General features: G+C 33.5%; 8 protein-coding genes, 1 long non-coding RNA gene, 2 other non-coding genes and 1 pseudogene across 13 annotated transcripts; 7 read left to right on the top strand and 5 right to left on the bottom strand.

The window, feature by feature from the left end:
• The first annotated feature begins 5,294 nt into the window (after window positions 1-5,294).
• On the top strand, window positions 5,295-14,880 carry LOC109146994 (lupeol synthase-like). The gene is made up of 19 exons (XM_019294644.1): window positions 5,295-5,352; window positions 5,482-5,684; window positions 6,331-6,516; window positions 6,688-6,777; window positions 6,868-7,065; window positions 7,919-8,003; window positions 8,132-8,298; window positions 8,411-8,599; window positions 8,701-8,814; window positions 9,511-9,630; window positions 9,889-10,011; window positions 10,601-10,699; window positions 11,427-11,483; window positions 12,443-12,489; window positions 12,647-12,790; window positions 12,928-13,105; window positions 13,784-13,864; window positions 14,046-14,129; window positions 14,695-14,880. The coding sequence occupies exons 2-19, from the start codon at window positions 5,487-5,489 to the stop codon at window positions 14,803-14,805; spliced, it is 2,271 nt and encodes a 756-aa protein (XP_019150189.1). The 5' UTR covers window positions 5,295-5,352; window positions 5,482-5,486; the 3' UTR covers window positions 14,806-14,880.
• Window positions 14,881-14,954: 74 nt separating this feature from the next.
• TRNAI-UAU lies at window positions 14,955-15,028 on the bottom strand. Its single transcript has one exon. It is a non-coding gene; the product is annotated as a tRNA-Ile (tRNA).
• Window positions 15,029-16,533: 1,505 nt separating this feature from the next.
• TRNAI-UAU lies at window positions 16,534-16,607 on the bottom strand. The gene has a single exon. It is a non-coding gene; the product is annotated as a tRNA-Ile (tRNA).
• Window positions 16,608-18,070: 1,463 nt separating this feature from the next.
• Window positions 18,071-21,162, bottom strand: LOC109146928 (ER membrane protein complex subunit 8/9 homolog). The gene is made up of 5 exons (XM_019294581.1): window positions 20,823-21,162; window positions 20,569-20,715; window positions 20,414-20,473; window positions 18,520-18,686; window positions 18,071-18,411 (listed from the first exon to the last, which is right to left on the bottom strand). The coding sequence occupies exons 1-5, from the start codon at window positions 21,027-21,029 to the stop codon at window positions 18,381-18,383; spliced, it is 612 nt and encodes a 203-aa protein (XP_019150126.1). The 5' UTR covers window positions 21,030-21,162; the 3' UTR covers window positions 18,071-18,380.
• Window positions 21,163-21,247: 85 nt separating this feature from the next.
• LOC109146935 (prefoldin subunit 1) lies at window positions 21,248-24,451 on the top strand. Its single transcript, XM_019294589.1, has 6 exons — window positions 21,248-21,356; window positions 21,463-21,516; window positions 21,845-21,950; window positions 22,097-22,103; window positions 22,262-22,346; window positions 24,152-24,451. The coding sequence occupies exons 1-6, from the start codon at window positions 21,333-21,335 to the stop codon at window positions 24,263-24,265; spliced, it is 390 nt and encodes a 129-aa protein (XP_019150134.1). The 5' UTR covers window positions 21,248-21,332; the 3' UTR covers window positions 24,266-24,451.
• An 845-nt stretch (window positions 24,452-25,296) lies between these two features.
• On the top strand, window positions 25,297-47,712 carry LOC109146818 (cycloartenol synthase 2-like). Of its 2 annotated transcripts, XM_019294483.1 has the most exons (19): window positions 25,297-25,350; window positions 31,710-31,974; window positions 32,151-32,336; window positions 32,418-32,507; window positions 32,673-32,867; window positions 33,555-33,639; window positions 34,125-34,291; window positions 35,947-36,135; window positions 37,415-37,528; window positions 38,183-38,305; window positions 39,054-39,179; window positions 39,775-39,873; window positions 39,990-40,046; window positions 40,160-40,206; window positions 40,485-40,628; window positions 41,222-41,399; window positions 42,684-42,764; window positions 47,317-47,400; window positions 47,506-47,712. In XM_019294483.1, the coding sequence occupies exons 2-19, from the start codon at window positions 31,774-31,776 to the stop codon at window positions 47,623-47,625; spliced, it is 2,286 nt and encodes a 761-aa protein (XP_019150028.1). In that variant the 5' UTR covers window positions 25,297-25,350; window positions 31,710-31,773; the 3' UTR covers window positions 47,626-47,712. The 2 variants fall into 2 exon arrangements, with proteins under 2 accessions (XP_019150028.1, XP_019150037.1); XM_019294492.1 differs by lacking the exons at window positions 25,297-25,350; window positions 31,710-31,974 and having other exon boundaries at window positions 32,176-32,310.
• Window positions 47,569-47,888, bottom strand: LOC109146922. Its single transcript, XR_002048529.1, has 2 exons — window positions 47,840-47,888; window positions 47,569-47,748 (listed from the first exon to the last, which is right to left on the bottom strand). It is a non-coding gene; the product is annotated as an uncharacterized LOC109146922 (long non-coding RNA).
• Window positions 47,889-55,772: 7,884 nt separating this feature from the next.
• Window positions 55,773-76,672, top strand: LOC109146832 (cycloartenol synthase 2-like). The gene is made up of 19 exons (XM_019294503.1): window positions 55,773-55,975; window positions 62,975-63,214; window positions 63,398-63,583; window positions 63,856-63,945; window positions 64,107-64,301; window positions 64,750-64,834; window positions 66,823-66,989; window positions 68,299-68,487; window positions 68,965-69,078; window positions 69,672-69,794; window positions 70,928-71,050; window positions 71,335-71,433; window positions 71,553-71,609; window positions 72,271-72,317; window positions 72,445-72,588; window positions 73,023-73,200; window positions 74,632-74,712; window positions 76,232-76,315; window positions 76,425-76,672. Exons 2-19 carry the CDS (start codon window positions 63,014-63,016, stop codon window positions 76,542-76,544), a joined length of 2,283 nt encoding a protein of 760 aa, XP_019150048.1. The 5' UTR covers window positions 55,773-55,975; window positions 62,975-63,013; the 3' UTR covers window positions 76,545-76,672.
• A 4,871-nt stretch (window positions 76,673-81,543) lies between these two features.
• On the top strand, window positions 81,544-89,457 carry LOC109146864 (tRNA pseudouridine synthase A). Of its 2 annotated transcripts, none has more exons than XM_019294542.1 (9): window positions 81,544-81,779; window positions 82,392-82,497; window positions 82,884-83,077; window positions 84,106-84,251; window positions 85,838-85,929; window positions 86,079-86,331; window positions 86,832-86,898; window positions 87,673-87,732; window positions 88,904-89,457. In XM_019294542.1, exons 1-9 carry the CDS (start codon window positions 81,655-81,657, stop codon window positions 88,971-88,973), a joined length of 1,113 nt encoding a protein of 370 aa, XP_019150087.1. In that variant the 5' UTR covers window positions 81,544-81,654; the 3' UTR covers window positions 88,974-89,457. The 2 variants fall into 2 exon arrangements, with proteins under 2 accessions (XP_019150087.1, XP_019150081.1); XM_019294536.1 differs by having other exon boundaries at window positions 81,546-81,779; window positions 86,079-86,386.
• LOC109146847 lies at window positions 87,923-118,141 on the top strand (annotated as a pseudogene).
• A 2,193-nt stretch (window positions 118,142-120,334) lies between these two features.
• LOC109146839 (probable LRR receptor-like serine/threonine-protein kinase At4g31250) lies at window positions 120,335-124,373 on the top strand. Its single transcript, XM_019294516.1, has 4 exons — window positions 120,335-121,147; window positions 121,683-121,977; window positions 122,057-122,346; window positions 123,538-124,373. The coding sequence occupies exons 1-4, from the start codon at window positions 120,493-120,495 to the stop codon at window positions 124,131-124,133; spliced, it is 1,836 nt and encodes a 611-aa protein (XP_019150061.1). The 5' UTR covers window positions 120,335-120,492; the 3' UTR covers window positions 124,134-124,373.
• An 18,620-nt stretch (window positions 124,374-142,993) lies between these two features.
• On the bottom strand, window positions 142,994-144,169 carry LOC109146907 (xyloglucan endotransglucosylase/hydrolase protein 24-like). Its single transcript, XM_019294562.1, has one exon. The coding sequence runs from the start codon at window positions 144,072-144,074 to the stop codon at window positions 143,196-143,198; it is 879 nt and encodes a 292-aa protein (XP_019150107.1). The 5' UTR covers window positions 144,075-144,169; the 3' UTR covers window positions 142,994-143,195.
• Between the last annotated feature and the right edge of the window lie 10 nt (window positions 144,170-144,179).

Here is a 144,179-nt window from a genome sequence, read left to right as displayed (position 1 = left end):
ACCATTTTTATCAAATGCGCTCACAGCTGAATCCCTTGCTTGCAAGGAGGCGCTGTCTTGGTTGACGGATCGTGCGGTTGAGTCGATAGCCTTTCACATGGATTGCTTGGCACTTCATCATTTCATTAATTGCTCGGGGAGCTCACCTAGATCGTATGTTGGAGTGGTTATTGAGGATTGTAAGGCTATACTGGCCTTGTTAATTACTTGCTCTTTATTTTTATTGCGTAGACAGTTAAATATTATTGCTCATTCTTAGCTACTAAAGTCGTTTCTCAGGAGGGTGCTCTGTACTGGGACTCTGTCTCTCCTGACTTTGTTTCTTCGCTCTTGCAGTAATTAATTTCACCTTATAACCCACGACTTTCAACTCATAAGACCGACACTCTAACCGACGAAGCTATAAAACCATACATTTATTATCATGTAACCAACACACTAACCAAATGACCCCAAAATAACCACTTACATGGTGTCACTTTCATGTTAATACTAATTTCCGATCTGTATGAAGAAATCAAGTCCAAAAAGCTGTTTGGCAAAGTGTTTAAGAATATGAAAAATTGATTTTTATAAGTAACACAAAGATTTATGGAAGTCTCTTTTACTCTACGATTAGAATTTTTCAGTGTGAATAAAATCAAGCCCATAAGACTTTTTAAAAGTATTTAAGCATATGAAAGATTAATAAAAATGTGATAAGCCCAAAAGGCTCTTTGGCCAAGTCTTTAAGAATAGCTAAATTACATTGTGGACCATGATCCACCATGTAAGGTGGACCGCTAACATAAGGTATATTTTTAATATACTAAAGATATATTATTTGTATATTGAAGGTTCATTACTTGATAATGAATCTTTAGTATACAAATAATGTATCTTCAGTATATTAAAAATGTACCTTATGTCAGTGGTCCACCTTACGAGGTGGATCATGGTCAATGGTATAATAATTGTTAAGAATATGAGAAATTAATAAAAATGTGACACAAAGATTTACGAAAGCTTCTCCTACTCTACAATTTTTAAACTAAGGGTGCGATTAGAAACTAAAAATCTGACATCCATAACTCATTTTTCAGAATTTCGATCTAGTGTTTGAATATTCAAAGAAAATAAAGTCAAAAGAAAATTTTCATTTTGCTCAACAGGAAAAAAAGTATAATTTGGCAAAAAAAAAATTCCTGAATTTTTAGTCGGACCACCAGTTTGCTGACATTCAAACAAAAACCAAAAAAGTAAAATATTTTCTGAAAAATATTTTCCAAGTTTCCAAATGAACTCTAAATATTACATTACATTTTGTAATACTTTTTTACTTAATTGGTCTTGATTAGGCTTGAAACTCGCGACTTTCCGCTCATAAGACAATACTCTAACGAACTAAGTTACAAGAACTAGCATCAAGTTATAAGTGTTATAACCACACAAATGTTGCAAGTCGTTGTATTGAATATTGTTGACATCAATACTGACAATATCAAAAACAACTAGGTACACTTCAGTGTTTGTATCAAGTATAACATGACACAAGTGTTGTCGTGTTGATCAACATTTTTTTAATTTTTTCTATATATATATATATATATATATATATATATATATATATATATATAATTAATATCGAATCAATTTGAAGAGTGCAATGACAAAGCTTTGTTACTTTTTCATTCACTTCTCTTTAAAAACAAAAACAAAAATTTAATACATCAAATATAAATAATGTACTGTTTGAATGAAAATTAATAAGAGTAATACAAGAGACTCCTAATATTTTTCTTCTCCAATTCATTCATTATGACTTGACAATATCTAATTGGTAACTAAATTTTTTTAATAAGTGGTGAGGCAACCAATTCATGATACTCAATGAGTGAAAGTCACAAGTACACTAGGAAAGAAAATATTGGAGGGGAAGAAAGCATTTTTCAATTAATAAATATGATAAATCTACTTCTTTACCAAATGTTAGATATACAATAGTCTAACTATATGAACCATAGTATACGAGAAACCTGACCTCGTATGATAGCGGAAGCGTAGCCATGTAGATCTCCAGCCATAGTTGATGTTCCTGTTGTGTTGCCTCTTAACGATAGACCGTCAGCCATGTTTTGCCTCAGACCTGACTCAGAACCCTAGATGGTGTATTGGTGTCTACTGAGCGGTCTGAGTACCGTAACTGAATGTGCTATCTAATCCATAATCCTGTATCCCATCAATCCAGGTTATATTAGGCACAGAGTTTGGTTGACTAACAACTACTAGTTATTAAGTCCAACCAGACCACTTAATAAGCCTAGTCAACTTGCACCACTTAATTAAGGCCCTAATAAACTTTACTAATAAAGTAGAATCATTTAAAGATAATTATGTTAATTAATAATTTATTGTTATTGGGTTTAATAAATTTAATTGTCTTTATTTTTAATATGTTGTTTTCATAAGGGAGTTGTTTTTATTGTTATTATTTATTTACTAGTATTTGTCCCGTGCGATGCACGGAAAATATGTTATAAAAATATACCCTATATGAGATTTATTCATATATAAAATTTTTGTTATTTAATAATTATTATGTGTGAATTCCTATGATAAAATTATGAACATAAATATATTTACAATTAAAATAATATTTAAGGTGGGTAATTACTACAAATCTTAAACTATATTAAAAATTTAGTACATAGTATTTAATATTACAATTTTTAAGTACTTAGTAAACTACAATAGTAATTGAATTACAATTTTAGAGTCACCGCGGATCAAAATTTTTAGACCTTTGAGATTTCTAACTCTAGATGTAGCAACATACAATTGACCTTTAAAGACCAAAATCACAATCTTAGTTCGAACATTGATTTTTTCTTCCAAATACTATCGAATTAAGTGTGTAATTAATAAAAGATGAGAACTAATAATTCGAGAATATAATCTTAATGTTACTAAGCCTACTTCACGTCAATTAAGTTGGAGAGTGTTGTTGGATAGTATCCGATGAATCCACGAATAACACATCTTTGTCTCCGTAGTCCTCAATATGCACATTGACAATCTTAAATATTAGGCCGCCTAGCTATGCCATATATTAATTTCAAACTTATGAACTTTGGGGTTGCATGCAATAAAAAGTATATTTTAAATCTACTAAGGGTACATTATATATGTATGTAAGGTACTTTAAATATAAAAATAATATATTTTTAATATATTAAAAATGTATTTGATATTCATGATCCATACAATTATGTGGACCATCGTTCACACAATAATTTGCCAGTAGAAATTGAAATATAAATAAATAATTATATATATATATATATATATATATATATATATATATATATATATATATATATATATATATATATATATATATATTAGAAACTGTCAGTAGAAATTATTATCATTATTATTGTTACAATTATTATTATTATTATTGTTATTATAATTAACAATATTATTATGGTCTTGTGAAAAATTAAATGTTGACACCATTTAATTTTCACAATAACAATATTATTATGGTCTTGTGAAAATTAAATGTTGATTATCACCATTTAATTTTCACAAGACCATATGGCTTTATTATATATAGAATTTATTTATTATTATTATTGTTGTTATTAATTTATTATTATTATTACTATCTAGATAATTAAATATTAATTTTACTATTATTTTTATTGACTATTTTTTGTAATTATCATTATCTAATTATTATTTATAATTATTAAACTCTAGTGAAATCTTCCTTTGAGTTAAAAGGAGAAATGTGGAGTAAGGATTTCACAAATGACCATAAAAACATTGTCTCATTATCTCTTTCCTTACTCTCTTTACTTTGCTTGCAACCGATCCAAATCACAGACACATATCTTCATCATACACTTTACCAAGCAAACCCAAACAAGCTACTATCAAACTTTAACATGTTTAAGACTTCCATTATAAAACAACTTTGATAATTTTTATTTACGTAAAAAAGTTTAAAAAGTCTATTCAAACTTCTCTTCTTTCTAGACTTTTACTTGCTCGGGACCAACATTGTTACATTATAACATATTAGTACAACTTCCATTACAACAAATTTTGGTTCACTCTTTTTCAAATATTAGTGCACTGTTATATACTCTTAAACTTGTCCAGTGCACATCCAAAATTAGAAATATTTACAAAAATGCCACCATGATATATAAGGGGAGGGGCAACTCCATTTCCCCCTTTCCTTCCAGCCGTGTAACTAGGTTGAGATTGGTACAAATTATCATATCTGTAAGAGTTAATTCCCATGGTTCTCCGACTATAGCATTTTCTCAAATTAATTTCTTGACTTTTAATTGCACCCAAAGTGGTCCTCTGACTATTGAATTTTAAGTCAAAATGGCCATCCATTAGCTTTGGTGTTAAGTGGGTGTTAAAATGAAGGGCAAAAGGTAGTGACAATTTATATTGTTTGTTATTTAGACCTTTGACCAGCTCATTTTTTTAAATAAAAATCATAATAATAAAAACCTTGACCAGTTGATTTCTTCCAGCGAAACAATTACTCCAAATACCCAAATTAAGCAATAAACATATTTTCTCTTTCTTCCCAGCGAAACGATTCTGCCAAATTGCGACCGACATGAAACATATTTTCCCCTTTTTAAAAATGCGCCCTGATTATTAATTTTTTTTCGTGTTGGTTTGGCAGAATCGTTTCGCTGGGAAGAATGGGAAAATAGGTTTATTGTTTAATTTGAAGATTTGGGGTAATTGTTTCGCTGGAAAGAAATCGGCTAGTCAAGTTTATTTTTTATTTTTGAGTACTGCATTGCAAGTAGTGGCTAGTCAAGTCTTTTTTTTTTTTTTTTTTTTAAATGAGCTGGTCAAAGGTCTAAACAACAAACAATATAAATTGTTCCTTTTCCTTTATTTTAACACCCACTTAACACCAAAGTTAACGGATTACTATTTTGGCTTAAAATTCAATAGTAAGAGGATCACTTTGGATGCAATTAAAAGTGAAGAAACCAATTTAAAAAAAAAAAAAAAAAAAAAAGATCATAATCGGAGGACCATTTTGAGAATTAACTCTCTCGGTAACAAAAACTTATAGCAAAAAGTTGCGATATATAGTACGTCATGCATGGAGATGGAGTATGCATGCAATTTTTGTGTTTAGTACAAAAATTCGAGTAAACGGCAGGAAAATAGGCATTCGTTTGGAGTCATCGATAATAAATTGCCAACTAAAAAATTGCCAAACCAAATGCCTAAGTCCAACCTTTCTCCAACAACTATATATATATCATTAGTCATCAATTCGATCAACACAATATAATCCAACAATCTCCAAAATTCTTTAAGGTACGAGAATTCTCATTGTTTCTTCGATCGAGAAGCACTAACTTAACTGGTGCAATTTTTTATTTAAGAAAAAAAAAACATTTTTTTTGTTGCCTAGCTAATGTACAAGGCTGTGATCTATATGTGCAGTAAAAATGTGGAAGCTAAGGATAGCTGAAGGGAAAGACCCACTACTCACCAGCACCAACAATTTCATCGGAAGACAACACTGGGAATTCGATCCCGACGCCGGAACGCCGGAGGAGAGAGCCCAAGTCGAAATGCTACGTGCCGACTTCAAGAGGAATAGATTCAAATTTCAGCAAAGTTCCGATCTACTAATGCGATTGCAGGTAACTGGTACTGTCACATTTTGGAATGACAAAGTGTTAGACTTGCATTTTAAGTCTCTGCCCAACAATCTCTTAACTAGAGGTGGCAAAATGAGCGGAAACCCGTGTACCATCCCTAAACCGCCCCACAAAGGGGCAAGTTAAACCCTAAAATTTTTAGCTCATGCGGGTTGGCAGGCTACGTAGCCCAGATTGTGGGCTAACCCGCAAACTTTCCAAAAGTTTACTTTTTGAAGAGCCCGTAGGCCGGCTCGCTAAAGCCCACAAAAGTTTCAACTCGTGGTGGAACTGGCCAGCATACATTGGCAATTTGGCACTACTACTATTAACGACCAATTACTGGACTTGGCCCTTTAGGATCTTCCGCCCCAACAATTATTGTGTGGACCATGGTCCACACAGTGACATGTGGACTATAATAAAAAGTACATTTTTAATATACTAAATGTACATTATTTGTGTATGTTTCTGAATGTACATTATATAATATAGTATATACTCAGTACACAAATAATGTACATTCCTTAAATGCAATGTACATTTTTAATATACTAAAAGTACATTACTTTTGTACTGAATGTACATTATTTTTCAGTATACAAAATATGGTGGTTATAATGCATTGATTGATATATTATTATTACAGTTTAAGAAGGAAAATGAATGTGGTCCGATTCCGGCAGCCATTAAGGTGAAAGAAGGAGAGAGTATCACAGAAGAAGCAATTACAAGTACACTTAGAAGGGCTATCATCTTCTACTCATCGATTCAGGCTAACGACGGCCACTGGCCCACAGAGTCATCCGGCTCTTGTTATTTTCTTCCATCCTTTGTAACTTCAATTCTTTCTTTCTTTCTTTTCTATCTGCTTTTTCTTCTTTTCTTTCAACAAACCTTACAGCATTGAGTTTTTCTATAGAATTTTTTACCTTTCATGTAAGATAGAATTTTTTTTTTTTTTTTTTTTTTTTTTGTTTAACTAAATATGAAGCCTTGGCTGCAGGTTATAGCCTTGTATGTAACAGGAGGACTGGACACTGTTCTAACCTCGGAACACCAGAAAGAGATGATTCGTTATCTGTACAATCACCAGGTTAGGTTCTAAATGGGTTCCATTTTTATTTTTTGGGGGGTTTTTTGAACATTTCTTAATTATTATATTTAAAATTTGTTGGTGATTAAGAATGAAGATGGAGGTTGGGGGTTACACATAGAGGGGCCTAGCACCATGTTTGGTTCAGGAATAAGTTACGTGACGTTGCGATTGCTTGGGGAAGGCCCTGAAGATGGAGAAGATATGGCCATGGCTAAGGGTCGGAAGTGGATTCTTGACCATGGTGGTGTTACCGGCATTCCTTCTTGGGGAAAATTCTGGCTTGCTGTATGTCAAATCCACTTTATATTGAATTTATTATGCAACTATTATAATAATATAATATAATTACAAAAGTTGTCAAAGTCCAATAACCTTGTGGTTTAGTACCAATATGGTTGGCGTGGTGGTTCAGCACCTCGTTCCTTAAGTATGAGGTTGGGAGTTTGATCCCCGCTCATGTGAATGGAACAAACCATTTGACCAATCCTTTACGACTTAATGTGCTGACAGTAGGAACGGGGATTAGTCTTCTGGTTATCGGCTGGAGGGATACCTTTGGACAGCCAAAAAAAAAAACTTTGTGGTCTAGTGATACCAAGTTGTTCTCGAAAAATTGTGGGTTTGAGCTTTATAACTTTTAGTTGAAATAGCCAAAAATCATGCCAAAGGTTTAGGCTTTAGCCAATGAGGATCTGCCTACTTTGAGCATAATTCCCATGCCAAGTTGTTATCTCATATGAGAGGTTGTGGGTTCGAGCTTTACAACTTTTAATTGAAATAGTCAAAAATTCATGTCAAAGGTTTAGTCTTTAGCCAAGGAAGATTTGCCCACTTTGAGCATAATTCCCACACTGCCTCTTTCAAGTATCGGTCTTTAATCTCTTTCTAAAATACTGCTTATTAAACCAGTGAGCTAAACTAGCTCCTATGCCAAATGCTATTTTATCTAACCGTACCATTTGTACATTTTGATTTTTGACTAGAGATTATTCATCCCTGTAATATGTGATTAACTAACTATCATTTTGTTCATTAAAAAACAAAAACCTTTCCTCGATCACATAATTTCATTTCTTGATATTGCATTGCAAGAAGAATTATATTATTTTTCTTATTTTAATCAAACATATTATTATAGGTAGTGGGGGTATACGAGTGGGATGGTTGTAATCCTTATCCCCCAGAATTAATGCTTCTTCCCAAGCGTTTCCCTATCCATCCAGGTAAAATAATTACAATATTATTCTATTTTCAACTTATAAATATTGCTTTCAAAAAAAAACTTATAAATATTCATAAATGCTAGCATTTTTTTGTCTTCTCACATTCTTTTTTGGATAATAAAATGCAGGTAATTTTATGTGCTATAATCGCCTCACTTTCGTTCCCATGACGTATTTATATGGGAGGAGGTTCGTTGGACCACTAACTGAAGTGGTTCTCTCTTTAAGACAAGAAATCTATACGCAACCTTACAACAATATTAACTGGAACAATTTTCGCTTCGAGTGTGCTAAGGTGATGTGTTATTTTTCTATAATATTTTATACTAAAAGTAAATTTGTTACTTCACTAAATTTGCATAAAATTTGATTTTTAAAAATGAGTTGACAATTTTGTGGATTTTTAGGAAGATATAAATTATCCACCCAATACAATGCCCTATTATATCTATGGGTTTTATCACCACATTGTTGAGCCTGCCCTAAGAATTTGGCCATTTTCAAAGATAAGAGAGAAAGCCCTCAAGGCGATAATGGACTATATTCATTACGAGGATGAAAGCACCAATTACCTTTGTATAGGCAATGTACCAAAGGTAACTTGAGGACCAAAAAGAGTTTTTTTTTTTTTTTTTTTTTTTTTTAATTATCAAAAAGTTTATAATAATGTCCTTTAATTTGTTGTTTACTTTTGAAGGCTCTTTGCATAATTCCTTGTTGGGATGAGGAACCCAATTGTGAGGCATTTAAAAGGCATCTTGCTCGTATCCCGGATTACTTCTGGGTAGCAGAAGATGGCATGAAAATTCAGGTTATTATTAGTTTATTACCATTATTATCTTCTCCAAAAGGTTGAATTCTCAACTCCAAAGGTCTTCATGGACCCCACACTCTGGCCGACATATATTTGGGATGATGTAAACGGATCATTGCCCAGTTTGAGAATAATCCTTACTCTGTCATATCATTGTCGAGTTTCAAACCTAGCTTAGTCTCTTCCCCAAATATTGTCGACTGGACAAGTGAGTTAAACTAATATGTGCTGTGCTGGATTATTATTACCATTATCATTATCATTACATGTTGTTGTGATGATCGAAAAGACAATAAAGATTACCAAGGACATTGTGGTTTATTGGTATCTGGTTGCTTCCTTATGTGGGAGGTCTAGGGCTTGAGACAAACTAAAATACTTAGCCTATAGGTCAATTTTGGCTTATTTAATTTGACCACATTTAGTTGTTTGACTTGGTTTAAAATGTTAAAATTCAGAAAGTTACTCAAAAGCAACTTTTTTAATTAGCTTTTTGAGAAAAGAAATTATACCAAACAGCTATGAACTAACTAACAGCTAATTTACCAAACACTTTTCTACAATCAGCTAATGTTATCAACTAGTTATATCCTCTAATTAATTCAATCAGCTAACAATCATTTACCAAACGACGCCTATATATTGTTACTGTCAATTGGATGATAACATTATTGAAAAAAAAATTAAGTGCAGAGCTTTGGAAGCCAAATGTGGGATTTATCGTTTTCCGTCCGAGCACTTTTGTCCAGTAATCTTGCAGAAGAATATTGGCCAACACTTAAGAAGGCACATCAATTTTTGAATGCTTCTCAAGTTAGTTCCTTTTTCATTTGATCAACTTTCTCTCTCTCTCTCTCTCTCTCTCTCTCTCTATATATATATATATATATATATATATATATGACTATTTGTATTATTTGTTGGGCCGCAGCCCAAATAGCCGAATTCAGCATCCTGCCATCAAATTGTACATATCGTTGTCTGCTACATAAGTATAAGGAAATAAAATTATGTATTCGTTATTAGTTATAATTTTTGAAGTAGTAATAAACGTTTGATCCTATAATCCAGATTAGGAACAATCCTCCTGGCAATTTTGGTGCCAAGTATCGACACAGCAACAAAGGGGCATGGACATTCTCAATGCGAGACCAGGATTTGCAAGTCTCAGATTGCACAGCCGAAGGCCTATTGGTATATATATATATATATATATATATATATATATATATATATATATAGTCTTTTCTATTCGCGATGCGCATAAACATATGCCCAATATTTATATATATTTTTTAAAAATAGTTAACAAATTCTTACTAATTTAAATTATATAAAATCAAATTTATTTATTATAATAATCTAATACATAATGTCTACAAATATTATTATTGATCATTAAAGAATATAAGAAAATATATGGTGGATGCATGTGCATGGTAATAATGATGGAAAAAATAACGGAAGTTATAATGATAGGAATATTTTTGTCCAAAAAATTATATAGTATAACTCTAAAAGTACAATGTATAAAATGATTAGCATTAAAAAATATGAACATAAATGAGGAATATAAATATGACACTGTACTAATACGAAATCAAAGATAAATGTGTTACATCTCAACTAATACTTCAAAGTTATGATTTTGTGCATGTACACACATAAATATGATGCTCAACAATCTATCACATTATTCACATCCAGTAAAAGAAAATATTGGCTTCGATTTTCTTCTTACTTTTTTCTCTTTTTTTTTTTCTCCATTACTATTATATTATAGGTTGCACTTAGGTTTTCGCAAATGCCTACCGAACTCGTTGGTGAAAAAATTGAGACACAACGTTTGTACGATGCTGTGAATGTTGTTTTGTCCCTACAGGTAATAATTTTTCTTCAAATTCTTATAAGACCAACTTTGGGGGGAGGGGGATGTGGCTTTGAGATTTTGGTCAATTTTCTACCGTCCATCTTGGATGATCTAATAGACAAGGTTGAAAATTTTTTTTTAAAAAAATGCAGTAATATTTTTATAGTTTTTATGAACTTTGGATGTTCATTGGATAAAGTTTGATAGTGCATCAACTGATAGTGTAATCAATCTGTACCAATAATGCATTTAAGTTTGTTGTGCCATAACATATGAGTGCACATTATAGTGTAAACAAATTAGAGTTTACTCCTTTCAAAAAAAAAAAAATTAGAGTTTACTCTTTACAGATCTTAATTAAGTCCACTCTTAATTATCCACATGCGTACTCTCAAATGTATCACAGTGCTAAACAAAAGTTTTGCATTATTTGCTAAAATGACACTACATATTTTCTTAGATTATATTTTAGCCTTATTCATTAAATTATCTTAGATGAACATATCATATCAGTCTAGTTTTTTTTTTTTTTTTTTTTTTTTTGCGGGGAGACTTTTTCTATATCATATTAGTCCACAATTGGAAGTAATAATAATTTTTTTTTTTTTAAATGGGATGCATGACACATATGTTTAGTAAACTATTTTTTGTTCAACTTTTTGTAATTTTTATCGAATTTAGTTTAATGAATAAAGTTTATATATTTAATAAAATAAATAAAAAATATTGTTTATGACAGAATGCTAATGGAGGATTTAACCCATGGGAGCCAGTACGAGCACCTCGTTGGGTTGAGGTAATTCAATCATCTTTTATTAGTAATTTTTGTGTATGTTATTGTGAATATATATATATATATATATAACTTATTCACTTTCAATCATTTGAGTGTAGTAATATTTTCACTTTTATTAGTTTTCAATGTTTTTTTTTTTTTTTTTTTTTGAATGCTACTAGCTCTATTACATTGTAGTATCTGTCCATATACTTCTCAACCTACTGAAACACAAAGAGCTAATAACACCTCCACTGAGGCTCGAACACACAACCTTCTAAATGAAAGTCCAACCCGGATACCATTAGACCACATAGTCCTGGTAGTTTTCAATGTTTATTTGTTTCATTCTTAACTTTTTTACTTTAAAAAGAATTCCATTTTATTCTAAAATGCCCTCAGTTTTTTTTAAAGAATTTCACCAAACTACATCTTGAGGGTGTTTGGTAAATAATGGTTAGTTGATAGTTGTTAGTTGATTGGGTTAGTGTGTTTGACTAGTTGATAGCATTAGCTGATTGTAGAAAGATGTTTGGTAATTTAGCTGTTAACTGATAACTGATTACATGTAAAATGACTTTCTCAAAACACTGATCGAAAAAACTGTTTTGAGTAACTTTTTTGAATTTTAGCGTTTTAGAGCAATAAGCTGTTATAAAAAAACTAATTAATCAAAATTGTTTAACCAAATCAAACATCTAATAGTGGCTAAACAAGTCAAAATTAACTGATAAGCTAACTATGTTATCAAACATAACCCTTAGCTTACTACATATAAGGGCCATTTTAGATGATATTTTGAACTACATCTTAAAAAAATAATAATAATAATAATAATAATAATAATAATAATAATAACTAAAGCTAAAAAGTCATAATCGAAGAACTAGAAGTGAATAAACGCAATATTTTATTTTAAACTATTATATATAAACAATATTCTCGATCATAATTGTTTTTTTTTATTTGCTCAATTTCAGAAGCTCAATGTTTTGGAGTTCTTAGAAGATGTTATCATTGAGAGAGCGTGAGATTCATTCTCCATTCTAGTCAATGTCCAGGACAATAATATCGCTAAAAAAAAAAAAAGATTCATACAATTACTCTTTCTGAGTTATTTACGGTAAATATTTTATGGGGCATATTTTTTTGACAAAAAAATAAAATAAAATTGTATTTTCCAGGTATGTGGAGTGCACTTCATCTGCAATTCAGGGTCTATTGATGTTCACAAAGTTACACCCTCAGCACAGAAAAAATGAAATAAAAAGTAGCATCCAAAGAGCCATAGAATTTGTCGAAAATGTTCAAAACCCCGATGGATCATGGTACGATAATTCTGTTCGTGACTAAAATCACCGTAGTCTTACAAAGTTAAAAGATATATTTTGTAACTTTTTAATAAAATGAATTAAACCTTTTATAATTATAATAATAATTGGAAATTGTGATTATTAACTACTAGGATTGGTAGCTGGGGAAATTGCTTCACATATGGAACATGGTTTGGAGTGGAGGCATTAGCCAGTTGTGGGAAGAATTACAAGAATAGTGTTGCAGTGCGCAAGGCTTTTCAGTTTTTGCTCTCAAAGCAGCTCCCTGATGGGGGGTGGGGAGAGAGTTATCTATCTAGTGCAAAAAAGGTTTGGAATATTATATATATATATATATATATATATATATATATATATATATATATATATATATATATATATATAGGTTGGATCAAAACTACGGCTCCGGTGCAACTTATAAAGCCTGTATGTACAGTTCGCATATATTTGCACGGGAGCCGTGGTTTTGGTCCTGTCAATATATATCAATGTTGTAAAAATCGCGTCTAGACATTCTAGGCGCCCAAGGCGGTCCCAGACGTCTAGAGGGCGCCTAGCGATTTTTTCAATATATATATATATATATATATATATATATATATATATATATATATATATATATAGGCCGGATAAAAATGAGAACCACTACTCCCGTGTGAACATGCAAACTACACAATTAGGCTTTAGGAGTTGTACAATCAGGCATTACAGATTGTTACACAATCGTAAAATTAGAAGTTACATAATCAGATATTACAAGTTGCACATCCCAAAATACAAAAGTAAGTAGTTACTGAAATACGAGTTTTCAAGTTGCAGAATCATTTATGCATGAATGAAAAATCAAGTATTACAAGTTGCACAATAGATAGTTCGTATATGTTCACACAGAAAAAGTGATTCTCATTTAATTCTTATTTTATATATACATATTGCTATTATTCTTACATGAATTTTGGTTTTTTAAAACTTATGTCTGCTTATTAGGTGTACACAAACCTTGAAGACAATCGATCACATTTGGTTCATACTTCTTGGGCTCTGTTAGCTCTTATTGCAGCTGGCCAGGTCAGTATAAACTTTTTTTGGACTCTTATCAAATTGAATAAAAATTAGTTTTAAAATATTACTTGAATGTTGAAATGACAAATCCTATAAGCTAATGGTGAAAAATGCGTGTTTTTTTTTTTCCATTTTTATTGGTATTTTTGTTTTAATCAAAATATATATTTGGTATGGCGAAAATCAGGCAGAAATAGATCCAACACCGATTCACCGAGGAATCAGAGTATTGATAAATTCACAGATGGATGATGGAGACTTCCCTCAACAGGTATATTACTCTCTTTTTCTTTAATTTGCATTTCAATATTTGAATAAACATTAGAAATTAAGATAAAATTAATAAATCATCTTTCAAACATTTAATTTCAATTCGTTGCAAACTTTTGTACTTTAACCCACAACACTAATTATTATTATTACGGAGCTCGGATATATACACTCTCATCATATTAAGGATTTATGTAATTTTCACTTCAATTTTTTTTGGGTTTAATTTTTACTTCAATTTTTTTTGGATTTAATTTCTACTTTAATTTTAGAAATACTCCATGATGTGACTATTTGGTATCGGTGTTAATGCTTTTTTTCCCTTCATCAAGTAATCATAATTAGAGAATATAAAATTGAATTAAAACGTGTTGCTCTCTAGTATTTTAATTTTTGGTATATAATATAGTTTGTCATTATTTTCGTTTATCCATTTGAGTAAAATGATTCCTAGCTTTGTGTGGTGTGGGAGGCCTATAAACTAATTAATAATCATTCGGTGTGTTAGCTGATATTAGATTAAATTTTGAGTAATAGTTAATAATAATAAAATTTGTAAATTTCAGGAAATTTCGGGAGTATTTATGAAGCATTGTGCGCTAAATTATTCATCATATCGGAATATTTTTCCCATATGGGCACTGGGACAATATCGTCGACTTGTTCTATTTGCATAATTGCCACTTAACAAATGTTTCAAATGCCCATATTCAACAAATAAACTATTGTTATATTTTAATAGTAGAAATAAATTATTTGTGTTGGCTAAAAGTAAAATGTTGTTATACTGATTAACTAAGCATTTAATAGTTATTATGTAACTTATTGGTCTTGGTGGGGCTTGAACCCACGACTTTTGGCTCATAAGACCAACACTCTAACCAACTGAGTTACAAGACCATACATTTATAATCACGTTGGTGCTAAATTCAAAATAACTACTTACATAGTGTCATTTTCATGTTAATACTAATTTTCTGTATGAAAGAAATCAAGTCCAAAAAAAAGCTTTTTGGACAAGTCTTTAAGAATATGAAAAAAATTGATTTTAAAAAGTAATACAAAGATTTATGTAAGTCTCTTTTACTCTACGATTAGAATTTTTCGGTGTGAATAAAACCAAGCCCATAAAACCTTTATGACAAGTATTTAAGCATATGAAAAATTAATAAAAATGTGATAAGCCCAAAAAGGCCATGATCCACCCTGTAAGGTGGACCACTGACATAAGGTATATTTTTAATATACTAAAGATAAAGATATATTATTTATATATTGAAGGTTCATTACTTGGAAATGAATCTTCAGTATATAAATAATGTATCTTTACTATATTAAAAATGTACCTTATGACAATGGTTCACCTTACGATGTGGATCATGGTCAATGGTATAATAATTGTTAAGAATATGAGAAATTAATAAAAATGTGACACAAAGACTTACGAAAGCTTCTCCTATCTACAAATAAAATTAAGAGTCCGTTTAGATATTCGAAAAATAATTTCCATAACTCATTTCTCAGAGTTTCAATCTAGTGTCTGAATATTCAAAGAAAAAACAAAGTTTTTTATTTTGCTCAACGAAATTTTCTGACATTCAAACAAACACAAGAAAAATAAACTATTGTCTCTGTGGACTAAAAGTAAAATGTTGTTCATGATGATAATTTCACGAATTTGCCAAAGGTTTGGTTATATGGTATACATACTTTCTCTAGCCTAATACTTTATTATGCTCAAAGTATTTAATTTTGTGAAATTTGACTAAAAAACATATCGTAAATGTAACCTTTTAAATCATATTAAAGCACAAAGAGTCAATAACAAGTCACACTTATCCTGCTTGACCACAAGGTCTTTGGCCGCGCATAGAGAGAGTTATTTAGTCACAAGTTGAAAATTTGAACACTTCCCTAGTCAAACACTTTTATGAATAGTAGATTAAATTTCGAGTGATTGTTAATAATTAAAAAATTTGTAAATTTCAAGAAACTTCAGGAGTATTTATGAAGCATTCTGCGCTAAATTATTCATCATATCAGAATATTTTTTCCATATGAACACTGGGACAATACCGTCGACTTGTTCTATTTGCATAACTGCCACTTAACAAATGTTTCAAATGCTCATATTATACAAATAAAATATTGTTATATTGTAATAGTGAAAATATTATATGTGTGGAGTGTGGACTAAAAGTAAAATGTTGTTATACTAATTCGGCTCATAAGACCAACACTTTCTAATACATTATGTATTTTTTTTTTAATTTCAAATTGGTTTTGATGGGGTTTGAACCCACCACTTTCGACTCATATGCATGTATTTAATAATTTCTTGAATTAGAACTATATTATATTTTAATACATTATGTAATTTTGTTTTTTTTTTTTTAATTTGAAATTGGTCTTGGTGGGACTTGAACTCACGACTTTCGGCTCATAAGACCAACACTCTAACCAACTGAGTTACAAGACCATACATTTATTATCAAATTGATAATAAATAATCAACGCACTAAGCAAATGACCCAAAATAACCACTTACATAGTGTCATTTTCATGTTAAGACTAATTTTCTGGATGAAGAAATCAAGTCCAAAAAGCTTTTTGGCCAAGTCTTTAAGAATATGAAAAATTGATTTAAAAAAGTAACACAAAGATTTATGGATGTCTCTTTTACTCTACGATTAGAATTTTTCAGTGTGAATAAAATTAAGTCCATAAGACCTTTTGATAAGTATTTAAGCATATGAAAAATTAATAAAAATGTGATAAGCCGAAAAGGCTTTTTGGCAAGTCTTTAAGAATAGCCAATTTATATTGGGGACTATGATCCACCCTGTAAGGTGGATCGCTGACATAAGGAATATTTTTAATATACACTACTTTCTCAACCTAATGAAGCACAAAAAGTCAAGAGTCAATATCGCATACATTGGAGCTTAAACTTAAAAAAGCGAGTAACTTGGTGACATTAGGCCGCAAGGTCCTTGGCATATTGAAGATACATTATTTGTATATTGAAAGTTCATTACTTGGAAATGAACCTTCAATATACAAATAATGTATCATCGTACCTTATGATACATTATTTGTATATTGAAAGTTCATTACTTGGAAATGAACCTTCAATATACAAATAATGTATCATCGTACATTATGATACATTATTTGTATATTGAAAGTTCATTATTTGGAAATGAACCTTCAGTATATTAAAAATGTACCTTATGTCAATGGTCCACTTTACGAGGTAGTTTTTTTTTTTTTTTTTTAACTAGTGACTCTATTACATTGTAGTATGAGTTCATACATACTTTTTCAACATGTTGAAGCACAAAGATCACGAAGAGTCAACACCGCCTCTACTGAGGCTCGATCTCATGACCTTCCATATAGGAGAGTCACTACATGCTATCTGTGCACAAGATGTTTCTCCTATCTACAAATTAAATTAAGAGTCTGTTTAGAAATCTGAAAAATAATAGTTTCAATCTAATGTCTAAATATTCAAATAAACAAAAAAGTCAAAAGAAATTTTTTATTGGAAAATACTTGGTGTACTCCCATTTCTCACATACTCCTCATGTAGACATTTTTCTGTGGACCCACATGATAAAAATAACCAATCCTGATAAGCCACCTCAGAGAGTATAAATGAGGGAGTAGAATTTTGGGAGTGTATGTAGTAGAACTCAAAAGTAAAATGTTGTTCATGATGATAATTGCACGAATTTGCCAAAGCTTTGGTAATATGGTATACATACTTTCTCTAGCCTAATACTTTATTATGCTCAAAGTATTTAATTTTGTGAAATTTGACTAAAAAACATATCGTAAGTGTAACCTTTTATTTTTACCAAGTATCACATGAACAAAATAAACATAATAATATGTTTCTCTTGATTTGGTAATAACTCCATACATTATAGAAATGTTAACTTTAATTTATCAATTCATTTCCAATTCAGTGCATGAGAAACAATAAATTGGTTTTTCCTCTTCAATTGCAAACATCAAACTGATTAACATTCTTTAAAAAAAAAATATTAATAACAGTATCAAACTGAAAAAAAAAAGATCATTGTTCTTAAACCAAGCCCCTCCCCAGTTTCCTTTTTCTTCTACAATATCCTTGATCTTTCATCATAATTGCCACTTTTTAAAGGGTACATTCCTTCTAAGAAAACAGAGGCAAGCAAAGCAACCCCAATTTAACAACAGAAAATTGCCTTCCTCAGTGGAAATTTCACTTGAAGAGTCCCTCGTTCAGCCAATCCCTGTCAAGAAATCGTTGTCACAAATAAACATCAGTTAGGTTTTAGCAGCGGTTTCATTTGGTGGAGAAACCGGTGGAAAGTATAGGTACAGTATTCTACTATTCTTACTTGCTAATGTCATCGAGGTGGTCATCAAAGTCTATGATGTCTTTCCATTTCTCTGACGAAATATAATCTAAAAGGACTACGTTTGCTGATGGCTCCTTAATTGTCAATTGATTGTTTCCATCTGATCCTACGAGTTTCCAGCTCCTAGAAGTGTCCTTTGTATACAGCTGACAAGAAGAAAAATAACACGTGCCCAAGTCACTATTTTTCCCCCTATTATTATAGGATGAAGATATCAAGACGCATAGTAACATACAAACATAAAAGTGAAAACTAAACAATAAAAAATAAATTAACACAAGAAATTGAACGAATGATGCAAACACAAACAAGATCATGTAACCATATATACAAGCATACACCAAAGACTAATAACATAACTGAAAACCTCGACCAGATTGTAGATCTGAATCACCACATGAACATATATGGTATTCAGCAGACTAATATAACCGAAGAAGCCTATATATTCCAAGTCTCAAATTAGTCAACTTCTGAGAACAAATTGCAATATATGTTGAAATTTGAAAAGCCACTGTACTCACAAACAAATGCCAATAAAAAGTGAAAACAAAAACAGATAAATGCTTGTCATCAATCTAACCGACTAATGCCTGCAATTATGCATGGAAACATACATCCACTAAAGGTAAACAATCAAGCGGAATAACACAGACAGTTCAATAATCAAAGGCAAAGCTAACCTCATCAATCAAACACTTATGACACGCCAACTTAAAGTAGTCATGCATGATCCTATTAATGGCAGACAGGAAAACTTCACAAAACCCCATAGTAATGCAACATAATTTCAAAATTAAACATCACCACTTAGTGCACAAGGCCCATAAGAAAGGAGATAAAGGCCCTGTTTGGTAAAATAGTTAGCCTATAAGCCAATTTTAGCTTATTTGACCACTATTAGTTTTTTGATTTGGTTAAAAAATCAATATACATGTTTGATTAATTAGCCTTTTGTAACTCCAAAATGCTAAAAATCAAAAAGCTGATCAAAGCAACTTTTTCAGTTAGCTTTTTGAGAAGGAAATTATACCAAACAGCTAACAGCTAATTTACCAAACACATTTCTACAATCAGCTAATGTTATCAACTAATTATACCTTCTAATTAACGCAATCAGCTAACCGCTAACGGCCATTTACCAAACAGGGCCAAAATCAAATGTAAAGATATTTGAGAGCTTTTACACTCCACAAATAAATCAACTACACTAAACATACAATAAGAGGCATCAGATCTGTGGGGTCATAAAAGATACAGCGGAAGGCAGTGATAGTGTCATAGGACCCCATTAAAAAAAAAAAAAAGACACTCTGTATAAGAAAGAGGAATTCAGTGAAGTAATTGATATGGCGTTACTAAAACTCAAACAACTTCAAGTGGTAAATTATCAATTTATATTTAGCATTTTAGCACCAAGTGGCTTGTGGTCCACTGGTATCGGATTGCTCCCCACTGGTATCGGATTGCTCCCCTATGTGGGAGGTCTAGGTTTCGAGCCTCAGTGTAGGTGTAGATTGTATGGGTATCCCCTTCCTTTGTAATAAAAAAAAATATTTAGCATTTTAGCAATACCATCATGGCTAAATGCAAAAGAATGAGCTCAAATCCAACTTTCCCACCCCCTAAAAATGCAATAAAAATGCTAACGGAAGATAATGATGCATCTACACTGATCAAAATCAAGTGTATAAAAATGCTAACAGAAGATAATGATGCATCTACACTGATCAAAATCAAGTGTATGGAAACTTCATTAATAGTCTGGGAAAAGATGCTAACTCTTTTTAATTTCTGAACTAATTACATAAATTCACATTCTATGTTTCTAACAAATGCTCTAAACTCCAATAAAAAGATTGCAGTGACTCACCTGCATCACAGGACTCCTATCTTTACTCTTGGGCAAAGCTTCGAGCTTCCTGTTATCTAACTGACAAAATTACCAAAAAAAAAAAAAAACGACAGATTCAATCATCTATGGAATTAAACGAACAAAAATCTAGAAAGGCCATAGTTATGGAGTACCAGAAGCAAAGCAGCTTGAGGAAAATATCGGTAGATGTGATCAGCAATATTCTTTGGAACAGTTCCGAGCTCGGAATCATCGAAACGCTCATTGCCGTGAAAGTACCCAACAATACTCAAACCCTTATCACCATAGTACTCCTCTATCTACAAAAGAAATACTAAATTTTGATCAAGAGCTGACCAGTGAACCCTAAACCTAAAATATCCTTTAAAAAATTGAAAATCAAGAGTGAAGGGTATATGCGACTGACCATGATGAGGGAGATCTCAAGAGGAGGGAGGAGTCCAAGCTGGGAGTGGAAGAGAGGGACTGAATCCGTGACTTCGACAGCGTCGCCGGCGGGTGAGGGACGGCCGAGGAGAACGCCGTTGACGGCAGAAGATTTGTGCTTGAGGGCATGGAGGACGAGCTTGATGTAGGCGTTTTGGTGGATCTCGTAGCGCGTATCGCACCCCATCACTCACTGAGTCGTCGAAGTGCGTTTAGTGATGGAGAGCCGGCAAACAGAGAAGCCGTTCGAACTGAGAGAGAGAGAGAGAGAGAGAGAGAGAGAGAGAGAGAGAGAGAGAGAGAATCTTTGACCTCGATCTCTGTAATTCTCAACCAGTTGTGGATTGAAAAGTGTTCGGGCCGAAGGCCCAACTTTGTTTTATTGGGCTTAATTAAATACTTCAATCCAATCGTTTTTTTTGGAAATCACTCATAACTCCTCTTCGTCCCCGTTCGTTCTTCCTGGAAAACTAGGGATTTGAGGTTGAAAATGGCTGATGAAGCAAACAGAGCAGTAAGTACATGGAATTTTCCTCTCTATTTTGATTTTGTTTCATTTTCAGCAGTAATTTACTACCGATTTTTCATTAACGCCTTTAATTTTTTTTTTTTCAAAACAGGCTTTTATTGAAATACAGGGTCGCATGATCGAACTCACCGGAAAATTTAAGCAGGTTAGTCTTATGCACAAAATGTATGGATACAGTGTATACATGTTTTCGCCTGTGTATAATGTTTGTGGTTGAACATGAATTTGGTTGTCCTTCTAGTGTACTATTTAATTTGTGTTTGAAAACAAAAAAAAATTCTAACTTTATTGAGATCGAAGTGATAAAAAAAAAAAACATAAATCTTGCTTAGTTCTTTTCTGTATGCTATTTTATTGCTGTGAAGAAGGGTATTTTGGTTGAAGAAATCATTAGGCAAATGGGTACCAAGCATTCATAAACTAATAATTAACTCGGAATTGTTTTTACTAATGAATTGTTGTTGGGGCTATAGGTCCAGACCCAAATGCGAAATAAGGAAGGGGAAAAGAAGCGGGCATATTTGACATTGGAGGAACTGCGGCACCTATCTGATGATACTGTTACCTACAAATCGATAGGTAGAGAAATTATATGTGGACTAGCTTTGTAGTTCATTTACTATGATCCCATTTTTCATTAAGCTGGTAGACTTTGGTTCTGAAAAGATTTTCAGTATTTAATCAAAGTCTAACTGTTATCTTTCCTTTTTGTTTCTCGTTTGCAGGAAGAACGTAAATTCTGAACTCTGAAGTCCAAACATGCCTACAATTATCTAAATCCTTAGAACTTTTAGGCATGAAGTTCTAAGGATATTTATATATGCCTTACTATCCTAGTGCTTTTGCTATATAAGGCCTATTACTTATTTCTCTTGTGGTGCTATCTTCAGGTTTGTCTTAGAGCCCGTGTCAGTGTTAATGGATGAGCAAGAGAAGAAGTTAAAAGATAGTGAAGCTGCAATTACAGCTTTGCAGGTCTAATTTCTTCTCTTATTTTTGTTTTTTTTTTTTTTTTAATTTTATTTTATTATTATTATTTTTTAGTTTTTTTGTTTCCCAAATAGATTGATGGACATGCCCCAACATACTAAACTACATACACATATGATAATAAAACTAAACTAATTGGATAACCGAATCATGTTATAAATGTTAAATTCCCAAACTGAATAGTAACATTTCTGCTTTGTCAAAAGAAAATGAAAATTAGGTAGTTATGATTTATGTTTTCTTTTGTCATACCAAATAAATCAGATTTGAGCTTTTGTATCTTTCATTGGCATATTGTTGAGAATTTTAACAAATCACAAGGGAATCATTGGATATGGTGTTATATAATTAGAAAGTTTCAATGAATAATTGCAGTAGTTGATTTTGGCCATAAACAGGTAGAAATCAAATTTGTTCAGTACTAGTATACGAGTTTTTGTTTCATCTATTATTTTGGAAAAGTATGTACATATTTGGGGGATTTCCCACTTGAAACTATTAACAATTGAAATTCCTTAAATGACATTTTAAGTAAATTGAAGACATTTTCACCTAAATGATAATATTGGAAATTGAAAAGAAACTTAGGGTGCGTTTGGTTCACATTGGAATTGGAATCAAATATTTAGTAATGATAATGGGTTTTAGTAACAGATGTCTCTTTGTTTGGTAGTAAATACGAATTGAAATCAATCAAAATAAATAAATAACTAATTAATTAATAAAAATAAAAATAAATAAATATATACAAATATGTAAACATATATATACACATACATATATGAGTCTGTATATTAAAGTTTCATATTAAATTGCATGAACAATGGCCTTTTTTTGGTTTTTTCTTCCTCATTTTTTATTCCATTGCTCAAAAGTAGGGGAGAAGAAGGGTAATGGGTTTTATGACTAAGGATAAAGGATTTGAATCTAACAGTAGGATAGCAAAAGTAGGCAAACAGACATTGTAATGGGTATCAAATCTGATGGTAGGGTACAAAAGTCCTCAACATATGCAACCCTAGTTGTATATCGGTTTTCACATTGGTGTGTTAAGCGCTAACCAAATGTTAACTAAATTCTGGAATGGACCATAACTAATTTATACCCCATAGATCTGAAATATAACAATTTCATAATATGAAATTACAAATGGACTTCCAAGAGCCAAAGGTAATAAAGGAATGACTGCAGGTTTTTCTGCTGTCCCTCATGAATATGCTGGCATTTGGCATATAAAATAATCCAGGCCCAACTAATTTAACTGTAGAGATTGTGGCTTCATTTCATGAGCCAATCTACTTTCTTATGTAAGCTTTTGGGCTGATGCTAGAAACATTCCTCTTAGCTAGTTTACAAGTCGAGATAATTGGTGGATAAGTCACCATTGAAAAACTAGAAAAATGAGGTAAGTGAAATGTAGGACTTGATAGAAGCTCAAGTGAAGATGGAAATTTATCCATCTTTTTGTACGTGTTTTGTATGTTATAGAGTAAAGAAATCCAGGACTTTTAGTCATGATCTGGGAATGACTGGACTCATGCTTTATACAATTATGGCAAATGATTTTTAAAATTGTTTATATGCCACTTTGGGTTATGTTCTAAATGAAACAATAGATTGTAACCATGGCTATTCTTGTCTCTTTCGAACTCCAGTTGAACTAAGCAGGAAGTAGTTTCAATCTTATAAAATATGCATTTTTACCTCTCCAAATAACACCCTGATTGAATATTGTAAATTTCAACCCGAGTAGTGTAACAGTTATGAAATTATTATTTGCATATGGACAGACCTCAAAGGAGTACTTGGAAAAGCAGATGGCCGAGGTGGAGAATAACCTGAGAGAGCTATTACAACAAGATCCTGGTCTTGCCCGTCAGATAATGTCCATGTCGGTAATGTAGTTTTCCTGTACTTAAATTCTAACGGTCACCGCAGGGGCATGATATGAAATTGCAAGTTTAATTTCTCTTTTGTGTGTATCATGGATTCTTCAATTATGCTCAGAAACTCATAATGTCTGTGTCAAACTGTTATTTCAACAATTTTTATACTGTATGAAATGTTTGTGGATTTTCATGGTACTTCCAGCACCATATTCTATACGGCTAAATCCATTGTATGGTAAACATAGATATCGCTCGTGTATCATGCAATCACGTTGTCCTTCTCCAGTTCTCTCCACCCCAAAATAAGATAAGATTTTTTATTTTTTATTTTTTATTTTTGTAAACTTGTGAGTTTCCATTCTCGTCTTTATCTTGAAAGTTTTGGAATAGCATCTTTAGGGTATCGTCCCCACAACAATCATTATTTGGATTGTGGTCCACGGTCCAAAACGACACCGTTAGCGCTGTTAATTGTGCGACATGGGTTTGTGAAATTTTGTTTTTTTTTTTTTTTTTCACACGATTTGTATTTTTCTCCCCATTGCTTCTTCCTCAATTAAATTGTTGTAATATACATTTTTATAACTTATAAAGTTCATTATTCTAAAGTATAAAGTACATTATTCTAATTCAAAATCCATTATCCTACTTTATGTGTTAAGAATAATGAAACTTCTGGGGTAAGATAATGTACATTATGCTTTAAAATAATGTACATTATGAGTTATAAAATGTATATTGCAGTGAGTCGCGTAAACAAAAATTTTATGTAAAATGATGTCATTTTTGGAGTGTGATCCACACAACACATCATAACTTGAGAAATATACACATATAAAGCAATGTTTCGAAGTACATTATTGTAGGGAGAAAAGAATCAACTTGCTTAATTAATTGTAATGAAGCCAAGTTAGAACTACAATTGCAACTTGTTTGCATTCTGCACGTGCCCCTTATTATTATTTTTTTTTTTATTATAAAAATAGATTCCTAAGAAGTATATATAAAGGCAAAACTTTGGCAAAAGCTTTCAAGAAAATTGATCTTCAACTTTGTTTCAATGAACATGCTCATACTGTCAGCTACATGCTATTGATATGGTACGTAGTTTTTATCCCTTCATCCATCCTCCTCTCCCTAATAATTATCAAGCTATGATTTATCTAGGCTCTGTTTGGTAACATATTAGCTTATCAGTTAATTTTGTCTTATTTGATCACTATTAATTGTTTGACTTGGTTAAACAATCAATATGAATGTTTGATTAATTTACTTTTTTGTAACAACTTATTGCTTCAAAAAGCTGCTCAAAGCAGCTTTTTCGATAAGCTTTTTGAGAAAGACTTTTGCATGTAATCAGCTATAAGCTAATTTACCAAACATTTTTCTACAATCAGTTAATGCTATCAACTAGTCAAATCCACTAACCCAATCAACTAACAGCTATTTACCAAACCACCGATAATATTTTTCTCATTTCCTATTGCTTCGAAATGCGACATCAACTTTTCTCTTAATTTAATAATTAAGATAGAAATTTCTTAACCCTAAGGCAGGTTAGGAGTCCGTATGTCCTATTTAGGACGTTGTCTAAGCATAGATTGTTAGTTTAGTTTATATATATTTTGTAGTGATGAATTTCAACTTTTTAATTGAAGGTATAATATTTGTGACTATTATTTATGGGTTTCAACTCTAAAACGAGATCTGTGGTACAAATTGATGGGTTTAATTGAGATGCATTTTAGTTGAGTAAATATAACATTGGATTCACCACATAGAATGAAAATAATACCACAACATTTTCATTGTCACATATATGTCTCTGTATATATATAAGAGAGGGTTCATGTGAGAACATCTCCCCGGTTAATAGTGTTAACGCATCCACTTCTTCCATCTTGATAAATCAAAGACTAAGATTTTATCATTACTAAAGTTTAAAGTTTAAGATTTTATCATTACTAAACTTTAATGTTTACAATAAGTATAAAATAAACCCCACTCTTAAAATTTTCAATAATTAAAAAATTGACCAAACATTTTTTTTTAGGGAAAATGGCACTTTTTCCCCCTATGTTATATGCTTATAGCACTTTTTCCCCCTGAGTTATTCATGCATCCACATTTGCCCCCTCAATTATTATAAAAGTGGCGGTTTTTCCCCCTGATAATATTAAATAGACATTTTTACCCTTAAATACATATTTTATTTATTTCTCTTGTTCAACAAATTATTGTTTATACGTAGGGATGGCCACGGTTCGGTTCGAACTGAACCGAACACTATAGCAATCAAATAAAAAAAAATTCGGTTATGATTCATAACATAACCCAATATTTGGGTTTCCGTTTATTAAAATTGTGAAGTGGAAAAAAATAGATTCTGAACCGTGAACCAGAGGTTCAAATCGAAACAACTACTAGCAATAGGTTAAAATTAGAATTATAATATTTGCAAATAGTGTATGTTTTTTTCGCATTTATATTGACTCTCACATATAAGTATATATAATCGCGATTTGGTTTTTATTTTGAATCGTTGTTTCACAATTTCGGATCCAATTTGAACTGTTGGTTCAAACATTATTTTAAAATTTTATTTTTTTATTTTTAAAGTATTCTAAATTCAACAATTAATGTATTTTATTTTTTCAAATTGTGGTTATAATTTGTTGGAGAAGTAAAATAAAGGAAATATTTATTTTAAGGGTAAATATGTCCATTTAATATATTAGGGGAGAAAATTGCCACTTAAATAATATAGGGGGAAAAAGTGTTATAAGTATATAACACAGGGGGAAAAAGTGTCATTTTCCCTTTTTTTTTATTACTAAAATTCTCATCAATTGATGAACCCTAATAGACTATTGAGATCACTCGTCACTCATCACGCACACGCGCACGCGCGCGCGCGCACACACACACACACACACATACATACATATATATATATATATATATATATATATATATATATATATATATATATATATATATATATATATATGGTTCAGGTGCGGGTATAGCTTCCTGTGCAGTTGTGCGGTTATATCTGAGCCGTTGATCAAATTCATATCAACGGCTCAAATCAATGAAAAAAAATGTGTGTCTAGAAGAAAGAAGCATCAGCTAAAAATGACGCACCTTAAGTGATAGAAACACGCACCTTAAGTGTTAGAACAACGCACCTTAAGTATTAACATCGTGCATCTTCCGTTTATAAACTGACGCACCTTAAGTATACAACCCACGCACCTTAAGTGCAAAACTCACGCACCTTAAGTGCAAAACTCACACACCTTAAGTTTCAACTACTCACATTAAGCACACAACTCATGCACCTTAAGCATAAACCCCATGCATCTTAAGCACAAACCTCACACACCATAAGCACAAACCTCACGCACCTTAAATTTCAACAACTACTCACATTAAGGACACAACCCACACACCTTAAGCACAAACCCACACATCTTAAATTTGACCTAAATGCAAAACTTACCAAATTGCCACCATGTTTTTTTATTTTTTTATTTTTTTATTTTTTTATTTTGATAATCTTGGACGTTGATTTAAGCAAGATCAATAGCTCAGATTTAACCCCCGACCGCACCTGGGGCTGCATGCCAACCGCACCGGAACCTCTATATATATATATATATATATATATATATATATATATATATATATATATATATATATATATATATATATATATATATATATATATATATATATATATATATATATATATAGGGACGCACTCAGGTGCGAATAAGTGCCCAGGAAGGAAATGCGAACGAATCAGCGCGTGACACGTGTCCAGATCTAATAACTTAAAAAAAAACGCGGTGGCATTTTCGTAAATAATTGAACATCGAAGTGCAAGTAAAATCTCTTATAAGTGCACCTATTTTCACCTATAAGTGCATGTAATTTTGCCTTGTTAGCATTCACTTTCCGCAACCATTCATGCACCTGGGTGTGCTTATAACTATATGTGCAACTATTTATAACTATAGGTGCAACTACTTATAACTATTTGTGCACCTACTTTCACTTGTAAGTGCATGTAATTTTGTCTTGTTAACATTCATTGATCTGAGTTCAGCGGGTAGTAATACTCCTGAAAACCACTCGCAAACATTCATACACCTAGATGCAACTACTTATACCTATGTGTGCAGCTACTTAGAACTATATGTGCAACTACTTAGAACTATAAGTGCAACTAAGTATTGATGCTCAGTGTAAATTTTTACTTGCACCTATAATACATTTTACATGCACTTGTAATACATTTTACTTGCACTTCGATGTTCAATTATTTACGAAAATGCCACCGCGTTTTTTAAAAAAATCAGTGTTTCTCATCCATTAGATCTGGACACATGGACGAACAGAATTCATTCCTATTTCGCGCCTGGGCGAGCCGTTCGCACCCGAGTGCAACTATATATATATATATATATATATATATATATATATATATATATATATATATATATATATATATATATATATATATATATATATATATATATATATATATATATATATATAGGGCACGCTCTCATGCAAACGGCCGCCTAGGAGAGGAATGAGAACCATTCAGCGCTGTCTACGTGTCCAGATGAATGAATCAGATGTAATTTTTTAAAAACAATGCGGTGGCCTTTTCGTAAATAACTCAAACTTTGGTGCATGTAAATATAATGTGTTTAAGTGCAAGTAGCCGATGCACCTTTGCAAGTAAAAAGTGCATGTAAAATCTCTTACAAGTGCACCTACTTTTACTTACAAGTGCATGTAATTTTACCTTGTTAACATTCATGTACTAGGTGCAACTACTTATAAGTTATAACTATTTGTGCTCCTAGCTAGTTATAAAGTTAGGTGCACTTAATTTTGATGGTTAGTGTAAATTTTACTTGCACTTGTAATACATTTTACCTGCACTTGTAATACATTTTACATGCCCTGAGGTGCACTATATGAAACTGCTACTTACACTTGTAGTACATTTTACTTGCACGTTGATGTTAAATTATTTACGAAAATGTCACCACGTTTTTTTTATAAAAAAAATCAGTGTTTCTCATCCCTTAGATCTAGACACGTGGACGGCGCTGAACCAGAACGCGATCCTATATATATACCTTGTTACATCAGGGCGCTGAATGGTTCTCACTTCTCTCCTGGGTGAGCAGTTCGCACCAAAACGCGATCATATATATATACTTTCTCAACCTACTGAAACCCAACGAGTCAATACCACTTCTACTAAAGTTCAAACCCATAACCTTCCATTTGGGAGAGTCATTTTATGTCGTTTGACCACCAGTCTTTGGCTTATATGTTAAATTCTTATTCAAACATTTGTTATTAGCTTCAATTCGCTCATATTTGATCCCTCCAACCCTCACATTTACAAAATAATATTCTCTCTATTCCAACATACATCTTTTGTACTCTTCATTAGTCAAACTCGTTCTGTTTTTCTTTTTTTTTTTTTCACTTTCTCTGAACAAATTTTTATAAATTTTAAAATTGACTTTTTATGTTTAAAATAATTTTAAACATTTTAAATGTATATAAATATACAATCTCACTATCAATTTAAATTTTAATTAAAGTGAAATTAATTTTTAAATTGATATTAAAGTCAAACCCAAAGAAAAGATTTATCGCCCAATAAAATGACTCTGCCCACGTGTTGCTCGGCCAATCAAAAGTATTTAACCATACACCACACTTGAAGGGGCTTGTGAGCATAATATATAAAATAATAAATGTGCAACGTTACTATAAAAATTAATGTTTTTGTTGGGATAGTACCATACGCATCCTTCAATTTTATTAACCATTCGCATAGGAGTTATGGGTCAATATAATATATTAGTTCATTTTCTTTGCGTTTTCCACTTTGATTTTATTTCTTTTTCAATTCAGTAATATCTGATATAAATTAAAATTTGGATTAGAACTTTGAAAATCATATAATCGTTTGTGCATGCAATATATTTTACTCTTAAAAAAAGTATCAAAAACTAAAAACTTTATCATGTAGCAATAATTGAAGTGAACTAATATGTAATATAAAAAAAAAAATGTAATATAATATATATGTTGCTTTCATGTATGTAATCATTATTAATTTTTACAACTTTTGTTTTATTGCATGAAATTTTATATAATTCGATGTAGAGCAAACAGCATCTAATCGGAAAGTTCACAACAATGTGATGACAAAAATCAGACTAGGAATTTGTTTTGTATTTTTGTCTATCAACACTTCTTAACAAGGATAAGGCTGCACCCTTGAATTATTGGTTTTTGCGAAATCATTTTTGTTTTTTTTTTTTTTAAATCATTTGAATTTGTAATTTTTTTAATCATGACAAGTGAGGATGGAGAAACAATAATAATGAATTGCAGACACATAAATTGTTAATTACATGCACAAAATATGTTAACTGCAGGCACATAACATAACATATTTTGTGCCTGTAGTTAACAATTTATGTGTTTATAGTTATCATGTTATGTATTTGTTTTACCATGTTATGTGCCTTCAATTTGTTTACGTGTACAGATATATAATTTATTAACTGCAAACACATAATTTTTGGACCAGGATTCACAATGCAATATGAACCCTGGTCCATGGTATAACAATTGAAGAAAATTTATCCCCACGCACCGCATGTGTATAGGGAGAAACTTTATGGTGCTAGAAAGTGTGTCTTGTTTATAAATGGTACAAATACATAGGTATAGCGATTTGTACCAACTACGTGCTATTAATATAAGTGTTAACAATAGAATTAATTTCAATTTTGGTCCCACGACTTTTGAGTTCTTATCACTTTTGGTGCATAACTTTAAATTTTTTCAATTTTGGTGCCTAATTTTGTTATTTTTATCAGTTTTGGTCCTTCCACCCAAATTGACGGTAAAATATTTTTGAATTTTATATTTTAGGGGCAAAATCGTCATTCCATGGAAAGATTTTCAATATTTAAACAAAAGAAAAATCATATTAAGAGGAAAAGAAGAGTTTGCCAATGGTCGAAATTATAAATCCCATAGATCTGTCTGGTTTCTGCCCGTCTTCACCATTATTCTCATCGATCAAACACCTATAGATATGATTTTACAGTGATTTTGTTTAGATATTGAAGATGTTTCCTTGGGATGACAATTTTACCCCTAAAAATTTAAAATCCAGCAACATTTCGCTGTCAATTTAGCCAAAAGGACCAAAACTGATAAAAATAACAAAGTTAGGCACCAAAATTAAAAAATTTTAAAGTTGTGCACCAAAAGTGATAGAACATCAAAAGTCGTGGGACCGAAAGTGAAATTAATTCTTAACAATATATGTAAAATATGTTACATAATTGTGTTTGTATAAATTATTTTGTACCATAACGTATTAAATATTGGTATACAGAACTTTTATAATACGTCAAGAAAACTACATACTAAAGGAGAAAGTTTTTAAAAGAAAAAAAAAAATGTGGAAGCTTAAGCTCTCCGAAGGGAAAGATGATCCGTGGCTTAGAAGTGTAAACAATCACATTGGTCGCCAGTATTGGGAGTTCGATCCAAACCTCGGAACACAAGAAGAACGACAACAAGTCCAAAAACTTCGTGCAGAATTTCACAAAAATCGTTTCCAGATCAAACATAGTTCCGATCTCCTAATGAGAATGCAGGTAATAATAACACTTTTTGTTTCTTTATATATATATATATATATATATATATATATATATATATATATATATATATATATATATATATATATATATATATATATATATATAATGTTATTGTTCTTTTTCTTTATTTTAAAATTTTTTGGGGACTTTAATTTTCCATATACATATAGTTTGAGAAGGAGAAGGGACAAGAAATGGGATTGCAACAAGTGAAAGTTGGAAGTGAGGAAGAAATAAGTGAAGAAGCAGTGGTGAGGACGTTAAGGAGAGGGTTGAGGTTTTACTCTACCATCCAAGCTCATGATGGCCATTGGCCTGCTGACTATGGTGGTCCTTTATTTCTTTTGCCTTTTTTGGTAACACCCCTTATTATTAGCTTCCACTATACTTAAGTGATAAATGCAAAAAAGATCATATTCTTAACATTTAACTTATAGGTTATAGGCTTATCAGTGATGGAGGCGATAAATGCAGTTTTGCAAGAGGAGCACCAAAAGGAGATGCTCCGCTACATATATAATCATCAGGTAAATACTAAAATTAATTAATATCTCAATATTTTTCTTTTATAACAAATTAAACAAAAAAAGTATACATTTTTGGGGATAAAATTACCAATAATTAATTAGGAAGTAAATAGTATATTGATTTTGGGGTATAATTAATTCAGTAAATTTCATAATTACATGCAGAATATAGATGGAGGGTGGGGGTTACATATAGAAGGACACAGCACCATGTTCTGTACTGCCCTCAATTATGTGACCTTAAGAATTCTTGGAGAAGAAAGAGATGGTGGAAATGGTGCCATGAAGAAAGCAAGAAAATGGATACTTGATCATGGTGGTGCTACTTTTATTCCCTCGTGGGGAAAACTATGGCTCTCAGTACATCTTCTTTAACTTTCATCTCTATCATTGATATACGTAAATATTTTTCTAATGTAATTTTTTAAATATATAAATTTTATGCACTAATCGTAAACCAAATATTAAAAAAAAAAATTATGAATAACTTTAATCAAAGCTTATATAAAAGGAACTAGCTTGGTTGGCGTGAGTGACCACACACTCTCGTCCATTAAGAGAGGTCAGGAATTTGAACCCCCTCTTGTATGAAAAAATATTCTGACAGCACTTTGCCCCTTAATTGGGACAGCCCGGTGCGAACGAGGATGTCTAAGTATGGTACAGGCAATTAGGTCCTGCTTAGGACACGTATAACAAAATAAAATCTTACATAAAAGGAGAGGGGATGTGTAATTAATATTATTTTCAAATTAGCATATACTTGAGTGAAAATTTATTGAAAGTTACCTAAAAATCAATTAACAAGATGTTTAGTTTGGTATAGTCATGAGTAACCATTCAATGGGTTTTTTATTTTGGGCACCAATAAAAGTATGACTTTGTCATCGACAATATCTATAAGTAATCTAATCTAATTAAATATAAGTTAATAATTGTATTATTTAATCATTTACTATTAAATAGTTATTTTTATACGTTATGGAGAATATGGAATATATATTCTTTATTTTATATATATATAATGAGCAATAATGCAATTGTTAGGTACTTGGCGTATATGAATGGAGCGGCAACAATCCTCTTCCACCAGAACTATGGCTTCTTCCATACATTGTTCCCATACATCCAGGTTCTATATACACTCTCTAACTTCTTTTTTTTTCATTTTTTTTTTTCCTTTTCCCCCCCTTTTATCTCAGGCTAGTTCAAAACCCTAAATTAATTTGGAATCAAAATTCACAAAATATTAATTAAATATATGTACTACATTTGACATTTATATAGAATTAGGTTTAAATGGAAACCTCTTTTAATATGTGAAACTGTGTACCACTGTGCATCGTTGATCTTGCTTGATTTTGTAGTTTATAATGATTTTAACATGGTAAATATACATCACTGCACCACTGCACAACTACACAGAATGCACCACATACTGCCCACTCATTAGATCTTGGCCATCCAATCTCACATTTGAACGATGCATAGGAGTTTACATTATTACTCAAAAATTAATTAGGAATTAGACAAATTACATACGTAATTTTGGATTTGAAAAACCAATAATTAATAATATGTAATCCATGCATATATACTAAAGAAGAGAAGATGCAGGTCGCATGTGGTGTCACTGTCGGATGGTATATTTGCCAATGTCATATTTATATGGGAAGAGATATGTGGGCCCAATTAATTCCACCATTTTATCACTGAGGAGGGAGCTTTACAATCATGATTACCACCAAATTGATTGGGACTTGGCAAGAAACCAATGTGCTAAGGTTTGTTTTATTCTTTAAATCCTTGTTTTGTAGCATAAACTTACTTCAATTTCATCTTTGATATGATGGTGTTGGATTTGATGCTTTTTCTTATATTTTTATTGTTTAATTATTATTTTTTAATACTAGGAATCATTTAGAAAAAAAAGGTCAAATACACTCTCGAACTTTACTGGAGAAGTTAATTAGGTCCCCAAATTTTTAAAAATTACAATTAGGTACATAAACATGTCGATTTAGTGCATCAAGACCCAAAATACCTGTGAGTGACTTATAACAGGTCACTAGGTTGTCCAACCATGTGCTGGTGACGAAAACTTACGACGGCGACTAGCACATTGCCGGAGAAGGATTGGTCGCCTTTTCTGGCGACTAGAGATGGCGACCAAACTGGTCACAATCTCCAAGGGACAGAGAAGGCGACCAGTTTGGTCACCTTCTCCGTCAGGAGATGGCAACCAAACATGGTCGCAATCTCCGTGACGGGGGAGTCGACCAAAACTGGTCGCCTTTTCCGTCCCTTGGAGATGGCGACTAGTTTGGCCGCCTTCTTTAACGACAGAGAAGGCGACCAATTTGGTCACCATCTCCAGTCGCCGAAGGAGGCGACCAACCCTTCTCTGGCAACGTGCTGGTCGTCGTCTTTGATTTTCGCCATCAGAACACCGCCGGACAACCTAGTGACCTGTTATTACAAGTCACTAACAGGTATTTGGGCATTGATGCACTAAATCAACATGTTTATGTAACTAATTGTAACTTTCAAAAATTCGATGATCTAATTGACTTCTTAGATAATGTTTAACGGTGTATTTGACCATTTTCCCAATCATTTATTAAATAACAATCATATTTTCACAAAAATGTACAAATTACATTTCACTTTATAATATTCCTAGATGTATAGCGCAACTATGGGGTGAAATTAAACTCACATACATCAAGCACATTGTTCTCATTAAACTTTAATTTTTTTAGTTGGAAATTTCTGCAATAATTGAAAAAATCTATTGCTCGAACAACAGTTCATCTAAATGGACTTACAAAGAATAACTAGAGTAGTTTATTGCTTCAATTGAAAAAATTATAATTAGAGAAGTAAGTGTCTAGTAAGAATAGGGTGATTGGAACGATTCACTACTCTAATCATAGAAATTTTTAATATGAGAGAAATGTCATTATTAAAGTAGTTTATTGCTCGAAGTGTAAAAATTTCGATTGTATGAGTAACGATCTAGTTAGAACGGTTCCATTAGTACAACACAACCGCTTCAATCTTATTGTTAGCACTCTAGCTCAATTTCACTCATCTACCAAATAAATGAATATAAAAATGCACAAGAATTGATGCCACCAACTACAAGTAATATGACATAGTCGAGTAATAAAAATTCCGATGGAGTGTATTGTGTAATTAATAAGCTAAGTGATATGATTTCATAATTTAATTGTCAACTAATCACAATACACTGTGCATGTTAGGTAGAATAACTATTATTCCAGAGAATATATGAATCATTTTTCACCAATCAGGTCATCATAGATTATTCTGTGACTACTAACAAGAGTGACCGTCTTGACGAAATCAATCCACCAAACCACACTACATAAAGCAATTGAGAGTTACAAATGGCATATACTGCGATGTTTTGCAGGAAGATTTATACTATCCTCACCCAGCAATACAAGACATTGTGTGGGATGGTCTGCACAACATAGTTGAGCCTCTTCTAAATAAATGGCCATTCAATAAGCTAAGGAAAAAGGCACTCACCCTTGCAATGGATCACATTCAGCATGAAGATGAAACCACTAACTATGTTTGCATTGGGCCTGTCAACAAGGTAATCCATTATATTGCTTTGCTTCTTATTAAACATAGCAAATTAAATTATAGATTCTGTCTTGTTTGATAACATAGTTAGCATATCAGTCAATTTTTGTTTATTTGATTATTATTAGCTGTTTGACTTGGTTAAACAATCAATATGAGTGTTTGATTAATTAGCTTTTGTAACAATTAAAATTCAAAAAGCTACTAAAAGCAGCTTTTTCGATTAACTTTTTGAAAAAATCATTTTGCATAGGAATAAGGTTCAAATTGGCCACTGAACGTAACCTGAAAATGCAATTAGGCCACTGAACGAAAAAAAAAAAAAAAAGTGCAATTAGGCCATTGAACACTTAAAAAATGTGCAATTAGGCCACTGAACTCTCCAAACGTATGCAATTTTACCGGATAGCAGGTTACCATCAATTTTAGCAGGTTACCTGCTTACGTGGCAGCTTAGTTGGCATTTTTAATAATTTTTAAATAATTTTTAATAATTAATTTTAATAATAAATTTTATAAAAAATTGGAAAAAAATTAAATAAAAAATAAAATAAAGTCGTTTTTATTTTTTTTAAAAAAAATTTAATAAAAATTTATTATTAAAATTTATTAAAAATTAACTAAAATTTATTAAAAATGCCAACTCAACTGCCACGTAAGCAGATAACCTACTAAAATTGAGGGTAACCTACTATCAGGTGAAATTGCACATTTTTGAAGTGTTCAGTGGCCTAATTGCACTTTTTTTTCGTTCAGTGGCCTAATTGCACTTTCAGGTTACGTTCAGTGGCCAATTTGAACATTATTCCTTTTGCATATAATCATATATCAGCTATCAACTAATTTACCAAACACTTTTCTACAATCAGCTAATGTTATCAACTAGTCAAACCCACTAACCCAATCAGTTAACAACTATTTATCAAACACCCCATGTATTTATTTTCCTTTCTTTAACTCAATAATAATTCATAACTAACTTAGAATTAGTAATTGAATTATCAGAATCATAATATACTTAGTCCCATTGCATAAATCTTATTATTATTATATGTTATTATAATAATTTTTTAAACATGTGTTCATCTCACATTAACTAAATATTTAAGTTGTTAAATTATACCCTTGATATTTTATATTTATTCTCAACACGTACAACAAAAAATATATATTTTTAATACTTTTTTTTTAATATTTAATAATGCAAATATTTAATTCAGGACCTTTTGCCTCTTTTAGTATTGAAAAAAAAATGACACTATGTAAAAAAAAAAAAAAAAAAAATGCAGGTCTTAAACATGATTTGTCGTTGGATAGAGGAGCCAGACTCAATTGCAGTCAAAGTTCACCTCTCAAGAATTAAGGATTATCTCTGGCTAGCTGAAGATGGCATGAAAATGACGGTAATTATTATATCTGTGTTTCTAAATTCTAAATAAATTCAATTTTTATTAAAATCGTGATTAATTAATTTTTATGATCATAATACTGTGAGTATCTTTTATTATTATTATTATTATTAAATATGTGTTTCACTGTAGAGATCAAATAACTATACTCATTAAAATATGCACATAGAATGCACAATTTTTTTAAAAATATATAAGTAAATAAAAAATAATTTCTCTTCATGACTTCGCCTATTGAAGTTTAGATCAATAATCTCTGGTCCTCCATCATCATATCTTTAAAATGACTCCATGACTCGAAATTTTATTCTTTACTTTAGCCAATTGTACATATTTAATTTTCACTATACCCCTAAACATTTCTCGGCAATTTTAAGAGATATTTGTTACTTAATTATATGAAAACTCTTATGGTACGTGCTATCAATCACACTGATGTAGCACATTTTACTGACTATTATTGACATCAGTGTTGACAGCACTCAATACAATCTACTAGGTTGCAACTAACACTATTGCTCTTTTTGTGTTACATTTAAGTATGTACAACATTTGTTATTAAATTGAATGAGTGTATTTATTGTTATTGAAAAAAAAAAAAAAAAAAAAAAAAAAAAAAAAAAAAAAAAAACAATGATATAAAAACAGGGATATAACGGATCGCAATTGTGGGATGTTGGTTTCGCCGTTCAAGCAATTATAGCAACCAATCTTTGTGATGAATATGGCTCAATGCTTAGAAAAGCACACCTCTTCATCAATGTCTCACAGGTTTCACTTCTATTCTTTCATTATAATACCTATTTTTTTTGAAGGATTATGTTGGTTGAAATACATTTTTGTCTTCTTTTCTTTTTAACTATTCAAACGCCATTTTAATGGAGAAGGGGAAAATTTGCCACATTCGAAATAATTGATGATAATGTAGAAATATAAATAATTTAGGGTAAAAAGTACTATATATAAATATATAATTCAAGAGAAAAAGTGTTATTTTTCTTTTAAAAAAAATCAAATAAGCCTTTTAAGTTAATCAAATAGTGCAATTGAGCCCCTAACTAATAAAATTTCATTGAAAGCCTTTGAAGTGACAAAAAATGCAATTAAGTTAGAATTTGACCTATTCAAAAGGTTACCAATTGGTTTAGCACTAACTAGGCTTTCACGTGTGTTATGTTTCAATGCGATAATGACTTGACATAAATAATAATTAATTTTTTACAATTTTTTTTAAAAAAAATTAAAAATTGTATAGTTGAAGTTAAAGTCAATGTCACATCAAATACCAAGTCATCTCCACATTGAAAAATTAGCATATGTGAAAGTTTAGTCAACATCAAATTAACAATAACTTGTTGAATGCGTCAAATTAAGACTCAATTGCACTTTTTTTTTTTAGACAAAAATTTACAATTTAAAAGTACAGTCTTGATCGAGTAAGAAATGTTTTCTTTCTTTTCTTTATAAATAATTTATAGGACTCACTACACATGATGGCTATTAAAATTTTGTTTTGTAGATTAAGGAAGATAGTGGTATCAACTACCTGAGGTCCTGGTATAGGCATAGTACTAAAGGTGGATGGCCCTTCTCCACACCAGACAATGGCTGGCCTGTTTCCGATTGCACTGCAGAAGCCCTAAAGGTCAGTTTCTAAATTCCTCAAGGGCACATGTAGTGCACACGCCAGACTATGCGCATTTAATGTGTGACACACGCATCAAAATTTAGTTTTGTTTAATTTCATTTTTTTGGTGAACCCCACAAAAAATCACACATTGTAGGGTGATCTGATTTTTCTTTCTCCTATGTTATCTCTCCTCCACCTCATGCTTGACCTCACAAAAAATTATCTGAAAACCACTAATGGTGATGCTCTTACATCACTGCTGAAAATTATGAAATTTCCGACCACCTGAAAATGATCTTAAATCAAGTCAAAAGTCTTGTTCCGACCACTTTTAGTGTCCCGAAAAATCTTTATAGCTATTTCCGACCATTTTTTACTTTAGATTTGATTTAAGATTACTTTCAGGTGGTCGGAAATTCCATAATTTCCAGTAGTGCATGTGTAATGCCCAATGAATATAAATCATATCATAGGGACAATATTAAGAAAATTTTATGAGGTTAAATAACATTTTCCTTTTTTACATTTAGTATTATATTACATACCTTTCATCTTAAATATAATGTATATGAATGATTTATTAAGAGTGATTAACTTGGATTGAGTTCAGGCAGCATTAATGTTGTCAAGAATGGCAGATGATGTTGTTGGAGAAGCAATAGAACCTAGTAGGTTATACGATGCTGTCGATTTGATTCTCTCCCTTCAGGTATACATAATACACATTAATTGAGTTTAATTCTTGATCTAAAATTAATGGATTGATTAATACCTCATTATATATATATTGTTTTTGTTTTTGTTTTGTTTTTTTTTATCGTGCAGAATAACAGTGGAGGTTTTGCAACATATGAGCTTACGAGATCTTATCCATGGCTAGAAGTACATAAGACAACAAACTCTTAAATGCATTTAATGTTATTATCGATTGAAGTTAACGTAGTACGTATTTAATTCTTAATTAGCTCATGCATGAATGTTCCTCCTAATTGCAGATTCTTAATCCATCCGAAACTTTTGGAGAAATCATCATCGATTACCAGTAAGATCAAATCATTCACCATATATATAGTATTAATTAATTAATATTTAAAAGTGATTACTCAATCATGTCAAACTCAATTTAATTAATTAGTTTAGAACTAATCTAGTTACAGACTTAACATTGGTCAAGTCTAGCCCTACCTATTATGGCACCACTAATTGTACTATATTACACAATGTGCATGTTGTGATTTCTTAGTTATATATACACATTGACATCATATATATATATATATATATATATATATATATATATATATATATATATATATGCAGGTATGTGGAGTGCACCTCTGCAGCAATCATTGGTCTAAAATATTTCAGAAAATTGCATCCTGGCTACCGAAGGAAAGAAATAGAAGCATGCATTAACAAGGCTCTCACTTTCATACAAACCATCCAACTCCCTGATGGCTCATGGTTTGTAATTGTATACAAATATATATCTAATAAAATTTGACTTTCTGGATAAATGATTAGTGATATACTTACAAAAGGATTAATAGGTTAGTTGGTAGGCTGTAGTTGTACAGCTACAACCTAATTCTTAGCAGAGCACAATTACATTGTTTGGTTGGAGCTGAGGGAATTACAATTCCCTTCATTTGTGGAATTGAAAGTCATAGGGCTCCCCTATGAATTCCAATTCGGGGGTGGATGAAAAGGAAAAAAAAAAAAAAGATGAAATTACAACAATATTACTCTTGATGATTATTATTATTATTACCAAGGGCATTTTAGTCTTTTCATTTTAATTTTCATAATTTTTATTCTTGTCTACCAAATAATATAATATACTTTGAATTCCAACTTTACTCTCAGTTCCTCACCCTATTCTTTTGCCACGGAATTACAATCTCCCCCCCCCCCCTCCTTCCAACCAAACGCCATGTAAAATGTATTACTTAGTTATTATTATTATTATTATTATTATTATTATTATTATTATTATAACTCACTTTTCCATAAAAATAAAAGTGAAATTTGTAATAACTAGCTTATTTTAATGGAAGGTATGGATCTTGGGGAGTGTGCTACACTTATGGGACATGGTTTGGCATAAGAGGTTTGGTTGGTGGGGGCAATACATATGAGAGTTGCCATGGCATTAGGAAAGCTTGTGATTTTCTACTTTCTAAGCAACTCCCTTCTGGTGGCTGGGGAGAAAGCTATCTTTCATGCCAGGACAAGGTAATGTCTTCTCTTTTTTTCCTTTACATATTTATTTATATTACTATCATTTTGAGGAGGTACAAGAATAGGATATTTTCTCACTATAGTTATTTTTTTAAACGATAGTAACCTCATTAGACGTTTTTGTGGAGTTTTTACACATTTGGAAGAGGAGGCTAAGTGGAGGGGAGAGAATAGAGGAAAGATTTTTTATTTTTTTTTTCATGAATACACATTTTTCTCTTGTAATTTATTTTGTGGGCCCCACAATTGAAAAAAATTAAAAACACAATCTTTCCTGAACGCGTTTTTACGCACCATGCTTGCCCAGTCCTCTGGGCGCGTTAATACTCTATTTTATACTTTTTTTTGCCTTTCCTCCCCCACCCTACCCCCTACCCCCCTTCTTTTTCTCTCCCACTCACGGAGCCAAAGGGGGGCAGGGGGTTTGCTGCCCCCCTCACCCCACCCCCATCCCATCCCCACCCCATATATAATATATGTATGTATATATGTATATATAGTACATGTTTAAGTATTAATTAGTATATAAAAACTGTTAATTGTCAATAAGGAATGAGTTAGATTAGTTGGTAGAGCATGTGTTTGGTTATATTAAAGGTTAGAGGTTTGAATCTTATAGGTGTCAATATCATTTTACAGTTTTTTTTAATATTTTTTTAATAGTTTTTTTTAATATTTAATACACACACATACATATATTCAAATTATTTTATCAAATTAATTATGTTTCATATTTTGTTATGAATATTTTTATAAAGTTTCGATGTGTTTTATTTTTTCTCATATCTAATAATATTTACACGTATATTTCTTAGGTAATTTATTTATTTATTTTTTAAATATCTCTTTTATTTTAATGTTTCGCCTTTATTGGAAAACATTTCTGAATCCGTCCCTATTTCACCACCCCTCAACAGAATTCCTGGCTCCGTCCCTGCTCCCACTCCTTCCTATGTGGCAAAAAAAAATGACAAAAACCTGGGCTATGAGTGATGTTCTAAGCATGTTCACCTCAAATAATCATTTATCTAATTAGTAGAGTTAAGGTATCCTTAACAGGAGTTTGGACACCTTTTGAAGCAATTTCATGCGAGTGTTTTGATGCCTCTACAAAAAATTGATTCTACAACCTACTAATTCTATATTCTGATTTTTTTTCCTTTTGTATTATTAATACATCTCTTTTTTTTTTCCTTTATTATTTTTATAAAGTTTTTTTTCAAGAGCCTTATTTGTTTCTTCTTAATTATTTTATATAAATATGCTATTGGAGAATAGGTATATACAAATATTGAAGGCAACAAATGGCACATTGTGAACACTGCATGGGCTATGCTGGCTCTTATTGAAGCTGGTCAGGTAATTTTGTAAATAAAAGTGGGAGATAAGATTTTTATAAATAATCACTAATGTTTTATTTACAAATATGTCGATGTCTTTTTCTATTTATAATAGTAGACATGATATCTTGTAATTATTAAAAAAAAAAATTGTAAAAATATATTGAACACAAAGTAAATTATTTTCATATTTTGTCCCACAACATGATCCCAAGATTTTCTTTCCACATTTGGTATATTGCTTGTTGCAAATGGCACTTTTCTCAGCTCCATCAATTATCCCTAAGTGGCTATTTTTACTTAAACTCATTAACTATTCATGGTAGACATTAAAAAAATCTTTAAAAATGAGGGGTTTTTTTTTTTTTTTTTTTTTGTTTTAGAATATCAGTTAAATCTCATAATGTCATTATTCTTTTAACTTCAGCATACAAAATAGACAAGATAATTTTTCTCAATTCAAATTTTTAGACATGTAATTAGGATTTGAAAGCGAGAATTAGGATAACTTATTTTATTTATTTTGTATGTTTGGGTTAAATACGAACAATGACATTGAATGATTTAGCTAATATTTCTATTTAATAAAAAAATCTATCATTTTTTAGAATTTTGGATGCCAACCGCAAATAGCTAATGAGTCTATACTATATATAAAAACAAAATCCTGAAATTTTAACTTCCCGCCCAATTCCTAAAAAATCTCTCTTCCAAATAAAATATATTGATTTCTATTTTCCCATTCGTACAATAATTCTGCGTTAAAATTCTATTCTAATATTATTATAACAGAGTGTAATACAATCTATACTATATATAAAAACAAAATCCTGAAATTTTAACTTCCCGCCCAATTCCTAAAAAATCTCTCTTCCTAATAAAATATATTGATTTCTACTTTCCCATTCGTACAATAATTCTGCGTTAAAATTCTATTCTAATATTATTATAACATAGTGTAATACAATCTTTTTTTTTTTTTTTGAAAAATAGTGTAATACAATCTATCTATACTATATATAAAAACAAAATCCTTAAATTTTAACTTCCCGCCCAATTCCTAAAAAATCTCTCTTCCTAATAAAATATATTGATTTCTACTTTCTCATTCGTACAATAATTCTGCGTTAAAATTCTATTCTAATATTATTATAAAATACTGTAATACAATCTATACTATATATAAAAACGTTATCCTGGATTTTTAACTTTCCGCCCAATTCTAAAAAATATCGCTTCCCAATAAAATATATTGATTTCTACTTTTCCATTCGTACAATAATTCTGGGTAAAAATTCTATTCTTAAATTTTAAAATAGTGTAATACAATTTTCTTTGTACATCTATACTATATATAATAACAAAATCCTAAAATTTTAACATCCCGCCCAATTTCTAAAAAATCTCTCTTCACAATAAAATATATTGATTTTCTACTTTTCCATTCGTACAATAATTCTGCGTAAAAATTCTATTTTAAAATTTTAAAATAGTGTAATACAATTCTCTTTGCACATCTATACTATATATAAAAACAAAATCCTGAAATTTTAACTTCTGGCACAATTCCTAAAAAATCTCTCTTCCTAATAAAATATATTGATTTCTACAATAATTCTGGGTTAAACTTTTATTTTAATATTATAAAATTGTGTAATACTATTCCTATTCTAATCTATATCTATTTTATATATCAGTGTTGCAAAAATCGTGTCGCTGGCTGCGGCGAGGAAGGCCGGAATCGGCCTCCTCGGCGGCCACCTCGCCGGCTGAACCGGCCTTTATTTTTTTATTTTTTATTTTTTTAAGTTGTAAAGTGTCAAAAGTTCGGCAAGGCATAACTTTTGACTCCGTTGTCTGTTTTGGACAAATACTTTTTTGAAATCGCGTATTTTTTCGAGATCTATCCACTGCAAACTGCCGTAGGCGGTTTGGCCCACCAATTTCTAAAAAAAATACTTTATTAAAGAGTTTTTAAGAAAAAAACTATGAGAACCTTATGTTTTATTAATGAATTTTTAAAATTTTTAATTTAACAATTGTCCTGTGCATTATTTAATAATTTTTCTTTATAATTGGTCAAATTATTTAATTATGGTAAATTTGGGAATAATTAATGATGGTAATAGAAATCCTAGAAGAATATAGAATTGAACAATATTTAATTATTGTTATATTATTATTGTGACTCACGGAATACAAGAGTTAATGCCATTTTTGGTCCTAGACTTATTGGGGCATTGACACTTTTCATCCTCCATAATAAAAATTGCCACTTAGTAGTCACTGTTATTGATCGTTGAACAGTTTTGATCCTCCGTCAATGACGCCGTTTGTTGACCGTGAATTAGAAGGGTTTTTCTGTCTTTTTATGTTCTAATCCTTGTATTTCTCCATCCATTGGTCACTGCTACATCCATTTCTTCAAACTGAGGTTATCCGCTTCAGTCCTTTCTAACATTAAGAAATCATCTTCACCCAGCTAACAATCACAAATTTTACATTTGACATCAATCTCAAAATAATGGAAACAAGTGCAGTTGGAATAGAAAGGGCGTTAGTCCATGCCTGTGGAAATTTTGTTGAGCATACAACATAACTAGCAAAGTCAGGAATATCACCCAACCCCTTCCCTAACCTTTCTGCATCAACTATAATAGGTATGCCCCTACTCTTTGCTTCCTGCACTATAATCAAAGCAGTCTCATGCAGCCTTCCATCTAAGTAGACAATATTTACTCCAAGCGCTGAAGACAATTTTGATTTGGGTATGTAGACCCTCAGATATCATGGGTGGATATCCTGGAGTGAAAATGCACGTGCACGTTTTTTTTTTTTTTTTTTTTTTTTTTTGTTGTCAACAATGACATATGTGAATGGTGAGTTTCCTCCTTTGGACACCACCATAAAAGATGTATCAACACCATCCCTTTCAAGCTCATCAAGTATTCTTTCGCCATGTGAGTCATCAGCAACCTTAGATATGATCCTTGGATTAAGACCAAGACGAATTTTATCATCCGGGTTTTATCAAAGCATTGCCAGTGTTACCACCTCCTTGAACCTCAAAGCTGGTGCTCCGAATTTTATCATCCGGGTTGGGGAATGAAGCTACAGCAGCCAGGAAGTCAACATCGGCCATTCCAACACCTCAGACAATGCGATTTTTGGAGAGCGGCGGATTCCACATTTTCAGCTTGAAACTTCAATGAATTTCAGGTAGAATAACAGAGTTTTTGAGGTTGTGCACCAAGTAGTTGTGGTCAGAGAGAGAGAGAGAGAGAGAGAGATGGGAAGGATATTTGTGGTCAATATGGAAGGGAGGACTTACAGGTGCAAATTCTACACCACGCCATCTACAACTAAAACTGCTATTTACAATAGGAGGGTTCGCCGACCTGCTGCCCTGTCTGCTTCGCCGGAACCAAAAACCATCGGTGAAGGCCCCAACCTCGCCGGGTCTGTTGCTGCACCGCCAGATCTGCCTTACTGGTCCGTCGCCGGAAGGAGTTACTGCCTCGTATGCTCGCCGCCGTCCCACAACTCGCCGGAGAAGAACCTCGCTGCTACTCACTACCGACGGTTACTACTTAGCCGCCAAGTCTCGCCATCTCGCCTCACAAGAGTCACAGCAGCGCTGGTCTAAACAAGATTAGAAGAATACGACATAAAAAGACAGAAAAGCCCTTCTAATTCACGGTCAACAAACGGCTTCATTGTAACTGTCCAACGACCAATAACAGTGTCTACTAAGTGGCAATTTTTATTATGGAAGATAAAAAGTGTCAATGCCTCAATAAGTCTAGGACCAAAAATGACATTAACTCCGGAATACAATACAATAATATTTAATTATGGTTATATTATTATTGTGCCTCACGACCATTATAATAAGTGTTAATAATAATAGTAAGAATATTAACATAAGAATTATAACATAGAATAAATCGTAATAATTAATAACTATATTCTAGGATTAAATTTGGAATTGTCAGAAAAGATAAGCGACCTCTGGTGAAATTAACTCTTTATCGATTTAAATATTCTTAATATATTATAACAATTCCATTCCGTGCATCGCACGGGTGAAAATACTAGTTTAGGTAAAAACATTCACTTTGAGGATAACTAAGGGGGGAAAATGGATGCGCCAGGGGAAAAATAAACTATAGTATTATAATTCAAGAAAAAAAAAAGTGTCCTTTTCCCAAAAAATAATTAGAATGCATCATATTTACCATTTGCAATCATAATGTTTCTCTCCAAAAGTATCAAGGTTTTCAAATTGGCTGAAATGGAAATATAATGCATTCTAACTATTTTCTACCCGAAGTTTGGTTAAAATTGAAGGATTAAATGTCGCAAAAACTTAAAAATTGTGCATTTAATGTGGTAAAAATAATACTTAGAGATCACAAGCTACAAAGATGTAATAATTGTGGGACAAAAATTCAAAATAATTGACACAAAATCTATGTATGAGATTAATTAATGCATAAAAAATAAATTATGGTTAGTATACACTGTGCACATTTTTTTTTATACCACTTTTAATTGTTTATTGATGTAAGGCCAAGAGAGATCCCACCCCACTCCACCAAGCAGCTAAAGTGTTAATCAATTCCCAAATGGAAAATGGAGATTTTCCACAACAGGTGATTTTTTTTTAATACATTTTTTTTGCATCTATTTTAATAATTCTTGATATTTCTTGGAATTGAGTATGATGTGTATATTATGATGGAGCTTGTATATGACAGGGTATTATGGGAGTATTTAACAAGAACTGCATGATAAGTTACTCTGCTTACAGAAACATTTTCCCCATATGGGCCCTTGGAGCATATCTAAATCAAGTATTGCTGCCACCAAAAACATAATTATGTATTTATTTTGTACCCATTAAATGTAAAAAATGTGTGTGCAAGGTGTAATAACTATAATGTTTGTGCTTTGTATGCCTTTATCCACATAATGTAAATAGATAAAATAATGTGAAATTCCTCCCAAATGCTCTGTCGGGCCGGGGTGTGGGGGCCTTTAGGGTTGGGGTTCAGCCTTTTGGAATAATAATAAAATAATGTGAAATTTGACAACTTTGTATTTTGCTGGGATTGTGTCCACGTTATTCTTAATTAATGTCAGTAGCATGGAATTATATGGTGTCAATTTAGAACAAGTCTAGAGTGATGAATAGACTTATAAAGAGATTTTGATATGTTTTTTTTACAACTTTAGGCAAATTATGCCCTGGACCCGTGTCCACATTGAATTGTGGACACGGGCCCAAAACGACGTCGTTTTTATAAAAAAACGCGTCATTTAGTTATAAAAAAAAAATCGCGCGCGTTTTGTCGTTAACAGCGTTAACGGCGTTTTTTTTTTTTTTTTTTTTTTTTTTTTTTGGATTATGAATGTACAGTTATGCCGTTATGAATGTACAGTTATGCCGTTATGAATATACAGTTATGCAATTATGAAATTATGAACACAGAGCTCTAACATTATGAACTTACAATTATGAACATCTATAGTGATAAAATTATGACCATGGAGCTTTAAAATTGTGAATATAGAGCTTCGAAGATTATGAATGTACAGTTATGGAGTTATGAATGTGCAGTTATAGAGTTATGAATCTACAGTTATGGAGTTATGAATCTACAGTTATGAGATTATGAATCTACAGTATGGAATTATGAATGTACAGTTATTGATCAAATTATGAACAAAGAGTTCTAACGTTATGAACTTACAATTATGAATATATAGTGATAAAATTATGAACATAGAGCTCTAAAATTGTGAACATAGAGCTTCGAAAATTATGAATGTACAATTATGGAGTTATGAATGTACAGTTATGGAGTTATGAATGTACAGTTATGGAGTTATGAATGTACAGTTATAGAGTTATGAACGTACAGTTATGGAGTTATGAATGTATAGTTATTAACATATAGTAATAAAATTATGAACATATACTCTTACAATGAAGCGGTCTGACATTTTGAAAAAAAAAAAAAAAAAAAAAAAAAAAAAAAAAGGAGATAACAGTGCCTAACGGCACTGTTACCCGTGTCCAGCAAGCATGCTGGACACGGGTCCAACGCATAACGATTGACAACTTTAAATGTGGGTTTGACTCGGCCCACAACTTTCAAAATAAAAATATCTTTTTTATTTTTAAAATTTTTAATTTTTTTAAGTTTAAGATTATTACATTTATCAATGCACAACTAAACTTATAGTTGAGTTGATCCAGACTACACAATCAATAAAAATCTTTCCCTGGTCTACAATCCAAAGAATTTAAAAGTAATATTTTTTCTTCAATTTCTTTAGTTCAAAGTTATTATATTTTATCAATGTTTGATTAAATATGAGTTACAGTTTAGAGTAATTTCTCTCCTTAATTTTGTTTTTGTTTTGTTTTTTTTTTTTGAAAACCAAAGCAATAGTATTAATATCATGAAATAAAACGTTCAATACAACCAAGAATAGATGAAAACCAACTAATATGATCAGACTGAGAACTCGCAGCCCTAGCTAAAGCATGAGCACACTTGTTCACCGATCGAGAAACATACTTGATAGACTCTGATTCAAAGTGTCGTTTGAGATTCTGACAGTGCCTTACAACATAACCTGCATATGAATAATCCGGACAGTCCTGGTTGAGAAGTTTATACACCATCTGACAATTTGAGCGAACAATCACATTACGCCAACCTTGCACAAGAATCTATGAAAGAGCCTCATTCATTGCCATTGCCTCCGCAAGATGGGGATTATTTAAGCATCAAATGGGACTAGATTTTGCAACCACAAAATTACCATTATTTGATAATACAACAACACCATAGAATCCAGAATTTGTGGTCTGTGGAATGGAGGCGTCAACTTCAACAAAAGTCGAAACTGGGATTTGAATATTATGTTCTACCACATTCTGCGCATGAGAGGAAATAGCAGCCAAATTATCATCAGAAATTTGCCAATCAGCCACACAGTTCTCAATCATCACCTTTATCCCTTGTAGAGTCCAAGCTTTTCTACCCCACACCCAATCATTTCTTCTCTTCCACAAGCACCAGCAAACAGCAAGGTAATTCTGTAGTTTGTCCTTATCCGTTTGCTTAAAAAGATCTGATAACCAAACTTCAAAATTGGTTGTAGTATGTGTTGGAAATTTATAAATGGAGATTAATGTTTCAAATGGACTATCATAAAAGCTTAAATAATATTTGGAGTTGTAGAGTTATAAATATTATTTTAATTTGGTAGAAAGTAAATTGGGAAATATGAATTTTACGTACGATTGGAACCGAATTCTACTCAGGTTGATATGCACGATTTGTTGGTTTTAATGATTTGTTGGTGTTAACGAATCGTTGGTTTTTAACGAATCAATGCTTTTAATGAATAACAATGATAAAAAATTGGAGGTAGATAGGAACTAAAGGTAGGTCAAGATAGTGAAACCAAATTGGGGGCCAAAAGATGATAGATGTCATATAACGATAGGGAAGCCTTTCTCAAGGTCATCCCACACCCCTAGAACATTCAAGGACATTCTCATGGCTCAAGAATGTTTAAGAGGCATTTCATCCAACACTTGGTGTTCATAACATCACACACTCCCCTTTTCTCAAAGGTGAAGCATGGTTGATCAACTCCTTGAACTTAGACTAGGTTGTCAATCTCTAATCGGGACTCAAATAATCATGTCAATCAACAACATCAAGGTCAAGTCTCAACTTTCCTTAACCAGTTTAAAATCATCCATCAAACACCTAGCACACATCCCTACCTTCCTCCAAGGAGAACTAATCACACATAAGCATAATGAAAATAACACAATATTCATAATCAACAAGGAAATCCATAACAAACACAACATATAAGATCAAAGCAAGAAAGTAAATAGCAAAGGAATGAAATAAAGAGAAGAAAAACTTATCTATTGAAAATGGATATGAAATCTTTGAAATCCAAGATTAAATGCTTCAATCGAAGCTTCCAAAATGTTTAAGAAACTAAATATAAGTCTGATCTAACCTAAAACTATCAAAGAAAATGAAAGAGAGAAGCTAGGGTTCTAAAATGGATTGGAACCATGTTGAAATGGTTGAAAACGGGGTTAAATACAAACAAAGAAGGCTAGCCACGGGTGTGGCCGATCCCGTGGCCAGAAAGGCGCCTATACTAGAATGTGGCTATAGGAATGGCCACGGGTGTGGCCAATCCCGTGGCTACCTTCAGGGAGAATCCTGCGCAGCGTCTTTGACTTCTAGGTTATTTTTCACCCTCAAAACCTTTAAATTAGCATTTGTGGTGTTCATAAAAGCTGTAGCCCTTCAAGTTATCTTTCCAATAACATAAAAATAATTATATTTGGACATTCCTACACAGAGATATGACCAAGATATGACCAAGTTATTCCTACGCAGAGATATGACTACTAAACACACCACAATTTAGCTCTCTAAGAGGTGTTGCCCCATCTTCATAGCTTCTAATTGGCTCCCATTGACTCAACATGCATCCGAAATGCCCCAAAAATCATTCAATCTATCTAAATCATCAAGAATTACACATAAACTGTTGGGTTGGGGCTTCCCTCCTATGTGGTAAATAGCTCATTTTGGACCAAGCCTATTCCACTAAAATATTTGTTAGCTTGATTGAAAAGTTTGCTGACAATTGTTTGGGTTGGAGAATGGGTTATTGGGTAGAAGTTGAAGGGTGGAAGTTAGAGTGAAGGAATTTGGGTGGAAGTTGGAGTGAAGGAATTTGGGTTGATGTTGAAAAGCAAAGATAATGGGAAGAAGTTGAAAGTTATCCTTCCTTCCCTCCTTTCCCCATGTCGGCAGTAAACATTATAAAAGGGGGATGAACTCATTTGTTTACTGCTATCACCACACACTTCTATAAGCTTCTACATTACACATTTATTCCATTTCCTTTCGGCACAAGCAGTGGGCATAGAGAGAGGAAAAATCCATTTCTTCTTCTTCCTTTTCACGGCCGTATGCAGCAGTTGAAGGAGAACCATCTATTTATTCTTCTTTTTGTGCTACTTTGTCGTGGGTTTGCCTAGCTTGTTTGGTGGCACGGCGGCGACGTGTGTCGGCAGGTTTTGTCGCACGTCTGATGAATTTGCCGGAGATCTTTGGGGTACTTTTGTTCATCAAATATTTGTAGAGGTCAGTGTTTGTTCCAGGCATCATCGTTTTGGGTAAGCTCGTAATATTTGTATTCTTTTCACCTTGTTCGTGTTGGTTGAATATTTTGAGTACGAGTTGGTATCCCTTTTAGGCCTGTGAACGTGATAGAATGTATTTGACCTGGAGTTGTTGTATTTGATGATTTTTAGGGTGTTTGGCTCGGGTGGTAGCTAGCAACTTTGTACCCAAGATTTGTTATAGTGGAATATTGAGTTGGTGGTGGTCCGTAGTTTTTCCCCGTGGTTTTGGGGTTTTCCACGTAAATCTTGTGTCCCTTGTGTCTGTTATTTATTTTGGCTGTTTTGCACCATCTCGTATTTGCGCTCTTGTCGGTCCTGTGATTTTATTTGTCACAGGTGGTGGAATTTTTCCCAACAAAGTAGTATCAGAGCCTTGGTTGTTGATTGGGCACATTTGACATGGAGGCAAATACGATTAATATTGTGCGCTTGAATGGTAGAAACTTTCACATTTGGAAGGCTAAAATGAAGGATCTCCTGTTTGTGAAGAAATTGCACCTACCTGTGTTTGCAAGTGCAAAGCCAACAAATATGTCAAACGAGGAGTGGGACTTTGATAACCAATAAGTTTTTGGTTATATTCGACAATGGGTCGAAGACAATGTTCTGAACCATGTTATTAATGAGTCGAATGCCAAGAGCCTGTGGGATAAGCTTGAGACCCTGTATGCTTCCAAGACATGCAATAACAAGATGTTCTTGTTGAAGCAGTTGATGAATTTAAGATACAAGGAAGGTACGTTGATCAATGATCATGTTAATGATTTCCAGGGTGTTCTTGATCAGTTGTCAAGCATGGGCATCACATTTGAGGATGAGGTACTTGGTCTCTGGTTACTTAACACTCTACCTGATTCTTGGGAAACATTTTGGGTTTCTTTGACCAATTCTGCTCCCAACGGCGTTGTGACCATGGAGTATGTCAAGAGTGGTATCTTGAATGAAGAAGCAAGAAGAAGATCTCAAAACACCTCCATTTCTCAGTCAGAGATTTTGGTTACAGAAAATAGGGGGAGAAACAGGCAAAATGGTCAGAAGGGTAGAGATGTTGAATGTTATTATTGTGGCAGGAGAGGACATATCAAGAAATTTTTGCTTCAAGTTGAAAAGTGACAAGGAGCAAGATGATGATGATGTCACCGGGAACCGAGTTGCAATGGTTGGAGGAGATTTACTTGTCGCCTGCGATGAGAATGCTATCAATGTTGCTTGCCATGAGACAACTTGGATTGTGGATTCAGGTGCAGCCTACCATGTTACACCAAGGAAGGAATTCTTTGCTTCATATACTCCAGGAGATTTTGGAAGAATGCCATCAATGTTGCTTGCCATGAGACAACTTGGATTGTGGATTCAAGTGCAGCCTACCATGTTACACAAAGGAAGGAATTCTTTGCTTCATATACTCCAGGAGATTTTGGAGAGCTAAGAATGGGTGATGATGGTCAGGTGAAGGTGATTGGTACCGGTACAGTTTGTCTTGAGACCAGCAATGGCACAAAGCTGGTACTTAAAAATGTAAAGCATGCACCGGGTATCAGACTGAATCTTATTTCTACTGGAAACCTTGATGATGATGGTTTCTGCTGTTTCTTTGGTGATGGACAGTGGAAAATTGCTAAAGGCTCACTGGTTGTTGCACGAGGTAACAAGTTTTCTAACTTGTACTCTTTGCAAGGCTCTATTTCTGGTGGTTCAGTGAATGTGGCAACAAAGGAATGTGCATCAGAGTTGATACATTTTGATGTGTGTGGACCAATGGAAGTTAGATCACTTGAGGTTTGTTGCTGTGTCGCCGGGACGGCGATATCTTCCACATAGTCGGGAGGGGGAGATTTGTTGGGTTGGGGCTTCCCTCCTATGTGGTAAATAGCTCATTTTGGACCAAGCCTATTCCACTAAAATATTTGTTAGCTTGATTGAAAAGTTTGCTGACAATTGTTTGGGTTGGAGAATGGGTTATTGGGTAGAAGTTGAAGGGTGGAAGTTAGAGTGAAGGAATTTGGGTGGAAGTTGGAGTGAAGGAATTTGGGTTGAAGTTGAAAAGCAAAGATAATGGGAAGAAGTTGAAAGCTATCCTTCCTTCCTTCCTTTCCCCATGTCGGCAGTAAACATTATAAAAGGGGGATGAACTCATTTGTTTACTGCTATCACCACACACTTCTATAAGCTTCTACATTACACATTTATTCCATTTCCTTTCGGCACAAGCAGTAGGCATAGAGAGAGGAAAAATCCATTTTTCTTCTTCTTCCTTTTCACGGCCGTATGCAGCAGTTGAAGGAGAACCATCTATTTATTCTTCTTTTTGTGCTACTTTGTCGTGGGTTTGCCTAGCTTGTTTGGTGGCACGGCGGCGGCATGTGTCGGCAGGTTTTGTCGCACGTCTGATGAATTTGCCATGAGTTTGCCGGAGATCTTTGGGGTACTTTAATTTCTTCATCAAATATTTGTAGAGGTCAGTGTTTGTTCCAGACATCATCGTTTTGGGTAAGCTCGTAATATTTGTATTCTTTTTCACCTTGTTCGTGGTGGTTGAATATTTTGAGTACGAGTTGGTATCCCTTTTAGGCCTGTGAACGTGATGGAATGTATTTGGCCTAGAGTTGTTGTATTTGATGATTTTTTGGGTGTATGGCTCGGGTGGTAGCCAGCAACTTTGTACCCAAGATTTGTTATAGTGGAATATTGTGTTGGTGGTGGTCCGTGGTTTTTCCCCGTGGTTTGGGGTTTTCCACGTAAATCTTGTGTCCCTTGTGTCTGTTATTTATTTTGGCTGTTTTGTACCATCTCGTATTTGCGCTCTTGTCGGTCCTGTGATTTTATTTGTCACAGGTGGTGGGATTTTACCCAACATAAACACACAAATTAAATGAATCAAATGAGTGATGATACTTTGGGTAAAATTACAAGGAAAATAAACTTAAATGCAAGGTGAAAACATGAACATTTTGACACTTATCAGTTCGGACTTCGGTTCGATTTGAAAATCCCAACAAGATTCTAATTCATATCCAAAAGACTTTAATTCATATCTCAAGTCAATAATTTTCTATTATATATGTTTTTATAACAATAGTCAATAGAGGCAGCTTACTTGTCCTACTCATTAATTGAATCATAATACCTAGACAATAATATAAAGAAGCACTATACCTATTGAGTCTGCAACTTACTTTGTAAGCATTGAATTTCCATATGGACCACTGTCCTTTGAAGTGATCAATGAATTTAAAACATTTCTTAATCTGCATGTTTAACATCCCATCATTATTGCGTGGAATGTGAAATGTTGAGTTTCGATAGGAAATGTTATCCTTTGAAGTCGTCAATGAATTTAAAACATCTCTTAAATCTTAATCTGCATGTTCAACATCCAATCATTATTGCCTGAAATGTGAAATGTTCTAAATTATGGAATGTTATCATGTCCAATCAAACAAAGCAGTAGTTGCTTATCTCATCACAATAAATGAAACATAAGCAATAATGTTTACTAATATAATTTAATATAAATAATTGTACACCAGCATCCAATCAATTAAATATACACAATTCTTTTGACTCATATTTACATAGTTACATAGTAGAGAGGTTTACCTTGATATTTTTTAAAAAAATTCTAACTTGATTTTTGGAGATCGGAAACTACTTTACCTTCTTAAAAAAAAAAAAAAACACCTTGTTTAGAGAGAAAATGAAGTTGAGACTTGAGATTATATCAACTTTGTTTTTCTATTTATTTTTTATTATTATTAATTTCATTGTTACATAGATGACTATGTATTCGATTTTTTTTTTTTTTAAATTTGCTGCTAAATCTACATGTACATTGAAAAAACAGTAGTGCGTAAAATTATGTTCCAATGAATTGATATGAATATCTATGATTCACCATCTATGAAGTTGTTTAAATAAATATTTGCAGGAAATTAAACGGAAGAATTTCTTGGCTGCACAATAGTTTACAGCAACACAAGGTAATTTTTCATTCCTTTTTGCAATAAGACGTTGGACATCTTTAGGCAATTAGATTCCAAGAAAATTGGCAAATTATGTCATGGACCAATGTCTACCTTGCATTGTGGATTATGATCCAATAATAACATTCAAATTATGTACTTACAGTTACATATTCTGTACCTACAGTTAACTTTTTGTACCTGTAAACAAATTGAAAGCATATAACATGGTAAAACAAATACATAATATGATAACTATAGACACATAAATTGTTAACTACAGGCACAAAATATGTTAATTGCAAGCACATAACATAACATATTTTGTGCCTGTAGTTAATAATTTATGTGTCTGTAGTTAGCATGTTATGTATTTGTTTTACCATGTTATGTATCTTTAATTTGTTTACATGTCAGGGTGTTAATTACACGTACATAATAATGTATTAACTACAAACACATAATTTTTGGATCAGAGTTCACAATGTAATATGAACCCTGGTCCATGGTATAACCAGTCGTTATATTATGGACCGCGGTGCACATGCACCGCGGTCAAAAACGACGTCGTTTCTTTAAGTAAAGAAACGGCCCACCGTTAGAGTTAACGGAGTCCGCTTGTTTGGTGTATTAAACACCAACTGACACTATAGTATATCCAAACCGACACTGCAGTTATATCAAAATGATACTATAGTTATAGTGAAATGAAACTGCAGTGTATATAAACTGAAACTGAATAACATTTCACATATTTGAGTGTATATTGTACAATGAAGCTGTAATTATATCAAAATGATCATGTAGTTGTGTTTTAATTAAACTATAGTGTATATAAAATAAAATTAAATAACATTTTCACATATTTGAGTCTATAAATATCGAATGAAACTATAGTTATGTCGAAATGAAACTGTAGTGTTGTTCAACTGAAACTGCAGTGTATACAAAATGACACTGAATAACAGAGTTACTTTTTTGCAAAAGGGTGCAAAACGGCGGAAACAAACACTGTTAATTTTCATTTAAAAAAAAAGACGCGCGGTGCATAATATAATTTGCCTTGTATAACAATAGAAGAAAATTTATCCCCATTTGTTTCTCTCGCGCGCACCACATATGTGTATAGGGAGAAACTTTATAGTGCTAGAAAGTATATCTTGTTTATAAATGGTACAAATACATAGGTGTTGCGAGTTGTACCAAGTACATACTATTAATACAAGTGTTAACAATATATGTAAAATATGATACACAAGTGTGTTTGTATCAATTATATTGTACATGAACTTGTTTGTCAATCAGCGGTTCACGTTAGCGGATTATATTAGTGGTTCAAGAATAGCGGATTGTGGACCTAAAAAAGTATTATTATGTAATAATAAAATAAAAATAATTTTTTTTTATTTTTTTTATTTTTTATTTTTTATTTTTTATTTTCTTATTACATAATAAAGTTAATAATAAAACAAAAATTTAGACGTTTTGACATGTTCAAAATGCTAAAAATGACAGATCAATCAAAAATTTAGAGAATCCGTCATTTTCCAAACAAGCCCAATATTGAATGCATTTCCTATTTTCTCAATATAGTTATATGGAGATTTAGTGGTTATTAAATATATAATTACTGCATGGATCGTGAATCATGGTCCAAAAACACATAAAGTACATTATTTTAACTGATAAAATACGTTATTCTAACACATAACATACATTATTCTAATTCTTAAAATACATTATCTTACCCCAGAAATTTCATTATTCTAACAGATAAAGTACATTATACATTATTCTAACTCATAAAATACATTATTCTAACAAATAAAGTACATTATTCTAACTCATAAAATATATTTTCTTACTCCAAAAATTTCATTATTCTAACACATATAAAGTACATTATATTATTCTAAGTCAGAAAATTAAATATATTATCTTACACCCAGAATATTCATTATTCTAACACACGCGCATGAAACAATAATTTTTTCATTTTAACATCAAAACGACATTGTTTTGTACCGGGTTCCACACAATAATTTGCCTTCAACATCAAAGTAGTTAGTAAATAGCGAGTAGAAGTCCAATCAAAATTAAAGCTGAATGCAGGATATGTTGAATAATGGCAATGAGCATTCTGAACTCTGAAGCTTCTCCTTGTGATAAAATCAGTAAATCTCAGATGCATAAAGGTAGCAACACACACTACTGGAAATTATGGAATTTCCGACCACCTGAAAGTGATCTTAAATCAAGTCGAAAGCCTTGTTCTGACCACTTTTGGTATCCGGAAAAACCTTTGTTGCTATTTTCGACCACTTTTGCTTTCGACTTGATTTAAGATCACTTTCAGGTGGTCGGAAATTCCATAATTTTCAGCAGTGACACTATTTATTTTCAAGAAAAAAAAAAACAAAAACAAAAAAAAAGTAGCAACACATACTTTCAGTATGAAACTAAAATGACAAATTAAAGCAGCACTTCTAATTTGTTTTTAAAAATGTATACTGCAAAATTTCCAACCAAACAAAGCAGTAGTAGTTCCCTTCAAAAAAAACAAAAAAACAAAAAAACAAAAAAAAACAAAAAAAAAAAACAAAAAAAACAAAGCAGTAGTTGCTTATCTCTTCACAATAAATGAAACATAAGCAATGATGTTTACTAACTAATATAATATAATATAAATAATAAATAATTGTACACCAGCATCCAATCAATTACATTTAATTAAATATACACATATAAAGCAATATAATATTAATTAATGTTTCATTAATTGTAATGAAAGCCAAGTTAGAACTACAATTGCAACTTGTTTGCATTTTGCATGCACTTGCCCCTTAATTTTTTTTTTTTATTATTATAAAAATAGATTCCTAAGAAGTATATATAAAGGCAAAACTTTGGCAAAAGCCTTCAAGGAAATTGCTCATGCTGTCAGCTAAGTACGTAGTTTCTATCCCTTCATCCATCTAATATTTTTCTCATTTCCTATTGTTTGGATATGCCACTTCCACTTTTCTCTTAATTTAATTATTAAGATAGAAATTTCTTAACCCTAAGGCCGGTTAGGAGTCCATATGTCCTATATATTTAGGACGATGTCTAAGCATATAGATTGTTAAATTAAGGTGCATTTGGAAACCCGGAAAATGACTTCCGGAAAAATATTTTTCAAGTTTTCAGTGTTTGGCAAGAGGGGGGAAAATGAGGTCAATGGAAAATGAAGCATTAGTTAAAGGAAAATAGGTATGTTTTAGGAGAAAATGACTTCCCTTTTTTTTTTTGGGAAGTCATTTTCCAAGGGATGCACATGCAAAAAATTTCGGGTCTATTTTTTGCGGGCTTTTACGAGTCGGCCCATCAAACCCGCAAGCTAGGATTCATGCAACCAAAGTCCGCCCCATGCGAGTTGACGACTTGACGGGCCCCGCGAGCCAATCCACGTTTTTTTTTTAATTCAAAGTTTTAAAAAAGTAAAGTGTACAAATAATATTAATTTTTTCATATTAAAAAATTAAAAAAATTACATTTATATATATATATATATATATATATATATATATATATATATATATATATATATATATATATATATATATATATATATACATATATACTACACACACATATTTAAAAAAAAAAAAACACCTTGTTTAGAGAGAAAATGAAGTTGAGATTATATCAACTTTGCTTTTCTATTTAATTTTTTTTTATTAATTTCATTGTTGCATAGATGACTATATATTCGATTTTTTTTTTTTAATTTGCTGCTAAATCTACATGTACATAGAAAAAACAGTGCGTAAAATATGTTCCAATGAATAGATATGAATATCTATGAAGTTGTTTAAATAAATATTTGCAGGAAATAAAACGGAAGAATTTCTTGGCTGCACAATAGTATACAGCAACACAAGGTAATTTTTCATTCCTTTTTGCAATAAGACGTTGGACATCTTTTGGCAATTAGATTCCAAGAAAATTGGCAAATTATGTCAAGGACCTAGTTCTACCTTGCATTGTGGATTATAGTCCAATAATAACATTTAGATTATGTACTTATAGTGTTATAGTTACATATTCTGTACCTACAGTTAACTTTTTGTACCTGTAAACAAATTGAAAGCATATAACATTGTAAAACAAATACATACATGATAACTACAGACACAAAATATGTTAACTGCAGGCACATAACAAAACATATTTTGCGCCTGTAGTTAATAATTTATGTGTCGTCATTATTATTATTATTATTATTATTATTATTATTATTTAATAATAAAATAAAAATAAATTATTTATTTATTTTTTACTTTCTTATTACATAATAAAGTTAATAATAAACGAAAATTTAGACGTTTTGACATGGTCAAAATGCTAAAAGTGACATATCAGTCAAAAATTTAGAGAATTCGTCATTTACCAAACAAGCCCAATATCGCAAAGTCAAGAATTTGTATTAATTATGAACAATCTTGAATGCATATCCTATCTTCTTCTTAATTATAATAAAGTCATATGGTCTTGTTAAAATTAAATGCTGATATTAATGGTTAAATGTTGATATTAACAACATTTAATTTTCACAAGATCATATGGCTTTAAGAAGCATGCATGCACACCACACGTGCAACCCCAAAGTCCATAAGTTTGAAATTAATATATAGCATAGCTAGGCGGCCTAATATTTAAGATTGTTGATGTGCATATCGAGGACTACGGAGACAAATTAAAGATGCGTTATTCGTGGATTCATCGGATACTATCCAACAACACTCTACAACTTAATTGACGTGAAGTAGCCTTAGTAACATTAAGATTATATTCTCGAATTATTAGTTCTCATCTTTTATTGATTACACACTTAATTCAATAGTATTTGGAAGAAAAAATCAATGTTCGAATTAAGATTGTGATTGTTTGGTCTTTAAAGGTCAATTGTATGTTGCTACATCTAGAGTTAGAAATCTCAAAGGTCTAAAAATTTTGATCCGTGGTGACTCTAAAATTGTAATTCAATTACTACTGTAGTTTACTAAGTTCTTAAAAATTTGTAATATTAAATACTATGTACTAAATTTTTAATATAGTTACCGGTGGCTTGTGGTCCACTGGTATCGAATTGCTCCCCTATGTGGGAGGTCTAGGTTTCGAGCCTCAGTGTAGGCATAGATTGTATGGGTATCCCCCTTCCTTTGTAATAAAAAAAATTTTAATATAGTTTAAGATTTATAGTAATCACACACATTAAATATTATTTTAATTATAAATATATTTATGTTCATAATTTATCATAGGAATTCATACATAATAATTATTAAATAACAAAAATTTTATATATGAATAAACCTCATATATGGTATATTTTTAAAACATATTTTATGTGCATCGCACGGGACAAATACTAGTTTTCTCAATATAGTTATATTACTTATATTAGAGATTTAGTGATTATTAAATATATAATTCCTAAATCTTCAATACAATTATAAATAACTATACTGAGAGAATAGGATATGCATTCCGTTCTTAATAGGAATTGTTGACTCTGCAATATTATGTTCACGAGTCTTAAATCTTACTAATTTGACAACACTTTCATGGATTTGTAATAGATTTTATTTATAAATTAAATAGTATTATTTCGAGTTAATACCATCTGAGGTCCTCCGAGTATAGTGGTTTTGCCACGTTTGGTCCTAAACTTTCAAATTGACCATCTGTGGTCCTTCGACTTTCAAATTTAACCATTCGTAGTCCAAGTTAACCACCTATGGTCCTTCAAGTTTCGAAATTTAACCAGCCGTGATCCTCTTGAAAGGACCATGGTTGGTTAAAATTTAATAGTTAAAGGACCATGGGTGGTTAACTTGGACCACGAATGGTTAAATTTGAAAGTCGAAGGACCACAGATGATCACTTTGAAAGTTTAGGACTAAACGTGGCAAAACCACTATACTCGGAGGACCTCAGATGGTATTAACTCTTATGGCAAAATGAGAGTCAAAGTTGTTTTTTTTATTTTTAAATCACGATGTGTTTTGAGCAGACCTTAATTATAAGAGGCACCTTTAAGCCCGTACCATACTCAGATTAGACTAATCTCAGTTTACACCGGGTTTTTTCATACGAGAGGAAGTTCAAACTCCCGACCTCTCATGAGAGATGAGAGTGCACAACCACTCACGTCAACCAAGCTAGTTACCAAAATATGTATTTGGTGCACCACATGTACCAACTATAGCTTGAAGCATGATTAATGTAAAATAATAGCGATAAATGGAGTTTGAAGATTTTTTTTTTTTTTTTTTTTTTTTGGGTTAATTCACCGGAGGTTTCCTGTCTTTGGTGACAATTCCAAATTTAGTCCTACACTATCGTTTTTGTCATTTAACATCACATACTATTGTTTTTTGGACACTTTTAGTCCTTTTCAATACTTTTCCTATTTTTAGTAAGGGCATTTTTGTCTGTTTATATTTTTCTTTTGTTATTTTTCCGATTTCGATCGGTTTAATTGGTGTAGGACTTTATTAAAAACCGATTAAAAAATATGGTTACTAAAAATCAGAGGTTACCTAAAGTTCTAAACCAACTAAACTGGTTGGAATCGAAAAACTAACAAAAGGAAAATATGAAGAGACAAAAATGCCCTTACTAAAAATAGGAAAAGTCATGAAAAAGACTAAAAGTGTCCAAAAATCAATAGTCTGGGATGTTAAATGGCAAAAATGATAGTTTGAGACTAAATTTGAAATTGTCACCAAAGATAGGGAACCTTTGGTAGAATTAAACTCTTATATATATATATATATATATATATATATATATATATATATATATATATATATATATATATATATATATATATATATATATATATATATATATATATATGCCTTTGCTTGCTAATTAACTGAATCCTCTTATTATATATTGTGTCTTTAATTTTATTTTTTTTTACTTTTCATTATTTTGTACCATAATGCATTAAATATTGGTGTACAGAACTTTTATAATACGTCAAGAAAATTACTAAAAGAGAAAATGTGGAAGCTTAAATTGTCGGAAGGGAAAGATGAACCATGGCTTAGAAGTGTAAACAATCACATTGGTCGTCAGTATTGGGAGTTCTATCCAAACCTCGGAACACAAGAAGAACGAGAACAAGTCCAAAAACTTCGTGCAAAATTTCACAAAAATCGTTTCGAGATCAAACAGAGTTCCGATCTCCTAATGAGAATGCAGGTAACATCTAAATAAATAAATAAATATATAAATATAAATATAAATATATATATATATATATATATATATATATATATATATATATATATATATATATATATATATATATATATATATATATATATAATGTTATTATTCTTTTTTTTTTTTAAATTTCTTGGGACTCTTTCCATATACATATAGTTTGAGAAGGAGAAGAGACATGAAATGGGATTGCAACAAGTGAAAGTTGGAAGTGAGGAAGAAATAAGTGAAGAAGCAGTGGTGAGAACGTTGAGGAGAGGGTTGAGGTTTTACTCTACCATCCAAGCTCATGATGGCCATTGGCCTGCTGACTATTCTGGTCCTTTATTTCTTTTGCCTTTTTTGGTAATTAACACCTCGTATTATTAGCTTCCTCCTCATCTCTCTTTAATAAATCAGTAATTTTATAACCTTTTTTTAAGGTTAAGAACTAAAATAAAATTGAAATAAATCAAAATAGAGGACAAATCAAAAAAAAAAAAAAAAAAGTAAAAAATGCCACTATACTGAAGTGATAAAAACGTAATATAATATATAAACACAATTAAAAAAATAGTTTATATACAGTAAGAGGACGGAGCACCAAAAAGATCATATTCTTAACATTTAATTTGTAGGTTATAAGTTTATCAGTGATGGAGATGATAAATGCAATTTTGAAAGAGGAGCACCAAAAGGAGATCCTCCGCTACATATATAATCATCAGGTAAATAATAAAATTAATTAATATCTCAGTATTTTTCTTGTATAAAAAAAAAAAAAAGCATACATTTTTGGGATAAAATTAAGAATAATTAATTAGGAAATAAATATATTGATTTTGGGGTATAATTAATTCAGTAAAATTTCATAATTACATGCATGCAGAATGTAGATGGAGGATGGGGATTACATATAGAAGGACACAGCACCATGTTATGTACTGCCCTCAATTATGTGAGTTTGAGAATTCTTGGAGAAGAAATGGATGGTGGAAATGGTGGCATGAAGGAAGCAAGAAAATGGATACTTGATCATGGTGGTGCTACTTTTATTCCCTCATGGGGAAAACTATGGTTCTCGGTACGTATGATCTTCTTTAACTTTCATCTCTATCATTGATATGTTATCATTTTTTTTTTTTTAATTTGAACTCACCTTACAAAAACATATTCAACTTATAAGATTTTATTTTCGATATTTAACCTCATCCAACTCTAAAAAAAATGATAGAAAAATAATACGGAGTAATTTTTATACCAATAATTAAAACATTTTTTAGTTTTTAAAACTAACTGTTTGTATTTGATAATATTTTAATGTAGTTTTTAAATATATAAATTTTATGCACTAATTGTAAACCAAGTAATTAAATAAGTTAATATAATTGTATTATTTTATCATTTACTATTAAATAGTTATTTTTATATGTTATGGAGAATTAAAGAATATATATTCTTCTTCTCTAAAAAAAAAAGAATATATATTCTTTATTTATTAAATATATAATGAGCAACAATGCAATTGTTAGGTACTTGGTGTATATGAATGGGGAGGCAACAATCCTCTTCCACCAGAACTATGGCTTCTTCCATACATTGTTCCCATACATCCAGGTTCTATATACACTCTCTTAACTTTTTCTTTTTCATTTTCCCCTTTTATCTCAGGCTAGAGCAAAACTATAAATTTGGAATCAAAATTCACAAAATATTAATTAAATATATCTACTGAATTTGACATTTACAAGTTTATATAATATATTTGTGATGGGTCACACTTGTGTGAAACCGTTTCACATATCCTTATCGGTGATGAGACGGGTCGGGTCGGGTTACGCCATTATGCAAATGTAATACTAAATCATGAATAAAATGTTTGTTACTTATAAGGAAAAATGTAATACTTTTATATTTTGATGTAAAAATATTACTTTTCATCAAAAATATTATATTTTTCCTTATAAGTAATGTTACACTTCTAAAAGAAAATGTAATACTTCTCACCTAATATTCATCTATTTTCACATTATTACTCTAATAATTAATATGTAATCCGCCAAGCACCTTGAGCTCAGATAGCATGTAGTTACCTTTTTTATGTGAGAGATCATTAGATCGAGCCTTAGTGGAGGCGTTGTTGACTCTTTGACCTTTATTAGGTTGAGAAAGTATATTTGAACTCTACTACAATGATATAGATGTTGGAAAAAATGGCATGTTAATTGGCTATTTTGTGGTACGATTATCAGTGGGGTCCACTTCCGATTTGGGTCGGGTGAAAGTGGATTCGGATTCTTCGTAGTGAGACGAAGAGATTGATATATTGTACGTGAGCTTTTGTCCCACATTGGTTTGGAAAGAGGATTTGCCCCCCTATTGGAAAGAGGATTTGCCCCCCTTATATACAAGAGTTCTTTTGAAGCTTGTAGAATTGTATAGCATAGAGGCTCTCTCGCGCGAGAGGAGGGAGGGAGGGGGGGTGCAAATCAAAATCCAACTAGACGCCTTTGCAAAAGGCTTGATTCAAGCTCGTGTGCGCCAGCACCTATGGGCACGAATGTCGTCCGGAAATTGGTATGGCTAAGTTATGCCAAACTTCGGTATCATTTTCCAACAAGTCAATTGTAGTTTCGGCTCCCAAGTAATATCACTTGTAGTTTCGGCTCCCAAGTCACTTGTAGTTTCGGCTCAAGGAGCCGAAACTGAACAGCAGCAGCAAGTTTCGGCCATATGGCCGAAACATGTGCAGTACCTTCGGCCTTGTGGCCGAAATGTCCTGGACAGGCCGAAACTGGGTGAGGTCGAAAGTTGAGACCGAACCCTGTACGCCAACGGTCTGGAACCCGAAAGTTGTGACTGTTATGGGGATTGAATTCATTTGTTACGGAATTAATTTTCTATTAACTCCAATTTGAATTCAGAATTCAATTCCCAGGTAGTGGCCTGCTGTTATAGCTGTTGGAAGTCGGCTTTAATGTCAGTTTTAATTGCCATAATAAGTGCTATTAGCTCCTCCATCCCTATATAAGAGAGGTAGTAAGAAGCAGATTTTTACACACAAGAGAACAAGCACTCTACACGAAACTTTGAGTTTTTCAAGCTTCAAAATTCTGCTTCTACTCCTTCTCTTTCTAAGCATACTGTGTTTAAAACCTTGCCTTGTTCGTCGGATTCCTTGGTTGGGTGCTCAACCATTGAATCACAAGCAAGTTTTATCTTGGGAAGCCTAGGCCACGAAGCTCCTAGCACTTTTTGGGAGGTGGCAAATAAGGTTTTAAGGAAAGAGTGATCGCTTGACTCTTGCAAAAAACCCAACCTCAAACACGAGCCAAAATTCTCCATCTTTCCTTCCCTATTTTCCAGAAAAATAATAATCTTATTCTTTTATTATTATTTGTTTTTCTTATCAACGGTCTCCAACAATAGAGTCAGTAGCATTCAAAAAGAAAAATTAATATGTAATTCATGCATATATATACTAAAGAACATAAGATGTAGAAATATATATATTTGAACAGATACTACCAGCGTCAGTAGCATCCAAAAAGAAAAATTAATATGTAATCCATGCATATATATATACTAAAGAACAGAAGATGCAGGTCGCATGTGGTGTCACGCTCGGATGGTATATTTGCCAATGTCATATTTATATGGGAAAAGATATGTGGGCCCAATTAATTCCACCATTTTATCACTGAGGAGGGAGCTTTACAATCATGATTACCACCAAATTGATTGGAACTTGGCAAGAAACCAATGTGCTAAGGTTTGTTTTATTATATTGTTTAAATCATTAATTTTTTTATAGCATAATTAAACTTACTTGAATTTCATCTTTGATATGATGGTGTTGGATTTGATGCTTTTTCTTATATTTTTATTTTAAAATTTTTTTATACCAAAAATCATTTATTAAATAACAATTATATTTTTACACAAACGATAACAAATGAATTACATTTCACTTTATAGTATTCCTAGATGTATACCGCAACTATAAGGTGAAATTAAAATCACATCAAGTAGATTGTTCTCACTAAATTTTGATTTTTCTAGTTAGAAATTTCTACAATTGAAATGACCAATTGCTCGAACAGCAATTCATCTAAATGGACTTACAAAGAATAACTATAGTAGTTTATTGCTTCATTTGAAAAAATTATATTCAGAGAAGTAAGGGTCTAGTAAGAGTAGGGTGATTGGAATGATTCACTACTCCAATCATAGAAATTTTAAATGTGAGAGAAATGTAATTATTAGAGTAGTTTATTGCTCCAAGTGTAGAAATTCTGATTGATTGGATGAGTAAGGATCTAGATAAAATCATTCCATTAGTACAATCTAGCCGCTTCAATCTTATTGCTAGCACTCTAGCTCAATTTCACTCCTCTACCAAATAAATGAATATAAAAATGTACAAGAATTGATGCCACCAACTACAAGTAATATGACATATATAGACGAGTAATAAAAATCCTGATGGAGCGCATTGTGTAATTAAGTGATATGATTTTATGATTTAATTGTCAACTAATCACAATACATTGTGTTAGGTAGAATAACTATTATTATTACGGAAAATATATGAATCATTTTTTACCTATCAGGCCATCATAAACTATTCTTTCTTTGTGACTACCCGTGTTAGTGTGTTACGTTGCAAAAATCATGCCTAGGCACCGGCTGGCCGCCTAGCGTATCACCATAATCGGTGGTATAGGCGGCCTCCTAAGCGCCGCCTAGTTGGCCAATTAGCTATTCTTCTCTTCGTTTAAAATGGGTTATTTCACTCAAATCGACATCGTTTTGAGCAAAATAACTCTAAATTGTTCAAACTCTAGATGTTTTTTAGGTTAACATTTAATATTTTAGTATTAACTATTAAATAGTTTATAATTATCAAGTCTTAAAAAATTTATACAAATTTTTTTAAAAAAAAAAAAAAAATACGCGGGCGCCTAGGTGCCACCGGCGCTCAAGAAACGCCTAGCGATTTGTTCAACCATGGTGACTACTAACACCACATAAAGCAATTGAGAGTTACAAATGACATATATATCTGCAACGTTTTGCAGGAAGATTTATACTATCCTCATCCAGCAATACAAGACATTGTGTGGGATGGTCTGCACAACATAGTCGAGCCTCTTCTAAATAAATGGCCATTCAATTATCTAAGGAAAAAGGCACTCACCCTTGCAATGGACCACATTCAGCATGAAGATGAGATCTCTAACTATGTTTGCATTGGGCCTGTCAACAAGGTAATCCATTATATATATATATATATATATAAGTCGTTATACCATGGACCAAGGTCCACCTTACAATTTCTTTAGGACTTCAATTACCAATTAAAATGACACTGTGTTATTTTAAAAAAAAAATGACAATTGGCCTTGTTTGGTAAAATAGTTAGCCTATCAGTCAATTTTGGCTTATTTGACCACTATTAATTAGCTATTTGACTTGGTATGAGTGTTTGATTGATTAGCTTTTTGTGACAACGTATTGCTTCAAAATGCTAAAATTCAAAAAGCTACTTCAAAGTAACTTTTTCGATAAGATTTTTGAGAAGTCATTTTGTATTTGAGAAGTCATTTTGTATGTAATCAGCTAACAGCTAACAACTAATTTACATACCAAACACTTTTCTACAATCAATTAATACTATGAACTAATTAAATCTACTGACCCAATCAGCTAACAGTGGTTTACTATGTAAAAAAATAAAAATGCAGGTCTTAAACATGCTTTGTCGTTGGATAGAGGAGCCAGACTCATTTGCAGTCAAACATCACCTCTCAAGAATTAAGGATTATCTCTGGCTAGCTGAAGATGGCATGAAAATGACGGTAATAATTATATGCATGTGTGTTTCTAAATAAATTCAATTTTTATTTAAGCCGTGATTAATTAATTTTCATACTCCTTATTAAAGTATGGGATCAAATTTGAATCTAAGATAATTTAAATAACAATTTTTTCATCATATGCACATAGAATGCACAATTTTAAATATATATATATATATATATATATATATATATATATATATATATAAAAGTAAAAAAAAAAAAAAATTATCTTCGCCTATTGAAGTTTAGATCAATAATCTTTGGTCCTCCCCCATCATCATATTTTTAAAATGACTCCATGACTCAAAATTGTCATTTTTACTTTAGCAAATTGTACATATTCAATGATCACTATACCTCTAAACTTTTCTCCGCAATTTTAAGAGATATTGTTATTTAATTATAGCACATTTTATTGGATATTATTAACATCAGTGTTGATGCAGAGTCAATACTGCCTCCCTTGAATCCACAATCTCTCATATGAGAAAGTAACTTTGTGCCACTCGACCATAATGTCACTGACGAATTACTGAATTAGTGTATTTATTGTTATTGGGAAAAAAAAAAAAACAATGATATTAAAACAGGGATATAATGGATCGCAATTGTGGGATGTTGGTTTCGCCGTTCAAGCAATTATAGCAACCAATCTTTGTGATGAATATGGCTCAATGCTTAGAAAAGCACACTTCTTCATCAATGTCTCACAGGTTTCATTTTTTCTTTTTTCTTTTAATTTGCTCCACAACTTTCACTTCTATCCTTTCATTATAATATTTTTTTGAAGGATTATGTTGGTTAAAATACCTTCCTCTTTTTTTTTTTTTTTTTTTTTTTTTTTTTTTTTTTTTTTTTTCCTTTTAACTATTCAAACGCCATTTTAATGAAGAAGGGAAATTTTGCCACATTCAAAATAATTGTGGATAATGTAAAAACATAAATAAATAATTCAAGGGAAAAAGTACTATAAACATATCATTCAACGGAAAAAGTAGTAGTGTTATATATATTTTTGAATAAATATCAAACAAACCCTTTAAGTTAACCAAATAATAATGCAATTGAGCCCATAACTAATAAAATTTCATTGACACCCGACCCCTTGAACTGGCTAAAAATGCAATTAAGTTAAAATTTGACCTATTCAAAAGGTTACCAATTGATTTAGCACTAAGTAGGCATTCAAGTGTGTTATTTTTCAATGCGGTAATGACTTGGCACAAGATGTAGCAGTGACTTGATATAAATAATAATTAATTTTAATTTTTATTTTACTTTTTTTTTTAAATTAAAAATTGTATAATTTATGTTAAGTCAATGTCACATGCATCAAATATCAAGTCACCTCCCAATTGAAAAATTAGCACACATGAAAGTCTAGTCAACATCAAATTAACAATAACCGGTTGAATGAGTCAAATTAGGACTCAATTATATATATATATATATATATATATATATATATATATATATATATATCGATTTAAAGGATCTTGATGGGATTTTTTTAATTAATTAAAGGGCTCAACTACGTACAGATATTATTTGGGGGCTTATTTGAAATTTTTTTCTCTGATTTTATTTGCACAATCACTATCTCTAGCTGGATATCATTTTTTTTTATCCGCATAATAAAAAGTAAATTTTCTCTCATAGTAAATGGATTAAAAATGAAGTTAATTAATTAAATTTTGTAATTCGTCCGACCACCAAAAGATACCTAATTTTAACTATCCTCTGTAAATACAGTCTGATCTTGAGTAACAAATGTTTTCTTTAATTTTTTTAATAAATAATTTATAGGACTCACTAAACGTAATGGCTATTAAATTTTGTTTTGTAGATTAAGGAAGATAGGGGTATCAACATGAGCTCCTGGTATAGGCATAGTAGTAAAGGTGGATGGCCCCTCTCCACACCAGACGATGGCTGGTCTATTTCCGATTGCACTGCAGAGGCTCTAAATGTCAGTTTCTAATAAATTCCCCTAAAAACTTAGAAAATAATAATAATAATTATTATTATTATTATTATATAATAACAACAACAATAATAATAATAATAAAGGAAGAGTGATTAACTTGGATAAATATAAACCACATCATATATAGGGGAAATATATTAGGAACATTTTATGAGGGGTAAATAACATTTTCCTTTTTTACATTCAGTATTACATGCCTTTCATCTTAAATATATATAATGTATATGAATGATTTATTGAGAGTGATTAACTTGGATTGAGTTCAGGCAGCATTAATGTTGTCAAGAATGGCAGATGATATTGTTGGAGAAGCAATAGAACCTAGTAGGTTATATGATGCTGTCGATTTTCTTCTCTCCCTACAGGTATACATAATACATTAATTGAGTTAGTTTAATTAATTCTTGATCTAAAATAATTAACGGATTGATTAATATATACCTCATTATATATATGTTTTTATTTTTTATTTTTTATCATGCAGAATAACAGTGGAGGTTTTGCAACATATGAGCTCACGAGATCTTATCCATGGCTAGAAGTAAATAAGACATGCATTTAATTTTATCATGAGTTTTTTCCCAAAATGGTCCCTCGACTATTGCTCATTCTCAATTTTGCATTTTGACTTTCAATTGCACAAAATCTTGTCCCTTGACTTTTAAAAACACACCCAATTTGGTCTTTCGTTAAGTTTTCCATCAACTCAATGTTAAAATGGAGGGTATTTTCGTCATTTTACCTATTATACACCTAATATACACTGAGAAATAGTCGAGGGACCATTTTGAGAAAAACTCGTTTTTTTTTTTTTTTAATTTCATTGTGTATATTTTCAATTTTTAGACTCTATCAAAATGAAAATACACACAATGAAATATTTATAAAAAAAAATGAGTTTTTCCCAAAATGGTCCATCGACTATTTCTTAGTGTATATTAGGTGTACAATAGGTAAAATGACGAAAATACCCTCCACTTTAACACTGAGTTCACGAAAAACTTAACGGAGGACCAAATTGGGTGAGTTTTTAAAAGTCGGGGGACCAGATTTGGTTCAATTGAAAGTCAGAATGCAAAATCGAGAATGAGCAATAGTCGAGGGACCATTTTGAGAAAAAACTCTTTTATCAATTAAGTTAACTACGTAGTACGTATTTCTTAATTAATTAGCTAATGCATGCATGTTCCTCCTAATTGCAGATGCTTAATCCATCGGAAACTTTTGGAGAAATCATCATTGATTACCAGTAAGATCAAATCATTCACCATATATATATAGTATTAATTAAATAATATTTAATTAATTATATTACACAATATGCATGTTGTGATTTCTTAGTTATATATACACATTGACAACATATATATATGCAGGTATGTGGAGTGCACCTCTGCAGCAATCATTGGTCTAAAATATTTCAGAAAATTGCATCCTGGCTACCGAAGGAAAGAAATAGAAGCATGCATTAACAAGGCTCTTACTTTCATACAAACCATCCAACTCCCTGATGGCTCCTGGTTTGTAATTATATTGTATACAAATATATATCTAATAATATTTTGAAATTCTAGATAAATAATGATAAGTTATATACTTATAAAAGGATTAACAGGTCGTTTGGTAGGCTGTAGTTGTACAGCCTAATTCTTAACAGAGCACAATTACATTATTTGATTAGAGTGACTAGCAATTTCACGGAATTACAATTCCCTTCATTCATGGAATTCAAATTCATAGGGCTCCCGGCCTTCCGAAATGAATTCCTACTCGGGGTGGACGGAAAGCAATTTAAAAAAAAAAAGAAGATAAATGATGAATTACAATATTACTCTTTATTATTATTATTATTATTATTATTATTATTATTATTATTATTACTATTATTATTATAACTCACTTTTCCATAAAAATAAAAGTGAAATTTGTAATAACTAGCTTATTTTAATGGAAGGTATGGATCTTGGGGAGTGTGCTACACTTATGGGACATGGTTTGGCATAAGAGGTTTGGTTGGTGGGGGCAATACATATGAGAGTTGCCATGGCATTAGGAAAGCTTGTGATTTTCTACTTTCTAAGCAACTCCCTTCTGGTGGCTGGGGAGAAAGCTATCTTTCATGCCAGGACAAGGTAATGTCTTCTCTTTTTTTCTTTTCTTTTTTTCCCTTTAAATATTTATTTATATTACTATTTTATGATTAAAAAGGGTTTGGTGCCTTCCATTTCAGTTCCATCACAGTCAAAAGAAATAGGAAGAACAATTTAATAGAAATTATTTTTTTCCATTTCATTTTTAGGACACACATTAATGGATACTTAAAAAGTTTTCTCACTATAGTTATTTCTTTACGAGATAGCAATCTCATCAGAGTTTTTGTAGAGTTTTTACACATTTGGAAGAGGAGAAGTCTAAGTTGGAGGGGAGAGAATATGAAAAGAAAAAACAAAAGAAAAAAGATTGCATGTATACAAGTTTTTTCTCCTGCAAATTTTTTGTGAGCCCCACAATTGAAAAAAAAAAAATTAAAACATAACTTTTCTTGGAAGTTGGAACACGTTTTGCGCACCAGGCTTGCCAGTCCTCTGGGCGCATTATATTAAGGAGATGCTTGGAAAGCAGAAAAATGACTTCTGGAAAATGAGTCATTTTTTAGAAAACATTTTCCTTTCTCGTGTGGGAGCACAGCAGAAAACTTTCTTTGTGTGTTTGGTTCATTTTCTGGAAAATGAGGTAGAATTGTATAATTAAACATTTTATATAATTAATTATTTTGTTTAAAATTAAAAATATTTATAATAATTATTATTTTAAAATCAAATAATAGTAATTATTAAAAAGTTAAAAAATTAAAAGAAAAAAAATGACGGAAGAAACCAGAGAGAAGTTCTCTCTGGTTTCTTCCAGCAAGGGGAACCAGAGAGGTCTGGTTTCCGCCGGAAATCAGAACACTGATTTCCGTCGGAAACATTATTGGTCATTTGGCTGAAAATGACTTCCGTCAAATTGGCTTGGTTTACCCCAGTCAACGAAAAATATTTTTCATTGACTGGATTTTCCAAGCCTTGCCAAACATGGGAAACCCGAAAAATGATTTCTGGAAATCATTTTCCGGATTTTCAAACACAGCCTAATACTCTTTTTTAATACCTTTATTTCCCTCTTTTTCTCTCACCCTCTCCTTCGTATGTGGCAAAACAAAACAAAAAAACTGGCCTATTGGTGATGTTCTAAGCATATATATAAGTATAATACAATTCAATTATAATATTAATCAGTCAACAAACACATTACAATAATTAACAATTTCACCTAAATAACCATTGATTTAATTAGTAGAGTTAAGGTACCTTTAATAGGGGTTTCACTTTTCAGCACCCTTTGAAGCAATTTTACACGAGTATTTTGATCTCTCTAAAACTTACTAATTTTATATTCTGATTTTTTTTTCTTTTGTATTGTTAATACATCTCTTTTTTTCCTTTATTATTTTTATAAGTTTTTACAAGAGTCTTATTTATTTCTTCTTAATTATTTTACATAAATATGCTATTGGAGAATAGGTATATACAAATATTGAAGGCAACAAATGGCACATTGTGAACACTGCATGGGCTATGCTGGCTCTTATTGAAGCTGGTCAGGTAATTTTGTAAATAAAAGTGGGAGATAAGATTTTTATAAATAATCACTAATGTTTTATTTACAAATATGTGAATGTTACTTTCTATTTATAATAGTATAGTAGACATAATATCTTTTAGTTATTACAAAATTTTGTTGTAAAAATATATTGAGCACAAAATAAATTATTTTCATATTTTGTCCCACAACTATTAGGTCATTTTTACATTCATTCCAAGATTTTTTTTTCCACATTTGGTATATTGTTTGTTGCATTTGGTTCTTTAATTGTAACTAAACCGCTACAAATGGCACTTTTCTCCATCAATTACCCCTAAGTGGCTATTTTTACTTAAACTCTAACTATTACAGTAGACATCCAAAATCTTTAAAAATGAGAGTTTGTTTGTATGTTTTTCTTTTTAAGAATATCAGATCAGTTAAATCTCATAATATCATTATTCTTTTAACTTTAGCATACAAATTAGGATTTGAAAGCGAAAATTAAGAAAGCTTATCTTATTTATTTTGTATGTTTGGGTTAAATATGAACAATGACATTGAATGATTTAGCTAATATTTTTATTTAAAAAAAAAAAACTATCATTTTTTAGAGTTTTGGATACCAACGTAAATAGATAATGGATTTAGGTAAAACCATTTACTTTGAGGATAACTAAGGTGTAAAAGTGGATGCACCCATAATTGAGGAGAGAAATAGACTATATTATTATAAGGGATAAAGGTCAAATAAGCCCTCAAAGTATATTGTCTTCTTCCAGTCTGGAAGAAGGTTGCGGCCTTCTTCCTGGTATGTGGGCGGTGGTCAATCGACAAGGATGGCAAACGACGAATTAAATTTAAAAGATTTTTTTAATTTTTAATTTATGATTATTATTATTATTATTTTAAAATTAAATTTAATATAATATATTATTTTTAAAAAATATGTGGAAGCCACATCAGCTTGAAAAATCTAATCATCAAGTAGTTGACCTTTAACTTAAAGGCAACCTGCAAATATTGCTAATTGCACTTTTTTTTAAGTTTGAGGTTCTATAATTGGAACTTTTTGAAGTTGAAGGGTCTAATGACACAAATCAGTATAGTTTGAGGACTTATTTAATTCTTATCCCTTATTATAATTTAAGAAGAAAAGGTGTGATTTTCCTAAAAATAATTAAAATGCATCATATTTACCATTTGCAATCATAATGTTTCTCTCCAAAAGTGTCAAGGTTTTCAAATTGGCTGAAATGGAAATATAATGAATTCTAACTATTTTCTACCAGAAGTTTGGTCAAAATTGAAGGATTAAATGTGGCAAAAGTAAAAAATAAAATTGTGCATTAAATGTGGTAAAAATAATACTTAGAGATCACATGCTACAAAATGAAATAATTGTGGAACAAAAAAATCAAAATAATTGACACAAAATTTATGTATGAGATTAATTAATGCATAAAAAATCAATTATGGTTAGTATACACTGCACTTTTTTTTTTTTTTTTTTTTACCACTTTTGTTTATTGATGTAAGGCCAAGAGAGATCCCACCCCACTCCACCAAGCAGCTAAAGTGTTAATCAATTCCCAGATGGAAAATGGAGATTTTCCACAACAGGTGATATTTTATTTTTTTTTATTTTTTATTTTGCATCTATCTTATAATTCTTGATATTTCTTGGAGTTGAGTATGATGTGTATATTATGATAGAGCTTGTATATGACAGGGTATTATGGGAGTATTTAACAAGAACTGCATGATAGGCTACTCTACCTACAGAAACACTTTTCCCATATGGGCCCTTGGAGAATATCTAAATCAAGTATTACTGCCACCAAAAACATAATTATGTATTTATTTAGTACCCATTAAATGTCTAAAATGTGTGTGCAATGTGTAATAACTATAATGTTTGTGCTTTGGATGCCTTATCCATATAATGTAAATAGATAAAATAATGTAAAATTTGACTTTTGCTGGGATTGTGTAGACGTTATATTTTGCTAATGTCAGTAGCATGGAACACATATGATGGTGTCGGTTTAAAATAAGTCTAGAATGATGAATAGACGTATAAGAAATTTTGATATTTTTTTTACAACTTTAAATGTGGGTTTGGCTTAGTCCACAACTTTCAAAATTAAAATAATTTTTTCTTTTAGTTAAGAGTTATTACATTTATCAATGCACAATTAAACTATAAATTGAGTTGATCCGAACTAAACAATAAAAATCTTTCACTGGTCTACAACCCAAAGAATTTAAAAGTAATATTTTTTCTTCAATTTCTTTAGTTCAAAGTTATTATATTTTATCATTGTTTGATTAAATATAAGTCAAAGTTTAGAGTAATTTTTTAAAAGTAATTTTCCCTTAAATTTATTTACATCAGAATTATTAATTATTATACTTATCAATTTATATATTTATTTTTCTTTTAAGATACAATCAAGTTAAAAATTATTTATTTATATCTTTTTATTATAGTTATTGTTCGCTTTTATAACTAGTATAAAAATTTTCATAACTTTATTTTAATATAAATAGTAATTTATTATTATTATTAAAATAATTAATATTTTATAAGAAATAACTTTACAATAGATTTTCATTCCTGTTTTAGAAAATGAACCAAATAGAGAAATAAAATACAATTTTCTACTTCCACCTGAGGCCTGATAGTTTTACGGGATCCGAGTCCATCATAAATCCGGAAGGATATGCAAAACGGGGTAGGAAAATAGTAATTTTATTATCTGGGACACTAAGTCCAAAAGAATATGCACAAAGTCCGAGATAATAACGACCTAAAGAATAAATAAATAATAAAGGCTATAGTCCAAGTAATGGGTATAGAAATAATATTGTAGTTGCTATGAATCAAACCATAGTCTTTGTGTAGAAAGTTAGGGCAAGACACCACTAAGTTATTTAGGATATAGTGAACCTAGGAATGATGTTTAAAGGAGAGACTTGAGACCTCTTATATAATGTCTCGACCTTCCTTCATTCACTGACAAGTGTGTGGTCTTCATTAGCCTAGCTTTCATCTTAGCAATATATGTGTCACATCTTCATCCCCCACTAGATTGCTACCAGCGCCCTTCAATTTAATATGTATAACCCGTTGCACCTTAGCAAAATTTGCAACAAAAAAGTTCATTGTAAAGTTTGTAACATAACTAAAATTCTGTTGCAATTTAATTGTAACGAGCGTTTTACCAACGGAATGCATTCCATTGCAAATTAAATTCCGATGCAAAATGTGATTTGCTGCAACAAAATTTGGGTACTTTGCAACGGAATTGTCTATTATTGCAACTAAGACATTTTCTAGTAGTGTATATACAAATTTGTGTGCATTAATGAACGAGTTTACAATTTGAGCGCAAACAAAATCAACACGAGTATAAACATTTAAAACCACAATACCTTTTTTTAAAAAAAACCTCGCACAATACCTAAGTGTACACACAATAACATATGTGTGCACATAAGAACCCAAAGACAAGAACAACATATAACGACTTGACATAAATAACGACATATACACTAACAAACAAGCAATGCACACGATGCCCGATTCAGTGCACACTACAACCAACATACTTGAATTAAATGTGCACACAGAAATGAAAGTGCACACACAATCTTGGAATGCACATAACACTACATATAGTGCATACATGGCATGCCTTAGCCTCCATATGCACAAATTTACATATGCAAAGGAATCTATATTAAAATGCATACTGATGGAGTATGAATGAAATTGGAAGTACACAATCCTATTAAAAATATACATTATAATTAAACTCATGTATAACATTCACAAATAATAATAATTTCAGAATTCTGAATGCACACAAAATTACTCATTCACCCCTCTATAAATATATGTAAGTAAATAATTCAACAAATCTAAAAAATCCTAACCATATACAAACTAATATCAAAGACCCAGATTAATCATTAGTTCTCATATGATCCTCAATATAATATATATTACTATTTAATCCATCGAGTTAATACCATCTGAGGTCCTCCGAGTATATGGTTTTGTCACGTTTAGTTCTAAATTTTCAAATTGACCATCTGTGGTCCTTTGACTTTCAAATTTAACCATTCGTGGTCCAAGTTAACCACCTATGGTCCTTCAAGTTTCAAAATTTAACCAGTCGTGGTCCTCTTGAAAAGACCATGGTTGGTTAAAATTTAATAGTTGAAGGACCCTAGGTGGTTAACTTGGACCACGAATGGTTAAATTTGAAAGTCAAAGGAACACGAATGGTCAATTTGAAAATTTAGAACTAAACGTGGCAAAACCACTATACTCGGAGGACCTCAGATGGTATTAACCATCCAAAAAGAAAGCAATTTCAAATTCCAAAGTAGAAGTGTTTTCCTAGAATATGCAGGAAAAAACTTATATATATAATGCTACTGACTCTTACTATACATTGAAGTATGGTTCAATTGAAGCATGTGCTCCATCTCAACTAAAAGCCTAAGCTGATAGTTGGACTGCACATTAATGGCTATATGCTCACACGCCCCCTCACGTGTGCGGTGAGTTCCAAGCGACACGTGGACCGGTAAACCGTAGTCGCTTACGAGTGGCGCTGAGATTCAAACCCATGACCTTTAGTCTGGCTCTGATACCAAATTGAAGCATGTGCTCCATCTCAACTAAAAGCCTAAGCTGATAGTGGACTGCACATTAATGGCTATATGCTCACAGGTTCAAATGTGGATGGTGCGCCCATGTGCGGTGAGATGAGAGCCATTGATCTTGCCTAAATCAACGTCCAGGATTAACAATGATTAAAAAAAAAAAGCAGTGGCAATTTGGCCATTTTTCATATGGGTCAAATTTAAGGTGCGTAGGTTTTGTGCTTAAGGTGAGTCGTCTTCCTTCTTAAGGTGCGCTGGTTTTGTGCTTAAGGTGTGTCACTTATGTAGTTGAGAACTTAAGGTGCGTAAGTTTTGTGCTTTAGGCATGTAAAAGTTTTGTGCTTTAGGTGCGTAAGTTTTGTGCTTAAGGTGCGTCGTGTTCCTTCTTAAGATTCGTGGTTTCTATGCTTAAGGTACGCCACTTTTTCAGTTTGAGAACTTAAGGTGCGTTTTTTGTTGAAACTTAAGGTGCGTCGTTTTAAACCTTTAGGTGTGTCTTTCCATAGCTTAAGGTGAGTCATTTCAACACTTAAGTGCGTTATTTTAACATTTAAAGTGCGTCCGTTATAAACTTAAGGTGCATACGTTCTACGCTTAAGGTGCGTTATTTTCAGCACACGCTTCTTCATTCCTGACACGCGTTTTTCTTTAAAAAAAAATTCATTGATTTGAGCCGTTGATCTAGATTTGATCAACGGCTCAGATTAAACCGCATATATGAACGTGAGCAAATTCTCACACCAGATCTCATCCATATATATATATATATATATATATATATATATATATATATATATATATATATATATATATATATATATAGAGAGAGAGAGAGAGAGAGAGAGAGAGAGAGAGAGAGAGAGAGAGTAGGGTTCCAATGAGAACACTTACTTAGGTGAGAACGTAATAACAAATCGTGTGCATCCATATAATATTTTTTAATGGTCTAGATTAGATTAAGTGTGTACGGATGCGAATTAAATGTGTGTAATCGCGTCCGTACACACTTAATCTAATCTAAACCATTAAAAACTATTATATGAATGCACATGATTTGTTCTCACGTTCTCACCTAAGCAAGTGTTCTCATATGATCCTATATATATATATATATATATATATATATATATATATATATATATATATATATATATATATATATATATATATATATATATATATATATATATAGGCAGGTTCAGGTGCGGCGGTGTCTTACGGTGCGACGATCTCTTACGGTGCGGCATCACCAATAGTTCAACAAATATGCACCATCAACGTTAGGAAAATACACCACAAAAACAGAGTAAACATAGCCCCGCATCACCAAACACACACCATTAGGTGTGAGTAAAAACACCATACACTATTCAAAAATACACCATTGAGGGTGGTGAGTTATATGGTGTATTTTTTGAGTCTGTTGTGTATTTTGTGATGTTTTATTGCATTTCATTGTAGTGTGTTTTTCTTACACTGTTAGTGCATATTGTTAACACTGTTGGTGTATTCTAGAATTCCGCCGCACCGCCGCACGGGAAGACTCCGCTGCATTTGAACTTTATTATAATGACAAACATATCCAAAAACGAATTAACAAAATTTAGAATAATCTCCAACCAAAAGTAGTATTTACCACCTAATATCATGCATACTACAATAAGTATTTACATAACTGTTTTTAGAAAAATACAAATTAAACAATGATTTTTAATGTTAACTATAAATCTATAATGAACTTCTCCTATATAATGCTAGTAGTATATTCTTTCCGTTCAATTTTGTTTGTCTGGTTTGATTAACAAGGCTTGACTGATGTTATTTTTAATTCAATTTTACATAATATTAAATTCAATATTAGTATATAAAATTTATATATTTAGAAACTACATTAAAAATACTATTAAATATAAAAAAATTAAATATAAAAATAATTAAAAATTATTTTAAAAAATAAAAATGAAGAAATAGTTGAATTGATAAGTAAAATAGGACAAAGCGAGTAACAAAATTAAAAAATAATGATTAAATATGATAATAATCATAATATCATCATCATAGTATAATAATCAAATACTTAGTGCTTGTCAAAAAAAAAAAAAAAAAAAAAAATACTTAGTGAAAAATTTGGTGAATGTAATTAAATTACCTCAGAACATTATCGCCTCTACTAATATGTTGTACACCGGTGACTGCGACAGCACAATTTATCACACCGGAGATAAGCCCGGTTCTAGGGCTGACAATACCATTTCGGGCAGAGACGAACGGCGGCAGTGGTCATGATAAACTCTCCGACGGTGGTGCGGACCATAAAAAACATTATGGAAAGTCAGCAAGCGGCTCCTAAGAAGGTTTATCACTACAACCACACTGATTCCTGCAAATTCTCCAGATGGACTTCCAAGTAAATTTATCGCCTCCATTCCCTCTTCTCTCCGTCTCTCTGGATTTTCTTTGGACACTTTTTTCTTTAAATTATATTTTACTTTTTGAACTTTGGAATTGGAATCGGCTGCAAAGGACATGGGAGAGAGTTGCCCGGAAGACTCACTGAGTCGATTTGCAATCTTTCCAGTTTCGTCAATTTGTTTAATTGGAATTTGTGATTCAATTAGCCCAGCGGTGGGTCGTCTTCGGATTCTGTGAATTGAGTCAGTTTAGCCACTGATTCAACTGGTTTTAGGACTCGAGATCCTGTGTATAATGGTGCAAATTATACCACGAGCCCTTCTCACCTTGCTGGGTGACCACTTGGTGCATATTTGTTACGTTTTGTAGTAATATTAATTGAATTTGGTTAAATATTACGAAGTATTTATTCCTGTAATTTGTACACATTTGATCTATCTTCATCAGGTTTGAATTGAATTTCAAAACGCTGTTAGCCAAGGATTATATTTGAATTTTCTTAATATCTAATGACCATTCTCTTGAAGTGCCTCATGAAAATACTTATAATGAATCTGTATGAAACAATCACTAGGAATTTCTATTCAAATGTTATTGATGTTGGCAGGGAATGTTACCAGTTCATGTCTGCTAGGCCATGGCAAAAAATTGTTGATTTTTATACAGAAATGGTGAAAGGCCAGTCAAATTTGGCAGGATTGTTTCAAAAAGAGGTGCGCGTTTAAGAAAAAAAACAAAGTCTTAGTTTTTTTAACTATCCCTTATATGAATATGTTCAGCTTGAAAGATAAATTCTATTTTAAAACATTTCTGTTGCAAGTTTGGTAATTTTTAAAATTTTGGTAGCTTTAAACTAGCTGACTTGGTCAAGCATTTTGCATTTGTTTTAAATTTCAACGTAAGAAGTGGAATTTTTTAGTAGAAGAGCTTAGTGAAAAGGAATATCTGAAATGTAGCTTCTTTTGTATGTTATTAGGTAAAACACTTAAACAATTACTAGTCATTTTAGATGTGCTACTTTTTGCTATTTGATATTTCATGATCTTTTCTGTTACATATTTTTATTATTTTATTATATTGTCTGTTTATTTCAAAATAGGTTCCACCACTGTCGCATCCTATTCAAGATGATGCCGAAGCTATAGAAGATTTTGTGAAATCGGAGTTAGGTAGTTTTCCAGTTGAAGATAGGACAGGGAGATGGGCAAGAGTGACGTTTAAGATAGTCCTATCATATCATGGGGCCTCCTTTGGTGGCTGGCAGAAGCAGCCTGGTCTGACTACAGTTCAGGAGTAAGCTTCTACTCACTCTATCCTGTCAGAAAAATGACCATTACCAAAATCGTGAAAGAGTTTTACTGCCAATTACATGTTCTATTTGGTATATGAACTGCTTACTTTTTTCAGAAGTTCATTACTTGTTTCTATTGTGGTCTTTTTGCTTCTTAGAGTCCTTTGTCTGGTCTTGTCTAACATATTTATGTACTAGATTTTCTATCAGAATTTGGTCATATTTATACATTCAATGCTATGATCATGTGGTATATGATATTTTACAAAAAGAAGGTATGAAGAATGTCTCTGAAAGAACCAAAACCATTAACTATGTTCTAGTAGGAATGCCTAGTACATTTGACACTGCATTATTATGGGATATTTTTCTTAGTATATGTGTTTGAGAAGAAGTTGATTTGTGACATGACAGTTGGTTGCCTTTTTTTTTTTTTTTTTTTTTTTTTTAAATAAAATAAAAAATAAAGTTGTTACATGGTGGCATACAATAACTATCTCATTGATTGAATTATAGATTAGTTCAAAGTGTATTGGTAAACTTTTGGGCTTGAAGTTGTCATGTGGCAGCATGCTGTGATTCAGGTCAAAGTGATCGAATTATGTACTTGTAGTAGGTGTACTGGTGAACTATTCTGCTTGTCAATGTCTTTTCTTAAGTCTTAAATTTTAAAATTGGAATCCAAAGTTTAACTCTGCCCTAAATTGTTAGCCTGCTTTTGAAAAGGATTAGAAGGCTAATTTTTCTTGCTGTATCTAGACTGCAATCCTTTATTACTAAATATACTGTATTGTTGTGCTTATGTTTCCTAACAATGGATTTTCAACCCTTCTGCAAATGTTCATAGTTAATTACCTTTTTTTTTTTGTTTTTTGTTTCTCCCACCTTTTATGTTAGATACATATTCAGTAATGAGTCAAAAGTCAATGAAGATAAAAGAAAATGTTATTTGAAGATCATCAGTAAATTTCTTTCTGCAGGTAGTTTTTGTTATCTTGTTAATTGTGTTTGTGATGCTCTGTTTTACCAGGTTGGTCGAAAGAGCTCTTGGACAATTTGTTGATGAGAAAAAAGCTCAACAACTAAAGGATAAGAACTTACCATTAGAAGGTTGTGCTGTAGTTGCTGGGCGCACTGATAAGGGTGTTTCAGCTTCTCAACAAGTCTGTTCTTTCTGTATGTTGCCCATCTTTTCTTGTTTGACCATTCATTTAATCATCTCTTTCCTTGTTAACTTGTTCTCACTCAAAATTTGTTGGCTTGTGTTTAGAATTACCTTGAATCTGATTCTTTCCTTTTTGTCCTTAACATTTAAAATATAATACCCAAAGGACCAAGAATATGTGTGCTTGACTTAACTTTAAATGTTGCTATAAGTTTGTAGGTTTATGAAATAGCATTCTAATAATCATTAAGTTGAACCACCAATACCCTCTACTATAGCACCTGAAGTCATGATTAGTTGCATGTCCTTGGGTAACTTTTTCCTGATGATTTTACTTCCACAAGTGCAATATTAATGCAAAACTGCAAATCAGTACAAAAGGTCACAACACTGCCATGTTGCATGGTTTGATAGAGAACATTTATGTGGCTTCACCCTTGCTCACAAATGTAGTATGTTAGTATGTGAAGCTAAGTTGCACAAACATCGATAGGGGACATCATTTTTTCAGAAGATATTTAGTGCAATATACAGCAATGTATATGCACACACACACACAAACACACACACTCACACGCACGCGCGCGCACACACACACACACTCACGCGCGCGCACACACACACACACTATTTATTTTTAACAATTAATAGCTCTACACTTGTTTGGTCCATATTCATTTTCCCATTTCAATTGGTTCAAATGATCAATAATGAGCTGAAAACTCCCCCAGCTTAGGAAAACTACTTTATACTATCTTATACTGTTGGTAGCCTGATATTAATTTCATAAAATACACCTGGGCTTTGGTGTCTCCCAACAACCTCAATTTTACAAATTTACAACCGACAGTATTGGTGTCTCTCAAGTCTCAACCACCTCAATGATTCTTACATTTTGCAAACTACCACTTAAGTTTAAATTGGAATTGCTCTTTCATATTTTAAGGATATATGAACCAAAGTAGAGACTAAGGTTTAGACACTTTTAAATGGTCAATGTTTTCTTTCTGTGTTTGTCTTCCTGAACTGTTTGGTGATTAAAAGATTTAGGATACAATTGATGGTGTGCCAAATATGTATATTTAGGTACATGTGAGAATTTGAATGCCAATGCTTAAATGCTTTTATGGAGGTGTAAATAAATGCCTAATTACTAGTTTTTTGTATTAAATTCTTTAAACTAACTTCAAAAGAAGAAAGGAGATATGGGATTAATTGAGACTAGGAAGATGGTGGAACCAAATTTACTCTGTTTAGAAAAAAATTATAAAAAAGATAAAGCAAAATTCAATCTGTCTTGACTAAAATATTCTTCTTCTGTTTTTAATTTCATTATTTGCTGTGTTAATAATATCTTAAATTTAATATTACAAAAGAATGTGCTTTAGTTATACCTATACAATTTCAACTTTTTGTCAGTGTTATTTATTTTTTACTCATGCCAAGATGTGAAGACACATACTTTAACAACATCAATAAATACAAATGGCATCCTAAGCACACAATGGTGTGGCATGTACTTATGGTATTTTTCCTTGTTTCTCTGCCAAAGTGTAGTTAACTTGGAGTAACTGAATTCATTTACTGATGCTTCTAGATACTTGGAGAAAGGATGTCAAGGTTCAAGATATTGCAGATGCTATAAATAGCATAGCACCAGGGAAGATAAGGGTAGTTTCTGTAACTAAGGTACTATAATCTTTCATTTTCAATTTTTCATTTAACTTGCATTTCATTCTAGCGTTAAGGATGAAGCAAATCTTTATGAATTTGTATTAGTTCATATCATTTTGTCTTGTAAAAGGTTAAACTTGATGTTAAGATCTAAATTGTTATAGGTTTCGCGTGAATTCCATCCTAACTTTTCTGCCAAATGGAGGCGATACTTGTACATCTTCCCTTTAGAGCAAGAGGACTGCCAACATAGGAAGGATGTTACAGATAAATATTGTTCTAATGTTCATCAACCGAATCAATGTGCTGACAATGATGAATGTGTAGTTGGTAATGCCGAGGGTGAAGTGGTTCCTGGCAACAAACCTACTAGGTTTGAAGTAAGCAAGGTTAACCACTTACTGCGCCAATTAGAAGGAAAGCTTTTATCCTACAAAATGTTTGCACGAGATACTAAACCCTCAAGGAACATGTAAAAGTTCGATGCCCAATTAGATTTATGTAACTGTAATAGTGCAAGGAATTGCATGTTCATCATTAAATACATTTTACTCCGTAAATGATTTCTAGTCTTATACTATAAAGTGCATATCATAAAATATCTTATTACATGGTTTAGATCTTAATGAATAATGATTGTCTAATATGATTGAAATATATATTTTCCTGGTCTTTGTTTAGGTCCATGCCAGTGCATTTATTAAAACTACTGCATTAGTTGAACATTTGGTAACAACTGTATGACTGATAGTTCTAATATGAGGGGTAAATTAGAAATATGCGTGCATATAAATGTATTAAATGCATTAGCTATATGTTTAATGTGGTAAATTTCATCATAAGTTTAGCTACAAGTGCACCATCTTTGGATTCTCAAAACTTGATTAAGCACTGAAGCTTATCTATTTGTATTGCAGTGGTCCACCAACAGAGTGCTTTGTCTTCCATGCCCGAGCTATTGAGGTCTCATTACCATGTGCAAAGGTATGCTAGTTTTGCTAGACTTTACGTGTAATGCATTAGAGTTGCATGGCATTGTATGTCAGAGTTGATAGATTACTTGAAACAAGGTCCAAAACTTTTTTCTCAGATTGTTTGAAAAAGGGTAACATCTTGCTTTCAGATGCTGGCAAATCCAATATTGACCAGCTCCAAAACATTATTTTGGATTTGATTGGATATGCAATTTCTGTATTAATGTATTATTTCACTGTGACGCCCTTTGTATTTCTGGCAATCTAAGCTTTTGTTTATCTGAAAACTAGATAAAATGTTCTCTCTCTCTCTCTCTCTCTCTCTCTCTTTTCCCCTTCAATGAAGTCAATTGAAATAGTGTCAGTGTAGAACTGTATATAGATATGAGTCTTGAGGTTATATATGTAGACTTGTTTTAGTCAAAAACACTTTTTGAATCTGTTTTAACAAATTTAATCAGGTTTCCTTTATGGGTTGTCTGTAGTCAGTAATGGTATCAACTTTATTCTAGTGTTTCCTTCCAATGTATATACTATTTTATGGATAATTCCATCTGGGCCCCATTAGATTTTATATTTTAGTTGCATTTTCCTCCATTCTTTGCCTTTTTCAACTGTGGGTCTGTCTTTTCGTTCTTTTATTTGACACTTTATTTTCTGTTTAATGCAAGTGCTTCAGGACTCGGTGCTGGTCTGATGATTATGGCAGTTGAATATTTTGTGTACTTTGGTCGTAGGTTATGAGCATCTGTTAAAATGTCTAATCTCTTGAGCTGAAATGTAGGATGGGAGTCATACGAAGACAATGTGCATTGAGTTGGTTGCTAACCGGTTTTTGCGCAAGGTAAGACTCTGTCTTTGTTGATTATCTTGCAGGAATACCTGCTTTGCAGTTCCAGTTGCACTGATATATTAAGGCGATTGAAAAGTTAACTTTAAGTACATGGATATTTTGTTACCTCAATGGTTCAATTCAGTTGGGGCTGTACCACATGAAAATTCTAGAAATACTTTTTAAAAGAATTATAACTCATGTTGAGTATTAAGTAAAACTGCATTTGAGGGCATGCCATTTCTAGAAATAGCCCATTCGAAGGATCTATGCTACATTGTTACATTTAAAAGTTGTAAATAGTGATTTTTTAGTGTGCACATAAACACACATGTTATGTATTACTTACTTCATTTAAAAAAAAAAAAACAAAAGAACAGGGGCAAAAAAATTGTAATATTAGCACCTATTGAAAATTTGAAACAACAGGTTATCTTAGGTTTGGCCCTTATGACATTGAGAACTTTTGTTTATGTAATTACTACAAGGTTAAAATATTCATGTGACACCAAGCATTTTTACTTTAAGGGTTGACCATCATGCAGATGCCAGATGGTGATGCCATGTAACCCAAGTTTAAGTTGCATTTTGTTGGTTTCATGTCCTTTAGATCATTTCAGTAGAGCTACATGCTTTTTCACTTATGAAAATGAAGCCTGTTTCAAAAGAACCTAAAAGGTAAACTAATTGTAAACATATTATAGACACAATGAAATGTGCACCTGAGGCTAATTCAAATAACATGAAGCAGAGCATATGAAACTGAAATCAAGATTGATTACGAAACCTGATCTTTTTGGGGGAATGTATAAGTCGATGCTCATTTAGATTGAACTTTATGTTTGCTTGCTTAAACTGCTTGCCTATTAGAATTTCAGCTGTGAAGAATTATGCAATTGATTTGGATTGAACTTTATGTTCATTAGTATTAAAGAGGAGAGTATGTTGATTGGAATTTCAGTTGAGAGACTAATGCCAGATACTAGGCAATGCCCTCAGAAGTACAATATACCAATTGCTTATATTATATATAAATGAACATATACTACAAATGTTCATGAACTGATTTCATTAGTATGTCTCAAAGCTGCCAGTGATTGTGGAAATATGTACATCAGCTATTGATTTGATGTTTATGTTTGTCGGGTTTGATGATCATTTAATGGCCTAGTCTCTTTGGTAGATGGTTCGAGTTCTTGTTGCAACAGCAATCAGGGAAGCAGTTGCCGGTGCAGATGAAGATGCATTACTGAAGCTGATGGATGCCACTTGCAGGCGCGCCACTGCTCCACCTGCACCACCAGACGGCCTGTGTCTTGTTGATGTTGGATATGGGGAGTTTGATCATAACAGCTGTCTGATCCCCTGAGATCATTGACACAAAGGATGAGGCAAAGAAGTAACAGCATCATATTGGAACAGAAATTGCAGTGTAATGGGAAGTGAGCAAAAGCAAAGAGAGTCCCATTCCAGTTGTGCTAGGATGATTTGAACATTGGACCATTTTCATCACTGTCTCTCTTCCCTGTGCCGGTAAGCGGTAACATAGGAGTTTTTCTTAGAATTTCTACAAATTGTTGTTGATTTATTGTTTCTAGTAACCATTAGTGGGGACTTGAAAGTTGGAAAGTTGTCTGAATTATTTTAGGAGTTGAGTTGGTTCTTGAAACATTTTAATAGATAATACAATGGATTTTGTACCATCTCCTTGCTGATTACATACTACCATTATTGTCACTTGGGACTATACAGCTCGCATTATTTCAGTGTTTCCGTCTTGCCTTTTGGGTTTCATAAACTGATCTCAGTACTTGGGGTTGAAATGTGCAAATTTCAGTTAATTGGTGGGTTACTTTGATTATCAGTTCTAATATTTTGAGAATTAAGAATTGCCCCCAGGTTCATTACATTGCCGCAATCAGCAGATCCTTGTCCCTAAGGATCAAATGCAGGGAATTGTGTCTTCACATGATGGTAACTCTCTCAAATTGCCTCTTCCGAGGGAAGATTAGCTCATTGCTTGCCTAGGACTGCTATTAGTTCAACTAGGACTTGTAGTTGGGAGTGTACTTCTTGAACTGGTATTCCAACATCAACTCTCTTCTTTAACTATGAAATGTGGAACACTGGATCTATCAGTGAACCAGGTGGTAAATGCAGCCTATATGCCACTAGCCCAATTCTCTCCAATACCTCATAAGGTCCATAGAACTTAGAGGCCAACTTGAGGCATGATCTGATTGCTAAGGAAGTCTGTTTATATGGTTGTATTTTAAGTAAACCCAGTCTCCCATTTGAAGTTCTCTCTCAGTTCTTTTATCAACATAGTATTTCATTCTCTGCTGAGCTTGCTGCAAATTTCCCTTCAGAGTAGTATTGCCAGTAGCTCTTTCCTTAGCCTATTCCGAGTTAATTCCCACAAAAGTGCAGATAGCCAACATGGGTTGGCATACCCATAGAGTGCCTGGAAAGGAGGGAGTTGTAATGCAGTATGAAAATTAGGGTTATGCCAGTACTCAACTAAGTCTAGCTATTTAGTCCACTGTTGTTTTGACTTTTGAGGGTGGCTCAAGACTTGTGACTCGGTTGAGAGGATCTGCTGCTAATGAGTCGTGGTGTGCTGCTGGCTAGGTGATTGGGGGGTCTGGGCCGGCCGAGGGCTCCCCCAAGCTAACTGATTGTGAGCCTTCTCCATCCTGCACATGATTGTATAAGGGGGTGATAGATCACTCATCATGTTTGATTATTCCCGGTGTTTGGTGGTAACCAATGGGGTCTATTAGCGAGGGAACCATCTCTTCGGGTGCAAGGTTGCATCTTAGGGCCTCCTGGAGGCGTTTTACTGCTTTTGCCACCATCAGGCGATGTCTTTCGGGATCGATTGGTGAGAGCTCGTCAACTTGACAAGTGGTTGATCGTATGTTGCCTTGGGGGTCTTCGAGGTTTCTCTCTGTCGGTTGTGCAGAGTCACCCAACAGCGCATTGGAGCTGGGTTAGCTCTTGCTGACAGGTGATGACCATGTTTGGATTTTCATGAGTTTCGTTTAGAAAAATGAACGTAAAGTTTAAAATACAGTCACAGACGACGCCATTGTTTGTTTTATGACTTTTGGGTAGTCAACGACTTGCAAACATTACCATTAAAATAACAAGTATATGAGAAAATAGAGAGAATCTAGAGAGAATAAATAGCTTGTATTAATGATAATTACTTGTCCCCCTCCCCACAATCGTTATACCGTGCACCAGAGCGCACATTGTCCCCCTCCCCACAATCGTTATACCGTGCACCAGAGCGCACATGGCAATGTGCGCCCCGCGCCTCCCAAAATGACGTCGTTTTGGTAAGTTCTGTATTTTCAGGTATAAAATTCTTTGCATTCTATTATATAATTCTGTACATTCGAAACATGAGAATTTTCAGTTATAAAATTTTGTGTTTTTAGGTATAAAATTCTGTGCATTTTATTATATAATTCAGTACATTCGAAACATGGGAATTTTCAGCTATAAAATTCTATGTTTTCAGGTATAAAATTTTATGTTTTAGGTATAAAATTATGTATATTCTATTATACAATTCTGTATATTCAAAACATGAATTTTTTTTTAAGGAGTTAACAGCAAACACGTGAAAAGGTTCAAAACGATGCCGTCCCTGGTGCACGGTATAATTTGCCCCCTCCCCATGTATGTGGATCTATTTATACAAATGACTAAGAACCCTAGAAGAAATAAAACTCCTATAGTGCCTCATAGTGGGAGTTCTAACTACATTTGAAATAGGGGGGGGGGGGGGGGGGGGACAATTCTTATATTTGGATGTTGGTGTACAAATGCCTAGATAGTACTACGCGATTGTGCATTCGTGTGTGCTGGTTGTGTAACCTACTATTGTAAGTTGTGCACCGTAGGCTGGTGAGATTTGTATTAGTGCACTTAGTTTGGTGCATCGTAAAATATTGGGATGTCCACTGTATAATTTTTTGGTGGTGTTTGAATGTACGACTAGAGAGTTATCGATGCACAACACTCAGTATTGGAATGCACGATATTTTGTATAGTAATGCACAACTTCTAATAAGACTGATTTACTCCTAACTTATTATTTTTTTTAATATTTTAAAGAGATCCGTTTCCTTAATTCGTGTGATTTGTTTCTTTTAATTTCAGTCATGCATCATTCTGATTTAATGGTCTAGATTAGTTCTCACGTCCTTACCTGATCGGATCCTATATATATATTGAGAAAAATATTAGATAGATCATAACTTGATAATTATTAGGGAGAGGGGCAGGGTGGGCATTTTGGTCTTCGTTTCGATTTTTTTTTTTTTTTTTTTTTTTTTTTTTTTTTTTTTTTTTTTAACAATAGTCAATAGTGCCAGCTTATTTGGCCTACTCATTAATTGAATCATCCTACCAAGAGAATAATAATCAATGAAGCACTACCTATTGAGTCTGCTACTAATTAACTTGTAAGCATTGAGTTTGGATATGGACAGCTGTCCTTTGAAGTCGTCAATGAATTCAAAACATCTCTTAATCTGCATGTTCAACGTAACATCTAATCATTATTGCGTGGACCGTCAAGCGTTGAGTTTCGATATAGACCTTGTCCTTTGAAATTGTCAAAGAATTTAAAACATCTCTTAATTTGCATGATCAACATCCAATCATTATTACGTAAACCGTGGAGCGTTGAGTTTGGATATGGACCGTTGTCCTCTGAAGTCGAAATTGAATCTAAAACATCTCTTAATTTGCATGTTCAACATCCAATCATTATTGCATGTAATGTGAATCACGGTTCAAAAAATACATAAAGTATATTATTTTAACTGATAAAATATATCATTTTAACTCAAAACGTACGTTATTCTAACTCATAAAATACATTATCTTACTTCTGAAATTTCATTATTTTAAGACATAAAGTACATTATACATTATTCAAACTCATAAAATACATTATTCTAACTCATAAAATATATTTTTCTTACCTCAGAAATTTCATTATTCTAACGCCGCATATGAAGTACATTATTCTAACTCATAAAAGACATTATCTTACCCCCAAATATTTATTATTTTAACACGCGTATGGAGCAATAATTTTTTATTTTTTTTTAACATCAAAACGAAATCGTTTTGAATCGTGGTCAACATAATAATTTGCCTTCAACATCAAAGTAGTTAGTACATAGCCACTAGTAGTCCAATCAAAATTAAAGCTGAATGCAGGATATGTCACTCGGTTTAATTTCTTGAATCATTTTGTGAATAATGGCAATGAGCATTATGAACTCTGAAGCTTCTCCTTGTGATAAAATCAGTAAATTAAATCTCAGATGCATAAAGATAGAAACATACTATTAAAAGAAGAAAAAAAATTATATTGTTCAGAATATAGTAAATCTCAGATGCATAAAAGGTAGCAACATACTATTTATATAGATTAAGATCAAATGAAGACACTTTTCCTATGAGAAATGTGGATTAATCTTGATGGTTGATTTCTGTTGATATGTGATTGGGATTTTATCTCCTTTTATAAAATTAATTTACAGGGTTTGTTGTTAGAGGGTTTTATTAGTAATTTTGTTATTTTTTCCCCATGCATGATTTTAATTAATTTGGGTGGTATAGGCTTTCTTTTAGCTAGGAATAGTAATTAAGGTAAGTTGGATTTCTTCTTCACGCTGTATTTCTCTTGTGGTTTATCTCCCCACCATTTTCAGATTGTATTTGTAGTTGGCCGTAGGGTTGTGTGCAATGGGTGGTAGAAATACGTAAGATGGATGTGTAGTTCACCTAAATTTAACGTGTTTTGAGGAACAAGTTATGTTCGTCTGTGCAATGCAGCGATAGTTTCATGTGCATTTTAACTGATGGGAATATCAAGTGACGTGAATTAACAAGGAGTGACAAATTATATACATGATTTTTTTGTGCATTAGGTAATTTTCAAATATTGCTTTTTCTTGGTGTACAACTGTGCATATTCGTGAGTTTTGTGTGTATTATCATACTGTCTTCTATGTTTACTTGGTTGTAGGTACAGTATGTTGAAGGTGGTTGATTGTATTTGGTTTAACATGGTTTTCTTATTTTTTGAATATTTGTGTGTTTCAGGATTTCTCCAAAGTTGTGTGATGGATGTTTTTTCCACATGCAAATTAGCAGTGTAAAAGCCCCAAAATGATTATATGGAAGACCTTTGAACATTTAGTAAAAAGTAATAACTTAATAAAAAATATTGAACTATTATTAGTACGGATTATACAGACAATGTATAAAATTGCAATTCTTACACTTAAATGCATTTATAATTTTTTTTAAAAGGGAAACAAATACATTAATAAATGTATTAATAATAGATTAAAAAACACATTTGGCCCCAATTTATTTATTTTTAAATAATTAACTTACTTCAAAATGCATTAAGATTTTATAAAGATTAAATAATCCGACTGAGGGATGAACAAGGTCGAATGACACCAAGGTTGCACTCCCATATGGGAGGTTGTAGGTTCGAGCTTTAGTAGAGGTGGTGTTGACTATGGGAGGTTGTAGGTTCGACCTTTAGTAGAGGTGGTGTTGACTCTTTGTGCTTCAGTAGGTTGAGAAAGTAGGTATGAACATATACTACATTCTAATAGAGTCAATAGAGTTCTACTACATATACTCCCAAAATTCAACTCCCTGAGGTGGCAAATCAGGATAGGTTATTTTCATCATGTGGGGTTCACAGAAAAGTGTCTACATCAAAAGCATATGAAAAGGAGTACAATTTGGGAGTATAAAATGGGAGTACACCAAGTATTTTTCGAGTCAATATCACTCAAACAAAAAAAAAAAAAAAATTTCCGAGTCAATATCACTCAAAACAAAAAAAAAAAAAAAAAAACCCCAGAGAGTGATATGTACGGATAAAGATTAATTGTTGGCAGGCTGGCAGCTTATTTGTCCTACTCATTAATTGAATCATCCTACCAAGAGAATAATTCATCAAAGAAGCACTACCTATTATATTGAGTCTGCAACTAATTAACTTTGTAAGCATTGAGTTTCGATATGGACAGCTATCCTATGAAGTTGTCAACGAATTTAAATGAATAAGGGTCAAATAGGTCATCGAACAGCACAATAATGCAATTAGGTTACTGAACTTAAAAAATCTATAATTAAGTCCCTAAACTAACTAAATTCATGCAATTCCTTCAATATGTAGATTTACAACGGGTCATCCCAAATTAAATTGTTTTTTTAAAAAAATAAATTTTAACAAAGAATTATGTATTTCAAAAAAAAATAATTATTATTTAATTATTTAAAAAAAAAAGAACAGAATTTCGGAGACGAAGAAACCGTCTCCGGCCGGTTTCTTCGTCTCCATGGACGGAGACGGAGACGAAGAATCCACAAAGGGCTTTGGACTGGGAAGAAATTTCTCGCCGACGGGCAGAGGCACATCCCATGTATCTTCAAGCAGCCCAGGAGGAGGCTCAGCGACAGAGAGAGTCTCTACAAAAAAGGTCAAACACATCTGACACTCTTATTGAAATTTCCCCTGATAAACCTTTTGAGTCTTTATCTGTTGATGTTGAGTCTGCTCTACCCACTGAGAAGTCTAGTATAAATCCGGAATCTCTAAAGCTCTCATTGCCTGCTGAGTCTAATGCATCTGATAATCCACCTCTGTTGTCTTCTGTTGAAATAACTGCATCTGTAAAACCTGATGTTGTGACTGAATCTGAGAACATCATGCCAAAGTCTGATGATATTAATGAGTCAAATCTAGTTGTTTTAACCTCTGATGTTGATCGTCTTGCTGTTCCTGTTGATCCTAAATCCATTATGTCTGATAACTCCTCTGGAGAGAAGGGTCTGATAAATCCACATAAGGAGTCGGCTGTTCCTCTCTCTGAACAGTCAGAAAGCCCTTGTCCTTATGAGTCTATTGATGGTGTTCCTGTGTACACATCTTCTAGTCTGGCTGAGAGCCTAGACCATATTAGTCACTTTGCAGGATTACCCTCTGCTTCAGTACCTGAGCCCTACACAATGATACAACCAAGGCATGATCCTCCTATTCCAACAGACAGTGATGATGAAAGAATTTTGGCTGAAGTCTATGGTTCAAAGGCTCCATCCTCTGACCCAACTGAGTCTCTATCAGTGGCAGAGACAGCACACCCAGATTCCACATCCTTCAAAATCAGAGAAGTCACCAAGTTTCTAGCATCCTCTACTGTTGATAAGTGCATTTGTGTCTATATTTTTACCCCTTCTTGAACCCATTTTATTTGTGAATTGCTTAAAAAGTTGTGTGAATTGTGACTAAGTTATGTTGGTTTTATTTCAAGGTGCAATCATTCACAACAATTGAGAAATTCAATGATTTTTGGAAAGATCCTAACAATTCTTGGACCAATAGATCAATCAAAGAGTTTGGAATGCATTTAAGAATTTCAGGAGTACCGTACTGCCTCCCGTACGCCCATCCATCAGCCCATCCAAGATCTGAAAAAAGAAGCAGGTGGCGTACGCCCTGCCATACGCCCGTACGCATGCCAGTACGACCATTCCAGTGTTCACTGGAATTGCACCCAAAATGGTACTGCCTGGCGTACGCCCATCCCTGAGGGCGTCCCACTGTGCTCTGCTCTATTTAGGCGCGTTTTTGGGTCATTTCAACTCGGTTTTGACCCATGGTTGAGCCCTAGCTTCTCTCTTTCACTTCCTTTCATATTGTAGTGTTAGATTAGGTTTCTTAACATTTTTCAAGCTTGTAATCAAGGATTCAACACTTGGATTCCAAGATTTACCATCCATTTCTTAGTGAAGTTTTCTTCTCCCTTTTATCTCTTTATCTTGCAATGTTTATGCTTTACATTTATGTTTTTGTGTTCTTTATGCTATCGAATCATGAGTAGTTAGTTTATGGAGTTGAGTTAGGGTTGTATTTTCTATCTTGATGCTTGATTTGTGATTATTGCAAAAAAGGGGAAGAACTCCAACCTAGGGTTCATGTGTTTATGAAGGTGTTGTGTTTATATCTTGTTAATGTTTGATGTACACATTCATTAGCTTGTTTTTGGAGGATTCCTTGCCTCAACGAGAGTTGGGTGATGAATCCAAGCCACCCCTTGCATAGACCCGATTTCTTCTAACGAAAATAGGGGAAATTGGGGGCTTTAGATGCTTTGTGTGCTTGATGGACTTAGAATTGATTCACCACGAAAGTGGGGCATTTCCTTGTCCTAATCCTTATTTATTAATCACGAGAATGGTTCATAGACTAGGATACCTACGTGCTTTCCCGCTTGATTCCTTGGTTACTTGTTCTCCCTAATCCCTTAGGTTGTTAAAGCATCTAGATGATAATGCTCCCTAGCTTGAGTCCTATTTCTTTATTTTGTGTTTATCTTTGTGTATATGTGTTAGTCTTATCATTTCCTTAAACTTGTAGTTTGCTTAGCTTCTTGTTGATTTCCTTATGCTAGTGCCTAGTTTATTGCAATTGCATATTGCGTGCCATATCCCCCAATCCCCTGAGGACGACATTACACACCCAAGCTCACATCTTATTTTTGCTACAATCAACTGTCCATGGGTCTGAAACCAACAATTCTGTATCTCCGAGCCCTACAAAGAGCTCACCTGTCAGAGAAAGGCGAAAGTCCAAAAGGAAAGGAGTTCCAGAGAAAGTTGTTGTGGATGCTGGTGATGAGCCCACAGAGTCTACCCAGCCAGAGAAGAGAAGAAGAACGACTAATACAGAGAAAGCTGAAAGTGATCCACCAGTCAGACAAGTTTTTAAGACCCTGAGGTCTTTTGTTAAAAGTAAAGCTCCTACGGTTGTTCCATCAACAACAAGCAGAAAAATGAAAGTTGCTTCAAAGCCAAGAGGAAGGAGTGTTACTCCTGATGTGTAGAATGCTCCTATTGTCATCCCAGAGAGTCCTGATACTTCTGTCTACAAGCCACAGTTTGTTTCTGATGCTGCCAAAGACAAGTGGTCTACGATGGTGAAGAGATAACTGATTGTCCAAAGATCAGTTGATGAGAATCAGCTGAATTCAGTTTGTGATGTATTGCCCCTTCTGAGTGAGGTTGGGTTGCTGAAGACAGTGACAAAGGTAAAGCGTCCTTATCCCAATCTTATCTTTGGTGTGCTAACTTCCTAGGGTTTGATTCTGATGCCAAGTGAGATCATTGCTCATTCTCTACTCTACACTCTGGATCCACGTCTTTTGACTGGCAAACACATCAAGGATGTTACGCTTGTTGATGCTCCGCATATTTCTGAGGCTGATACTACTGTTGAAGATACCCCCTATGCTGGAGATTTGCAGTTGTCCTTGCGATTGAAGGCTCGTGTGTCTGAGCTGGAGACAGTGAGTAATATTATCTCGAATCAGCTCAATGTGGCGCACACTGAGCTTGCAACTGTTCTACTCCGAATGAGCTTGTCGGAGTCTGCTGCTGGTGACGCTGTGAAGTCTGACAGTGGAGGTCCATCTAATGCTTAACGTGTCCTTTGTCTATCATTTGCAAAAAGGGGGAGTACTATACTCAGGGGGAGTATATTTGTGCTTATGATGATGGTTGTGGTTGAAGTACCTTCTGGCCCTGTCTGGGCGTTTTTTTTTTTTTTTTTTTTTTTTTTTTTTTTTTTTTTTTTGTGAAGAAATGGTCTGATCTATGCTTTTATCCAGCACGGGTTGTGTGCTGATGTTTTTATGGGTTGTAATCAAACAATATTTCTTTATAACTGTTGCCAATACTGGCCTTTTTAATATGCTCTTCTCTATCTTTAGTTGAGTTGTTTTACCAAATAATAGCCAAAGGGGGAGTTTGTTAGTGTTTTATTTCTTTAAGAAAAACCCCACATAAAATTGGCAATATTATTATGGCAAATTAAGATAGGGTTTAGTTTGGTGTCTGTTTGTCCTTGTAGAAGACTGACTGATCAATACAATCAACAGATGCACTGCTAGATCAAGCCACCGAAGATCTGATAAAGGAAAGTTTTCTAAAAGCTGGAATGCGGTTATGAGATGACAGTTTTGGAAAGAATATCAGCGAATCAACTTGAGAGGTATGGACCGAATCTTAAGATTTCTTTCTTCACAAAAAGTCCTACCATCTACAATCAAAGATATATTTGGAGAGTGTCCAAATCAAAGAAGTATATATATTCTTATTCGCTCAGAAGTTAGGGTTGCATTGATTGAAGCCGCAACACTCTACACTAAACAGAATACACATCTTTGGTTGTCATGCCTCTTCTCAAGACAATAAGTTCTTGGTGATTATGAAGAAGAACTTGAGAAGTATCAACGTTGCTTACACGATAGGACGCGAAGATCACTCAGTTGTGGGAACAACGTGGGACTGCGTCATTGAAGCGGACTGCATCAGAGTTAGCTCTCCAATTGAAGGGATTTCATTGGACTTTTGCATGCGTGGCTCTCCGACTTCAACAATCCACTAAACATTTGTAGACTGGGTACTGACCTTGTGTGATGCACTTGGGTGAGATTGTTTTTTTTCTCTACCTTTGTACATTGGATTATGAGTTAGTGGATTGGACGCATCGGTGATCGTTCTCATGGTATATATATATATATATATATATATATATATATATATATATATATATATATATATATATATATATATATATATAATAAGGCTCATATGCGGCAATGTTGTTAGGTGCGGCGATGCGGCCTTATCTCTATCGTCAAAGCTTCTCAATCTAACGGCAGTGACTAATTACTGAAGATTTTGAAAATTTGAGCGCGTTCTGGTAAGTGGGGGGTGTTATGGTAATTATAGTGGCCATTTATAGCGGTCGCTTGACAGAATACACCAACAGTGTTAACAAAAGGCACCAATAGTGTTAGAAAAATGCACAAATACACCAAAAAAACACACAACACACCCAAAAAATACATCATATAACTCACCACCCCCAATGGTGTATTTTCGAACACTGTGTGGTGCTCTTATTCATACCTAATGGTGCGTTCTGGTGATGCGTACCTAATTTGTGCATGTTTTTTTGGTGTGCATTTTCTAACATGGATGGTGTATATTTGTATAACTATTAGTGCGACGGGAAGGCGCGACCGCACCTAAACTTGGCACCAACACGAATCCACAAATACACCAGAGTAAGGATAATAATGCACCAATAACGAACATAAAACACACAACACAATGATTTGCCCTATCCTGGTACCCAATGACAACTTTAGCCTTGCAGTTCGCGTAGTGTGAGAACGTGCGCGAAAATATTGGAGAAGCCTTGATGAATGTGATTCATTAAATTTATTTAATCTAATGACCTGCAATTGATCGCACCGCCGCATCTAACAACGTTGCCGCACGTGAACTCCCATATATATATATATATATATATATATATATATATATATATATATATATATATATATATAATGAGAAAAATATTAGATAGATCATAGATAGGCACTTCTTATTTGTTTTTAAAAATGTATACTGCAAAATTTCCAACCAAACAAGGTAGTAGTTGCTTATCTCATCACAATAAATGAAACATGCATGCTAAGCAGTATGAAGTGACTCCTCTAAATGGGAAGATTTGAGCCTCAGTGGAAGTGATATTGACTCGTTAGACTTCAGTAGGTTGAGAAAGTATATTTGAACAGATACTACATGTAATAGGGTCAATAATGGCAAAATATTGTGTGGACCATGGTCCACACATTGTTGCATGGACCATAACAAAAAGTACATTTTTAATATACTAAATGTACATTATTTTTGTATTGAATGTACATTATACAGTATAATGTACCCTCACTACACAAATAATGTACATTCTCTGAATGCAATGTACATAATTTTTGTATTAAATGTATATTATTTTTGTACTAAATGTACATTATTTTGCAGTACACAAAATATGGTACATACAACTTGTGTGAATCATGGTCCACACAATAATGATTGGTCAATAATACTATATAAAAAAAAAAAATGACATATTGCACCAGCATAATTGCGTACACCAGCATCCAATGAAACATAAGCAATAATGTTTCATTAGTTGTAATGAAAGCCAAGTTAGAACTACAATTGCAACTTGTTAGCATTCTGCACTTGCCCCTTATTTTTTTTATTATTATAAAAATAGTTTCCTAAGAAGTATATATAAAGGCAAAACTTTGGCAAAAGCTTTCAAGGAAATTAAATTATCAAGCTTTCAAGTTTGTTTCAATGAACGTGCTCATACTGTCAGCTACATACTATTGATATGGTACGTAGTTTCTATCCCTTCATCCATCCCCCTCTCCCTAATAATTATAAAGCTATGATCTATCTAATATTTTTCTCATTTCCTATTGTTTCGAATTACCAATCTGCCCAACACTTTGCCCCTTAATTGGGCCGGTCCGGTACAAATCGAGATTAGTCTGAGTATGGTACAGACTTAAAGGTGCCTCCTACAGTAAGGGCCTGCTCAGGAGACCTCGTGGTCTGACCAAAAAAAAAAATTAAGATAGAAATTTGTGGACCATGGTCAAAAAAACGACGCATTTTCTTTAAGTAAAGAAACGGTTGACGTTACAGCTTAATGGAGCCCATATTTTTTGTGTGTTAATTACAAAATGAAACTACAGTGTATCTAAAATGAAGCTGTCTCACATATTGTTTTTATATTATCAAATAAAACTGTAATTGAATTGAAATGAAACTATAGTTGTGTTGAAATAAACTACAGTGTATATAAAATGAAACTGAATATGCTAATGAGCTGCTAGCTGTCTAACTGATAACGGAAAGGTTGGTGCCATGTGCCACTAGGATAGTGCCATGTGTCACTAATCCTATACTCCTGAAAATAACAGTTTCACATATTTGAGTGTATATTGTCCAATGAAACTGTAGTTATATCGAAATGATCTGATATTGTAGTTGTGTTGTAATGAAATTATAGTGTATATCAGTGTTGCAAAAATTGCGCCTAGGCAGTGGGAGGCCGCCGCCGCGAGGAATGGCCTCGGCGGCCGCCTAGACCGCCTAACCGGCCGGTTCGGCGATTTTATTTTTTTTTATTTTTTTTATTTTTGTTGAAAATGTGGGAAAAGTTTCGGAAAGTATAACTTTTGACTCGGTTGTCCGATTTGGACAGTTTTTCCAAAAAATGCTTCTTTTGCTCTTAATTTTAGTGTTTTTTTTTTTTTTTTTTTTTTTTAATGTATTTAGATGTTTTAAACAATCTTTTGCACAATTTTACAACCACTTTCGTATATAGTTTCTAAGAAATAACTATGGAAACCTTATGTTTTATTACTAAATTTTGAAATTTTTAAATTTTTAATTTTATTTTTAATTAAAAAAATAAAAAATAATTAAAATAAAAAATAAAAAATCTGCGCCTAGGCGCTAGGCCCCCTTGGCGCCTAGGGGGCGCCTAACGTTTTTTGCAACATTGGTGTATATAAAATGAAACTGAATAACAGTTTCACATATTTATGTCGAATGAAACTATAGTTATATCGAAATGAAACTATAGTTGTGTTGAAATGAAACTGCAATGTATATAAAATGAAACTAAATATGTTATACAAACAGGACTACTTTATATGGAACGGTACAAAACGAGTGATGTTTCTTTTCATTAAAAGAAACAACATCATTTTGAACCATGGGACACAATTCATTGTGGGGCGGTCCACAGTCAAATTTGCCATTTCTTAACCCTAAGGCCGATTAGGAGTCCATATGTCCTATTTAGGACGATGTCCAAGCATAGATTGTTAGTTTAGTTTTTATATATTTTGTAGTGATGAATTTCAATATTTTAATTGAAGGTATAATATTTGTGACTATTAAATATTCTAGTTTGGATTAAGGTCCTTGATCGTAAGGATAGATCTTGAAACTTAGCCCATGCCATTCATACTTAATTCAATTCTTTTGAGTCATATTTACATATGTACAAAGTAAATCCTTGTTAAGAGAGAAACTCTAACTTGATAGTGGGGCAATATATATCATGGACCAGAGTCTATATAGCATTGTGGATCCTAGATCAAAGCGACGACATCGTTTAAAGTTTAAGTTTTAACAGATTCTGTAATTTTCCATTTCTCATGTTTCAACATAAAATTTTAATTTATTTTATGCACAGAATCTTTACGCTCAATGTACAGAAACGCATAACAAGATATACATACACATGTTTTCTATTTTACTTATTCTCAGATCTGATTTATATAAATAATTTATGTCATATAGGCACATAATTGCATAATAAACTTATGTAATGCAAACTGAACAACAAACGGTCTCCGTTAAAATTAAAGTTCAAAACGACGTTGTATAGGACTAGGGTCCACAGTGCACGATGGACATGGTCCACGATATAACGATAGATTGGAAACTACTTTACCTTTTTTTTTTTTTTTTTTTTTTTTTTTTAAATCCTTGTTAAGAGAGAAAATGAAGTTGAGATTATATCACCATTGTTTTTCTATTTAATTTTCTTTATTAATTTCATTGTTGCATACATGACTAAATATTCGACTTTAAAAATTAAAAAAAAAAATTGCTGCTAAATCTACATGTACATTGAAAAAAAAAGTGCGTAAAATTATATTCCAATGAATATATATAAATTTCTGTGATTCACCATCTATGAATTTGTTTAAATAAATATTTGCAGGAAATTAAACGGAAGAATTGCTTGGCTGCACAATAGTTTACAGCAACACGAGGTAAATTTTCATTCTTTTTTGCAATATAAGACGTTGGCCATCTTTAGGCAATTAGATTCCAACAAAATTGGCAAATTATGCCATGGAACAGGGTACGGTCTATTTTGTATTGTAGACTATGGTCGAAAAGTAATATTTTTGTACTTGTAATTAACATATTTTGTATTTGTAGTTACTGAATCTTTTGTACATGTAACAAATTGAAGGCATATAACATGGTAAAACATGCAAATACATAACATGATAATTACAGACACATAAAATTGTTAACTACAAACACAAAATATGTTAACTACAATGGACCCCAGGCAAGTAGCTTTTAACTACGGAGAACCCGAATTCACTTTGACCCGACTCAAATAGAAAGTGGACCACACTAATAATTGTACCACAAAATAGTCAATTATAATGTCATTTTAAGCTATTTTTTTTCCAACATATGTGTATATATGTCCATATTGGTTTTTCCATATGAGATGAGTTTCCAAGTTCGAACTCCCAACCTCTCTTAAAACTTAAAAGATGAGAGTGCACAGTTACTCACGCCAATCAAGCCGGTTACCAAAATATGTATAGTGCACCACATATACCAACTATGGCTTGAAGCATGATTAATGCAACATAATAGCGATAAATGGAGTTTGAAGAATTATTCAGATCTATATATGCCTTGCTAATTAACTGAATCCTCTTATTATATATTGTCTTTAATTTTTTTTTTTTTTTTTTTACTTTAAATTATTTTGTACCATAATGTATTAAATATTGGTGTACATATTTTTTATAATACGTCAAGAAAACTACTGAAGGAGAAAGTTTTTAAAACAAAAGAAAATGTGGAAGCTTAAATTGTCCGAGGGAAAAGATGATCCGTGGCTTAGAAGTGAAAACAATCACATTGGTCGCGTGTATTGGGAGTTCGATCCAAACCTCGGAACACTAGAAGAACGAGAACAAGTCGAAAAACTTCGTGCAAACTTTCACAAAAATCGTTTCGAGATTAAACATAGTTCCGATCTCCTAATGAGAATGCAGGTAACATGTTATATATATATATATATATATATATATATATATATATATATATATATATATATATATATATATATATATATATATATATATATATATATATATATATATAATGTTATTGTTCTTTTTTTTTTTTTTTTTTTTTTTTTTTTTTTTTTTTTTTTTTGGGACTTTTTCCATATACATATAGTTTGAGAAGGAGAAGGCACAAGAAATGGGATTGCAACAAGTGAAAGTTGGAAGTGAGGAAGAAATAAGTGAGGAAGCAGTGGTGAGGACATTGAGGAGAGGGTTGAGGTTTTACTCTATCATCCAAGCTGATGATGGCTATTGGCCTAATGACTATGGTGGTCCTTTATTTCTTTTGCATTGTTTGGTAATACCCCTTATTAGCTTCCTACTCACCTCTCTTTAATAAATTTGTAATTTTATAGCTTAAAAAAAAAAACACATGTTATATGGATCCACATTAATATTCGATCTATCCACAATTCCTAATTTTACAGAAATTTATGTCTACGTGTCATAATTTTAGATAAATTATATTCTGGGAGAAGATAAATTATATTCTTCAATTATGCATGCGTACACTTATTAGTTGAATTATGAAAAACTTTTTAATTTTTAATTAGTAATAATGTTTACATAATTCACAAGTAAGTAATACACTTACTCATCCCACATGCATCCACAACCATGCATGGAGCCGAGATTTCCACCTATATATATATATATATATATATATATATATATATATATATATATATATATATATATATATATATATATATATATATATATATGTGATTGAATAATAAAAATGAGTTCATTCATTCTTTGGCTATAAAAGCATTTCTATTTTGATTTTAGTTTTCAATTTTAATTTGTTCTCTTTTTAGTTATCATTTTTAAAAATAAAAAATAAAAATAACTTTTAACTCAAAATGTTCAAAATATTCTTTATTTGTAAAATGTAATTATTTATACAACTTCATCCTACTACATTTGAGGTCATTTTGTTTATTTTGAACATTAAAAAAAAAAACATTTTTTTAAGGTTAAGAACTAAAATAAAATTGAAATAAATCAAAATAGAGGACAAATCAAAAAAGTAAAAATGCCACTATACTTAAGTGATAAAAATATATAAACACAATTTTAAAAAAATTAAAAAAAAAAAAATTATACATAGTACGTAAGAGGTGCACAAAAAAAGATCATATTCTTAATATTTAATTTGTAGATTATAGGCTTATCCGTGATGGGGACAATAAATGCAATTTTACAAGAAGAGCACCAAAAGGAGATCCTCCGCTACATTTATAATCATCAGGTAAATAATAAAATTAATTAATATCTCAGTATTTTTCTTTTATTAAAAAAAAAAGTATACATTTTTTGGGGTAAAATTACCAATAATTGATTAGGAAATAAGTATATTGATTTTGGGGTATAATTAATTCAGTAAAATTTCATAAATACATGCATGCAGAATGTAGATGGAGGGTGGGGATTACATATAGAAGGACACAGCACCATGTTCTGTACTGCCCTCAATTATGTGAGCTTGAGAATTCTTGGAGAAGAAATGGATGGTGGAAATGGTGCCATGAAGAAAGCAAGAAAATGGATACTTGATCATGGTGGTGTTACTTTTATTCCCTCATGGGGAAAGTTATGGTTCTCGGTAGCTCTTCTTTTAACTTTCATCTCTATCATTGATACGTAAACATTTCTTTAATTTGACTTTACTTTATAAAACCAAGTTTAACTCATTTTTTTTTTTCGATCTTTAACATCATACAACTCTAAAGATCTGAACAACTGGTAGAAAAATAAAGATTTTTATACAAATAATTAATTAGGGCAATCGCACTTTGGATCCTTGAATTGTTCCATTTTTAAAAATTTAGTACATATTTCTCAATTTGAGCAAATCCAGCCCTTTAGTTGTCCATTATACAATGCTAGATGATTGAATGTACAATATGGTGAACAATTCAGAGACTGCATTTCTTTAAATTGACAAATAAGGGACTGAATTTTCAAAAAGGAAAATAATTTAGAAACCAAAAGTGTGATTTTTAGTAATTAATTTGATATCGATTTTAATTTCTCCATAGTAACTGTTGATGAACAAAGTCTACTTAACTTCTCACTACCTGACATAGGGACATAGGGTTAGTTTTGTGGTGTCCCAATCGAAAAATCAAAAGTGTCATTAATGTGTTGTGTTGCTGACTCTTTTTTTTTTTTCCTAAAACCAACTCAACCAAACTTGGAATAATGTTTTTGAGACTTCATCTTTCATAAAATAAGTTGATTTTAATTTTGAATAAAAGAGTATCATTTGTTTTGTATCTTATATCCTTTTAATCTTTTTTTACATGTTCTATTTACTAGTTAATATTCAAACTAAGTATATTCTTTATTCGTTTTTAATACATTTTTTAGTTTTAAAACTAACTTTTTGTATTTGATAATATTTTAATATAGTTTTAAAATATATAAAGTTTATGCACTAATCGTTAACCAGTATTACAAAAATAAATTATGAATAACTTTAATCAAATCTTACACAAAACTAACTAGTCTGGTTAACGTGAGTGGCCATACATTTTCGTCCCTTAAAATGTCACGAGTTTGAATCTCCTTTTGTATGGTAAAATCAATTTGGCCAGTATTATTTTGTCCCTTAATTGGGCTGGCCTGGTGTGAACAAGGATTCAGAGTTTGGTACGAGATTAAAGGGGCAAATTTTACTGTGGACCGCAGTCCACAATGTATTGTAGTCCAGGCATCAAAACGGTGCCGTTTCTTTTAATGAAAAGAAACGGCACCCGTTTTGTGCTGTTCCGTAAAAAGTAACTCTGTTTGTTTAACATATTCTGTTTCATTTTATATACACTGCAGTTTCATTTCAACACAACTACAGTTTCATTTAGATATAACTACAGTTTCATTTGACATTATACATCAAATATGTGAAACTGTTATTCAATTTCATTTTATATACACTATAGTTTCATTACAACACAACTACAATATCATTTCAATATAACTACAATTTCACTGGACAATATATATACTCAAATATGTGAAACTGTTATTTAATTTCATTTTATATACACTGCAGTTTCATTTCAACACAACTATAGTTTCATTTCAATTCAATTACAGTTTCACTTGATAATATAAAAACAATATGTGAGGTAGTTTCATTTGAGATACACTGTAGTTTCATTTTGTAATTAACACACCAAAAATACGGGGTCCGTTAAGCTGTAACGGTAGCCATTTCTTTACTTAAAGAAACGACGCCGTTTTTGAACCATGGTTCACGATACAATTGCTGGATTAAAGGTGCCTCCGACACCTCGTGGTATAACCAAAAAAAAAAAAAAAAAAAAAAAAAATCTTACATAAAAGGAGATGGGATGTGTGATTAATATATTTTCAAATTAGCAAACTTGAATGAAAATTTATTGTATTTTGCACCAATAAAAGAATCACTTCGTCACCGATATGCATATACACGGTATCAATAAGTAATGTAATTAAATAAAGTTAATAATTGTATTATTTAATCATTTATTTACTATTAAATAGTTATTTTTATATGTTATGGAGAATTATGGAATATATATTCTTTATTATTTAAATATATAATGAGCAACAATGCAATTGTTAGGTACTTGGCATATATGAATGGAGCGGCAACAATCCTGTTCCACCAGAACTATGGCTTCTCCCATACATTGTTCCCATACATCCAGGTTCTATATACCTCTCAAACTTTTTCTTTTTCATTTTTTCCCCCTTTTATCTCAGGCTAGTGCAAAACTCTAAATTTGGAATCAAAATTCACAAAATATTAATTAAATATATGTACTGCATTTGACATTTACAATTTTGACGCGTACGCGGGTTGCTTCTCACAACAAGTGCACACCTAAAGAATCACTTCAGAATCTTTCGTGTCCTATAAAGGATCTTACCTTGTAGACTCTTGGATTTTAAGATCCCGAACTCTACAATTGCCTCACTAAACTAAACAATGATCTTAACCCTTGGATGATTAAGCAAGGCTATGAACTAGACTTAGGAATCTAGCACTTGAGATAAGATATAAAAATAAACTTATTAGCTATGTAATATAAGTAGTTCTATTTTTTTTTTGAGATTTTTGGGTATGTATATGAATGTAAAGAACAGGATATTGGGGTTGCCTTCTCGGCTTGCAAACTAGCTTCTCACTAGCTCACTTAGATTGAATGCTTCTCAGAAATAACCTAAACACTCAATGCAATTCACATGGGTCGTCGTTGTCATAAGCATTTAATGCTTTTGTCTCCTTTTGAGTAAGTGAGGTGTTTGTTTGAACTACTTGGTTGATGACAAGTACGGAGGTGAGTGAGCAACTAGGTAGTGAAGATGTTGCAGAAATAAGTAGGTGAATCACTAAGCAAGTAGGTGAAGCAAGTAGGTGATTCATCAAGCTAGCTACTAGGTGAAGCACACTCCTTAAGCTAGTAGCTCTCTTCAAAAGTTTTAATGTGAAGGCAATTGAATAGAATTATTTATCCAGATTAATCTTCTTCTCCGTAAATAGATGTTGTACTCCAATTTGCTTGCACAAAAATGTTAAAAGCCTCTTGAATCTTCTTCCAAAAGGTTGAACCCCAACCCTAAGGGCCCCCCACATCCCGGCTCGACAGAGCATTTGGGAGGATGTAAATCATGGTGACTCAACTGAACATGAACCACAGAGACTTGAATCTTGTTGTTGGGCCACTAGAGACTTTCATGGGATCATCATTTGCTTGTTAGTTGTCTTTGGGTCTCATCAAATTTTATATCATATATTTGTGATGGGTCACACTTTTGTGAAACCGTCTCACAGATCCTTATATGAAACGAGACGGGTCGGATTATGTCAATATACAAATGTAATATTTATAATAGCAAATATAATGCTAAATCAGAAATAAAATGTTTGTTACTTTTAAAGAAAAACGTAATACTTTGATGACAATGTAATACTTTTATATTTTGATGTAAAAGTATTACTTTTTTATCAAAAATATTATATTTTAATTTTCTTTATAAGTCACTCAGAAAAATGTTATAATTTTCACCTAATATTCATCTATTTTCACATTATTACCTAATACTCTAATAATTAATATGTAATCCATCATCCATGCATATATATACTAAAGAACAGAAGATGCAGGTCGCATGTGGTGTCACTCTCGGATGGTATATTTGCCAATGTCATATTTATATGGGAAAAGATATGTGGGCCCAATTAATTCCACCATTTTATCACTGAGGAGGGAGCTTTACAATCATGATTACCACCAAATTGATTGGAACTTGGCAAGAAACCAATGTGCTAAGGTTTGTTTTATTGTTTAAATCCTTAATTGTTTTGTAGCATAAACTTACTTGAATTTCATCTTTGATATGATGGTGTTGGATTTGATTTTTTTCTTATATTTTTATATTTTAAATTTTTTATATCAAGAATCACTTATTAAATAACAATCTTATTTTCATACAATTGCATAACAAATATACAAATTACATTTCACTTTATAGTATTCTTAAATGTATAGCGCAACTATAGGGTGAAATTAAACGCACATAAAGTACATTGTTCTCATTAAACTTTGATTTTTCTAGTTTGAAATTTCTGCAATTGAAATGATCTATTATTACGGAAAATATATATGAATCATTTTTCACCAATCAGATCATCATAGATTATTCTTAATTACTCTGTGACTACTAAAAAGAGTGGCCGTTTTGACGGAATCAATCCACCAAACCACACCACATAAAGCAATTGAGAGTTACAAATAGTATATACATATGTATATATCTGCAATGTTTTGCAGGAAGATTTATACTATCCTCACCCAGCAATACAAGACATTGTGTGGGATTGTCTGCACAACGTAGTTGAGCCTCTTCTAAATAAATGGCCATTCAATAATCTGAGGAAAAAGGCACTCGCCCTTGTAATGGACCACATTCACCAAGAAGATGAAACCTCTAACTATGTTTGCATTGGGCCTGTCAACAAGGTAATCCATTATATTGCTTCTTATTAAACATTGCAAATTAAATTATAGATTGTATCTATTTTCCTTTCTTTAACTCAATAATAATTTATAACTAACTTAGAATTAGTAATTGAATTATCAGAATCATAAATTCATAATATAGCTACTATCTTTTAGTTTAAAAGGTCTTAGGTCCAAATCTAGCTCCCTGGCATCCAAATATTTCCATTTGTTATTTAGCCAATATCCATGAAAATAGGCAAATTATTGTGTGGACCATAACAAAAAGTACATTTTTAATATACTAAATGTACATTATTTGTGCACTGAATATACATTATATAATATAATGTACACTCAGTACACAAATAATGTACATCCCCTAAATATAATGTACATTTTTAATATACTAAGAGTACATTATTTTTGTACTGAATGTACATTATTTTACAGTATACAAAATATGGTCCACACAATAATGATTCTTGAAAATATTTGGCGGCCAAACCACATCTAACAACATGTTGAAGAAAAATATAAAAAAAAAATATAAGGGTACATTTGGAAAGTAAGAAAATGACTTCTCTGAAAAATGTTTTTTAGTGATTGATTACATTCTGGAAAACTGTCTCGATGTATTTGGTTCATTTTCTGGAAAATGAGTAGAATTGTATAATTAAACATTTTAACTATTTTATTTAAAATATAAAAATATTTATAAAAATATTAAAAATAATGTTATTTATTAATTTTTTTTATTAAAAAAAAAAACGATGGTGGCGACGACGAGTAGTTATGCTGTGCATCCGTATGCACCATGCATGGTGCATATGGATGCAAAAACGACGTCGTTTTATTAAAAACGCGCGTCTCTCCTTATAAAAAAAATTCAGGTTCGATTCCCCGCAACAACATTATGTTGTTCATTCATTCTGGAATTTTAGTTCATAGATTATGGAACTTTAGTTCATTGATTCTGAAATTTTATTTTTTTTTCTAGAATTTTTAGTTCATAGATTAGATTTTTTTAAAACGACTGATTAGCATTATTACTATAAGGGAACGGCATATACAAGCTACTACATCAAATGTCAAGGATACCACATATACAAGCTACTACATCAAATGTCACCATAATCACATCCACCAAGGCTTGAACCCACCACCTCCCACATAGGAGAACAACTTAATACCAATGGAGCACAAAGTCCTTAGTACTTTGAAAATTTCTTTAGGACTTTAATTACCAATTAAAAAGGCACTATGTTATTTCAAAAATAAATAAATAAATAAAATGACACTATGTAAAAAAAAATAATAAAAATGCAGGTCTTAAACATGATTTGTCGTTGGATAGAGGACCCAAACTCATTTGCAGTCAAACTTCACTTCTCAAGAATTAAGGATTATCTCTGGCTAGCTGAAGACGGCATGAAAATGAAGGTAATTATTATGTGTGTTTCTAAATAAATTCATTTTTTATTAAAATTGTGATTAATTAATTATGATCATAATACTGTCAATATCTTATTTTTAAAAAAATATGTGTCACTCTAGTTGTCAAATAACTATATACTCCTTATTAAAGTATGGGATCAAATTTGAATCTAAGACAATTTAAATAACAATTTTTTGATCATATGCACATAGAATGCACAATTGTTTTAAAAATATATAAGTAAAAAAAAAAAAAATCTCTTTACCTATTGATGTTTAGATCAATAAGTTCATATATACCCCTAAATTTTTATCCGCAATTTTAATAGATATTTGTTATTTAATTATATGAAATTTTTTATGGTGCTATCAATCACACAAATGTAGCAAATTTTACTGGGTATTATTGACATCAATATTGACAGTACTCAATACAATCTGCTAGGTAGGTCGCAACACTTTTGATCTTTTGTGTTAGATTTAACTACGTACAACATTTGTTATTAATTTGAATTAGTGTATTTATTGTTATTAAAAAAAAAATACAATGATATAAAAACAGGGATATAACGGATCGCAAACGTGGGATGTTGATCTCGCCGTTCAAGCAATTCTAGCAACCAATCTTTGTGATGAATATGGCCCAATGCTTAAAAAAGCACACTTCTTCATCAATGTCTCACAGGTTTCATTTTTCATTTTTTCTTCTGCTCCACAACTTTCACTTCTATTCTTGACTAACACATTTTTTTTTCTTTATAAATAATTTATAGGACTCATCACTAAACATGATGGCTATTCAAATTTTGTTTTGTAGATTAAGGAAGATAGGGGTATCAAAATGCAGGAAGTATAGGGATAGAACTAAAGGTGGATGGACCTTCTCCACACTAGACCATGGCTGGCCTGTTTCCGATTGCACTGCAGAAGCCCTAAATGTCAGTTTCTAAATTCCCCTCAAAACTTGAAAAATAATAATAATAATAATAATAATAATAATAATAATAATAATAATAATAATAATAATAATAATAATTAAGGAAGAGTATATAACCATCCCAACCATTACAAATTTAGTCAAATTTTGAATTTTTGTAATTTATACCAACTTGTTTGTAATCTCTTTTTTGAATAGAAAGTAGGTACTGCACGTCCAACGACTTACACAATTTATAAAAAATTACAATTATATTTACATTACTTTTTTTAATTTAAAAATACTACAATTTTACATGTGTTTGGGGTCAGCTAATTATGACGCCCAATAAATATAAACCATATTATTATAGGAAAAATATTAGGAAAATTTTATAAGGGGCAAATAATTTTTTTCTTTTTACATTCAGTATTACATACCTTTCATCTTAAATATAATGTATATATATGAATGATTTATTGAGAGTGATTAACTTGGATTGATTTCAGGCAGCATTAATGTTGTCAAGAATGGCAGATGATGTTGTTGGAGAAGCAATAGAAGCTAGTAGGTTATATGATGCTGTCGATTTCATTCTCTCCCTACAGGTATACATCATATTAATTGAGTTTAATTCTTGATCTAAAATTAACGGATTGATTAATACCTCATTATATATTTGTTTTTATTTTTTTTATTTATCGTGCAGAATAACAGTGGAGGTTTTACAACATATGAACTCACGAGATCTTATGAATGGCTAGAAGTACATAAGACAACGAAATCATAAATGGATTTAATTTTATCAATTAAGTTAACTTAGTACGTATTTCTTAATTAATTAGCTCATGCATGCATGTTCCTCCTAATTGCAGATGCTTAATCCATCCGAAAATCTTGGAGAAATCGTCGTTGAACACTCGTAAGATCAAATCATTCACCATATAGTATTAATTAAATAATATTAAAAGTGGTTACTTAATTAGTAGGTCAAACTCGATTTAATTAGTTTAGAACTAATCTAATTCTAGACTTAACATTGGTCAAGTATAACCCTACATATGACACCACTAATTGTATTATTGTCATTGGACTTTCTTTTTTTAATGTACTATTGATGATTTAGTCTGATTGTTAATTTAATTGACAATATATAGATAGGTTAAAAGAAAATCCTTAAATAGCATTGTCTACCTATACTTGAGAATTATTGATTGATATGATAACTAAATACAATTATATTTCTAGACAGATTAATTTACATGCTCATACTTTAGCTTCGTTAGCTTTTGTTCAGGAATATTCTATGTACTGGATTCTATCCCTCCTGACTCTATTTCTGCGTTGATTCATTAATACAATCGTCTGGTTGGCATTAAAAAAATACAATTATATTTTAATTCATAAGAAAAGAATTGTCTTACATCTGCAGGTCTGTGGAGTGCACCACTTCAGCAATCATTGGTCTAAAATATTTCACAAAATTGCATCCTGGCTACCGAAGGAAAGAAATAGAAGCATGCATTAACAAGGCTCTCACTTTCATACAAACCACCCAACTCCCTGATGGCTCATGGTATGTAATTATATTATATTGTATACAAATATATATCTAATAAAATTTTGAATTTCTAGATAAATAATGATAAGTTATATACTTATAAAAGGTTTAATAGACTATTTGGTAGACTGTAATTGTACAATTATATATAGTCTAATTCTTATATTAGAGGAGCACAATTATATTATTTGGTTGGAGAGAATTGCAATTTTTATTTTATTCTCTCTCTATTCTTTTCCCACGGAATTACAATTCCTCCCCTAATTCTTCCATTCCTTCCAACCAAATGCCATGTAAAAGGTATTACTTAGTGATTATTATTATTATTATTATTATTATTATTATTATTATTATTATTATTATTATAACTCACTTTTCCATAAAAATAAAATTGAAATTTCTAATAACTTATTTTAATGGAAGGTATGGATCTTGGGCAGTGTGCTACACTTATGGGACATGGTTTGGCATAAGAGGTTTGGTTGGTGGGGGCAACACATATGAGACTTGCCATGGCATTAGGAAAGCTTGCGATTTTCTACTTTCTAAGCAACTCCCTTCTGGTGGTTGGGGAGAAAGCTATCTTTCATGCCAGGATAAGGTAATGTCTTTTTTTTTTTTCCTTTAAATATTTATTTATATTACTATTTTATGATTAAAAAGGGTTTGGTGCCTTCCATATATTTCGCCGGTTCCATCATAGTCAAAAGAAATAGGAAGAACAATTTTAAAAGAAATTATGTTTTTTTTTTTTTCATTTCATTTAGTAGGTACAATAATAGAATATTTAAAAAGTTTTCTCACTATAGTTATTTTTTTAAATGATAGCAACCTCCTCATTAGGGGTTTTTGTGGAGTTTTAATACATTTGGAATAGAAGATGGCTAAGTTGGAGGGGAGAGAATAGAAAAAAGAAAAAAATAAAAATAAAAAATTGCACGAATACAAATTTTTTCTCCTGTAAACTTTTTGTAGGCTCTACAATTGAAAAAATTAAAAATAAGCTTGCCCAGCCGCTTATAGTTGGATTGCACGTTAATGGCTATATGCCCACGTGTGCGGTGGGTTCCAAGCAACACGTGGACCGGTAAACCGTAGTTGATGAGATTCAAACCCATGACTTTTGGTCTGGCTCTGATACCAAATTGAAGCATGTGCTCCATTTCAACTAAAAGGCTAAGCTTATAGTTGGATTGCAGCTATATGCTCTTTTTTTGCCTTTCTTTTTTTATTCTCCCTCTTTGTTTTTTTTTTGTTTTTTTTTTTTTGTTGTTTTCTCTCTCTCCTTCCTATGTGGTTAAAAAAAAAACCTGAGCTATTGGTGATGTTCTAAGCATGTATAAGCTAAGTATAATACAATTCAATTATAATATTAATAAGTCAACCAACACATTATAATAATTAACAATTTCACCTCAAATAACCATTGATCTAATTAGTAGAATTAAGGTAACTTTGACAGGGATTTGGGCACTTTTTGAAGCAATTTTACATGAATATTTTGATCTCTCTTCATAAAATTGATTCTACAACCTACTTATTGATCTATATTCTGATTTTTTTTTCTCTTTTGTATTGTTAATACATCTCTTTTTTTTTTCCTTTATTATTTTTATAAGTTTTTACAAGAGTCTTATTTTTTTTTTGAAAGCTACTGGTTCTATTACATTGTAGTATCTGTTCATATACTTTCTCAACCTACTGAAACACAAAGAACCAATAACGCCTCCACTGAGGCTCAAACTCATAATCTTTCAAATGGAAGTCCAACCCGGGTACCATTAGACCACCTACAAGAGTCTTATTTAATTTGTTTCTTCTTAATTATTTTACATAAATATGCTATTGGAGAATAGGTATATACAAATATTGAAGGCAACAAATGGCACGTTGCGAACACTGCATGGGCTATGATGGCTCTTATTGAAGCTGGTCAGGTAATTTTAATTTGTAAATTAAAGTGGGAGATAAGATTTTTATAAATAATTACTAATGTTGTATTTACACTCTTTCTATTTATAATAGTACAGCAGACATGATATCTTTTAGTTATTACAAATTTTTATGTAAAAATAAATTATTTTCATATTTTGTCCCACAACTATTAGGTCATTTTTACATGTTCCCAATATTTTCTTTCCACATTTGGTATATTGTTTGTTGCATTTGGTTCTTTATTTAATTGTAACTAAACCCCTACAAATGGCACTTTTCTCCATCAATTATCTCTAAGTGGCTGTTTTTAATTAAACTCATTAACTATTCATGGTACACATCCAAAATCTTTAAAAATGAGGGTTTGTTTGTTTTTTTTTTTTTTTTTTTTTGTTTTTTTTTTGTTTTTTTTTTTAAATATTAGTTAAATCTCATAATGTCATTATTCTTTTAACTTCAATAATTCAGCATACAAAAAAGACAATATAATTTTTCTCAATTCTCATTTTTGGACATGTAATTAGAATTTGAAAGCGAAAATTAGGATAACTTATCTTATTTATTTTGTATGTTGGGTTAAATACGAACATTGACACGGAATGATTTAGCTAATATTTCTATTCAAAAAAATCTATAATGTTTTTGATTTTTGGATGCCAACCGTAAATAGCTAATGGATTTAGATAAAAACATTAACTTTGAGGATAACTAGTTGGGGGGGGGGGGGGGGTGGGAGGGATGTGCCTATAATTGAGGAGAGAAATAAACTATATTATTATAATTCAAGAAGAAAAATATTATATTTCCAAAATAATTATAATGCGTCATATTTACCATTTGCAATCATAATGTTTCTCTCCAAAAGTGTCGAGGTTTTCAAATTGGCTAAAATGGAAATATAATGCATTCTAACTATTTTCTACCCGAAGTGGCGAAGTTTGGTCAAAATTGAAGGATAAAATGTGGTAAAAAATTAAAAATTATGCATTATTAAATGTGGTAAAAATAATAGTTAGGGATCACATGTTACAAAGATGCATGTGTAATAATTGTGGGACAAAAAATCAAAATGATTGACACAAAATTTATGTATGAGATTAATTAATGCATAAAAAAAATCAATTATATACACTGTGCACTTCTTTTTTTAACCACTTTTGTTTATTGATATAAGGCCAAGAGAGATCCCACCCCACTCCACCAAGCAGCTCAATTGTTAATCAATTCCCAAATGGAAAATGGAGATTTTCCACAACAGGTGATTTATTATTATTATTATTATTATTATTATTATTATTATTATTATTATTATTATTATTATTATTATTATTATTATTATTATTATTATTATTATATATTTATTTATATTTATATTTGCATTTTCTGCATCTATCTTAATAATTCTTGATATTTCTTGGAGTTGAGTATGATGTGTATATTATGATGGAGCTTGTATGTGACAGGGTATTATGGGAGCATTTAACAACAACGGCATGATAAGCTGCTCTGCCTACAGAAACATTTTCCCCATATGGGCCCTTGGAGCATATCTAAATCAAGTATTGCTGCCACCATAAACATAATTATGTGTTTATTTAGTACCCATTAAATGTCTAAAATGTGTGTGCAATGTGTAATAACTATAATGTTTGTGCTTTGGATGCCTTATCCACCGACAGTTATACTATGGATCCGGATCCACATTGCAAGGTGAATTCGGGTCAAAATACACAATTTATATACTGAATGTTCACATTTCAAATTGTGAACATTCAATGTTAAATTGTAAACATTTAATATTTAAAATTGTAAACATTCAATATGTAATAACTATAATGTTTGTGCTTTGGATGCCTGACAATTATGCGATGGTCTCGGATCCACCTTACAAGGTGGATCCGAGTCAAAATACACAGTTTATATGTTTTTAGTAGACAAAATTGTGAACATTCAAATATAAATTTTGAACATTCAGTACTGTAATTATTATGATTATTAAAATAATTAATATTTTATATTTTCATTCCTTTTTAGAAAACGAACCAAATAGGAAAAAAATAATTTGTTGACTTCCACCCTTACGGTTCTGCAATTACAAAAGCACATTCCGCCACATGCTAAAAGTAAACATTATATTAATTGATTACTAGTCCCCACATAACAATATTAATACTCCATGTTACATTATATTAATTGATTACTGTCCCCACATAACAACATCAATACTCCAGGTTTAAAGTACAGTTGTGTAAACATAGTGCATAATAAAGTAATATATCATCACAGGAACACTTTATATAAACATTAAACACAGTGCAAAATATACTTTATGACTGCACTGTGTAAACACAGTGCCAAAAATTCCAATAAACACAACAAAAATACTGAAAACTAAAAGTCATAGCAACAACATCATACAAACATCCACACATATAGACACAAAATATTCTGCAAATTAAAAGTTTTGGACATTGAAAACTTACCAGATTGCAGCGAATCACTTCTCAACATACGTGAAGTTCCTTGTTTCTCCCGGAGCTCTTCTGCGAACCGTTCCCCGGAACTTCCTTGTTTCTCCGGAGCATTTTCTGGTTGCCGGCGAGTTCAATGGATATGATCAGAACTCCAAACACTGTTACGGAAACATCGTGAAGAACATACTGTTTGAAGGATCGGAGAACATATGCCACAAATAATCAATCCAAAAGATCCCAACATAAACATCAGTAGCAAAAAGAACAAGACAAAAGTAGTTGTGCTGATGACATCCTTAAGTTCCTAGTATGCCGATAGGATTCGAGACATGTATTTGCAGCATCCAACGTTGACAGGCGATCGGAGGTGGTCCGAGTTCACCAGCCGAGCCACGAAAAACAGCAGAAATGGCAGGAAACGTTGCACTACTCGAAGGCGTTGGCAGAGATGTATCTTCTGGGGATGAGTGATAGATTGGTTACGAGTGGATGCTCGACTTTTGGATATGTAGCTCAGAGTCTTGGAGGTTTGCATTCATGGCTTATGTTTGAACCGCAAAACCGGAAATTAAAGTTCTAGATCCGCCATGTCAACTCGTCACCTCCATGGATCCATGCTACCTCCTCCGCCCGGTGCCCTGTGTCCATTTTGGTCGCCATCTCCGTCGGCAAAGCAGGTGACCATTTTGGTCTCCATCTCCCGTCGTCGAGGTGGCCACGGCTTTTCCGGCGAGGTCTTGATCTCAATTGTAGATTTTTATTGCCGGAACAATGGCAGCAATTTAAGTGACCTCAGGATACTAATTAACAAGTAAATGGGCCTTAATAAATTAATTTGACTTGTTTATGTATCTAATTGTAACTTTAAAAAGTTTGAGGGCTTAATTGACTTTTAAGGTAAAGTTCAATGATTTATTTCATCATTTTCCCTTTATAATATATAATATCTATTTGGGGATTGGGGGTGAGATCGGGGTGCGGGTGCAATCCTGTCCCTACCTCCATTCTTCAAAAGAATTTCTCATCTTTGTCCCATCAGGATGGGGACCGAGTTTTTCTATTTGGGTCGGGTTAAATTGATTCTCCTAGATTAATGTGTAATGATTGCTGATTAGGAAGGCAATCACATCGGTGGCGTATAATATAATGACCCATATATGCATAAGTTCAATATTCATATTATTGTTTGCATGAAACATTGCATGTTGGACCAAGCTAAGGGTATATAGAAGCAATGCAAGTAGGCAATTAAGTATTAAGTAATTGAAATGAATTGAACGGCGAAGCTTGAGTTTCTGATGAAGTCTAAAATGGGGATTGCAGAAAGAAGAGGACTAAGTCAACTTGATTTCCCCTCTACCCATTTGTCCATTATTCAATCCCTTTCTCCTTCTCTGCTAACTCACATATTTCCCAACCCTAAAACTTCCGGTTCCAAATTTTCTTCTTTTGGATCCTTCTCTTGCAGGCACACATCTTTTTGTTATTGTCATTCTCAGGTAGGGTATAGCCCCTTCCTAAGGGCGCGCACTTGACTCAAGTGCGCGCACTGCGTCCCACCCCTACCATGGCCTGCCGCCGCCTCCTCCTCCTTCTCCTCCTCTTCCTCTTCCTCTTCCTCGCCGTCCCTTGCCTCTCCAGATCCGAGGCCGATATCCTCCTCCAGTTCAAGGAGTCTTTAGAGAACGCCAAAGGGTTGTTCACCACCTGGAACGCCTCCGTTCCGCCCTGCCTGGGCTATCGTTCCTTTTGGGAAGGCGTCATTTGCGCCAACGGCACCGTCCGTGGCATGAATATCAACGACCGGGGACTCAGTGGCATCATCGACGTCGACGCCCTTTCCGAGTTGCCCCTTTTCAGAAGCTTTAGCGCTGTCAACAACAGCTTCGAAGGCGACCTCCCGGCTTTCTATAGACTCGGGGCATTGAAAAACCTTAAACTCTCCCGGAACAAATTTTCCGGCGAGATTGACGACGCCTTCTTTTCCGGAATGCGGTCTTTGAAGAAGCTTTATCTTTCCCATAACAACTTCGAGGGTACCATTCCCGCCTCCTTAATCATCTCCAAGAGGCTCCTGGAACTCAAGCTCAATGACAATGCGTTTGAAGGGAAAATACCTTATATGAAGCTGCCCAGAATTGTGTTTGTCAATTTTTCAGACAACCATCTCGAGGGTGAAATCCCACAAACTTTTTCTCATTTCCCTGCTTCCTCATTTCAAGGTATGTATGTACTACGTGATTGCATTGCATGGTTAGTTATGTCTCTCTCAATCATATCCCATTACGTCGATCAACGTATAGTATAGTATTTGATTCAAATTAATTAATTACTGTTTGTTGATCGGAAGCCGGTAAGGGCCAAGTCCAGTATCATATGGCTAGGTAATTGTTGGGCAGAGGTCGTTGGGATTGCTGGGCGGAGGCCGTAATGGTCAAGTCCAGCACCATGTGGTTACAGAATAGTTGGGCTGGAGGCGGGCCAAGTCCATCACCATGTGGCTAGAGAATTGTTGGGCAGAGAAGGTAAGGGACAAGTTCAGCACCATGTCGCTAGGGGATTATTGGGGGGCTGGTAAGGGTCAAGTGTAGCACCATCTGGTTAAGAGATTGTTGACGGAGGCCGGCAAAGGCCAAATCTAAGTACCATGTAGCTAGGGGATTGTTGGGCTATCAAAAATGTGTTGGGTCTTTGTTACTAGCTATAGTTTTTGACGTAATGATGAGTGTTTGGTTTGAAAATGGGTTGCCACCTCAGGGAATGAAGGTCTGTGTGGGAAACCCTTGAAGCCATGCATCATGCCGGAACTTTCGTTGATAACGTTAATCATTGTCGGAATAGTTGTGGGGGCGGCGGTGTTGGCTATCTTGGCGGTCATCATCATCCTCCGCCAGCGCAAGCGGGCGGACTCGGAAGAAGGCTCACAACTTCCATCAAGTCACCGCAGAACGGCCTCAGTTGATTTAGACCAATTGGAACATGCTTCGGTCTGTTCTGTAGATTCTACCAAATCCGAACCAGGCCTCAGGCTAACCTTCTTGAGAGATGACAGGTAAATATATATATTTGCGCCAATTTTATACCATTTGATAACGTTTAATTTTGGTGATTGGGTGGGTATATACATACAGAGAGAGATTCGACTTGGCGTCCCTTCTGAAGGCGTCGGCGGAGATACTGGGCAGCGGGGTGTTCGGATCGACGTACAAAGCGGCACTGAACGACGGGCCGGTGTTGGTGGTGAAGAGGTTCAGGCAAATGACCAATGTGGGGAAAGAGGAGTTCTATGAACACATGCGCCGCCTGGGATCTCTCGATCACAAGAATTTGGTTCCCCTTGCGGCCTTCTACTACAGGAAAGAGGAGAAGCTCTTGGTTGCTGACTACGAACAAAATGTCAGCTTAGCTGTTCATCTCCATGGTAATAATATAATTTATGTTTCTTTGTTTGAATATTTACTGAGGGAATAGGCAAGGCGCCTGGTAAGCAGTCATTATACCGTGCATCAGGGCGCACATAGCACTGTGTGCACTGCGCCTCCAAAAATGACGTCGTTTTGTTAAGTTGTTAAAAGAAAAATCGCATATTTCGAATGCACATCAACTCATAACAGAATACACATAATCTAACATAATAAATAATACACATAAACTCATAACATAATACACATAAACTTTTAACTGAATACACATAATGGGTTTGGTTAACATAATACACATAAACTCTTAACTGAATACACATAAACTCATAACACAATACACATAAAATTTTAACTGAATACAGATAATGAGGTTTGATATGTTCAGATGGACAGAGTGATGTTAGTATGACGTCAGCATGAAACACACGCGTTTTGTGCCTGGGCGCATCTCGTGGTGCACGATATAAATTGGCCTATGACCTAGCTTAATTAAAGTCTAGTTAGGTCTGACTTGTCTGAATATTAAAAGTGATTGATTGTAGGTGTAGGATGTCAATCAGCTAGTCTGCTTAGTGTTGAACTAGTCTTATCTAGTTGTGGGATTTATTTATTTTTTGCTGAGGTTCAAAATTCTTGACCTAACTCTACAATTTAATTGGGTAAATTATACCATGGACCAGGTCTATCTTATATATAATTTGTGACATATTTCGTATATGCAGTTAACAATTTATGTTTCAGATACATAAATTGTCAACCCAGGTATAAAATCCTGCAGTTAATATATAGCTTGTGTGTGTAATTACAATAGTTAATAGTTTGTGTGTGTAATTACAATTTAATATTATATGTCACTACATGTTATATGTGCTTTCAATTTATTTACAAACACATAAACAGTTAATGTAGCTATATAATTGACACATAATTTTTCAGGATCCGCAAAGCAAGATGAATCCTGGTCCATGGTATAACAATTGTACAATGATTATCACACTATTTTTTTTATTTTTTATTTTTTTATGGAGATAGAATATTTTGACCTTAACCCTGAAATTATCCATTGTTATCATATCGATCAGTCAATTGGTTTCTAGTTAAAATTGATGACATCCTAATTAAGTGTTTGATGCAATATAATAATATAATATAATATAATATAATGGAAGATGATGTTTGTTTGTTTATAGTTAATGGGAGCGAAAGCCTTGATTGGGCAAGACGGTTGAAAATAGTGAAGGGAGTAGCGAGAGGACTAATGTTTCTATACGAAGAGCTGCCGGACTTGATTGTCCCGCACGGCCATCTCAAGTCCTCAAACGTTCTTCTCGACGCATCTTTCGAGGCGCTGCACGCCGACTACGGCCTCCTCCCGGTGGTCAACATGGATCATGCTCAGGAGCACATGATCGCGTACAAGTCGCCGGAGTACCGGCGGAGCGGCCGGATTTCCAAGAAAACAGACGTCTGGGCCCTGGGGATCCTCATCGTGGAAACCCTCACCGGAAAACTCCCCTCCGGGTTCTTGCAACAAGGGAAGAGCAACGACGCCGACATCGCCGGCTGGGTCCAGTCGGTGGCCCCGGAAGACTCCACGCCGGAGGTGTTCGACAAGAACATGAAGGGGAGGACGCCGGAGAGCGAGGGGCAGATGATGAAGTTGCTCAAAATAGGGTTGAGGTGTTGCGAGGTGGATGTGTTGAAGAGATTGGACATGAATGAGGCTTTGGAGAGGATTGAGGAAGTGAGGGAGAGAGACGACGGTGACGGCGACGGCGACGGCTAAGACGAATCTCACCCTGTGTCTTCAAGAGGAGAATCTGAGGATTTTGGTAAAGATTGATTGATTGTTTGTTTGATAGGACAGATTGGTCGATTCTAAAACAAACACAGGAGACTTATTTCTTGGATATATACATATATGTGATGATGTATTGATTGTTTTTTTTTTCTTTTTCTTTTTGAAGGTATGGGTGTTGGTGACAAAAGAAATTTTGAAACCACTTTATTAGAGTAAAAAAGATCTTACTTTTTATCCTTGGTAAATCTAGTCTAATTGTGTTTTTGTCTTTATTAAGCACATTGAATTGCTTCTGATCCTAGCTCTAGTATAGATCAATGGATCAGTAATTTTTTTTTTCTTTTTTTGTGGGAGATTTGTTTGTCACAACTCACAACCATAATTATAGATATAAAGATTAGATCAATTGATATATTGTAATAATATATATACTAATATTAATATTAAGAATAATGCTTCTTTCTCTTACTGAATGCTTACTTTTGATGGGTAATGAAATTCTTATTATATACTAATTACTTAAAATTGACTAATTAACCCGACATAATGTAAAAAAAAAAAAAAAAAAAAAAAAGAAGAAGAATTTGTTCATTAATCAACTATAAAATGAATCAATCAAATATTATCATATAGTTATTGTGATGTGAACTCGCTAAAGCACACATGCAGACATGCTGTTTATAAATCTCCATATATTATTGGTGATGTCAACATCTACGTCATGCTTCAAACTCTTGCTATTGGTAAAGCTTTGCTGCTAGCTAAACTTATGCTTCTACCAACCTTTGCTACTAATAACGTTATTAGTAGCAAAGGTTGGTAGAAGCACGTTAGAGCATGAAAATAATGGTTACTAGCATTTTGTTAGTTGTTACCCTTCCAACACATGTATATATAGATTGTTATCATCTCTGTAACATGAGTTGTTTTTTCATTCTTCATTATATTCTTGTATATATACATCTCAGCTCCCAGCTGGTAAACAAAAGCTAAGTAACAGAAATAACACATCTGCATTTTCATTCTTTCTTCCTCTCCATAGCTTCAGCATGTAACCGCTCCGCTTAATTCCGTCAAAGCATAAGTTAACTTCATCATGATGTCAACACTAAAATTTTGTTGTGTTGATCTTCCTTAAAGTTAAACACTTTGGAAAATTCTTGCAATGATTAACAACTTAATTCCGGACTTCAAATTAAAAATATGGGGGACCTAAATATACATGATACATCCTATATTACATTTTGACTTATCAAAATCTAATTACAGATATTCCTAATAATTTTCACATTTTTTTGATGATGCCAAAATTTATACTTTGTTAGTCGCTGAAATTTCAAACTTGGTCAATTTTAATTTGATAAACACTTTGAAATTTCTTTTATTACTTATTTAAGCCATTTGAGAGTTTGACAATTTGTTCTAATAAAAGACATTTTTTTAGACTCGACTTCATAGACTCGTTTTAATTTGTGGATGTATCTTGAACATTTTAACTTATAAATATTTTATCACTTATTATTTATATTTCATAGCACACCAAATATGAGTTTTACAAAAAATTTCTAAGACATAAATAAACAACTAACGTAAAATAAAGCAATATACAATTCAAGGTTACAAAAAGAATACCAAAGTAGAGAAAAGTCTTGACTCTTGTTATTACCTCATCTTCTTTTACTAATTACTTCTACCAAACTCCAACGTTTAACTTCTTTGATGTTGTTTGTCAATGCATCAAATTGTTTTCAAATCTCCTAACTTGCATATCTGGGAGTAAGCACACCAAATAGATAGTTTTGAAATGCTGCTTCCACAATATTTGGACAAGCTAAGGTATATTTCCAGCAAGAATATACCATGAGATGCTTGACGTACTTCCTTTACTATTGCCCCTATAGCTGTTGCCCTTTGGCTTTTGGAAGTCACCTTGACCTCCTTTGTTGAGATGCTTGATTTCTACTCGCCCACAAACTGCTACTATACCTTCACCCTTTTCTAGAGCAATAACCAATAAGCTTAGAGTCTTGGACCTAGGTTACTCGAATATCATTTATCACAACTTTGATATCTCTCATAGAGACTTCAATATTTACAAAGGATTCTATCTTGATTTAGTTGGTTAGGGATGGCATGGGGCAAGGCGAGGGCGAGGAGTGGGGTCCCTGTTCACAGGGACGGAGCCAGAAATTCGATTGAGGGGGGGGGGGGGGGGGGGACGAAACAGTACAGACGTCAGACGGATTCAGAAAATTTTTTCAGTAAAGGCGAAACATTAAAACAAAAGAGATAATTTAAAAATAAATAAATAAATTACTTAAAAATATAGTTGTAAATATTGTAAGATATGGACGAAAAATAAAACACATCGAAACTTTATAAAAATATATTCATAACAGAATATGAAACATAATTAATTTGATAAAATAATTTGAATAGAAAACACATTATAAATTACACATCTCATTATTAATATAAAAGAATGTTATATATATATATATATATATATATATATATATATATATATATATATATATATATATATATATATATATATATATATATATATATATAGAATTAGGTTCGAGTGCGGTTAAGGTGTCCAGGTGCGGTTGTGCGGTTTAATCTGGGCCATTCATCTCGCTCAACGTCTAGGATTATCAAAATTTAAAAAAAAAACGCGGTGACAATTTTGTAATTTTTGCATCTAGGTCAAAACTAAGGTGAGCGGAACCGTGACTAAGATGCGTGAGGTTTGTGCGTAAGGTGCGTGAGGTTTGTGCTTAATGTGCGTGGGGTTGTGCTTAATGTGAGTAGTTGTTAAAACTTAAAATCTGTAAGTTAATAATTAAAGTGCGTGAGTTTTGTGCTTAATGTGCATGAAGTTGTGCTTAATGTGCGTGGATTTTGTACTTAATGTGTGTGAGTTTGTGCTTAATGTCAATAGTTGTTGAAACTTAAAGTCTGTGAGTTTAATATTTAAAGTGTGTGTGTTTTGTGCTTAATATGCGTGAGGTTGTGCTTAATGTGTGTGGATTTTGTACTTAATGTGCGTGAGTTTGTGCTTAAAATCTAACACTTAAGGTGCATGTTTCTATCACTTAAGGTGTGCCATTTTTAGCTTATGCTTCTTTCTTCCAGACACGCGTTTTTTTTTTTATTTAAATTTTCATTGATATCAACGGCTCAGATCTAACCGCACGGGAAGCTATACCCGCACCTGAACCCTTCCCTATATATATATATATATATATATATATATATATATATATATATATATATATATATATATATATATATATATATATATATATATATATATATATATATATATATACATATTTGTGTTTGTGTGTGTGTGTGTTTAAAGAAGCTATTAAAAATGTGACTGTGTTGAAGTCATAGGGCAATGAGTAAAAAGAATTGTAAAATTATGTTAATGCTAAGATTTGAACCCTTGACCTCACCATTGCCAAATATATGCTTTACCACCTAATCTAACTCACTTCTTGTTAACATTTTATAGTTTTTATATACTAATACTAAAACATGTACTATATATACATATATACATACAAAGACTATATATGGGGGTGGGGTGGGGTGAGGGGGGCAGCCGCCCCCCTGCCCCCCCTTTGGCTCCGTCCTTGCCCGTTCATGTCCTCGAATTAAGTCTCCATTGTAACACCCCGTGTTACGACCCATAAACCAATTAACCATTTGCCCCGAAAGAAGGATTAAATCTCATTAATTAATTAGGAAAGGTCCACCATAAGCCCATGGACTTTTATCCCTAAAGCCAACCCCTTAGTCCTATAAGAAATAGAATTAGTAAACCCATGCCACTTAGACCCTAATCAGGACTCTTAATTATATAAATAGGGACATAGGAGACACCCAGAACTCACACCACAAATAATCTCTCACCACACAAGAAGTTCCAAGAATTCCCTTAGGAGAAATCGAGAAAGGAGAAATCTTAAATAAAGACCCTTCATAGCCAAGGAAATTAATTAAGGCTAAGAGGTAACCCATGTCTTAACAAAACCTATTTTCTTTGCTATAATCTCCTTCCTTGGCTTCTTCTCTATGCTTGTGTCTCGATGAATCGTTTATGGTATTGATGTTATGATCTTGATAATTGGTGAGATGATTTTATGTGAGATCTTGATGATGATAAGAGGTTCTTGATGATTATGTGATGTTCTTGATAAATCCTGATGTTTCTTGATGTTAAAAGATGAACTATGATCATGATGATTTAAATATGGTTAGAGCCCTAGGATGAATCGTGAAATTTGTATTGTGATATTCTTGATATAATTGGGTGGGAATTTGCATGTTCAGGGGTTGATTATACTTAGAAATCATATTAAGATGTGTGTTATATGATTCTTGCTTTTGATCCGTTAATTGTCTACGTGGTGTCACCAATTACGTTTAAAAAACGTCTAAGCATGGTTTCGGGTTCCACGAAGGATCCCGGGACGTTTATTTTGATAAAGAGTCAGTGGGGGTAGGGGGACCCGCTGCCCGGAGGTTTATCGCCGGCGGGTGATCCTCCACCCACCGGCTACCCGCTGGAACTTGCCCAACTTGGGACTTCGGCTTCCCCGTTTGATGTTTCCCCGATCCTCGTGGTGTCCCAATGGACTCCGTTTATCGTGCCTAAGTCTAGTTGATGTTTCGGGTACCGTTCGTAGGATAAATAAGTCTTATATATCGCATGCTAGTCGAATTAGTATCCGGTTGGCCTAGGTGGAAGAAGTATGAACCCCTTAGGATTAATCCAAGTATGTGGATGACCACGCATAGGTTTCATTATACGTTTTTCTCCCTTTCCCCAATGTGTTAATGTGAGGTTGCATGTGCTTGCTATGTGTTATGTGTGCATGATACCCCAATTTGGTTGCGATCAAATTGGTTATTCCTGAGCTGCGGTTCAGAAGCTGGCTGCGGTCAGAATTACACTCTTGGGCTGCGGTCCACCGTTTGGTTGCGATCAAACGTTTTACATGAGTTGCGGTTCATATTCCTGGCTGCGGTCAGATGATCACTCTTGGGCTGCGGTCCACTGTTTGGTTGCGATCAAACATTATGATGAGTTGCGGTTCATCGATCGGTTGCGATCGACCCCTTCGTGTTGCGATACGAGGTAGGGTGCTGCGGGGCCGTGTCAGAGCTATATGCGCTGACCCTCATGTATGGGCATGCGATTGGTCCTGTGGCGCCACCAAAGTGTGCTTGCGTGATGAGATGCGAATTGAATGATGATATGAATGAGATGAAGTGAATCTGTGACCGTAGGATATATGCTGCTAGTATCTTTATATGCTTGGTTATAACTGTTGAATGTGCTTATCCCTATCTGTCGAGTCTATTCTGGTTTTGAAACTAGAGTTTCCTAGGATATATCTTCCTGCTTCAAAATGGGTTTTCTTATATATATATATATATATATATATATATATATATATATATATATATATATATATATATATATATACTTATACGGTGTTTCAACGCGTTAGAGTGGGTTACCAGCATTATTCGCTGAACAGATATATTTGGCTTTCAGGCACAGACGATTAGCTCCGGAGCGCGCTAGAGGACCCAAGGCTTAGATAGATAGTTTCATTTTCGGCCTGCGTGCCATAATGATGTAATGATGTTGTTTAAGGATAATCAGATAGTTTAGCCTGTGCATCTGAGATCTCCAGCTCAGATGTGGCATAACACCCCATATTCTTATGTTTAGTACTGCTCTGCTTGAGATTTAATGAGAATTTGCCTTTATTATATATGTTTTAAAAGTTTTGAAAATCTGAGGTGTTACATCCATTCCCCGTTCCCTGACAAGGATCCCATAAACTGCTACTATACCTTCACCCTTTTCTAGAGCAATAACCAATAAGCTTAGAGTCTTGGACCTAGGTTACTCGAATATCATTTATCACAACTTTGATATCTCTCATAGAGGCTTCAATATTTACAAAGGATTCTATCTTGGTTTAGTTGGTTAGGGATGGCATGGGGCAAGGTGAGGGCGAGGAGTGGGGTCCTTGTTCATGTCCTCGAATTAAGTCTCCATTCCTCGTTCCTTGACAAGGATCCCACAAACTGCTATTATACCTTCACCCTTTTCTAGAGCAATAACCAATAAGCTTAGAGTCTTGGACCTAGGTTACTCGAATATCATTTATCACAACTTTGATATCTCTAATAGAGGCTTCAATATTTACAAAGGATTCTATCTTGGTTTAGTTGGTTAGGGATGGTATTGGGCAAGGCGAGGGCGAGGAGTGGGGTCCCTGTTCATGTCCTCGAATTAAGTCTCCATTCCCCGTTCCCAAACAAGGATTTGGAATTACCACTACTCCATCCCTGTCCTTGTGGGAATTTTTCGAGGAGGTGATTCCACGTCTCAATTTTTGAATAAAGACATGATTACATGAAATATAAAATAGAATATAAGATTTTATTATTTAAATAGTTTGTAATTTTATATATTTAAATATATAATTACCAATTAACCTAACATTCATACAAATTTCAAACATCTCAAATAAAACTATAAAGGAATAAGGGTTACATAGGCCATCGAACTGCACACCAAATGCAATTAGGCCATTGAACTCAAAAAATATGCAATTAGGTCCATGAACAACACAAAATGGTGCAATTAGATCCCTGAACAACACAAAATGGTGCAATTGAACCAAAAGTGACCTGTTTACCTGTTAATTTACTAACGTTTAGGCTATCCTATTAAAATAATATTTTTTTTTAATTTTATTTTAATAATTTTAAATAACAAAATTTAAAAAATTAAAAAAGGGCGAGGGGCCTTCGTCTCCAGGCTGCCGGAGACGAAGACCCCTGGTAGCCTGGAGACGAAGGGTTCTTCGTCTCCATATCGAATGAGACAAATAACCGTCGTCTCGTCTCCATGCATGTCGGAGACGAAGAAGTCTTTTCGTCTCCTCCGACATGGAGACGAAGAGGTCTCTTCGTCCCCTCCGGCATGGAAACGAAGAGGTCTCTTCGTCTCCTTCGGCATGGAGACGAAGGGACCTCTTCGTCTCCCAGCTGCTCGAGACGAAGCTCCCCCTCCCCCCCCCCCCCCCTCCCCTCCTCCCCCCTTTTTCAATTTGTTATTTAAAATTATTAAAATAAAAAAACTATTATTTTAATAGGATAACCTACACGTCAGCAATTTAAAAATAAAAAAAACTATTATCTTCAAAACACAATAGTGCTCTGGATTAACTCATCCCACATGCTTTATTCAATAATTGGTCGGGTAGTACAATTAAGCAGCACCTATCAATCTGGGAAGAAGGAAGGGATCGTGGGTTACAGAATTATATTGAGTTCTGTGGTTCCCGCCTATCTCGCTGGGGTGGTGATCGTTTTCATAAGTTCGGGGAGCAGATTATGAATCTCCAGAAAGAGCAACTGCATCTCAAAGGAAAAACAGACCCAGTCTCGTTGACTGAGTACCAGCGCCTGGAGGAGCTCTTATGCCGTATTGAGGCACAGGAGGATGCCTTCTGGAGACAACGAGCCAAGCAACACTGGCTCAAGGGTGCTGACGCCAATACCAAGTTCTTTCACAGGTATGTCTCTCACCGTAGAAAGAAAAATATTGTTGATAAGCTTATGAATGATAATGGGGATTGGGTGGAAGGGGAGCCTATGAGAGGGATTATTTTGCAGTACTTTGAGAATATTTTCACTTCGGGTTCAAAAATTTGGTGAGCTGTCGTAGGCTTCCAAATTAAAACCTTACAAACGTAGTAGCGGGAGTAAGGATCGATCCCACGAGGAGTAACTAGTTTAACTTTTGTGCTCAAATTAAAGGTAGGGGGGTTTGGAATATATCGAGAATAAAGATAAAATAAAAGAGAATTTAAATAAACAAGAAATTTAATTGAACGAATAAAGCAATGAAAATAATATATCGAAAACACTTATAATAAGAAACCTTGGTTAGTAAAGATCCACCACCGGAATTCAACACTGATCATTGATTAATAAAGTAATTAATATGCAATTGAATATTTGTCGTGAAATTATTTCATTTCTGTTTTCCCTTAGTTGTAGGTAAATAAAGCACAAGCGGTTTAATTACCTCTAACTACTAAATAACCTAAGACAAGCGCTATAGATTTAATTTAATAGCAGCAATAAGAACTAGGAAAACCGACAAACTAAATAACACAAGCACAAGCGGTTGCATTTAATTTAGGAAAATATTCTTCCCGAGTCCAATTATCACTAAGCCGTCAATAATTAACCCAGTTGCTACTGAATATTAGAATAATTTGTAGCACAACATTATCTAATATAGCAAATAATTATATCAAGTAAATTACTAGTAGGCCTCCCTAGCAATTAAATGATACAACTATTCAAATAACTTAGAAGAATATTTAATACCCAAATGCATAAAAATTATATAATAAAAATAAATAAATAACCTTACAGCGTAATGAACTCCGGGGCTTCAACTCACTAAACCAAACTAGAAATTAGCCACGAATGGACATTGATAACAACTTCAATGAATACTATAGAGGAGGGAAGAATGAACATTTTACAATAGAAAACTTCTTCTATTTATAGCATTCTAAAAATAACCTAAGCTATTCTCTACCACACAATTCCTAATTTTCCTCCGCACGTCCGAAGTCAGCTTCCACCATTTGCTTCGCATGAATTGAATATTTCTTCCAAAACAATATTTACCATCATTTTGCATGCATCTCCGTTGGACCAAACTACATTTGACATTAATATATATATTAAAATGCATATATGTACGTACGTAGTCTATATATTAGTGCATTCTATATTATATATATTAAATATATATATATGTTTAGTTTGTGCGCAATATATATATATATATATATATATATATATATATATATATATATATATTAGTATGTATTATATATATACTATATATTATATATATTATATATTATATATTATATTATATATTATATATAAAAAGAACTAATTATTAGATAATATTAAATAACCAATGCAAAATTATTATAAAGATGTACCTAAAATATGAGTGTAAAATGTGCATATCAAACTCCCCCACACTAAAACGTTTGCTTGTCCTCAAGCAAAAATATTATTTGCGAAGTAAATTAAAATAAAACTCCTGAAACTCATAACATATCATGAACAACAATTTGAAACACCCTGCAATTAATAAGTTAGCACCCCTGTTCAAAATTGGAGAGAACTAAACAAGTAAGCTCTCACAGGAATATCACTCATCACTCAAGTGTTTGATGGGTATAGATTTCACTCATGTTCATTCCTATAAAATTGCTCTACCATAGGCTTGCATGTCTTCTCAATCACCACTACAAGAGTCATGCATGACACAAATCATAAGGACTTTCCATAGGTTGTAATGGGGCTAGGGTTAAGGTAGGGAATATTTTAGGGAAGTAGTTTAAATAAAACCTTCAAACTAGAGGAGCAAAATATATGCAAATAATCCAAGATACTTGCTCAACACCCTCAATTTTTTCATTCAAAGCATTTCCTATTGACATTTCAACCCAATTGTCATTCTCAGAAATATAGAATTCTTCCTCAATATTACAAGAATTTCCCTTTACTTCATTTATTTAGAAGTAACTTCAACTCAAAATCAATTGCTGATTCTTTCTCATTTATTTCAGCAATATTTTTCTTTTTCAAACATATATTCTCCATTTTTCCCTTTTCATTTTTTCAATTTTTCATGCTTTTTTTTTTTTTTTTTTTTTTTTTTGAATCGAGAACTGCTTCATCTTTTCTTTTCCATAGAAGACCAACGACATATTGGCAACGAAGATACAACTCACCTCACTCTCAATCATATTAATAAGAGTAAGTGATCTCCCCCACACTAATCCTTCCCAACCTCACGTAGATTACAAAAATAATCCAAAATTTGCTCCACTAGTTATTCAGCTGGGTGAAGGCATTATTTTAGATATAAAAGGCTTGTAATGTGGTTCAAAATAAAGAAAGGAATGACCATAAAGCTCAAAGTGGTTAACAAAGGGAAATAAATCATAGGACAAACCGGTTATTTGGCTAGTGAGGCTCAAAGTCAAATAATGGCCTTAATCACATTTGAATCATGCATGGTCAAATTAGCTTTAAAAGAGAATCAAGGCAAGTTCTAGAGAAACAAAATTATGGAAGAAAGCGCACAATAGAAAGAAATTAAGACCGAAGTGTCGGTCAATGGCTCAAAATCTCACAGGTTTATTGCTTACTTAATATAGCCTGATAGTACTAATTCGTACCGTAGAGATGTATGTATATGCGTACGTATAAGCATAAAAAAGAATCAACACAAGAAATAGGTGAAATTGGCTTCTTTTATTAAACTGGTTTGTTGTTGTTTATCTCTGCATTTTGAGAGAAAGGGGAGAAGAGGGAGAGAGAGAGCCGAGAGATGGGGAAGAGAGAAAATGGGCCTCCCCTTTCCCAAAGGGCTCCAGGCCCTTTTAAAGGCCCACCGAGGCGGCGGGTTTGACCCATCTCGGGTTTGACCCGTCGCCTTTGACCCCGACTCGACTGCGAGCGATGGCACGGACCCGGGGTATATACCTTATCAAAAGCCCCCACAGCCCGTGCCCTGACGACGAGCATCGAGGAAGGGTTCGGGCTGGAAAAACGAGTCACACGGTCCGTGACATATGCCGGTTGCCTCGTTAAAAACCTTAGGCTAACAAAAAACCCAGCGGGAAAAAACTTTAGCCAAAGGAAAAAAGAGTGCAACGCTCAGACATAGTCCGGTGGACCGAAACGGAGCGCCCGACCCAGTGGTCGAGCTCGCAACGCAACTTGCGAAAGGCCGAGCCCAGCCGGTTCGCGACTGGATTGCCGGGCACGACTGGGTTGTCGATTCGACTGCGACCTGGAGATCTACTAACCAACTATGGGGTTGGATCCGCTTGTGACCGAGAGATCGGATTCATTCGGGCGAAACGTTATTTGGGCGAAGCGAACGCGATTCGACCGTTTCGACCGACGAACGTGCTACTCGGGCAAACTAAAACGCAGACGAGCTGCTCGGGCCAGTGCAGCCCCCACTCCCGCGGGTGCGAGAATTGTCTACACAAAGGAGTGGATACGACGGGTTTCCGATCGGGAAACGACACCGCGGTCGGGAAATGACTCGACCGGGTCCGCGATGTAAGTGCACCCAGCTACAACTACCGTGTCGACGATCGGGCACGACATCGCTAACAAGCGGTACATACACATGGCTGAAAAAGCGGTAAAACATCACACAAAGAAGGTAAACACATCGCTAGAAAGCGGCATCGCCAAAAGGCGGTAAACACATCGCTCGGCATCGCCTAAAAGCGGAAATATCATCGCTAAAACGCGGCATCGCTAAGAGGCGGAACAAGCATATCGCTCGGCATCGCCTAAAAGCGGAAATATCATCGCTAAAACGCGGCATCGCTAAGAGGCGGAACAAGCATATCGCTCGGCATCGCCTAAAAAGCGGCATCGCTAAGAAGCGGAATACATCGCTGAAAAGCGATATATGCATCGCCGGAAAGCGGAAATGTCATCGCTAAAACGCGACATCGCTAAGAGGCGGAACAAGCATATCGCTCGGCATCGCCTAAAAAGCGGCATCGCTAAGAAGCGGAATACATCGCTGAAAAGCGATATATGCATCGCCGGAAAGCGGAATTCATCGCTGAAAAGCGGCATCGCTAAGAAGCGGTATCAACCGGTATAACCGGACTCATAGACCCGGTGGTGGCAATGCCAACCTAACCGGTCATAGAGTGCCATAACCGGACTCAAAGACCCGGTGGTGGCAATGCCAACCTAACCGGTCATAGAGACACCGGAGGCGGTAGTGCCAACCTACTTGGTCTAACAAGGCGCGTGGCTCACTTCCCCTTCTCGTCGGAGGTGGCAGTGCCGACCTACTCGAGGTGGGAAAGCGCGTTGGACGACCGGGCTAATAGCCTCCAGGCGACCCCCATGCCAGCATCGCCTTACCCGGGCAGACGGGTTGAACCAGCCGCTCTAGGCCGACTAGGCGCATGGCCTCGGGCGACCCACATATCATATGTTATCCGAGCAGACGATTCGACCCGGCTTATCCTGCCCAGCCCCCCACTGTCGAACGCACTTAAGTATAAGGGCGTGTGACAGTGAAACTAGCGGCCGGGCGGACTCAGGGCGCGGTCTTCGATCTTCGGGTGGGCCGTTTAGGACGGGATATTCCCGACCTTGGGCCCAAACTGCAGTTCCCGACTCGTGGGCCTTGGAACCTTCCTTCAGGCACTGTTTGGCTGCCTCGATCGGGGGATTCCCGAGTGTGGGCCTAAACACTTCACGAGGGCCCGTTGCTTGGGATGTTCCCGAGCATGGGACCTGTGGCACTCCCTTCCTATTTAGCCCCCACTGTGCGCGCTCGGGGCGCGAGTGAGTGCAGTACCGGAGAGGAGCGGGCGGATCGGGGAATATGCCGTGGTGTCGACCTCCCCGATCGGCGATATGACCAGTCGATTGCCTCGCCCGATCAAGGGTCAACCGGCTATTAGAGCCGCAAAACTGAGGCTACTAGAGCTCGATTGCACACCCCTATCGGTGGGGACCGAGGGAGAGGAGTGACGGCTATTAGAGCCGGTTTGGCTGCTGGGCAAGGCGCCCGTCTTCAATCTTCGGACACCGCTATCGGTCGGAACCGAGGGAGAGGTGTGTGGGGCGAAGCGCCCGTCTTCGGTCTTCGGACACCGCTATCGGTCGGAACTGAGGGAGAGGTGTGTTGGGCGTGGTGCCCGTCTTCGATCTTCGTTGGAGCGTCGTCCGATTGATCCGGAGACCCAAATTTGCCTACGTGGTAGGGCTTGGTGCCGGGGCTTTTCCCGGGCCTAACAATGCCGGTGGTGGCGACGGAGGGCGCCGGTGGTGGCGAGGCCGACCTGACCGGGCTCTAAGTACCGGTGGTGGGAATACCAACCTAACCGGGCTTAGGGGTGCCGGTGGTGGAAATACCAACCTAACCGGACTTATTACAAATAGTCTTATTACAACTTCTAGGTATAGGCCCATAACCTATACAATTTGTAGTTGGGCCCATACAACTTGGTATCTAAAATGTAACGGCCCATTTTAATTTATGGACCTCACTAATACAATTTTTCTAAGTGCATGCACCACGCACCTTTCTATTTTCTTTGCTACTTAATTTCCACTTTCTTGGATCTCTACATTCCACCGCGGTATGTAACAAATCAGGATGCATGCAATACTCCATTTCAGCCTTTTTCGCATTCCAAAGGCCACCATGTCTTGCATTTGCTTTTTTAATGTATGTTAACACCACTTCCTCATGCCTTTCTCTATCCACTTTCTTGGATTGCATAATTCACCGCCACACACCCCCCAATAGGATTGCATGCAACATTAAGCCATTGCCATTCCCTAAATCCAAGCTTTGAGACTACCGTAGAAATCTATTTCGCACCCTGAATGGACCTGATCATCGCCGGACGTCGAAGAGATGCGGCGGTGGCTGTGGTCGGCGGTTCTAGAGTTGCGACAGAGAGACGGCGCGGCGGAGCTAGGATCCCCGGCGAGAACGGCGGGCGGTGATGTTTATCGGCAATGGTGTTGGAGAGCTCCGGTCGTCTCTGTCTGTTTCCCTCCTACTTTTGAGAGTTCATAATTTCAAGTGGGTTGATGAGGAAGCTTGGTGCCAATCTCCGGGCGCTGCATGGAACCAAAGCTACTGGACATGCGCTACACCGTCGTTCGACTAATCGATAACGGCGTCTATAGAGCCCTGCCCTGCCATTTGTTTTAATTAAATAAAATAAAATAAAAACGAAATGGTGGAGGACAAAGAAGATGACTTATCTGTGGTTTCTAGAAACACCTTGCCGGCGATCTAAGTTCCCCACAGCAGAAGACTCTCGTCCCGCGATGCATGGGTGGCAACGATAGCGGCATGATATGATGAAGCTATTCTCCCGTGACAGTCGCAGCGGTGATGGAAGCGGCGTGCATCTCCGCACTCATTTGCTTCGTTCCTACTCGTCCAGTGAACGGCATGCATGGCCTCTTTTTGCGGCGGAGGTGTTTGTGTGGAACGGATGGGACACCTGGTCTTCCTCAGGCTTCCAAGATCTGCCCATCTCTTTTTTGCATGAGGCAAAGAAGAGTCCATCCGCCACCAATCTGCGCTGATCTGCTGTTGAAGGAAATGATCTTGCAGAAACGTCGATGATCAGGCGGAAAACAGTCCCTTACTGAATGAGCAGAGTGGTGGAGAGGTTAGAGTGCTGGTTTTGTTGCTTAAGTTCCTGGGTTCAAATCTTCTTAACTCCAGAACTAATCAACAAATCAGTTTTGCACTCCATTTCCAGAATCTTACTAGGCCAATTTTCAGCAGCTCGTTGTGTAGCTTTTGCTTTGATGATAGGAACGGAGCTCTTTGCTCGGGTCCCCACGGACGGCGCCATTTGATAGTACTAATTCGTACCGTAGAGATGTATGTATATGCGTACGTATAAGCATAAAAAAGAATCAACACAAGAAATAGGTGAAATTGGCTTCTTTTATTAAACTGGTTTGTTGTTGTTTATCTCTGCATTTTGAGAGAAAGGGGAGAAGAGGGAGAGAGAGAGCCGAGAGATGGGGAAGGGAGAAAATGGGCCTCCCCTTTCCCAAAGGGCTCCAGGCCCTTTTAAAGGCCCACCGAGGCGGCGGGTTTGACCCATCTCGGGTTTGACCCGTCGCCTTTGACCCCGACCCGACTGCGAGCGATGGCCCGGACCCGGGGTATATACCTTATCATAGCCACTACATATCAAACAGGAAATGCTAACAAACTAATCACAATTTTCCAAACTATTTATTCAATCATGTCATGAATTCCAAGAAAGGAAAAAAAAAATAATTTTTCAAAATAATACTTATTTTGCATAAAATAATAGTAAAATATTTTTTTTTTTTGAAAATTATGAAATAAGAAAACAAATAATAATAAAATTTTTTTTTGACATAAGCAAACAAACAATAAAACTAAATTAAGCAAACACTGGAAGATGGGGAGAATTTCTTTAATAACATTACACCGCGTGTCTACTCCAGCACAGAATAAATCTTTAAACCGCCCTTTCACTATGGATGAAATAAAAGCTGCTTTATTCTCTATGTATCCTGATAAGGCACCAGGCCCGAATGGAATGAATCCAGGCTTCTATCAGCATTTTTGGGATGTGGTAGGGGGGATGTTTCATCTTTTATAATCAATTGTCTAGAATCTCGCAGTTTCCCGACTGCTCTCAATGAAACTGATGTGGTGTTAATCCCGAAGAAACAAACCCCGGAAAGAGTGTCTGATCTCAGGCCAATTGCCCTAAGCAATGTGATCTACAGGGTAATGACAAAGGTTATTACTAACATGATGAAACCTTTGATGGATGAGATTATATCGGACTCGCAAAGTGCGTTCATACCTGATAGGCTCATAACTGATAATATATTGATAGCAGCGGAGGTTGGTCATTATCTAAATAGGAAACAATGTGGAGTTGTTGGCTGGGCTGCCCTAAAGTTGGATATGGCTAAGGCGTATGACCGTATGGAATGGTCTTTCTTACACGGGATGCTATTAGCTATGGGGTTTGATAAGAAGTGGGTGGAGCTAATTATGTTATGTGTATCTACTGTATCATACAGGTTCTTGGTAAATGGCTCTCGTACTGATCCGGTCACACCTACTCGCGGTTTGAGACAGGGAGATCCATTGTCTCCATATCTGTTTATTATCTGTGCAGAAGGGCTCTCCATGCTGTTGCAGCAGGCACAATCGAGTAATAGAATACATGGATGCAGAGTGGCTCGGGGTGCCCCCCAATATCCCATTTATTTTTCGCAGATGACAGCTTGTTATTTTTTAAAGCCAATATGCAGGAAGCTGGGGTGATAAAAGAATGTTTAACTATGAGAATTTATCGGGGCAGGCAGTTAACTATCATAAGTCCAGTATTTGCTATAGCAAGAATACTACTGAGGAGGACAGAGGCATTGTGGCGCAGGAGCTGGGAGTGGTACAGGCTCCGAATTTTGGGAAATATCTAGGACTCCCATCCTTTATTGGAAGAAATCGGAAGGCAGCTTTCTCTTATATTGAGGAAAAGATCAAGCAGAGAATTGGATCATGGAATAAGAAGCTTCTCTCTCAGGCTGGTAAGGAAATCTTGTTGAAAAGTGTGGCTCAATCTATGCCCACCTTCTCAATGAGTGTTTTTTTACTTCCTATGAATGTTGTTTCTTCTATTGAAAGAACCATGAACAGGTATTGGTGGAATTTAGACACTGATCAGGGAATTCACTAGAAGGCATGGGATATACTATGTATCCCTAAGAAGTATGGTGGTTTGGATTTTAAGGAACTCAGAGCTTTTAATTTGGCAATGTTGGGGAAGTAGGCATGGCGACTACTAACAAAGCCAGAATCCCTAGTAGCGCGTGTCTATAAAGCCAGGTATTATCCAAAGGATACTTTCTCAGAAGCGTCCCTAGGGAATAATCCAAGCTTTTGTTGGCGAAGTATTATGGCAGCAAAAATTTTGGTTTGTAGTGGAGTACGGCAGAGGATAGGAAATGGGCAAGATACAAAAATATGGGGATCACCCCTGGCTACAGGATGAGCAGGACCCAATGATCCAAACGGAGATGCCTCCACAATTGGCTAATGCACGAGTGGTAGGTTTGATTGACCAGGATACTGGGACATGGGATGCCTCAATTTTAACTGATATTTTTTTGCCAGAGGATGTATCCAGAATAATGAAGATTCCGGTATCACCCGAATATGAGGACACATGGTATTGGTATGATGATCCTAGAGGGATCTATTCTGTGAAGAGTGGATATAGATGCATTGTTGGGAGATATGATAATACGGATAGTACCATCTTTAGTAAATGGCAGATGCTGTGGAAACTTAAAATCCCCCCAAAAATTGAGAACCTTTCTATGGAGAGCCCTAAGTGATATTCTGCCTACTACTATGAACTTGCTTAACAAGAGAGTTGATATTGAGCTGAACTGTGCCATGTGTGGGATGGTGCATGAGGATACAATGCATGCATTAGTTTTATGTGATTTTGCCTGTATGGGGGCAAGCCAACCTCCCAATCCCTGTTATTCAGTCGAATATTTTTTATGAGTGGTTTAATGCGATCCTGGATAATCTAGACACTGATGGTCTGATGTATGCAGCTGCAATTTTATATCACATTTGGAGGGCAAGGAACAATGCGGTATGGGATGCCTACGTACCAATGCCAAAGAAGATTTTGATGACGGCTGTCTCCACGTTGCAAGCTTGGCGCGCCGTGCACCACTTACCCGAACACCACGCTGCCGCTGCTACGCAAGCTTCCGCGACTCTCACTGCTGCCGAACACCATGCCGCCACTGCCAGGGCAGCCCACTCGCCGATGTTATGTAGATGCGAGCTATCACCACTTGTCAAATACGGCCACGGTAGGAGCCATTTTATTGGATGGAAATGGTGGATACATCTCTGCTTATGCTTCTTCGCTCCCAAGTTGCTTCTCGTATCTTATGGCAGAGGCATTTGCATGTAAGGAGGCTTTGTCTTGGCTGAAGGATCGTGGTGAGGATTCTGTGGAGCTACACACGGACTGTTTAACGGTCAAGCAATATCTGACTTCTACGGCTCGTCCTGATCGCACATATATTGGCTATGCAATAGATACCTGCATGAATTTGATTTCTTCTTTACATTCTTGTTTAGTTGTTTTTGTTCCTAGATCAGAGAATTATTTAGCACATGCTTTAGCTACCTCAGCTATTAGTCAATCTACAGCTATGTATTGGGATTCACTCCCACCAGTTACAATTTCGCACTATTTTGAATAAAATGCCACCCTGGCTCCTTTAAAAAAAAACACCTATCAATCTCATTAATTCAAGACTAGTGGGACAAATCCAGTCAACAAATTGTACTTATTAGGGATATTTTGAAAATTCATTTAATTAATAAGGTACATAGATTTTTGTAAATCTTGTAAATCTAACATGATCCATGTTGTTACGTACCCTGAGAAATAGTTTGTTGCTTTAATATCTTTCTAACATGATATTCATGCCTTTTTAGACTCTAATTGGGCGAGATGTCCTTATGATTGCAAGTCCACAAATGGTTTTGCTATTTTTATTAGTCAAATCTAATTTCCTGGGCATGTCGCAAACAAAAGATAATGGCTAGAACATAATAAGTAGAAGAATACAATGCTATAATGGATGTTTCAAGAGAGGTAACATGGTTAGTTTAATTTGAAAACTTTGCTTTACTATGCAAAACCACCAAAACTTTGGTATGACAATCTTGGTGCTACCTATTTGTTTGCAAATCTGCAAATCTTATATTTCTTGCTCGATTAGAACATGCTGAAATAGATTATCATTTTTTTTTTCATGAAAAAGTAGAATGCATCCCATATTAATTACATCTCTAAAAAAGACTTGATTTGACAGATATCTTTCACCAAACCACTAACCACATTTTAAGGTTCTTTAAGGGACAAAGCTCAATGTTCAGGTGTTTATTAGCTTGATTCCTACTCAATCTCTGAATACTCCGTATTATTGTATAAACTATTATCAATAATAAAATTCTCTCTAGAAATTCTTGTTCTCATCATGCACAAGAAAAGTAGTACAATTAAGCACCTATGAATCAAATAAAAAATATATGTAGCAATATTATATTATTGGCATATATCATGCATGCACCAATTAAATTAAAAATGAAAGAAATAAATAATGTTTATTAATTGCAATCCATATATACATTACATATATATGAGTGGATTACATACAATCTAGCTTAGCTAGATAATAATAACCTATCTACAAAATGAGAAATAATAATGAATTGAATCTCATGCATTATTATTGATCGATCTGTAACGACGCACGCGAGTGGCCGGGCGGCAACTTAAATTATTTAGGCTGTGGGCCTGCGGGTTTGCATTCAGCAGGAGGGTTGCCCCCGAAACGCTTGTTATCAGTGCAGTAATTGTAGACCCTATTCTTTGTTCGTACGCCTTGGAGTTTATTATTGGCATCGGCATCAAGCGCATACTTTCCCCATGGCTTACTATCGGCGCAGGAGGAAGTTCCGACACAACCGTCGATAACAAAGTTTTTGTAGTAGGCAGTGAAGGGAGCTTTTGACCAATCTACCTTCACATCTCCTCCCTGGGTTGCCCAATCAGACGCTTCCCACAAGCTGCAGAATACTTTCATGGGCTTGCTCTTTGGGAATGGAACCCCAACATTTTCGTGATTCTCGTATACTCTAATCGGAACGTTATCCACCAACCAAACAATTCTTTGTGAGTTCCAGATAATAGTGTAATCGTGATATGCGGCTGTTGGGTCAAACCAGAGATGGAACTGTTGCTCCCTGTCACCTTTCCCATCAGCAAATACATTGGTATGGACTGTGTAAGGCTGAAAAGTAGCATTCCCTAAGAATTCAAAGTCCACTTCATCGTGCGCTTGTCCTATAGGTGATGTTAGATAGAAGGTGGTGACAGTGCCAGCCGAGAAGCCTTTCACTAACTTCATTTGCATGTCGAATCTGCCGAACAGGTACTCATTTTTGGTATTGAAACCAGAACCAGTTTGTTGGTCAAGATTCAGGGCCATCGTGTTGCCGTTGTCTTGCACTTGCCCAAGATGATTCCCAAAATACATTTGGACATCATTGTTGAAGTTAAGCGGGGGCGGGGGCACGGCTAATGCCACACCTACCAGGCTGCACGCCACCACACCTATTATCATTATCATACAAACCTGCTGCTGCTGCTTCTTCATCTTGCCAGCCCAACTCTCAAGTTTATTTTTTTTTTTTGGTTGTTTGATTTAATTTCTACAACAAACTAACAATATAATCCTGTTGTAAGGATTTATTGAATTGAA

This window comes from Ipomoea nil, unplaced genomic scaffold (genome assembly GCF_001879475.1).
Source record: "Ipomoea nil cultivar Tokyo-kokei standard unplaced genomic scaffold, Asagao_1.1 scaffold0256, whole genome shotgun sequence".
In the NCBI taxonomy this organism is placed as follows: Eukaryota; Viridiplantae; Streptophyta; class Magnoliopsida; order Solanales; family Convolvulaceae; genus Ipomoea; species Ipomoea nil.
This window is presented reverse-complemented; position numbering and strand designations above follow the sequence as displayed.

Excerpts from the sequence above, each read along its gene's own strand:
- LOC109146994 (XM_019294644.1), top strand. The coding sequence starts at position 5,487 with ATGTGGAAGCTAAGGATAGCTGAAGGGAAAGACCCACTACTCACCAGC. Across the intron at positions 8,299-8,410 it reads TTCGCTTCGAGTGTGCTAAG|GAAGATATAAATTATCCACC; the intron begins GTGATGTGTTAT and ends GTGGATTTTTAG. Across the intron at positions 10,012-10,600 it reads GCACAGCCGAAGGCCTATTG|GTTGCACTTAGGTTTTCGCA; the intron begins GTATATATATAT and ends ATTATATTATAG.
- LOC109146928 (XM_019294581.1), bottom strand. The coding sequence starts at position 21,029 with ATGGGGTGCGATACGCGCTACGAGATCCACCAAAACGCCTACATCAAG. Across the intron at positions 20,474-20,568 it reads CTCAAGCTGCTTTGCTTCTG|TTAGATAACAGGAAGCTCGA; the intron begins GTACTCCATAAC and ends TAATTTTGTCAG. Across the intron at positions 18,687-20,413 it reads ATAGGAGTCCTGTGATGCAG|CTGTATACAAAGGACACTTC; the intron begins GTGAGTCACTGC and ends TCTTCTTGTCAG.
- LOC109146935 (XM_019294589.1), top strand. The coding sequence starts at position 21,333 with ATGGCTGATGAAGCAAACAGAGCA. Across the intron at positions 21,357-21,462 it reads CTGATGAAGCAAACAGAGCA|GCTTTTATTGAAATACAGGG; the intron begins GTAAGTACATGG and ends TTTTCAAAACAG. Across the intron at positions 21,517-21,844 it reads TCACCGGAAAATTTAAGCAG|GTCCAGACCCAAATGCGAAA; the intron begins GTTAGTCTTATG and ends TTGGGGCTATAG.
- LOC109146818 (XM_019294483.1), top strand. The coding sequence starts at position 31,774 with ATGTGGAAGCTTAAGCTCTCCGAAGGGAAAGATGATCCGTGGCTTAGA. Across the intron at positions 40,207-40,484 it reads GAAATCATCATCGATTACCA|GTATGTGGAGTGCACCTCTG; the intron begins GTAAGATCAAAT and ends ATATATATGCAG. Across the intron at positions 41,400-42,683 it reads ATCTTTCATGCCAGGACAAG|GTATATACAAATATTGAAGG; the intron begins GTAATGTCTTCT and ends ATTGGAGAATAG.
- LOC109146832 (XM_019294503.1), top strand. The coding sequence starts at position 63,014 with ATGTGGAAGCTTAAATTGTCGGAAGGGAAAGATGAACCATGGCTTAGA. Across the intron at positions 71,610-72,270 it reads GATCTTATCCATGGCTAGAA|ATGCTTAATCCATCGGAAAC; the intron begins GTAAATAAGACA and ends TCCTAATTGCAG. Across the intron at positions 73,201-74,631 it reads ATCTTTCATGCCAGGACAAG|GTATATACAAATATTGAAGG; the intron begins GTAATGTCTTCT and ends ATTGGAGAATAG.
- LOC109146864 (XM_019294536.1), top strand. The coding sequence starts at position 81,655 with ATGATAAACTCTCCGACGGTGGTGCGGACCATAAAAAACATTATGGAA. Across the intron at positions 84,252-85,837 it reads TCAACAAGTCTGTTCTTTCT|ATACTTGGAGAAAGGATGTC; the intron begins GTATGTTGCCCA and ends TGATGCTTCTAG. Across the intron at positions 87,733-88,903 it reads CTAACCGGTTTTTGCGCAAG|ATGGTTCGAGTTCTTGTTGC; the intron begins GTAAGACTCTGT and ends TCTCTTTGGTAG.
- LOC109146839 (XM_019294516.1), top strand. The coding sequence starts at position 120,493 with ATGGCCTGCCGCCGCCTCCTCCTCCTTCTCCTCCTCTTCCTCTTCCTC. Across the intron at positions 121,148-121,682 it reads CCCTGCTTCCTCATTTCAAG|GGAATGAAGGTCTGTGTGGG; the intron begins GTATGTATGTAC and ends TTGCCACCTCAG. Across the intron at positions 122,347-123,537 it reads CTTAGCTGTTCATCTCCATG|TTAATGGGAGCGAAAGCCTT; the intron begins GTAATAATATAA and ends GTTTGTTTATAG.
- LOC109146907 (XM_019294562.1), bottom strand. The coding sequence starts at position 144,074 with ATGAAGAAGCAGCAGCAGCAGGTTTGTATGATAATGATAATAGGTGTG.